Raw genomic sequence first — 144179 nt, forward strand, 5'->3', positions numbered from 1 at the left:
TCTTTGGTCTTGGCTATGGTGGACAGGTTGGAGTGTGATTGATTGAGTGTGTGAACAGGTGTCTTTTATACAGGTAACAAGTTCAAACAGGTGCAATTAATACAGGTAAAGAGTGCAGAATAAGAGGGCTTCTTAAAGAAAAATTAACAGGTCTGTGAGAGCCAGAATTCTTGCTGGTTGGTCGGTGTTCAAATACTTATTTGCAGCAGTAACATACAAATAAATTATTTAAAAAAATCATACATTGTGATTTCCGGATTTTTTTTTTTTTTTTTTAGATTATGTCTCTCACAGTGGAAAATTTCAGACCCCTCCATGATTTCTACAACCCCTGGCAAAAATTATGGAATCACCGGCCTCGGAGGATGTTCATTCAGTTGTTTAATTTTGTAGAAAAAAAGCAGATCACAGACATGACACAAAACTAAAGTCATTTCAAATGGCAACTTTCTGGCTTTAAGAAACACTATAAGAAATCAGGAAAAAAAAATTGTGGCAGTCAGTCACAGTTACTTTTTTAGACCAAGCAGAGGGAAAAAAAAATATGGAATCACTCAATTCTGAGGAAGAAATTATGGAATCATGAAAAACAACAGAACGCTCCAACACATCACTAGTATTTTGTTGCACCACCTCTGGCTTTTATAACAGCTTGCAGTCTCTGAGGCATGGACTTAATGAGTGACAAACAGTACTCTTCATCAATCTGGCTCCAAATTTCTCTGATTGCTGTTGCCAGATCAGCTTTGCAGGTTGGAGCCTTGTCATGGACCATTGACCCTATGTGTCTTTTTGCAAGGAATGTTTTCACAGTTTTTGCTCTATGGCAAGATGCATTATCATCTTGAAAAATGATTTCATCCCCAAACATCCTTTCAATTGATGGGATAAGAAAAGTGTCCAAAATATCATCGTGAACTTGTGCATTTATTGATGTAAAGACAGCCATCTCCCCAGTGCCTTTACCTGACATGCAGCCCCATATCATCAATGACTGTGGAAATTTACATGTTCTCTTCAGGCAGTCATCTTTATAAATCTCATTGGAACGGCACCAAACAAAAGTTCCAGCATCATCACCTTGCCCAATGCAGATTCGAGATTCATCACTGAATATGACTTTCATCCAGTCATCCACAGTCCACGATTGCTTTTCCTTAGCCCATTGTAACCTTGTTTTTTTTCTGTTTAGGTGTTAATGATGGCTTTCGTTTAGCTTTTCTATATGTAAATCCCATTTCCTTTAGGTGGTTTCTTACAGTTCGATCACAGACGTTGACTCCAGTTTCCTCCCATTCATTCCTCATTTGTTTTGTTGTGCATTTTTGATTTTTGAGACATATTGTTATGTGGGCCGCTGAAGAGGAGGTACTGCTGGCCCACCACCACCAGAGGGCGCCCTGCTTGGAGTGCGGGCTCCAAACACGAGAGGGCGCCAGACCCAGAAGAAGTGACAGCTGTCACTCATCGCACCAGCTGTCACTCATCATCATCACCATAAAGGCCGGACTGCAACTCCACCTCCTCGCCGAGAAATCGACTACCATTGAAAAGGTAATTTCTCTGCTGACAGACACTTTGTGTGTATAACCTGAACTTCTGTTGCAGCCGTTTTCCTGGAGTGTTTCCTTGTCTGAGGGATTGGCGTTTGGTGTGACAGCGACGGCTTCGCCTCACATCCCAACCCAGATAAGTGGTTAAACCAGGAGCTGTACGAGTGTGTGATTGGAGGTGGAGGTGCTCCCTCCTAACTGTGTATGGACTGTGGATTACTGAGTGTGCGGACTCACACTCATACATCTTATCTCTGCTTTCTGCCAGCAGTACCAGGGTCGACAGCCGAAGACAGAGGCCACCTGGGGACTCGGGACTTGGCGGCTCCGGTGTTCTTCAGACCGTTGGTGGTGGAAGCAGTGTGGGATGCGGCTTCTCTCTCGTCAGGGGTCTTCTATCTTCGAGCCTGCCCACACGTCACCTGGTGTTTATTGACTGTGCAAATTTCTGTTAATTTAGTTGTGTATTATCACAACATTAAATTGTTACTTTTTGGCTTACTCATTGTCCGTTCATTTGCGCCCCCTGTTGTGGGTCCGTGCTACGACACCTTCCCAACACATATTGCTTTACGTTTTCTGTCTTGACGCTTTGATGTCTTCCTTGGTCTACCAGTATGTTTGCCTTTAACAACCTTCCCATGTTGTTTGTATTTGGTCCAGAGTTTAGACACAGCTGACTGTGAACAACCAACATCTTTTGCAACATTGAGTGATGATTTACCCTCTTTTAAGAGTTTGATAATCCTCGCCTTTGTTTCAACTGACATCTCTCGTGTTGGAGCCATGATTCATGTCAGTCCACTTGGTGCAACAGCTCTCCAAGGTGTGATCACTCCTTTTTAGATGCAGACTAACGAGCAGATCTGATTTGATGCAGGTGTTAGTTTTGGGGATGAAAATTTACAGGGTGATTCCATAATTTTTTCCTCAGAATTGAGTGATTCCATATTTTTTTCCCTCTGCTTGGTCTAAAAAAGTAACCGTTACTGACTGCCACAATTTTTTTTCCTGATTTCTTATAGTGTTTCTTAAAGCCAGAAAGTTGCCATTTGAAATGACTTCAGTTTTGTGTCATGTCTGTGATCTGCTTTTTTTCTACAAAATTAAACAACTGAATGAACATCCTCTGAGGCCGGTGATTCCATAATTATTGCCAGGGGTTGTAAGTGGGATAACTTGCAAAACCGCAGGGTGTTCAAATACTTATTTTCCTCACTGTATCTATCTATCTATCTTAGATAGATAGATAGATGTATGTGTGTGTGTGTGTGTGTGTGTGTGTGTGTGTGTGGATACACTTTCCCATTTAATTGCACTTGAATTAATCAACTTTCACCATCTAACTGCTTGCCATTTATTGGCTGTAGTGATATAGAGAGTGCAATAAAAAAAAAAAACATGGTTTCAATTCAAACTGAATTCAAAGGGATTCAAAAGGTGAACAATCATATAATATTATAAGCACTATGAGCAGCACAAATTGTGCATGGTTCCTCAGAGACCTTCTACTTCAGTTAAACAGGTGCAGCAGTGCTCCAGTTTCGTGGGGTATTAATTTGAGGGCAAGTTGAGCAACAATTCTCAGTCAGTCAGTCAAATTACTTATCACATTATATGTTCAGAGACACACCTCTAGTACACAGCTGAGTATGACAAAGTATTTTCCCAAATGAAGAAACATTTCTCACCAAAACAGTATTACACAAAGCAACAGTCTGTCTCTCTGTGACTGCTTTAGCATATTAACACGTTCTCATTTAAAAGTGTGTTTTTTTGTTGTGCAACTGTCAAATATACACCAGATTGTACTGCTGTACATTTCTTTTTAAATCTCACAGTTATTTGGGAAACATGGAAGTTCTTTCATGTTAAAGATTTAAAAATCTGTAGGCACAGTCATCCTTTCATACACCAGGCTTATCAGTAATTTTGATGTAATTTGTTTTATTTGTTGTTACCTGTCTGTGCTGCGGCTGAAGCCAAATACCCGAACAAAAAAAAGACCACCAGCAGCATGGTGATCCTCTAATCTTTATATCCCGGTATGTGTATAGAGGTTGGACAGTGTTCCTTCTGATCCCTCAGAGCCTCTGTCCGACATTGGTATGAGGAAGTTGTTGGGTGTAGTGGTTTATGAACAAAAGGTGGCACAGAGGTTATTTCTGGGTGGAACAACTCAGTAACAATGGGCAACGTGAATACTACCTATTATGTTCAGTGAAATATGAGGACACAGCCCGCCTGTTAATTCTGATTCATTATCTGCGTTTTAACTGAAGCATGTCTTCACAGTTTGTTTGTTTGTTTGTTTGTTTGTTTTTTGCCTGTATTTTTGAAGCCAATAACCACTCAATCTTTGTGGTTACACCAAATTAGTGCAGCAGATAACAGAATATTTGCAGAGGAATCCTTCAAATCCAGGTACAAGCACAAAATTTTGACTGTGTATACCTTCTGGTACATATTTTAGAAAAATAACGTTAGCCATTTGAATTTTCAATAGGGGGGCCAAGTAGGAGTCAACTGAAGAACTGCATAGGGGTAAAAAAAAAAAATGTTCCAATCATACTGAAAGCTATACCACATTATGTGTCTGATCACAAAGATTCCAAAAAGGTATAGTTTGGACTTTCTGTGACTGAATGTTCTGGAGTTACAGGGTAAAAACAGCAAGCATAGTGACAAAGGTCACTTTCAGTTTGTACAGGGGTCAAAAGTTAAAGTTGCTCCAATTATGGTAAAACATGATGCAAATTATTGGTTGAGTTAGTAGGATTTTAAAAAGGAATAGTTTGCACCATGTGTCATGCTTAGTTATCATGTTACCGAGTAACGTATGTCACATGTCATAGAATCCAATGGACGTCGACATTGTTTGACCTTTACTTTGGAGACCAAACATTCAGCACAGTCAGAACCATTCCATTTGTTTATCCTATTAGTTCAACCAATAATTTGCATCACGTTTTACCAAAACTGGAGCAACTTTGACTTTTGACCCCTGTACAAACTGAAACTGACCTTTGTCACCATTCTTGCTGTTTTTAACCCCATAACTCCAGAACATTCAGTCACAGATAACCCAAACTATAGCTTTTTGGAATCTCTGTGATCAGACACATAATGTGGTATAGCTTTCAATATGATTGGAACACCTTTTTTTTTTTTTGCCGCTATGCAGTTCTTCAATTACCCCTACTTGGCCCCCTATTGAAAATTCAAACAGCTGTTATTTTTCTATAATACGTACCAAAATGTATGCTTGTAACTGCATTTGAACAATTCTTACAGTTATCTGCTGTACTAAAATGTCTTGCATTTGAGACAGCGATCTACAAGGAACATGTTTCAATTTGGAATTCACCTTGTTACACACAGTACCCAGACAGTTACACAACATTTAATGTAGGCATGGAAACTTTTAGCAAAGAAGGAATTAAACACTGATAATGCTCACAAAGTATGACAACTCTAGTAAATCCCACTGGATTCTCCCTTGTTTTCACCATTGCACATTTCTCTAAAATGCAATTCTCTGAGCACAGTCCTTTTCACAGCAGCAGGAATAAAAGTTCAGTGTAATAAAAAAAATAAAATATAATTATTTAAAATGTAAAGGATAGATCATCTATATGTTAATAGCCAAGTGGCTTCTGTGTGCGTGCGTGTGCATGGCTTTGATCACAAAGAAACTGGGGAGAACTGACATTTTCCATTTGCTATGCTTATGAAGTTTGGGTCAAGGATGTACGCTGCAAAGACAGAAAGTTGACAGGACAAATATTTTTGGAGAAATTAGGGATATTAGCTAACAACAGTGAACAATAGACATTGATAATTAAATTCTGGACTCACACGCCATTCCAGCAGGGGGCCATAAATCATCTATATATTAAAAAAGCCACGTGGTCTCTGTGTACGTACAGCAGTGTTCAGAATAATAGTAGTGCTATGTGACTAAAAATATTAATCCAGGTTTTGAGTATATTTCTTATTGTTACATGGGAAACAAGGTACCAGTAGATTCAGTAGATTCTCACAAATCCAACAAGACCAAACATTCATGATATGCACACTGTTAAGGCTATGAAATTGGGCTATTAGTTAAAAAAGTAGAAAAGGGGGTGTTCACAATAATAGTAGCATCTGCTGTTGATGCTATAAACTCAAAACTATTATGTTCAAACTGCTTTTTTAGCAATCCTGTGAATCACTAAACTAGTATTTAGTTGTATAACCACAGTTTTTCATTATTTCTTCACATCTGCGAGGCATTAATTTTGTTGGTTTGGAACTTTTGGAAGATTTTGCTCATTTACTAGTGTGCTTGGGGTCATTGTCTTGTTGAAACACCCATTTCAAGGGCATGTCCTCTTCAGCATAAGGCAACATGACCTCTTCAAGTATTCTGACATATCCAAACTGATCCATTATACCTGGTATGCGATATATAGGCCCAACACCATAGTAGGAGAAACATGCCCATATCATGATGCTTGCACCACCATGGTTCACTGTCTTCACTGTGAACTGTGGCTTGAATTCAGAGTTTGGGGGTTGTCTCACAAACTGTCTGCGGCCCTTGGACCCAAAAAGAACAATTTTACTCTCATCAGTCCACAAAATATTCCTCCATTTCTATTTAGGCCAGTTGATGTGTTCTTTGGCAAACTGTAACCTCTTCTGCACATCTTTTATTTAACAGAGGGACTTTGCGGGGGATTCTTGCAAATACAACCCCTGGCAAAAATTATGGAATCACCGGCCTCGGAGGATGTTCATTCAGTTGTTTAATTTTGTAGAAAAAAAGCAGATCACAGACATGACACAAAACTAAAGTCATTTCAAATGGCAACTTTCTGGCTTTAAGAAACACTATAAGAAATCAGGAAAAAAAATTGTGGCAGTCAGTCACAGTTACTTTTTTAGACCAAGCAGAGGGAAAAAAATATGCAATCACTCAATTCTGAGGAAGAAATTATGGAATCATGAAAAACAAAAGAACGCTCCAACACATCACTAGTATTTTGTTGCACCGCCTCTGGCTTTTATAACAGCTTACAGTCTCTGAGGAATGGACTTAATGAGTGACAAACAGTACTCTTCATCAATCTGGCTCCAACTTTCTCTGATTGCTGTTGCCAGATCAGCTTTGCAGGTTGGAGCCTTGTCATGGACCATTTTCTGTAAACTTCCACCAAAGATTTTCAGTTCAGACTATTTGCAGGCCATGACATTGACCCTATGTGTCTTTTTGCAAGGAATGTTTTCACAGTTTTTGCTCTATGGCAAGATGCATTATCATCTTGAAAAATGATTTCATCATCCCTGAACATCCTTTCAATTGATGGGATTAGAAAAGTGTCCAAAATATCAATGTAAACTTGTGCATTTATTGATGATGTAATGACAGCCATTTCCCCAGTGCCTTTACCTGACATGCAGCCCCATATCATCAATGACTGTGGAAATTTACATGTTCTCTTCAGGCAGTCATCTTTATAAATCTCATTGGAACGGTACCAAACAAAAGTTCCAGCATCATCACCTTGCCCAATGCAGATTCGAGATTCATCACTGAATATGACTTTCATGCAGTCATCCACAGTCCACAATTGCTTTTCCTTAGCACACTGTAACCTTGTTTTTTTCTGTTTAGGTGTTAATGATGGCTTTTGTTTAGCTTTTCTGTATGTAAATCCCATTTCCTTTAGGCAGTTTCTTACAGTTCGTCACAGACGTTGACTCCAGTTTCCTCCCATTCGTTCCTCATTTGTTTTGTTGTGCATTTTCGATTTTTGAGACATATTGCTTTAAGTTTTCTGTCTTGATGCTTTGATGTCTTCCTTGGTCTACCAGTATGTTTGCCTTTAACAACCGTCCCATGTTGTTTGTATTTGGTCCAGAGTTTAGACACAGCTGACTGTGAACAACCAACATCTTTTGCAGCATTGCGTGATGATTTACCCTCTTTTAAGAGTTTTATAATCCTCTCCTTTGTTTCAATTGACATCTCTCGTGTTGGAGCCATGATTCATGTCAGTCCACTTTGTGCAACAGCTCTCCAAGGTGTGATCACTCCTTTTTAGATGCAGACTAACGAGCAGATCTGATTTGATGCAGGTGTTAGTTTTGGGGTTGAAAATTTACAGGGTGATTCCATAATTTATTCCTCAGAATTGAGTGATTCCATATTTTTTTCCCTCTGCTTGGTCTAAAAAAGTAACCGTTACTGACTGCCACAATTTTTTAAATGACTTTAATTTTGTGTCATGTCTGTGATCTGCTTTTTTCCTACAAAATTAAACAACTGAATGAACATCCTCCGAGGCCGGTGATTCCATAATTATTTCCAGGGGTTGTAAATTAGCTTCACACAGGCGTCTTCTAACTGTCACAGCACTTACAGGTAACTCCAGACAGTCTTTGGTCATCCTGGAGCTGATCAATGGGTGAGCCTTTGCCATTCTGGTTATTCCTGTATCCATTTTGATGGTTATTTTCTGTTTTTGTCCACGTGTCTCTGTTTTTTTTTTTTTTGTCCATTTTAAAGCATTGGAGATCATTGTAGATGAACAGCCTATAATTCTTTGCACCTGCGTATAAGTTTTCCCCTCTCCAGTCAACTTTTTAATCAAACTACGCTGTTCTTCTGAACAATGTCTTGAACGTCCCATTTTCCTCAGGCTTTCAAAGAGAAAAGCATGTTCAACAGGTGCTGGCTTCATCCTTAAATAGGGGACACCTGATTCACACCTGTTTGTTCCACAAAACTGACAAACTCACTGACTGAATGCCACACTACTATTATTGTGAACACCCCCTTTTCTATTTTTTTTACTAATAGCCCAATTTCATAGCCTTAAGAATGTGTATATCATGAATGCTTGTTCTTGTTGGATTTGTGAGAATCTACTGAATCTACTGGTACCTTGTTTCCCATGTAACAATAAGAAATATACTCAAAACCTGGATTAATCTTTTTACTCACATAGCACTATTATTATTCTGAACACTACTGTATATGCGTGCGTGCGTGCACGTGTGTAACTTCAATCACGGACAAACTGGGGAGAGCTGACATTTGCTGTTTGGCATGCTTATGCATTTTGGGTCAACAATGAACGCGGCAAAAGTGGAACATTGATAGGACTAATATTTTTGGAGAAACTACCGATATTAGCTAACAACACCGAACGATAGGCATTGATAATTACATTCAGTACTCACACACAATTCCAGCAGGGGGCGGTAAATTGTCTATATATTAAAATCAAAGTGACATCTGTATACATGTATGCATGCGTGATTTTATTTCATAAGTTCATTGTAAGTACATAATATAATTGCAAATATGTAAAAAAAAATACATGGATGACACAAGAAAGTGAAAACACTTATTTCCATTGTGGTCCATTTAAAAATCAAATGACAAAATAGAAGTAATAATAAAATAATAACAATAGTAATAATAATAATAATAATACCGATGATAATAATAATAGTGTGTATATAATAACAAGAACTTAAACAATTTCTAAATACATTAAGACAGTAAATTAACGTTACAAAAAAGTATGTAATTAACAGGACATAAAAGGGTTGAGTTCTTCCTCTAAAAACTGTTGATCTCTAAAGTTCTAAAAACATTCTGGGCTCACACACCATTCCAACTCATTATAGAAACTTTGGATAATTTATTACTACCCTTGAAAAATGTCAGCTACCCATTTTGTAAACATTACTATCCAGAGCTCATGGATCCCCACGGGCAACACGCTAGTTAAATCTGAAGTGCAGAGTAAAAGTGCAAAGGTCCAGCTCAGGCTTTCTGCAGAACTTTCACAGCCCTGGGAAAGGAGCTGTCTTTCTGCCTCTGTCTTCATGACTCTGAGGCTGTCAGAGGTTTGGGTGTCAAAAAGACATTGTCTGGGGTATGTGCAGTCAGACCAGGGCCCGTATCCACAAAGCAGCCTAAGGCTAAAAGTAGCTCCTAGTGAAGTTATTCTAAGAAAAATCTTAGAATTCCTTGAATACTTAGACATTAATTTTTCCTCGGCAAGATGAAAGTTATTCACAAAGCATCTTAGGCCTTAAGAGACAAAATTATTAGCCCCCCTATGAAATTTAAGGTTTTCCTCAAAATTTTCCCAAGTGCTTTTTTAACAGAGCAAGAAATGTTCGATACAGCATTTCTAAATGTCCTCGTTTTATTTTGGATGCTTAGATTATTTTACTTTGCACAAAGAAACAAAATTATTGCACAAAACCCAAAAAACTAACAGGGTCAGAATTATTAGCACCCCGATGTTAATAGTCAGTTGTGTGCAGTGGTGGGCACAGTTAACCAATCAATAAGCGCTAATCCGCTATCTGAAAAGTTAACTTTTATAGCACTAAACCAATAAAGCACTAAAAAAATTTAGCGGAAGCTACAGCTAACCGCTAAATTTCAGTAATATCTCCAGTACACTCTCAGCTACTGACAAGCCGGTTTTGAGTATAAGCACCGCCAATGCTTCTGATTAGAATCAAAGACATAACAAACCCAACACAACCAATGAGTCCACGCTTCTGTCTTTGTGCACCCTGCCCACAGCTGTAAGGAAGAGTCATTTACATTCACAGCATACAGCGGTCCAGACGTGAGGCAGAAGTCCTGAAAAGGAAAGCAGGTTTGACTTATGGTTTTGATTTATAAACAAAATTAATCCAGATAGTTTAACTACATTAATGTCAACTCTGTAGCAGGTTTGACAGTCAAAGCAGGCTGGACACAAATGCAGGATGCAGGTACACAGCTCAGTTGAGTAAAAGCATTTACTGAGTTAACAGGCTGGGGTCGGTACACAGAGAGGTAGTCAAGACAGAACAACAGTATCAGAAGCATCAGGCAAAAGGCATGGTCGAGGTACACAAGCAGGTACTCAAAAACACAATGAGGCAATCAAAGCAAAGAACTGAGCTGGAAAGATGCACTAGGCACATCAATCTGGCGAGGGACAAAGGCAAACTGTGAGGCTTATAAAGCACCCAGGTGATTCTGCAAATCAAGAACAGGTGTGTGGAGAAGATTCCACAACCGGGGTGTGGCCAGACAGAGAGAGACACCCACCACCAAGAGCCAAGAGAGAGAGACAAGAAAAAGCAGGACAGAGAAAACCCAAGCAGAAAGACAGAGCAAGAAACAGACAGAACACCAAAACAACCAACAGTCCAAAAACCTGACACTCTGCCATTTGTACAAAGTGAAAATATAACACATATCTTTTCATTTTAAAATAATGCACTAATTCTGAAGTTTTGAACATTAACACATACAGATGCTAAAATACATTATGGGTAAAATGAGCCTCCGCTCATCACTGATTGGTTGATTAATTACATGTGAAAACCAACACGCACGTTACTGTAATGTGTGTGTTGGTTTTTACAAATAAATGTGTATTTGTAAAACATGTCATTTTTTTCATTTGTAAAAAAAAAGGCATTTGGAAAACTGAAATTTCTTAATGTTAAGGTGTGATTCAGCAACAACCATGTGATATAACCGGGCCATTCACACTGCCATCTAGTAGATGGGTCAAAATACATTGAACACTGCCATCTACTGAGGGAACAAACTCCTCAGGGGCATAAACAAGGACTTCAGTTTTTACCGTATTAAGTGAGAAATAATTAATAGCCATCCAGTTTTTTTTATGACATCAATAAAGTTTTGAAGAACACATACCCTAGAAACATTTTGTAGAGGAAAGGTGATGTACAGCTGTATGTCATCTGCATAACAATGATATGATATATCATTAAAGGAACTCAAAATATGTCCAAGTGGGAACAAGTACAATGCAAATAAAACAGGTCCCAGAATGGAACCTTGGGGCACACCACAGGACAGAATGGCAGAAGAGGACGTATATTTAGCTGCAGCAAATGAAAAACGTCTATTACAGAGATAGGATAAAAACCAATGTAGGGCTGACCCAGAAATGCCCACCCATGTCCTTAATCTCTCAATTAAAACAACATGATCAACGGTGTCATAAGCTGCAGACAGATCCAAAAGTATAAGTACCGAATATTTATCTGCATCTCTGCACATTAAAATATCATTTGAAACTCTAAGAAGAGCTGTTTCAGTAGAATGCAAGTGACGGAACCCAGATTGAAATTTGTCAAGAATATTGTGTTCAGCTAAAACCTCATTAAGCTGTTTGGGCACCACTTTTTCTAAAATTTTGGAGATAAAAGGCAACTTTGAAATTGGCCTACAATTCTGAGGAAGAGAAGGGTCAAGATTAGGCTTTTTTTAAAAGAGGGCGAATAACAGCCTGTTTAAAATACTGAGGAACACAGCCATAAATCAATGATCTGTTGATTATTGATAAAACACACGAGCCAGTGGTGAGAATAACCTTATTAAATAATGAAATGGGAGTGATATCCAGTGGGCAGGTGGAAGGTTTCATTCTCTCAACCAGACTAATGAGCTCTTTCATTGATATTGGTGTGAAACTGTCCAGTACCGATGCATCACAAAGTAAAAGCACAATGGTTTGTGCTATGGTTCAACAAAAAAGTCAGTTCTTATGGGGCAGGGGTGGGCAACCTGTTCCAGAAAGAGCCATGAGGGTGCAGGTTTTCTTTGCAGCCACTGACTCCACCAGGTGATTTCACTGATTAACTGATTCCATCTGCTGAAAGTGATATTAATCAGTAAAATCACCTGGTGGAGTCAGTGGCTGCAAAGAAAACCTGCACCCTCATGGCTCTTTCTGGAACAGGTTGCCCACCCCTGTTATGGGGTATAATAACACTAGGGTGTTTAGAAATTCTGTGTTGAAAATTTCATGTGCTTGGACAAAGCACTTGGGAAAATTTTGAAGATAACGTTAAATTTCATAAGGGGGTGAATAATTTTGCCATCTGTACTTGTATTACTATATCAATGAAGAAAACCAGAAATGACCACTACTGGTTTTATTTTGTGCTGCTCACAATCTAGCTGAGGCTCTGTCTGTCCTAATAAACAAAACATGATGCCAGACTACTTTCAACACACATTTGTGTGTGTGATCTTTGGTATAGTGAGATTGTCTGTTTAATGGATTACTGGTGTAGCCTAAAATATTTCTTTTTTTTTTTAGGCCATGCCACATTGAAATGACACTACAGGTGAGGGAGCACAGTGGGAGGGAAAATGTTACAAATGTGCAAACAGGCAGTCCAAAACTGATTTGTGATAAAGTATATGGTACTATGTTCTAAACCTGCCATACGGTTGTCTTTAATTATTTCATAGTGTAATTACAGAAATTGAAGTTACATTGAAATCTCTCATCTTTCTTAAGCAATGATATTTCTTATTCATAATTGTTGTATTAACAACTGTCCACCACATCAAACGTATTCCCACATCTAGAGGGACACACTAATAAGGTTCAGTAAACTTATAGTTTAAAACATTTGCGTGGCTTGTTCATATTTAAAAGGTGCAATATACAACAGCAGAGCTGCTGCTTCTCCACATCAAGAGCCAGCTGCGGCGGTTCAGGCACCTTGGTTGTCTCCCATAGAGAGGCCTTCCAGGCATGTCCAAGGCACCAGGGGACAACCAGGACAGGTTGGATGGTTTATACTTCCCAACTTACTTGGGAATGCCTTGGGATCCCCTAGGAGGAGTTAGATGACTTTGCCGAGGATAGACAAGTATGGACTGAGCTGCTTGGGTTGATGACACCGGAACCCAGATAAATGGCAGGACATTAATAGATGGATGGCTGTACAACATTCCTCCACTCCAGCACCTCGCTGTTTGTCAATATAATTGTTCTGCAGTATGTGCAGATGTATATTACCGTGCACACACCAAAAAGTGTTTTTTGGTCTGTTGTGGCTGCCCAAATTTTTTTTTGGCTAAGTCATAGTCCAAGACTCACCAGACCAGTGGTTAAAATTTCACATCAGACTAAAAAACCCCCATGCTATGAGCTGTTTGCAGGTTTCTGACTTGCTGGTATTTCTGAGGGCAGCCTCCAGACAAGCAGCGATGGAGGTAGGATGGCAAGAGCTAGGCTCAGACATCACATTGGCTCTTAGGGACAAGTGATCACACATGAAATAGTGTTGCATTCTCAAACTAGAGTGCTGTGAGAGCACAATATCCCCCGATGGCAAATACTGCTTTGGTAGTACAAGTGTTTGCAACATTTTGATAATATTTCAAGGAATTGTACTAAGCTTCCACAGATTCCTCCTAAAAAATGTGAGAGAAGTTGATTTCAGAATGCAGGTACTAACTTGTGAAACTGGTAGTGTTTAGGTTTATTAATCAAGGGCTATAACACTGCCTAAATGTGTCAAGCTTGTACAATAATATGTATATGTTGGGGACATGAACGAGCGAAGCTCTTCAGGATCTCACCATGTCATTTAGGTCCTTCAGATGTTTTTCAGTAAGCAGATGGATGGATGTTTCTTGGGAGCATGAGCATGGCTAAAACCTTTCTGGCGGAGCCTCCCAACCACCTTTTTTTTTTTTTTGCCTTTCAGCTTTGATGCTTCTTTCACCAAAACATCAAATCAAGGCTTGCATCTTGTATGTACTTCCTGGCAAATTATAGCTGAATGTTCAGGTCTTCTTTTTTAAGAAAATCCTCCTCTACACCACTTCATCAGAAAGCTGGATTTTATATTTTGAATTAATTTCTATCAAGTTGTAGACATTTGCTTTCAGTTTAAGGAAGATAACTTCAGATTTATTTATTTGTATTTGAAATGGCATAAACAAAGTAAAATGTGTGAAATACCAAGTGTTCCAATACTTTTGAGTACAGTTGAGAAACACTCAGTGGCATGTGTATTTTTAAGTGAAATACATCATCCTGGTATCACTCAGAGAGCAAAATTAAAAGGGCATTTAGCCCTTCAGACAGCAAATTTAAAAGGTTATTTAATCAACAGCTACTGCTCGTTTAAAAATCACTGGAGACACACGCACATATAAGCCAACCCGAAATAAAGGAGAAACGCCAGTTTTAACAACCTGGACCTCATTTCTAGCATAAAATACAGTTGTTTACTCACTAATAAAACTTTGGTGTCATTATTAGCCCATGGTTCAAACCACATTTCAGTTCAATCTGAGGCAAACATTTTTCTTCTTCTAAGGTGGATTAGAACTTTTTGTGGTACACAGCACCAACTACTGGACAGGAGGAACCTAGCAATCAATGACTCACAGGTTACAAAATGCAGCTCTTTTCAACCAGATGTGCAGTGCCTTGTCATGTCAATCATCAGTGTCCAATCAAATTTCAGGGGAGTCCAGTGCAACCCTGGCATCTGCTCTAGCTCCACCCAAGCCAGGAAGTGTTCAACATTTGTCAATTCCTGTTTCACTGTGGTCTCAAAATTTGGCACTTCCTATTTTAGTGTGAACTTGCCCGAGTTCCAGTGAGATTCCATGGGATCTCGTCTATCAATCCATGAAGTGTTAGACATTTCCTGTTTCACTGTGGACTCAAAATTTGGCACTTCCTCTTTGGGACTCCCTGTACCATGAGCAAGCTTTACGCCGCTTTGTTCGTATTACAATATGCATATTATCAGCCTATATCAAGGGTTTGTACAAAGCTATATGAAATTCCTACTAAAAATGACAGGAACTGATTTCAGAATGCAGACACTTAACGCTGGTAAAATGAGCCCAACCGCCAACGATATGAAAAATTGCATATTACCAACCTTTAACAAGGGTTTGTACCAAATTACATGACATCCCTACTAAAAGTGTGAGATAATTTCAGGATGCTTATACCCTTTTTGAGAGTGACGGACAGACAGACGTAAATCCCCACAACATCCCCCTTCAGGTCTTTGGCCAGTGGGGGGATAAAAATAAACAAGTATCTCCATTACAGTTTGGCAGACACAACTGCACTGGAGAAGCAGGGAGCCAAGTTGTACAGTCACAACTGAGAACAGTTCTTAAAAATAGCAAAACATCTGAACAAACTAAAATAAAAGGAAAGCCAACCAATTAAAAGCTACAGCAAAAGTATGTAAAAGTAAAAAGAATGTTTCTTCCACTTCTGCATATATCAACAGTTAGAAATTGGATGACATGAACATATTTTATAAGCATCAATAATTACAAATCTAAGACAGTTTCATACATTTACTTAAACCCCATTTTCAAAATAGAGTATTACATTATCCCAGGAGAATTACCTTAATGTTATGAAAATAAATAAGCCACAAAAACCTTAAAATGAAATGCTGTCATATTCAATATCGAGGCCTGCATCTAAGAACACTGTCCGTTAACCACTCTTTTAGCCCCTTTTCACAAATGCATATATGGAAACCATAAAGATGTAAATTTGAAATATTTATTGCATCTAACATGTATTTAGAGGATTAAGAAAAAATTACAATCAATATTTCATCCCTACTTGTCACACAAATTATGAAACCCACTCAGCAACACAAGCATTAAAATTCAATGTATAAACAATGACATCTGATAGACCCTTGGGTTTTATTCAAGTGTGTTTAGGTACCTGTGCTGGAACTGAGCCCAAACCACATATAAAAAGCTGAAGAGCAACCACATAGGCTGACATGGTGACTCCGCTCTAGTTGGCTCGAGTACACAAAAAACAAACAACCAAAGCCCAAATCTTGAGATAATCTTAAACATTTCAAATCCTGCGCTCCGATTTTCTGACAAAGACACATACAGTCTTATATATACATACTGCTGAGTAAAATATTAGTCCTGAGGGTAGACATGTTGGAAAGGTAACATCGTTCTCAGTTCAGTCTGTTCCCCCAATCTTTATTCTGCACTTCTTTTTGTTGTAGATATCTCATGTCGTTCAGCGAGAGAGGCCATTACACTGCTGTGCTTCTGGTGCCAATATGCGATCGTGCAAACTCCACAAAGTCATCAATAAGGACGGGCCAGGCTCCTGATGAACAAAGAATTCAATAACCACAATTGTAACAACATGATTGTCATTTGCTTTAGAAATTGTTTTGCACCGTAAGCCTTTATCTCAAGTAATTTACTATAAATTGTAATATTTAATAGTACTGATAGCAGGTTACATCAACAATAATAAATACAAGCCCAAATCTGCAAGAGCTGGGACAGCATAGAATATGCAAAAACACCACCCTTCCATAGTGATCGTAACATTTACTTTGAATTCTATTTCATTACAGACAGCGTGAACCCAAGATATTTCATGTTTTGTGTGGTCAACATACATCCATTCTTGCACTTCCGAAATGTTGGTAAGGGGCAGTTTAGCGCCAGTAAAAAGGCAAATAAATAAAAAGAAAAATAAATGCTGAAGGTTCTGGGTGTGGAGGGACTGTCTTAGATAAGGCATCTCTTCAACACTGCGTTGAGGTCTGGGACAGCGTCTATGGAGTGGCAAACTAGGGTGGTGCTCCCCATATTTAAGAATGGGGACCAGAGAGTATGTGCCACCTACAGGGGCATCACACTACTCAGCTTCCCCGGTAAAGTCTACTCCAGGGTACTGGAAAGTAGGATTCGGCCAATAGTCGAACCTGAGATTGAAGAGGAACACTGCAGGTTCCGTCCTGGCCATAGAACACCCGACCAGGTCTTCACTCTCACAAGGATCCTGGAGGGTGCCTGGGAGTATGCCCATCCTGTCTACATGTGATTTGTGGACTTGGAGAAGGCGTATGATCGAGTACCTCGGGAGATACTGTGGGAGTAAGGAGTGTGTGTGTGGAGGGGTCCCTTCTCAGGGCCATCCAATCTCTGCACTCACGAAGTGAGAGCTGTGTTCGGATGCTCAGCAGTAAGTCAGACTCATTTCCGGTGGGAGTTGGCCTCCGTCAGGGCTGCGCCTTGTCACCAATCCTGTTTGTGATATTCATGGACAAGATATCGAGGTGTAGTGGGGGGGAGGAGGGTTTCCAGTTTGGTGGGCTCAGGGTCTCATCACTGCTTTTTGCAGATGTGGTCATGTTAACATTGGCAGCAGCACTCACTGGGTCAGTTTGTAGCAGTGTGGAATGACTGGGATGAGTATCAACACCTCTAAATCTGAGGCCATGGTTCTCAGCAGGAAACCGATTGATTGCCTACTCTGGGTAGGGCATGAGGTCTTGCCTCAAGTGAAGGAGTTGAAGTACCCCATGGTCTTGTTCACTACCGCAGGGACAATGGAACATGAGACTGACCAAGGACTATTTCATTTGCTTTACTGTATTGTTGTGACAAAAACTGAGCCGAAAGGGGAAACTCTCAATCTCCTGGTCAGTCTTCGTTCCTACTCTCACATATTGTCATGAGGGTTGGGTCATGACTGAAAGAACGAGACTGTGGGTACCAGTGGCCGAAATAGGGTTCCTCTGGAGAGTGGCTGGTGTCTCCATTAGCAAAATGGTGTGAAGCTCAGTCATTTGGCGAGGAGCTCTGAGTAGAGCCGCTGCTCTTTTGCATTGAAGAGCAAGCTGAGGTGTTTCAGGCATCTGGTAAGGATGCCTCCTGGATGCCTCCCTAGGGAGGTGATCCAGGCACATCCAGCTGAGACCCAGAACTAGGTGGAGAGATTATATCGGCACACTGGCCTGGGAACGCCTCGGGATCCCACAGTCAGATAGCATCCATCCATCCATTTTCTTCCGCTTTATCCGGAGTCGGGTCGCGGGGGCAGCAGCTCAAGCAAAGCCGCCCAGACCTCCCGATCCGCACACACCTCCCCCAGCTCCTCCGGGGGAACCCCAAGGCGTTCCCAAGCCAGCCGAGAGATGTAGTCCCTCCAGCGTGTCCTGGGTCTTCCCCGGGGCCTCTTCCCAATGGGACGTGCCCAGAACACCTCTCCAGCGAGACATCCAGGGGGCACCCGAAAAAGATGCCCGAGCCACCTCAACTGACTCCTTTCGACATGGAGGAGCAGCGGCTTGACTCCGAGCTCCTCCCGATTGACCGAGCTCCTCACTCTAACGGAGCGCCAGGCCACCTTGCGGAGGAAACTCATCTCGGCCGCTTGTACTCGCGATCTCGTTCTTTCGGTCATGAGCCAAATCTCATGACCATAGGTGAGGATCGGAACGTAGATCGATCGGTAAATCGAGAGCTTTGCCCCCCTACTCAGCTCTCTCTTCACCACGACGGCCCGATACAGTGACTGCATCACTGCAGATGCTGCACCGATCCGTCTAGCGATCTCACGCTCCATCCGTCCCTCACTCGTGAACAAGACCCCGAGATACTTAAACTCCTCCACTTGAGGCAAGGACACTCCACCCACCTGAAGAGGGCAAAGCACCTTTTTCCAGTCGAGAACCATGGCCTCGGATTTGGAGGTACTGATTTTCATCCCGGACACTTCACACTCGGGTGCAAACCACCCCAGTGCATGCTGAAGGTCCTGATTTGACGAAGCCAACAGAAGCACATCGTCCGCAAACAGCAGAGACGAGATTCTGTGGTTCCCAAACCAGACCCCCTCTACACCCTGGCTGCGCCTAGAAATTCTGTCCATAAAAATAATGAACAGAACCGGTGACAAAGGGCAGCCCTGGCGGAGGCCATCGTGCACTGGAAACAGGTTTGACTTACTACCGGCAATGCGAACCAAGCTCCTGCTGCGGACGTACAGGGACCGTATAGCCCTTAGCAAAGGACCCTGGACCCCATACTCCCGGAGCACTCCCCACAGGGTGCCCCGAGGGACACGGTCGAACGCCTTCTCCAGATCCACAAAACACATGTGGAATGGTTGGGCGAACTCCCATGAACCCTCGAGCACCCGATGGAGCGTGTAGAGCTGGTCCAGTGTGCTGTGACCAGGACGAAAACCACACTGCTCCTCCTGAATCCGAGGTTCGACCATCGGTCGAATTCTCCTCTCCAGTACTCTGGAATAGACCTTACCGGGGAGGCTGAGGAGTGTGATCCCCCTATAGTTGGAACACACCCTCCGGTCCCCCTTCTTAAACAGAGGGACCACCACCCTGGTCTGCCAATCCAGAGGCACTGTCCCCGATCGCCACGCGATGTTGCAGAGGCGTGTCAGCCAAGACAGTCCCACAACATCCAGAGACTTAAGGTACTCAGGACGGATTTCATCCACCCCAGGAGCCTTGCCACCGAGGAGCTTTCTAACCACCTCGGTGACTTCGGCCTGGGTAATGGATGAGTCCACCTCTGAGTCCCCAGTCTCTGCTTCCTCTTCGGAAGACGTGACGATGGGATTGAGGAGATCCTTGAAGTACTCCTTCCACCGCCCGACAACATCCCCAGTTAGGGTCAACAGCTCCCCACCCACACCGTAAACAGTGCTGGTGGAGAGCTGCTTTCGCCTCCTGAGGCGTCAGACAGTTTGCCAGAATCTCTTCGAGGCCGACCGATAGTCCTCCTCCATAGCCTCCCCGAACTCCTCCCAGACCCGAGTTTTTGCCTCTGCGACCGCACGGGCTGTGGCACGCTTGACCTGCCGGTACCTGTCAGCTGCCTCTGGGGTCCCACCTACCAACAAAGATAAGTAGGACTCCTTCAGCTTGACGGCATCCCTTACTTCCGGTGTCCACCACCGGGTTCAGGGATTGCCGCCACGACAGGCACCAGAGACCTTGCGACCACAGCTACGAGCGGCCGCATCGACAATGGAGGTGGAGAACATGGTCCACTCGGATTCCATGTCTCCAACCTCCCCTGGGATCTGGGAGAAGCTCTCCCGGAGGTGGGAGTTGAAGACCTCGCTGACAGAGGGTTCCGCCAGTCGTTCCCAGCAGACCCTCACAATACATTTGGGCCTGCCAGGTCTGACCGGCTTCCTCCCCTCCCAGTGGATCCAACTCACCACCAGGTGGTGATCGGTCGACAGCTCTGCCCCTCTCTTCACTTGAGTATCCGAGACACGTGGCCGAAGGTCAGATGATACGACTACAAAGTCGATCATCGACCTCCGGCTCAGGGTGTCCTGGTGCCACGTGCACTTATTGACACCCTTGTGCTCGAACATGGTGTTCGTGATGGACAAACTGTGACTAGCACAGAAGTCCAACAACTGAACACCACTCGGGTTCAGATTGGGGAGGTCGTGCTTCCCAATCACCCTCCTCCAGGTCTCACTGTCGCCGCCCACGTGGGCGTTGAAATCCCCCAGGAGAACAATGGAGTCCCCAGTCGGAGCATGTAGTACCCCTCCCAGGGACTCCAGGAAGGTCGGGTACTCTGCACTGCTGCTCGGCCCGTAGGCCGAGACAACAGTGACAGGCCTGTCCCCGACCCGAAGGCGTAGGGACGCGACCCTCTCGTTCACCGGAGTGAACTCAAACACATGGCGACTGAGCTGGGGAGCAATAAGCAATGCGACCCCAGCTCTCCGCCGCTCCCCGTGGGCAACGCCAGAAAAATAAAGCGTCCAGCCCCTCTCCAGGAGTTGGGTACCAGAGCCCAAGCTGTGCGTGGAGGTGAACCCGACTATCTCTAGTCAGTATCTCTCAACCTCCGGCACAAGCTCAGGCTCCTTCCCCCCTAGCGAGGTGACATTCCACGTCCCAACAGCCAGTCAGATAGCAGTGAACGGTAAATGAAAGGGAAGTTTGGGGTCCCCTACTGGAGCTGCTGCCTCCGCGACCCGAACCCGGATAAGAGGTTGAAGAGGAGTGATAAGACAGTAAAATAAATAATTAATAAAATAATGTTAACAGATGATTGCAGTAATAATAATGATCATTTTGACCCTGACAATTTTTGTGACTTAATTTTGTTTCTGTGTGCACAGTAAAATAAGGCAAGCATCCAAAATAAAACTAGGAAGTTTAGAAATGCTGTGCTGAAAATTCCTTGCCGTTTAAAAAAAAAAAAAAAACAATCATGGGAAAATTTGAACACCATTTTAAATTTCATAGGTGGGGGCAAATAATTTTGCCCTCATCAGTACGGGGAGGTGTCAATTTTCGGCAACGTCAGAATCTAAATGAGCATGTACTTCATTTAAAAGACAAAAAGGTCTGGAACCAGCAGGTGTGAAGACGGAAGTAATAGCCAAGCAGAGTGTCGCAAGGCAAGAAACTGTGGGAGCCGACAGCCGAGGCTTCTAGATTCAAGTAACAATCACAAGCCAAGTGTTGCTATTCTTACACAGTTCATCAGATCGTGATGTGAAATATGAACTAAAGCTGACTGTCTGCACTTTAACACCATGTCAGTTGAATTTATCTTACCACAGCAAGAACTGATTTTATTCTCAGCAGAGTACCAACCTTCTTCATCATAATTTGACATGTCATCAGTGATCATTGTGCTGAAGTCTAACAAGAGGTTCCAAGTGTCCTTGGGAATGGATCTTTTGTGGTGTTCCTGCAAAACATGGTGCACAGCGCATGAATATAACGACTACATCTGCATGTTTGTTCTCATTTACTACAGTGCTTCCGGACAGTATTCACAGCGCTTCACTTTTTCCACATTTTATGTTACAGCCTTATTCTAAAATGGATGAAATTCATTTTTCCCCTCAAAATTCTACATACAATACCCCCCTAATGACAAGTTTTTTGTTTTAGATTTTTTGCAAATTTACACACACGGCAAAGAAATCACATGTACATAAGTATTCACAACCTTTGCCATGAAGCACAAAATTGAGCTCAAGTGCATCCTGTTTCCACTGATCATGCTCAAGATGTTTCTACAGTTTAATTGGGGTCCATCTGGGGTAAATTCAGTTGATTGGACTTGATTTGGAAAGACACACACCTGTCTATATATAAGGTCCCACAGTTGACAGTGCATGTCAGAGCACAAACCAAGCATGAAGTCAAAGGAATTGTCTGTAGACATCCACGACAGGATTGGGGGTACAGAAACATTTCTGATGCTTTGAAGGTCCCAATGACCACAGTGGCCTCCATCATCTGTAACTGGAAGAAGATTGGATCCACCAGGACTCTTCCTAGAGCTGGCCGCCCATCTAAACTGAGCAATCGGGGGAGAAGGACCTTAGTCAGGGAGGTGACCAAGAACCCGATGGTCACTGTCAGAGCACCAGCATTCGTCTGTGGAGAGAGGAGAACCTTCCAGAAGGACAACCATCTCTGCAGCAATCCACCAATCAGGCTTGTATGGTAGAGTGGCCAGACAGAAGCCACTGCTTAGTAAAAGGCACATAGCAGCTCACCTGGAGTTTTCCCAAAAGGCACCTGAAGGACTCTCAGACCATGAGAAACAAAATTCTCTGGGCTGATGAGACAAAGATTGAACTCTTTGGTGTGAATGTCAGGCGTCATGTTTGGCGTAAACCAGGCACCATCCCTACAGTGAAGCATGGTGGTGACAGCATCATACTGTAGAGATGTTTTTCATTTGCAGGTACTTGGAGACTAGTCAGGATTGAGGGAAAGATGAATGCAGTAATGTACAGAGACATCCTGGATGAAAACCTGCTCCAGAGCGCTCTTGAGCTCAGACTGGGGTGACGGTTCATCTTTCAGCAGGACAGCAACTCTAAGCACACAGTCAAGATATCAAAGGAGTGGCTTCAGGACAACTCTGTGAATGTCCTTGAGTGACCCAGCCAGAGCCCAGACCTGAATCCGATTGAACATCTCTGGAGAGATGCTGAGAGGCGCTGCAAAGAGGAATGGGCAAAACTGTCCAAAGATAGGTGGACCAAGCTTGTGGCATCATATTCAAGAAGATTTGAGGCTGTAATTGCTGCTAAATGTGCATCAACAAAGTAGTGAGCAAAGGGTGTGAATACTTATATGTACACGTGATTTCTTATTTTTAAGAACATTAAAAAAATAAAAAAAAAACTTTCATGTCATTATGGGGTGTTATAAGTAGAATTCTGAGAGGGAAAAACAAAACAATGAAATTACTCCATTTTGGGATAAGGCTATAACATAAAATGTGGAAAAAGTGAAGCACTGTGAATACTTTCCAGGTGCACTGTAAATTGCGATTGTTAACATACAATTAAAAACTTGTTCCACAGCTCCAGGAACTTGAATCTGCCAGGTAATACTAAATTCCAGTATGCAATTGCCATTTCTAAATCTGAAAGAAAAGAAAGCCCAACATTAGGTTTAAAATAAATAAATAGCAGGTGAAGAGGACAAATAAAACTTCTTACCCAAACCTTTCTGGCCAGGATTCTTTGCAAAATTGAATGTAAACTGGTAAAAATCTTTAAATCTCCCTTGGTCCTTTAATTCTTGTTCCAGTTTTGGCAGCTGAGCTTTAAGTTTCTCTATAGTGTCACATCTGGGAAACCAAAGCAGAATCATATTCTAGATTAATTGAAAAGGCAACTTTGTTTCCCTGTGTAATATCCCACAGTCATGTCTGCCACCTGCTGGATGCTTACTGAATGCTGGATTGACAATTGACTACAAGTGTTGCTGTCAGTGAGACAGGCTTAGGATTTCTATACAGAAATTTACTAAATGTAAGAAGTGTTATTTTCCAATTGGTTTACAGCAGTTATATTTGAAAACACAAATATCATCATCTCACCTCCACATAAGCCAGCAAAAAGGATTTTGTATCAATTTATCCACAGAGAGCTACAAGAGGTGTGCAATGACTTCCAAGATTTTAACATTTGAAAGCAGTGGTTGTCTGACGTTTTTAAATCAGTTCAAAGTTTCAAAAAGTTAAAAAAAGGAGGAAAAAGTAATTTGCACAAAAATGTGACATCTCAGCAAGTATTTCCTATATGAAAACTGAGATGCTGCTGGGAGGTGAGAAGACAGCAACATGGAGCTTTGTGGTTACATCAACGATGACCATACATTTAAGAACGGGCCTAACCACATTTTTGCAGTTCTAATCCAATTCCAATACACAACTGCGATGCAGATTCCGACGTAGCTGCTTTTGCTGAAATTGTTAAACCTTACAGGTCTTCTTGTGCCTTGCGATCACAGGATGAGAGCGTGCTCTGTGTTCTTAGGGTTCAGATGAAGTCAGCAGGTTTTACAGTCTTTGCCATCCGAGCTGTTGATATTAGAAAGCCCATTTCAGTTGAATCTTTTAAGGCAAATCTTAAAATGGATTCATTGTCTTCTGCTTACCATTAGTTATACATTTCATCTTTGCTTAACTATATTTGCTGTTTTTGTCTTGGACATTTAACACAAACGGTTTCTATTTTGTTTTATTATATTACACACTGCCGTGCAACAGACTGGTGTCCTGTCCAGGGTGTACCCCACCTCACACCCTAACTCCAGCAACCCAATCTTGGATAAGAGGTTGAAGGTATGTGCTGTGTGTATATACGAGTATGTAGTTAATATCATCATCACCACTGGTGTTGGGTTTAAGTTTACATCAGGAGGCTGAAATAGGCTACAAAATACTTCTTATAAGAAGAGCAAAAAAATACCGTACACACAAATTCATTGAATTTTCCACTACAGATTGTGCTTGGTCATAGAACCATCCCTGGTTCTCAAGACCAGGCACCTAAGTGACTCTGCTCTTCTTTATTAGATATATATACACTAGTAGAGTTCTACCTTATAATTGGAATGTATTATAGTAGACATACCTTACTGAATTTTCATAGAGTATGAAGAAGTAAGCGACATATTGGTAATTGCTTTATCAGGGTTTTCTGAGTCTAGCGTTTAGCCTGCAAGCCTGTGGATTAATCCACGCCCCTTTTTCTGTTATTGATTGGATTGAAACCATGTTAATGTCATATAATTTCTTCAAGAGGTGTGATGCAGCTTTCTATATTCATTATTTTAAAAAAACTGAGCTCTGTCAAGAATTAATGAGAAAACAAAGTGCTGTGTTGTCTGTAGCCCCATGTGCTCTGTCACATACAAACCATCTGAGCACGTTCACTTGCTTGTAAGTTAAACAAATAAAATCAGTCTAATTTCAGACAGTTATTTTTCTGACAGCAAACTGGTGAATAATTATGATCCACTCTGCCAATGTAGGTACACAGCACTTTACACACTTTACAGATCCCATGCACTTTGATGTGCATGTTTTCTTGTGTGTGCGCTTGCAGCAAGATGAAGTCCAACACACATCTACAAAAGCAATTAATTGAATGCTGATGTCAGGTTTCAGCTGTCTGACACCACACAACTGTAATGCGATTCAAAATAAATAAATACAGCATTTTTTTAAAATAAAACTTGTTTTGAGATTCACAGGAAATTGACCTATCATAAATGACAATGACAGTAATGATCAGCAGTCATGCAAACAGAACTGCATGAAGACGTTACATCATCTTTCTTCATCAAACAAGCATGAAATGAGCCACTAACGTATTAAATACACCAGATTTTTATCCCTTCTCCATTGGGCAGCAACAGCTTTCTACAGAGACAGCTTTCACAGTGAACGCATTTGAAAAACTGAATTCCACATACAGCACAAATGGTTTTTTTACTGCTTATCCAAAACAAAAACAAGAGAGAAAACAGAAATCAAAATTTTGCCAGTAGAACTAGTCAAATTTTTAAGGATAATTTTATCTTTCCCACCATGGCAATTGCAACACGGCGAGAGGTTGGATCTACAGTATAAGTCATCCCTCCAACATCTGCCAAGTGAATGACATCAATATCAGGCCTGCAGCCAATATGGGATGAGCTCAGGCCCATCTCTAATATCATTTTGTTTGCAAGATTTTGTATCAACAATGGGGTGATCATAATCCATGCAGTTGTTTACTCCACAATTTTAAACTCCACATAGATGTATTTCACCAGACGTTCCCTGTAGATTGCACCAAACATTGAGTGTTTTTCCAGCATTTGAAATAGTTTCTCACCCCTGCTCTGTCATGCCATTCATGAACTCCTGTTTTGAGAACTCGCACTGTGTTGCTGCCCTGAACTTCCAGGCTATAAGGAGCACACTGATACTGGCTGGATCCAGTCCGAGGTCATCACAAAACTGCTGGATGCCATCGATGCCAATCTTATCATCATGAGGATCTAGATGCAAAAATGTGAAGAGTGTTTGATTACTGATTAACAAATTAGACATATACACTTCAATTCCTTAGTACATGGGTTCTGTCAGAGCTGCTCAGCAGCCTTTTAATACAAGAATTCAGTGTACACCAGGTTGGGCAACTCACATTCCTGTGGCCGCAACTCACAGGACTTCATCATAAATGACAATGACAGTAATTTTAACTACATTTATATATTTGTTTGTTTATTCAGGACTGTCCAAATGTAAATTATAAGTGACAGGGCTCAACACTAACCTTTTAACAACTAGATCACTAACCTACACAACACTAGACCTGGCCTTGAATCAACTAGGCCAAAAATATTAATTTTACAATCATATTTTCTTAAATTAATTTGCTAAATAAGATAACGATACAATAAGCAGCCATTTCTGTGTGTGGTAATAAATAAGTTTATTTACTTGATTATTGTAGTTAACTATTGTCACTGTAACACTCCAGCGGTCACTTCCTTTTCACTTCTGGTGTTATTTTTATTTTCAGTCTTACTCTCCGTATTTGTTCCAGTGGCTTTGTTCCTGTTCCTTGTCCAACTCTCCTGCATTTAAACCTCCATTCCCTTCACTCAGTGCAAGAACATCTTGCTACTTCCTTGTGTGTTTCTAGTTGCAACCTTAGCTGTCATTGTCTTTCCTGCCACTTTTGGATCAACTGCCTAGTATGAAGATTTGTGTACTGAGCTTCTGCCTGTGTATTTGGACCGCCTCAGTGATTACTTCTTAACTGACACTGACGGTGTTTTTTTTTTTTATCTCTGCCTGTATAAAGACCAAGAAGGAAGTCTTTGATAATCACTCAAGTGTGTCATCCTCTGCTGTGGGGTCCCCAGTTGTGCTTCAATCATAAGTATTACACTTTAACTTGAATGTTTCCATTTTATACCTCTAGTGGTAAATGTACTTTTTATTCCACTACAGTTGTGCTCAAAAGTTTACATACCCTGCCAGAATTTTTGCTTTTTTTGGCCATTTTTAAGAGAATATGAATGATAACACAAACTTTTTTTCACTCATGGTTAGTGGTTGGGTGAAGCCATTTATTGTCAAACAACTGCGTTTCCTCTTTTTAAATCAAAATGACAAGAGAACTACCCAAATGAACCTGATCAAAAGTTTACATACCCCTGTTCTTAATACTGTGTATTGCTCCTTTAACACCAATGACAGCTTGGAGTCTTTTGTGGTAGTTGTGGACGAGGCTCTCTGATGGTAAAGCTCCCACTGAATATGTCTTGGACTTTATTTACATCAATTACAAAGAAATACAAACAGTATGACACTCTATGGTAAATCTGCATGGAGTAGACAGTTCTCAAAAACTGAGTGACTGTGCAATAAGTAGAAGAGTGAGAGGAAAGCCACCAAGACACCCAGACAACCCAGAAGAGGTTATAGGCGTACGTGGCTGTGATTGGAGAAATTATGCACAGTGCAAGCTTTGCATTCTGTATCACCAGTTATCCATCTTCATGATGAAGTGGTATAGAGGAGGATTTTCTTAAAAAGAAGACCTGAAAGTTTAGCTACAAATTGCCAGAAAGTACATCTGAGATGCAAGCCTGGATTTGATCTGTTCTGGTGAAAGAAAATCCTTCTCTGCTCTACTCCACTATGAAGCTAAGAGTAGTGATGCAAAATGCAAAGCTTGCACTGTGCACAATTTCTCCAATCACAGCCTCATAAGCCCATAACTTCTCCTGGGTTGTCTGGGTGTCTTTCCTCACTCTTCTTCTTGCACAGTTACTCAGTTTTTGAGAACTGTCTACTCCATACAGATTTACCATAAAGTGCTATACTGTTTGTATTTCTTTGTAATTAATGTAAATGAAGTCCGAAACATATTCAGTGGGAGCTTTACTATCAGAGAGCCTCGTCCACAACTACCACAAAAGACTCCAAGCTGTCGTTGATGTTAAAGGGGCAACACACAGTGTTAAGAACAGGGGTATGTAAACTTTGGATCAGGTTCATTTGGGTAGTTCTCTTGTCATTTTGATTTAAAAAGAGGAAACAGTTGTTTGACAATAAATGACTTCACCCAACCACTAACCATGAGTGAAAAAAAGTTTTTGTGTTATTCATATTGTCTTAAAAATGGCCAAAAAAGCAAAAATTCTGGCAGGGTATGTAAACTTTTGAGCACAACTGTACATTTATCTGGCAGACTTACTTGCTAGTTAGTTTGTAGATCAGATTAACAATACAAAAGTATAATTAGTACATAAATTATAATATTCTATCAATCAGAGCAGACACAGAGGGTATGTGTGAACACCAGGGGAGCTCAGGTCGGTACATCCAGTAAAACAATCCTATCATGAATTGAGTATTAAAAACGTGTCCTCATCTAGAAGATAATGTTGGTCTCAGATTTTACTTATAAAGTTATTTGTAGTAGTAGTAGTCCTGTATCCTAAATTAAAAAGTGGAGCCATACCTCTGTACCTACAGTAGAGCTCCTCAAGCTTCTTCTTGTTCAATGTGCCCTTTAGATTTGAAACATAGAGTTCTGGACTTTGGAAAAACCTGTCAGAGGCAACATTCAATTTCCAGTCGTTTTGTGACAGACAGGCCAATGCAGTTTTCTCATTGGATTGTGTGAATATCATGAACTGACGAATTTTTTCTCTTTGAGAAGACTTCAGCTTGTTCTGCAAAAACAAAAGCACAAAACAACTCAATTATTCCAAAATCTTGCAGCTGTGACCTGACAAGGTCTCGCCATATTTGAAATGCTTCAAAAGACATTTCTAATAACTAGCAGAAACACCCGTTAGTTAGAATGCATAATACAAAAGACTGGGGGAAAAAAATGCAGTGATCATATTTCTGTCAGACAATAAACTGTTAGAAAAAGACTTTGCTGGCCATAGGTGCTGTAATGTTTTGTAGGAAAACAATGGTTATTGCCATCATGTTTTAACGTAAAGCTCAGTTATTCTAAGACATCAGGGGCATGGGCGCTTTGACTAACAACTCACGTGTTGTCGCTACTGTCAGTCAGAGGCTACTAGCTACAGCTGCTGTGAAGGCTCCTTTTTTTAAGCATTTTATTCCAAACTTCAGCAATAATAAGGTTTTTTTTTGTGTGTTTAATTCTCTGAACAAATCATTTAAGATGTGTGCGCACCGGTATTTGTGCCCCCCTCCAGACACACACACACACACACTTTCAGCAGAGTGGGGAAAAAAAAAATACATGGACTATTTTTTTTTTTTTTTTTTTTAAATCATTACTGGCCTCACTGCTACTGTCTTCCCCTTGTATCAAAATTACACCGGGGCCCAGGCACGCTGCATGCACACACAAACAGTGACACTGGTGAAGTTTGTATCATGTTACCTACACTGATAAGCTTTTTTTTTTTTTTTTTTTTGACAACTCCACAATTCCAACCACATTTGGATGTTCAAGAGCAAATTAACTTAAAAACTACACTCCACAGCTGCACAAAGCACACTAACGTAAATGAGACAGTATGATAACTGTACAAGTACTTGCATTAAACAATATTAAAATGACAGTAGCATTTATCAAAATTATTTCTGGGACAATGTATCATCCAACAAAAGTAGTTATTGTGCCTGCAGTGTAGTCTCGCAGTCTGAGAGAACAATTTGTGTAATCCATCTGGGCTCACCCAGTAATACATTAATGGCATGGTGACTTGATTTTCAGAGGCTGTCTGCAGCAGCTCTTGTAAATCACAATCACTGAAGGAAAAGTTGAGTAACCAGTTAACACCCATACATATCCTCATTCTACTAAACAATACAAGCATTTTAAGCTGTATACAGTGGTGGGCTTTATTGTGACACTGGAAAACACTTCTTATCACTGTCTGGGACATCATGGCAACCAAGCTGCCCTATTGAGGTTTCAAATCCCACAAAATCTTGCAAAATTTCATAGAGTTTGCCGCTCTGCGAGATGCCAGTAACACTGAGAAATGCATTGAGACGGTCTGTTAACAATGCAATTTACCCGCTGCACACGGACAACAGCATTAACACCGTAAACTCTTTGTATACTGTGCCTAAAACTCTCATGAATATATTATTTCAATTTATTAATTTATATAGTGCCAACTCACGACAAAGTCGCCCCAAGGTGCTTCACACAATACACAACACAAATTAATCTAAAATTAAAAGCAAGAAAAGCACAATAAAAAGATAAAACGCAGTAGAATAAAAGGAAATTACAAAGCAAGCACAAACATTAAATTAATAAGACAGAACATTTCAAATCAAACCTGAAAAATCTGATTTCATACATGCTCATCAGCTAATTCAAAATTTTCTAAACAGTCTGTAATTCTCTCATTGCGCTTTACCAGTTAATTCTATCTTAAGTTCCCTCGTGGACTTTCACAAGCCTCCATGATCAATCACATGCACCTCAGGTTGTTCCTCCTCTGCTTCACTTTCCTCACTTGTGGATGACAATGCTGCGGGCAATCAGCTCTTTCATGATCTCGTTGTTGCCACCATAGATGGGCATATTATTTGCTTTTAGACGTTGTTATTGTATTTGTTTTGTGCAAACATGCGAGAAACTCAGGTTGTTTCTCTGTTATTTTCAATGTGAGTTGCCATGAGCCAGGATCACTTCCTGTTCATGTCATCCTGGGGAAAAAGAAGTTTGCTCTTTAACGTCCTGCTTATTGTCCTAGACAACACTGTTTGTTATGCGCACACACACACACACACACACACGTATGTGTGTGTGTGTGCGTGCGTGTGTGAAAAGCATTAAAAAAAATTACATTTTGGTAGTATAATGTTCATTTGCAATTGTTGTCATGTGGTTTCTCCATGGTGTTTAGACTGCAGCGACTCTGGTGTGCGAGGGATTATGGGATATCTCAATAAGGTGAATTTAGGGTTGGGGCTAAGGTTAGTATTCGTGTTGTAGTGGTGAATTAAACGTGAGATTGGATAGTTCAGGTAACAGTAGCCACTGTACTTATATTAAGAGCTATGTCAACAGAAAAGGCCCATATAATATTCTGTAATAGATGAAGAAATATACATTTTAGCCAAAATATTGAAAAACATGTCAGTCAACAAATGGATCACTCTAAACCTCAAATTTAAAATCATAAGGCAATAAACTAACAGTAAATCAAATGCATTTTATACACAAACAAAAAAAACAAATAGTGTCAAAACACTACAAAATATCAGTCATTATGTATATTTTTTAACTAGCACTGTACTTGCAATACAAACGCTGGCCATTTATGACGACGATGAACCTGCATTTTAGCATTAAATCGGGGTAATTTCACTGATTTATTCAATTCAAACTTAGCAAGTTTAGCTAACTGAGCGAGCTTGACCCCTTAGCTAGTTAGCTAACGCTGTCGCCACACTCGTTTTAAAATTACAAATACGATAAGTGGGTATTTGCACCACTTCGCCCCTGTATTGCATTTATCTATAAATATCTGACAACTATTAAATTTCCTCACCATGTTTGTCCTACTCTGCTCGTTCTGCTCCCATCCAGCAGGATGCCGTGTGTCAAGTTTTTAATGAATCACGAAAATATATATCCGATCAACAACTACCTTCAAAACAAAAGTATGAAATAAACTCATGTATGCCCTATATAAAAATATTAAATAATCAGAATTTATAATCATTTATTATCGTCTTTAAATAACATGCTAAAACTATAAAGAAATGTTTCTGGTTTACATAATTTTTTTTATTATTCGAACATGCTTTTATTTTAAAACATTCAATCGGAATTCCCTCTCCACAACAGGAAAAGGAAGTCGTTGTGTTCTTCGGTTGTCAGGCGTCGATCGAGATCACTGATAGATGTTTGGAAGAGCCGTGAAAAGATTTCAGACCAAATGGAAATCCTACCGACACAGATTTGTGCCATGGGTTGTCCTGAATATCTCTAAAAACGAGAAAACTCTCCGACACGTGACAGAGAGCTCCCAGGACAAGCTGGTCCCGGATGAGGAGGTGTCTCGGAGCCTGGTGCGGCTCTTCTCGGCCCTGCTGGGGATTGACCGAACTGCAGTCCGAGCTGATCCAGGTGGAGGTGACCCGATGCTGGAACAGGCTCTAGGCTTCTCTATAGACCGGAGGCCCAGCACTTTGCCCTTTGCAGGGACTGGAGTGTTTGTGTCCAGTGGGGCAGTACCCAAAGGAGCTACCGTGGCCATGTATCCCGGCACGGTCTACCAGCCCTATGAACCCATTCTGCTCCAGTCCATCAGAAATCCTTTTGTCTTCAGGTGCATTGATGGGGTCCTGATTGATGGGAATGACAAGGGAATCTCCAAAATGGTGTACAGGTCGTGCAGTGGCAGGGACCGAGTCGGTCCTTTCATGATGAGTGACACCAGCTGGCTGACGAGCACTCCAAAAAATCCACTAGCTGTGGGTCAGTACATCAACAACTGCTCCGATGAATGGCCTGCGAACGTCTGCTATCAGGAGTATGACCTGCCGGATGAGTTTCCCATCGAGTTCCGCCAGTATGTCCCCAACATCAACTACAGCCAGGACACACGCAGACCTTTACGCTGCGTCGTACTTGTGTCTCTCCGAGATATTACAGCAGGGGAGGAACTGTTCTCCAACTACTACACCATTGTGCATTAAAGGGGTTGTATTATACATGTCATCTGCAAGATGAAATTTTCTATTGTGAACATTGACATACCTTGGTAATACTTGGCATGATGTTCACAGAGATTATAATGTTGTGTACATGCTGTGCCATGATGAGGAGAGATTTTTTATTTATTGTTTTTGTAAGCACAAATGTTGTGCTAAACTTACACTATGATTGTTTTTGCACTCTTCACATGGTACAAGTCCGAGATGTCAAGTGCTCCAGCTTCCTTCCAGGTCATGTGAATTGGTGACTGAATTGGTCAGTTGTGAGTAAGAGTGTGCCAGTGTCGCCAACCGAACGTCCCCACCTAAAAATCGGTCTGCCCTGCCTTCACTGCGCGTGCATCATTAGCTGCGGTTCACAGATTATCACCTTGTTTCTGCTTCATACTGTACTCCAGTCATCATCTGTCTGATATCTGAAGCTTTTGTACAACAATCATTTCCGCATAAATTCAGCATTATTTGATCGTGAAAGACAGATGAAGCGATCAGAGCGCCATGGCTACATGAGCTTCTAACTGATGCGTTCACGGTCATTTCAAAGCATCATCAAGTTTCGTCTCGTTTGTGCTTAAAACTGACTTTATAATGATTTAAGAGGTTTTACTTTGTCATCTGATGGTTAATAATCCCATGAATCCATTTGTTTGCTTTGGGTGAAGAGACTGTCTCAGACGAGCTGCTGTGGTCCCAAATGACACATGCACAGTGAAGACAGGCGGACCAATTTTTAGGGGGGGACCATTCGGTCTGTGAGTGGCCCAGTGATACACTAGCTGACTGTTCAAGGTGTACCCTGCTGGGTTAGGCTCCAGACACCCCACCCCCCATGACCCTTAGCTGGAATAAGCAGATTCAGAAAATTAATGAATTTCTATATGAATAAGTGGACTGCATTTATATGGCACTTCTCCATCTGAATTAGAAGCTCACAGCACTTTTTACCTTGATGCCTTGAGGTTCCAGATGGGCTCTGTGGGTTTTCAGGTATGGACCTTATTGATGTAGGTCACAAAGCTCAAAACGAGTTGTTTCAGGGCTAAATTTTTTGCTTTTTGCTTATAGCAGAGAAGTTTCTGCATTTACACACAGAATGGTTGCACTTTGAGGGTGTGTAACATGAACTGTGAAGATCAAAACGTGATCCAATAATATTTGACAAATCATTTGACTGTGACTGCCAAAGGAAGCTCATGTTGAAGATAATCTCTAACTGCACTGGATTTAAAGCCTAAAACTTTATTATATGTCTTGATGATTTAATAAATTTTTATGTTTAAAAAAGGCTCCTGTATCTGCAGCTAATAATTAGGTCAGTCATCAATCTCAATCTTTTTTTTTATTTTAAAATTGTAGACATTAGTAGAAACTTATATCTTGCTCAAGCCAAAAGTGATGTTTTTAAATTTTTGTCTTACTTGCTGAAATCCATGGATATCAAACATGATAATCAAAGGAAACACAAAACAGAGAAAAGCACCAAATGTTTTACATTGTCTTAGCTGAAAATAGAACAATATGCAAAACAGAATTTATAGAACATTTTCACAAACAAAGCACTTTACAGTGATGCCTTACATACATACCAATGTCAGAGTGCTTAACTGGGGATTAAAGACCTTGGCCAAGATGCCATTAGTGATTTTCTACCCTGACAAGGATTTAAACCAAGGATCTTCTTGCTACAAGTCCAAAACTTAAACCACTTGACCATCACCTCCTCACATAAGGGAAACTATAACTAAGAAAAATGTGTAAACCATAATTTGACCTGTACTCAAATAATTCCCCAGTAATTACCGACTTCCTGGTGCACATTGTCAATTTTTTTAGTTTTAAATAAAATACTGTGATATATTATTGCATCATTTAATACATCCACTGTTTTAATATTTTAATAAAATGGTAAAACATATTTCAGTGTCAGGATAGTAAAGAAAATCTGCAGGATTTTGCCTGTTTGTGGATCATTCAAATCAATCGTGTTGCTGAAACGCCAGTTGTGCACTTTTTTCTTATTTGGGTAGTGTAATATTCTATTACAGCCTATAGTTTTTTTTTTGGTATTTTGCGCGGTATTCTAATCTCTACAATTAGGTGGCAGCAACGAGTCACAATCATTGAGTTGCCAAGTATGTTGCACAATAGCCACCATTACTTACCAAGAAGGAAGCTTTGTAGTTGGTTAGATTTATATACAAGAAGTGCATAGTGAGTTTCATAACGTTTGCCGAATAGCAATTTATTTTGTTGTTGTTTCTACAGTTATTATTGAAAGCAGCAGCAAAAAAAAAAAAAAAAAAATCTAAATTTTTTACATATACTGTGGCGTTTCCATATAAGTTCTGGCAACAGAGAAAGAAGGCGTGTCCTACGTCGTGACGTAGTGTTTAGTGTTGTCGCGGGGTATTCGTCGCTCTCTCCGAAGCTTGAAAATGATTAAAACAGACAAGTTTTTCCACCGAAAAACGTCCCGAGGTTCGAACATTCGTGTGTTCCGAGTGGTCCGTGAACATTATGTGAGAGAGCGGGTTCCGTGCTTCAGCTCACTGTGCCAGGCGGGCTGTGAGAACGGTACATACACACACAGAAGCTAATACAAGGCTAACACAAGGCTAACATCCTCAACTCAGTACCCCCTAGTTTATAATGAGGTTTTAACATTTTCAAGGTTCAACTTTTTGTAATTGTCATAAATAAAATCACTTTTCCCAGCACGAAAAGTAAATAAGAACAGTATCAAGAATAACTCCATATGCGCTGTGAGTTATATTGCACATTAATAAATATGTAATTAAAAGAGGTCTTTCCCCTGTGTGTCTCTAATGACTTCCCATCCAGAGGGCAAGGTGCTGAGCGGAGACGTGACCCATTACGTGGTGCCTGATGTCGGGGTGGTGATGGACTACCTGGAGATCCTGGAGTTCAGAGAGCTGCAGGGCATCGTGTTCACTCAGACCGCCTGTCAGGCTGTGCAGCACAGCAAAGGTCACAGGTATCAGGTCATTCAGCTTCACACTTGGTTGTGAAAGATCTCACATCCAGTCACATTTCACTAGTTACGATTACAATTGTTTTTCTGCCATCTTAAGGGTCCATATCAGGTCACAGTATTACCAGAACATCGGTATAAGATGTCCAGTGTGTGTGTACCAGTAGGGGTGGAAAAATTTGATTCTTAAATGTATCACGATGTGGAATTTGGATTATTCTGAATCAATTCACGAATGTAAAAAAAAAAATCAATTTTAAAAATGTTGATTGCAGGGGTGTGTAGGTATGCGGGTACTGACCACCATTAACAAGCACTTTCCACATCCCTTATGTAATCCTGTATTTCTGCTTTTACGCATGTGCCAGAACAGAACTCCCCACTTAAAATCCTCTGACAGATATATCTGAAAGTTGTAAAACTGGTGTCCTTAACTGATATCAAGGCTCTATAGGTTAACACTAGGGTGGGACATTACAAAGAGCCATGATTTGATTTGGTTTCCGGGACAGACACTTCAGTTTTATTGAATGAATAGCAACATTGCATAATTGAACATGCAACAAATGGCAGTTAAATTATTCGTGCTGCTTACTAGTGCTTGGGACAAGTCCTCTGCCAGTTCTGCCTTTGACTTCTCATACAGCTGAGGAACAACCTTTGTTGAAAAATACTTTAAGCTTAGAATCTGAAATAGACTAGATAGCTTCCAAAATTTGACAGATTCTCAATTTAACTTGATCACTGACCATTTATATTCATGGTCTTATCTGTTTGTCATTTTAAAATGTTCGATTTTTAAATTATTTGAGAAAGATTTATTGATTCAAGGATGTTTATCAGATTATGAAATTAATTTATTTTGCAAGAATCTTCAAATTTCACCTCTTCCTCATTTATTTATCTTTATTATTATTATCAGTATTATTACCTTATATTTGGGTTCGACGACATGCAACAGGTGAACAAATCCTGGTTTTTCACCAATGGAATATGGTCACATATCAGCAGCAATTAGAATCCCAACATGTTTTGTGATACATTTTGCCCGCAGGGGCAAGTCAGGTAATGGCTTCGTGCCTCACAGCAGGAAGGTTGTGGGATTGCTTCCCACCCTTTATTGTGTGGAGTTTGCATGTTCTCCCCGTGTCTGTGGGTTTCCTCCGGGCACTCCAGTTTCCTCCCACAGTCAAAAGCATTCTTATTTAGGATCTGCTTCTTTCTCTGCCCCTGACCAAGGCAGTGCCTCTACATCTGAAGTTGGCCCCTGGGCAGTGGACTTTGGCTGCCCTTTGCTCCTAGTGGTTGGATTGTGTCTAACTGTAACTAGGATAGGTTAAATGCAGAGGAAAAATTTAATTGTATATATGTACAATGACAATAAAGATAAAGGCTATATTAAATATTATTAAATTAATGTGTTTTTTGTATGTGTTTTGGTTTGTTTTATAAGAAAAGCACAAATTTCCTTGAAAAACAACCAGTCTTGCTCTGTGTATCTCTGACCCTGTCAGATCTGTGAAGGTAAGCAGAGTGGATTGTGGTTAGTTCTTGGATGCGAGACTTCTTTGAAAGACCAAGGGCTTTGTTTGTTTCTCCAGGTAACACTGGAGGGACATCTGGCATAAAACTTGTGCCAAATCCAAATGTGGATCTGCTGTGGTGACCTTGAACACATGGCAGCAGCCAAAAGACAAGCACAGACATGTTTCCATTAAGCGTATTTTCAAATTTTACAGTTTTGCATTTCCATTACCTAGCATAGACAACACAAGCCCAATCATATCTGAAAGTGAGCGTGTCAGCCTCCCATTGTTGTTCAGGATTTTTTTTTCTTCTATATCATTATAAATATCAAAAAAATCCTTGAAATATGGTGATACAATTTTGAAGCTATCTTGCCCACCCTGAATGGTAATAGTTCAAAGTGGAGTCAGTCACATGTATGAGCACACCATTACACAGACGGTGGAAGCAGAAAGACGGGGTGCAACAGGCAACGGAAAGTATTAGAAGTAAATTCAATATGGATGTGATTCACTGCACATCCTTTGCTTTGAAAAGTACAGAGTGGCCACACACGCACACTCATCTTCAACCACTTATCCAAGATCAGGTCCTGGGGGCTGCAGCCTGTCCCAGCAGTCATAGGGTGTGAGGCGGGGTACACCCTGGACAGGATGCTGGTCTGTCACAGGGCCACATATAGACAGACAGACACATTCAAAACCTGCATGCACACCAACGGACAATTTCAAGTTTCCAATGCACCTAACCTGCGTGTCTTTGGATGTGGAAGGAAGCTGGAGCACCCAGAGAGAACTGGAGTTGGGATAACTAATGAAAATTATTAGCTGACTAGTCGTGTACCATTAGTTGTTGACTAGTTGGCGACTAAATTTGACTTTGAATGAATTAAGCCGATTTTGAATCGTCATGGTGAAACGCAAATGTGACATTTATTTTAACAAATATAAGCACAAAATCACAAATACAAACAAACAGTATGAGTATGACGACAATACCTGCATTCAATTACTACGCATAGACTAGCTGTTTGAGCTGACTAATTCACCTGTCAGGGTTCACACACTTTCTTCACTGAGTGAAGGGAGCAGTGGCAGCTCCAGCAAGTCTGTTCTTTTAAGGGTTGAATGAACTTAATAAATGGCTTTTGACTAATAAAAAATAGTAGACTAGTTGGATATTAGCTAGTCATGGGTGACTATTACGACGAGTCGCCCCATGGCCTTTTCACTGTGAGGCAACTGTGCTAACCGCTAAGCCACTGTGCTGCCGGTAGTCACACAGAGGCAAAAAAAAAAAAAAATAACCCTGAATTATAATCCAATCGAATCATGAGGTGCCTAGAGATTCCCACCCCATATACTGGTATTCCCATTCCCATGTGTTCGATATAGCCAAACGTGATTTTAAAGTGGCAATTTGTCTAAAACTAAGAAAAAATGCATACTTTCCTCCTTTTCTGGTGACCACAATTTCACATGTACCAGGTGATTTTCTGCGCTGCTATCCATTTTTTTTTTCCTTAGTAAATGTAAAACATCTGTTTTGTATGTTCCTGCAGCAGGCGGTAAAAATGTAAAATATTTCCCTTTTAGCGACAAGTGCCATCACATGCTGTGATATATACACTGAGGAAAATAAGTATTTGAACACCCCGTGATTTTGCAAGTTCTCCCATTTAGAAATTATCGAGGGGTCTGAAATTTTCATCTTAGGTGCATGTCCACTGTGAGAGACATAATCTAAAAAAAAAAAAAAATCTGGAAATCACAATGTATGATTTTTTTTAATAATTTATTTGCATGTTACTGCTGCAAATAAGTATTTCAACACCTGCCATTCAGCAGAAATTCTGTTAGTCCGCCTCTAAAAAGTCCACCTCCACTCTGCTTATTATTCCAAATTAGAAGCACCTATTTGAGGTCATTAGCTGCATAAAGACACCTGTCCAGCCCACACAATCAGTAAGACTCCAACTACTAACATGGCTAAGACCAAAGAGCTGTCCAAAGACACCAGAGACAAAATTGTAGACCTCCACAAGGCTGGAAAGGGCTACAGGTCAATTACCAAGCAGCTGTTGGACTGGGGCTCCATGCAAGATCCTACCTCGTGGCGTATCAATGATCCTAAGAAAGGTGAGGAATCAGCCCAGAACTGCACGGGAAGATCTGGTCAATGACCTGAAGAGCGCTGGAACCACTGTTTCTAGGTTACTGTGGGTAATACACTAAGACATCATGGGTTAAAATCATGCATGGCACTGAAGGTTCCCCTGCTTAAATCAGCACACGTCCAGGCCCGTCAGGTTTGCCCATGACCATTTGGATGATCCAGAGGAGTCATGGGAGAAAGTTATGTGGTCAGATGAGACCAAAATAGAACTTTTTGGTATTAATTCCACTCCCCGTGTTTGGAGGAAGAAGAAAGCTGAGTACCATCCCAAAAACACAGTCCCTACTGTGAAGCATGGGGGAGGAAGCATCACTTTGGGGGTGTTTTTCTGCACATGGGACAGGACGACTGCACTGTATTAAGGAGAGAATGACCGCGGCCATGTATTGCGAGATTTTGGGGAGCAGCCTCCTTCCCTCAGAGCATTGAAGATGGGTCGTGGATGGGTCTTCCAACATGACAATGACCTGAAGCACACAGCCAGGATAACCAAGGAATGGCTCCGTATGAAGCATATCAAGGTTCTGGGGTGGCCTAGCCAGTCTCCAGACCTAAACCCAATAGAAGATCTTTAGAAGGAGCTCAAACTCCATGTTCCTCAGTGACAGCCCAGTAACCTGGCTGATCTAGAGAAGATCTGTATGGAGGAATGGGCCAAAATCCCTGCTGCAGTGTGTGCAAACCTGGTGAAAAACTACAGGAAACGTTTGACCTCTGTAATTGCAAACAAAGGCTGCTGTACCAAATATTAACATTGATTTTCACAGTTGTTCAGATACTTATTTGCAGCAGTAACATACAAATAAATTATTTAAAAAAAAAAATCATACATTCTGATTTCCGGATTTTTTTTTTTATTTTTTTTTTTAGATTATGTCTCACAGTGGACATGCACCTAAGATGAAAATTTCAGACCCCTCCATGATTTCTAAGTGGGAGAACTTGCAAAATCGCAGGGTGTTCAAATACTTATTTTCCTCACTGTATCAAGTATCAAAGGTCCAACAATATGTATTTTATCTGTGAGAAATGATAGCCTTTAATCTTATGTATAGTTTCAGATGAACAGTGAAGTCATCAGTGCAGCTGCTGTGGACTTTACCACTGAGTCTGTAATGAAATGTGTCTTTGTCATGTCACCACACGTTTTATGTTCACCTTCTGTATCGGCTGATTAATGCTGTATTAAGGGTTTCTGAGCCGTGTGTTTCTGAACAGGCACTACAGCCGTCTACGGAACCTGCTGAAAGACCCTCGACACGACTCTGTCCTGTTTTCCAATGAATTTCAGCAATATTCCTACTGTCCTCGAGAGAAAGGGGAGAGCCAGGAAAAGTGGCAGAGCAGGTCCGTCCTAATAACTCAACTGAAATAGTCATAGCACAAACAGGTTTTTTACCTTTGATAAAATGTAGCTGTACTGCTGCTGGAGTATTGGGTCGGGACACATTTTTCTTACAACCACCCCAGAACAAAAGTCTGACATACTGCTGCACTGAAATGAGTTTATAACACCACATGAAGGAGGGACACAACTAACAGTTCATATGTTGACTTCAAATAAAGAATTTCACTTTTACTTCCCAAAAATGTCAAACATAGGAAAAATTCACTACGTTGGTTTATTAATGTTGAATAAACGTGTCTTGTCTTCAGGAGTGTGTACTCTGCAGCAGTTTGGTACTATAACCACCTGGCAGGTATGATGGAGGTTGTGATGATCACCCACGACCCGGATGTTGTTGCTCAGTACAGTAGCCTCACCTCTGGAGTTTATGTCATCTTTCTTGAGGTACATGTGACACCTACACATTAACACTGTCACACAGACACAATGCTTGCTGTCAGTGTGTGTGTGTGTTGGGGGGGTGATAACTACTACTTGGGAGGTGGGGGGGAGCAAATACAAACTATATTTCTTTGAAAGCTGTCTATCTCTAGAGATTATTTAAGGATGATAGCAATCAATGTCGTGTAGATTCTTGATTTTACACCCCTTTAAACAACCAAAATTAAAAATTTCTGAAAAATCTTTTTCTCACATGTAAGCACATAGTATTCTAATCATAGTAAATATCATGGTCACAACATGTGCAAGATAGCCAAAAATCAAAGTAACCAAATCCACGATTAAGAATAGATCTACTTTGAGAGATAAATCATGATGACTGAGATTTTAGAAGAAGACCACCCCTACCTGTTCTCCATGTAATGTAGAGTTGAGTCAGGAAGAGCATCCGTCATAAAACTTGTGCCAAAACAACATGTGGATCCATTTCTGATCTGTGGTGACCCCGGGTGAAAAAGGGAAACGCCAAAGGAACTTGCAGAGAAGAAGCACATTTATTGTCAATGTACATACAACAAAATGTGTCCTCTGCATTTAAACCATCCCAATTACAGTTAGACCCAATCCAGCCACTTGGAGCAGTGGGCAGCCAGAGTCCAGCACCTGGGGACGAACTCCAGTTGTAGAGACACTGCCTTGGTTAAGGGCACACAATGGAGCAGACCCAAATGTGCATGGGGTTTTATTTTCTGTGGAGGGAGGAAATCCATGCAGACACAGAAAGGAACTGGGCATGGGTGGAATCAAACCCCTACCTTCCCCGTGGGATTCCAGTTGTCATCCCCCACCCCCTGGTGTAGTTATAAGCTAGATTTAGTGGTTCTGGCACATACACTCTAGTCAGTGCCGCTATAATACTTTGTGGAACACAGCCTTATTTTAAAATTGATATTAAGCTCTAATAATTCTCTGTACATATCAGCATGATCTTACTTTTTATTGATGATGACTTATGTGATACATGTCATCGTGTGCTCTGCTTCTTAAATGTTTCTTCTCGTGTGTATTTTTGACAGGATTATTTACGTGACTTCTATGCTGAGCTTCTCGCTGCCCATGAGCTGTACAGCTCCATTTCTCAGACACTCCACGAGAAGAAGAGTGAGGGCACAGAGAGAGAGTACGGTGCTCATCTGCCAGCTGAAGTCCTGAAGACCGGAATCAAGTCCGGAAGATACGTCCAGGTAGCAAAGCTCGAAATGAATCTTATCTGCTCATACTGACTGTCGGTTTTAATTAACACAAATTAAGAGAACATTGAATTACAGAATTTGCCTGTGTATAATTTACAAATCAAACATACAGAATGCTTTAAAATAAGATCAAAGACAGTAAAATACCAGTTTAAAAGTGAAAAATAAATGATTACTTTTCTTCAATTTCCATCAAAGCGGATTGACAGCATTCTGCTCTGCGTGCACCTGATCCCATCAGATCTCAGAAGTGAAGTGGCCACATACATTCCATTCTTATTTAGTGCAATTGAAAAAAAGACGCTGCCACTCAGGAAAAAAACGCTATGTGGACATGGAACCTAAATGCAAAGAAATGACCCGTTCTAATCCAATTACATTTTTTTTTTCGCAAATCTGATTGGTTAATCATGTGAGATTTCAGACCATAAAATATTGTGTAAATGGTGGCCAAACATTAAAACCATTTCACATTTAATGGATTAGTCTCCGTGCTGCTATGCAGATGTAAATAATTGCGTTGTCACCTGAGGGCAGCAGAAACTAGTGTAGCGACGATGCTGAACTGTGTGGATTTAATGGATTTAACTGGATTGATTGATGGTTTTACCGTGGATTTAACTCAACACAGCTGACGGGATGGAGAAATCTGTGGGTCTGCTCACAGAATTTCCAGGTTGGCATGAAGAAGCTGTTGCGACGGTAAGCTTTGATCAGCCGACCACACCCTTTCACAATGATCGCCAACTGAATTATTTACAGAAAAATAAACAGCGCAAATGTTGGAATTGGATTAGAATGGGAATAACCCTGTTGTGTCTGATGATTTGTGGACATTAATGCTGGATTACGGTCACAAATAGCCATTTTACCAGCTTCACTAATGCGTCGCCGCTAAACTCAATTTGCAAACGTAAAATCCAGCATCAACGTCCGCAAATCAGACACAACAGGGTTATTCCCTAATTATACAGTTAATCACTTTCATAGTATCATGCCCATTGGGTGGCAAAGGTCTCTACTGTGTCATTGCAAGTCAAGTGTCAGTTGTTATAAGGGACAAGCTAAAAACACTCGCATTGAGCACTTCCTGAGCCTCTTGATTTGTTGCTGCTGTTTGCCATGACCCCAACCCTGGGCTACCCAACACTCGCGTGCAGTTTTGTTCTGTTTTGTTTTTTTTTTTTTATACAGTGGCTTGCAAAAGTATTCAGCCCCTTGGTATTTCACGCATTTTAATTTGTTTATGGCATTTTAAATACAAAAAGTAAATCAGGCTTCTCAGTATAAAAAAAATCTAAAATTATCTTCCTTTATCCCAAACTCAAAGCAAATCACTACAATTTGATATAAATTAATTAAAAATATAAAAGCCAAGATGATGGATTTCATACGTAATCAGCCCCTTTGGTATAATACCTGTAAATAATCAGTTTACTTGCCAGTTTTCTTCAGACAAGTCAGGGGATGGATGCATTTTATTAAAGAGAAGACCTGAAAGTTCAGCTACAATTTCCCAGAAGGTACATTTGAGATACAAGCCTAGATTTGATGTCATGGTGAAAGAAAACCCTCCTCTTTACCACTTCATCACGAAGCTGTATAACTGGTGATGCAAAACATGCACTATGCACAATTTCTCCATTCATAGCCACAGAAGCCTGTAACATCTTCTGGGTTGTCTGGGTGTCTTTCCTCACTCTTCTCCTTTTTGCACAGTCACTCAATTTTTGAGAACCGTCTATGCCACACAGATTTACCATAGAGTGCCATATTGTTTGTATTTCTTCATAACTGATATAAATACAGTCCAAGACATATTCAGTGACTTGGAAATGTTCATGTATCCATCCCCTGACTTGTCTGAAGAAAACTGGCAATTAAACTGATTATTTACAGGTATTATACCAAAGGGGCTGATTACTTATGCGACCCATCATCTTGGCTTTTATATTTTTAATTAATTTATATCTATCAGGCGTGGCACAAACTGTAGGACACAACTGCAAACTCACACGACTGATAAAGTTCAAAGGGGATTTAATTGGCTCACCAGGTAGGTAGGTAGTTAGTACGTGTGGTCCAGCAGCGTGGCAGAGGTAGCAGGCAGACAAGAAACAGAGGCGTAGTCAAAAGCAGGCACAGGTCAAAATACACAGTGTAAGGGCATTCAGAGGCAAGACAAAACTCGAGGTCAGAAACAGGCAATGTCAAAATACTGTTAAGCTGGACCAAAACAAGACGTGAGACAGAGGCTGGAAAGTGACAAAGTCAACGATCTGGCGGTGAGCTGTGAGACTTAAAATAACTGGTGGTGTAATCACTGAAACAAGATGCAGGTGTCAGAGAAAGTTCTGGAAGGGGCGTGACCGGGGAAGACAAAGATTGTGCACAGTACAAGAAAGTGAAGGCAGGAAAACACAGAGTGGAGTGATGAAAGAGACAAAGACACGTGAGCAGGTGCAAGAGTGGAAGTGGAAGAAAACACAGAGCAAAAAGAGTATAGTGACAGACAAAGGACACAAGAGCTGGTGCAGGGGCAATCAAAACAGAAACCATAGACAGAATAAAATGCAACTATAACCAGGATCAGGAAACCGAACATGAGAACTGAAAACAAAACCTGACATTAAAACATAACTGAAATCACGAATGAGATGAGCAAAAATAAACTACTGACAAACAGAGAATAAACAAACCAGATGACTACAGAATAATGCAATTAAAGAAACAAGATAACTGATAAACAGAAGGTGCAATAAATAACAAATTGAACATACAGAAAAGAAGCACTGAAAATAAATAGTAACAAAACCCTGTGACTAAAGCACAATATAATAAATGTGATAAACAGAATGAACCTAAGACTAAAGCAACTAAGGGATCTGTTGTGTGTTGGGGGGGGGTGTGGCTGGACATTTGGTGTTCTTTTCTTTTCTTTGCTCTCCAGGTGGTATGAAAACTGATTTGTCTGTGGAGAAGGTGCTGGCCAGAAGAGTCCTTCACCCTCATCAACGTTATGTGCAGCACCTGTGGATGGTGCTCACGTGCAACCTTAAAGACTTTCAGCTGAAGCAGATAATGAGATGGCGTTCTGCATTTAAGCCATGTGTGATTCAAGCAGAATTGCCGGGAACTCGACCTTGTGATGTTCGTTTGTGAGACGCTGAGGACCGCGCCTGGGTTTGACACATCATGCCTGTGAAGGAAGAAGGGTGAGGGACACATGCTGTCAGCACACATCAGAGGTGATTAATTGTTTGACTAATTGTTGATAGTAACTTGGTATTTTGTTACGCAGTATATTTGAATTGTGATGAGAATTGTGCAGCTCGCTTCTCACTGCCGTGGCGTGCGGACTGGTAATCCTCCACCTGTTGTGAGAAGCTGCTCATTTACATAAAGCTTAAATACAGACCCGAATGTGTTGCTGATAGTATGTGCCTTTTGAAGGATATTGGTTGTAGCTGCTGACTTACCTCACCTTTTCTATCCTTCGCAGAGAGTCGGTTTGTCGTGTCCACCTGGGGGGTGTTTGGCGGTAAAGTGAGTCCAGAAGCGCCGGGCTTCGATCCTTTTAGGCGCTGGAGAGCGTGCCAGCCTTCACTCCACCAGACTGACGCATCTTTTGTTCATTCACTTTGTTATGCACCAGAGGGTGGAAAAATAAATTGTTTTGTTATTGGAACCGCTTTCTGGTTATTTTAGCGCTGGGTTCCGTCAGACGCAGGTCCGCTCCTCAACCCGCGTCGACACATAACAGGATCAAGAGTGAAAACAAATAATAAACAATAAAGCAAACCTAAATACGTGGCAAGCCCATGATACATCAAAAATAAATAAAAACAAGACAAAACATAACTGAAGCATGACGATGGCAACCTGATATCATATAAATAAAACACAAGATTCAGGACATGAACCCATCATGGGCAGGAAAGTGACAATATAAAGTTGTAGTGATTTGCTTTGAGCTTGAGTCTAAGGAACATCATTTTAGAAATTTTTATATTGAGAAGCCTGATTGACTTTTTGTATTTGAAATGCCATAAACAAATTAAAATGCGTGAAATACCAAGGGGCTGAATACTTTTGCAAGCCACTGTGTGTATATACTCTGATTGACCTGACAAATACAAATATATGGCTTAATTGAGATGTTTTTGAGCCTGACCCAGAAATAGTAGGGTTTGCTTCGCCAACATTTCTCGACATTGCACCCAACGAGTCAAAACTTCACACATTCTCGAGAAATGCTGGCTTCTCAGAATGCGAAAGATGGAGAACCACACCCTACTTTTAGGGGTCAGGAAAAACTCAGCTCAACTCAAAACTTCTCAATCACCCCTTGTACCTTTCAGTTCTCTTTTTTCCCCCTTCAGTTCTCTAAAACAAACTGCATCAAAGGCTGCACTTAAATCCAGCAACAGCAGCACTGATGTGGAATTTGCATCCGTAACCAGCAACAACAGCAACATTATTTTCATGATGTGCTTTCAACTCCAACATACTGCCAAACCCAAGCGTTAACTTAATGTCCAAATATTTATGAACCTGGCTAGGGGTTTCACTGATCACAAAAACCATGGCTCTAATTGGACAGGGGATTGTTTAAGCCACAGATCGGATCATTTAGCGGAACAAAATAAAGGTGGGGGGGGAGCAAATGCTACTCATTTATTTTTAAAAGTAACTTGAGTTATGACAATATTTGACTTTTAAATCATGAAACTACAACAAATAAAAAGAGCAAAACACCTGAGTTCATAACTTCAACCTCTTTTCTGTTTATAAGTGTGGATGTCTATATTATTGATGAGAAGAGAACAATCATTTTATTTGTAATCCTTTCTGGGTAAATACATTCATCCTACCCACTGATTCTGATAAACAGACGATCAGAAACAGAAATACTGTTTTTCTAGATCTCTTGACTTTCAGCCACCTCGTCTGTGCACATGCTGTGAGTGCGATGCTCAGTTCAATGGCCTTACCACTGCACAGGGAGATATGACAGTCACTTTGGTGGGGGGGAGTCCACACAGATCACAGGTCAGCTGTGACCTGACTTGTGTGCACATGAGCAAAACACATAAACAGGCAGTGTGAGTGGAAATCACATTTTTCCTCAATGATTTTGTGCATTAAATCAGATTTTCTCTCCTGTTGAACAGGGAACTTTGAATGTCAATAAGCACCGGCCACAGCAAGAGGCTTTTGTCACCCCACGGAAGTCCTCCCCAGCAAGAACACAGGTACAAAACCATGTTTTTGGGTTTTGTTTTTTAATTTGTTTGTTTGTTTGTTTGTTTTTCCTGACCCTCACGTTGATCTCAGACACACTTCTCTTTCACTGCAAACCATACAAAATTTTCATTGGAATGACTGGATCTTGTTTTTTCAAATTTGACACTTCTCACCTGTTCTTTGAAACTGCTCCTCTTTTCTTTCTTCTCTTTCTTCCTCCTTCAACACCACTTTTCTTCATTTCTCATCTGTTGAAGATCGCAGCAATGACGTGTTGGTGTTCGGGATGAAGAATCGAAATCGTGCAGTGCACGGTGATGTGGTTGTTGTGACATTGTTGCCAAAGAGTGAATGGAGAGGGAAGGTCACGACCTTGAGTGAAGGCTCTGGAGAGGACAAGAGCGAAGAGGATGGCCAGAGTAAACCCATGCCAACAGGTAGGCCAGAGTACAGTTAGGCCCAGTTCATACAACTAGACTTATTGAAGCATGCAGCCAACAACTAAAGTGTTTTTATGATATTCTGGGTTGTGTTCTCACCTCCACCAAGAGGGATCTGATTTTGTCTCATTATGAAGGCTGAATTGAGATTCTAAAATGTTCTCATATGTTAAGTTTGTGCAACTGTTTTATCTCAAAGGTCGTGTTGTGGGGATCCTGCAGAGGAACTGGAGGGACTATGTGGTAACTTTTCCTTCCCGGGAGGAGATTCAGTGCCAAAGCAGAAATTCTCAGCGTATCCTGGCTGTGCCTTGGGACCCACGCATCCCCAAGATCCGGATCAGCACTCAGCAAGCTGATGCTCTCCAGGTTTGTTCTGTTCTGTGTTTTGCAGGTGAACTGTTTTCACACTCATTCAGAGACTGACCTCATTACTTTGAAGAAAAAGAAAAAGAAATAAATTGCCCACGTTCAGCTCCTCTTGTGTCTGATATCTATGATAAGTTCTGTGTCAGAGTTGCTGTCTTTTGTCCACTGATGTGCACACAACAATGTAAGATTTCAGCTAGCAACTCATTATTACGTCGGCCAAGGACATAATAAAATCAACAGCGTCTCTTTATTTGTCTGTCTGCCTGTTATCAGGATTACGTAAAAACTACTGCACTGATTTTGATCACATTTTCACCAGAGATAGATATTAGGCCATGGAAGAACCCATTAAATTTTGGACGTGATCCGGATCTGGATCCAGATTCTAGATCAAGTTTCACTTTATATAGACTTTGAAGGATTACTGTTAGCAGGATTACATCAAAACTACTACACAGATTTTGATGAAATTTTCAACAGATATTAGGGTGTTCAAGACTCCACTGTATTTTGGAGGGGTTCTGGGTGAAATCCGGATCCAAAATCTCTGATTGCTCTTGTTTTCATCATAAACCTTTATTTTATGTATCATCTGATAAAATTCTTCTGTGGCAAAAAGTAACGCTAAGTGATGTCATGTGAATGGTAGCACTATGGCTTGGTTAGCATTGTTACCTCACAGCAAGAAGGTCATGGGATCTCTTCCCACCTGGTCCTTTTTGTGTGGAGTTTGCACATTCTCCCCGTGTTCACATGGGTTCCCTCCGGGTGCCCCGACTTCCTCCCACTTCCAAACAGATCCATGTTAAGTGAATTGGAAACTTTAAAATCAGAGGTGTCAAGTAACGAAGTACAAATACTTCGTTACTGTACTTAAGTACACTTTTTAGGTATCTGTACTTTACTCCATTACTTATTTTTCTGCCTACTTCTGACTTCTACTTATTACATTTTCACACAAGTATCTGTACCTTCTATTCCTTACATTTTTAAAACAAACAGCCTCGTTACTCTTGGCTTCAGCGCCAGTGGCTGTGCGCTGAGGCGTCAGCGCACATCCACTGGCGCGGCTTCACCGAGGCCCGAGGTGCCAGCGCACATCCACCAGCGCGGCTCCACCTGAAGCCCGAGGAGCCAGTGCAGTTCCACCGGCGTGGCTTTACCGAGGTGCCAGCGCGGATTTATCTGACCATGGGTCCGAAGAAGGCACTGACGGCGGAGGAGGGAGACGATATCAAGAAGTCCCTGGACTTTTTGTCTGAGGAAATCTCTGTTGTTAAAATGCAGCAGAAATCCATTATGGAGCTGGTGGAAGAAGTGAAGTCTCTCCGGATCCAGAATGCCGAGAAAGACCGGCGTCTGGTGTACCTGGAGAACCGTGTTGCGGAGTTGGAACAGTACACAAGGATGAACGACGTTATTATTACAGGAATTCATATTAAACCTCGATCCTACGCACGGGCGGTGTCAGAAGACAGCGGAGGGGAGGCCAGTGAGCAGGAGGCCAGCTCAGTGGAACAAGTGGCTGACTTCCTGGTATTCAAATGGACTGTAATAACATTGAAGCGTGCCACCCCCTGCCCAGGAGAGAGGATGGAGACAAGCGAGCAGTTATAATGAGGTTTGTCAACAGAAAACATAAAATGGCATTGTTAAAACAGGGACGGAAACTCAAAGGAACAAACATATTCATCAATGAACATCTGACCAAAAGAAACGCAGACATCACCAGGAAAGCTCGTCTCTTAAAAAAGCAGGGAAAAATTCAACAGACATGGACATCCAACTGCAAAACATTCATCAAACTGAACGGAACACCAGAACAAGCGAAGGTTATGGTAATCAGGAACATCGAGGAACTGGACAAATACGACCAATAAGGTATGAGGACACAAACACATCACAACACCATGACACAGACCAGAGGAACCTATTCATCTACTACATCATCTACATCTGGAGACAAGAAGGATATAACTCACAGGATTGCTGATCACGGAAAACTAGAACTGAGAACATTTAAATACACAGACCACAATGTACTGGACTTGGAGCACGATATAGACCCGGACAATAATTTCTTCTCAAATATTAATGACAGTTGTTGCTATTATACAGATGAACAGTTTAATCAGATCATTAAAACGGATAACAAATTATCAATAATCCATTTCAACAGCAGAAGTCTGTATGCAAACTTTAACAACATTAAAGAATATTTAAGTCAATTTAAAAAAAATATTTAACATAATTGCTATATCAGAAACATGGATCAATATTGTTTTGTTTATTCTTTCTTTCTTTCGCTTAATTTTCCCCCGCTAAAACCCTAAAGAGCATATTTCTGTGAGTATTATTTACCTTTTCTATGTTAAACCGACCTGTTATGGTCTTCTGAAACAGTTGATAGATGTATTTTATAACTTAAAAACGGGAGCGACGCTAACGCGTTAGCATGTCTATGGAATTTTCAATGTTAAAAGTTAGCATGAAGCAGTTCCAGCTGTCTTCACATTCGGGTGCATTTGTTTTCAAATTGTAATATTTCTTAAATTTATTTTTGTTTATATATTAATAATCTAATGATAATTATTATATACAATTTCAGAGAAAGAGACAAAAAGAACCTGAATAGAAACACAACAGAAAATAAAATATAAAAGCAACTAACAATGAACATACATACATACATACAGAAATAAATGTTTCCTTAAGTTTAATGACAGTTTGTTTCGGTCAAACCATATTGTCAATGTGTTAATTTCTTCAGTGATTTCCTCCAGAACTTTCTGCCAAACTAGAAAACTGCTGCATCCTAGTAAGAGCAGAATACTACTGAAATGAATCTGAATAAGGAAAGTTGTTTTTTTTTTTTTTCTCACTAAATGGATGCTGCACTCACTGCAGTTTATTGTCTGGAATAGTCCCAGATTGCATTTCAGAGCTTCTAGAATTGAAACATTTTCGTGCAGGTGGTGTTGGGGAGTAATTTTGGGTTTGGGGTCTTGGGCCACATGTAGAACGAATCAGTTTTTAAATTAAGCTTTCAATTCATATAGTGGCATCTACCTTTTTTTTTTTTTTTTTTAAGGTTACTTTATACTTTATACTTTTATACTTTAAGCAGGTTTTGGAGCACATACTTTTTCACTTTTACTTGAGTAAAGAGGTCAAGTTGATACTTTTACCAGAGTGTTTTTAAACTGCAATATCTATACTTCTACTTAAGTAACAAATGTGTGTACTTTTGACACCACTGTTTAAAATTGACTGTAGGTGTGTGTGCCGTGTGAATGTCTTTGTCTGTCTATATGTGACCCTGTGACAGACTGCCATCCTGTCCAGGGTGTTTCTTGCCTCATGCCCCATGAGTGCTGGGATAGGCTCCAGCCCCTCCCCTTGTGGCCCTTGATTGGACTGAGTGGGTATACAGAGAGAGAGAGAGAGAGTACGTGACGTGAATGTGGCTGATTGATGTTCTGACCCCACCCCGTCTTCCTGTCTTCTTTACCCAGGACCACAGGGTGGTGGTGCGCATTGACTCATGGGAAAAGACATCGCTCTATCCTAACGGCCACAGGGTGCGGGTGCTGGGTCGGGTTGGTGAGCTTGAAACAGAGATCCAGACCATCCTGACTGAAAACTACATCCATGTCCTTCCTTTCTCAGAGGCACAGGTCTGTGAAGAAGCTGCTCCTTTTTGCCTTATGATCAAACTGTCCTTAACAACACCAGATTAGTTTAAAGAGCATTTGTGGACAAAATATATTCTGCATAGATGTCTTGTCACTTTCCCATGATGCACAGTTGCTGATTATTTGATATTCATACATCCATCTGCCCTTCTGCCCATCTATCCATGAGTCTTACTTAACTTCAAGAGGAGATAATTGGACTTTGTTTCTTTGTTGTTATTTTTAAATACTTCTTATTTGTCAGTTACATGTACTTACATGTACTACTTCTTCTTCTTTTGGCTGCTCCTGTTAGGGGTCGCCACCGCAAATCAGTCATTTCCATCTCACCCTGTCCTCCGTAACTTCCTCTGTCACACCAACTACCTGCATGTCCTCCCTCAGCACATCCATAAACCTCGTCTTTGACCTCCCTGTTCTCCTCCTGATTGCTCGCTCCATCTTCAGCATCCTTCTCCCTGTATACCCTGGGTCTCTCCTCTGCATCTCAATCTGGCCTCTCTGACTTTGTCTCCAAACCGTCCCACTTGAGCTGTCGCTCTGATATGTTCATTCCTAATCCTGTCTATTCTCTTTACATCCAAAGAGAATCGCAGCACCTCCAGTTCTGTCTGCTGTCTTTTTGTTTGTACTATTTGTTTCTAAGCCATACCATTTTTTTAATTCAGGTGCTAGGTCTTTTCAGGACTCTGTTAAAGATGTGATTTGCACATCGAAACGTTAGTCTTTTTCTGTCTTTAGCACCTTAATAAACTTTTCAGCGCCTACTTCTGTGTTGCACCAGCTGTTTTCCTTTCTCTAATTCACCCAGTTTGTCCTCAGCTGAGGGAGATGCCTATTAACACTCCTGAGAAGCCATGGAGAGTGGACCCGGCCCAGGTGTCAGCACGGCGGGACCTCAGGGAGAGTCACCTGGTGTTTAGCATCGACCCGAAGGACTGTGAGGACGTGGACGACACGCTGTCCGTGCGCAGCCTGGCCAATGGGAAGGTGCTAGAGCTGGGGGTTCACATTGCTGATGTCACCTACTTTGTGGCAGAGGACTCGCTCACTGACTTGGAGGCACAAACAAGGTAACGAACCAATTGGATTTGTGTGTAGATGTGTAACATTGAAATTTGAAAATCTCACAAGGTTACTGACAATCTGAAAATAGTTACTGATAAATGTTTCCAGACAAAGATGAAAAAATTAAATAAAATGGAGTGGAACCAGACAAATGTCACAGCTTTAATGTTTTTTCTTTCTTTGTACGTGGTCACAGAGCTACGACTTACTATCTGGCAGATCGCAGATATGACATGCTGCCTGCTGCGCTCAGTGCAGATCTCTGCTCTCTGCTGGGAGGAGTTGACAGGTCAGTGGACTCCATATTGTCTCTACTTAAATAAAGATTTCAGCCATATAGAGGAACTGGCCCATCTGTCTGTCTGACCATGAGTCTTGTACAACTCTCTCTAAAGTGTTTGGTGGATTTCAGTGAAACTTCACACAAAGGTGGCGCACCATATGAAGACGTACATGAAGGAAAACAATTCAACTCGATATAAATACACTTGTTACCCCTATATTTCACCAGGTGTGGTTTTACGTATATTGTGAACTACCAAATCTCGGTGAGATCGCAATGGCGGTGAAACAGCTGAGGATAGGGAAAGTTCCAGGGATGTGTGGTATTGGAGGGTACCTTCTCCATCAGGTGGAGATGCTGTTCTGCTAGCATTGCAAGCAAATTTTTTTTTTTATGTCAGTTTGGGAGGCAGGTATCATCCCTACAGATTGGAACAAAGGATTTGTCCCAGTCTGGAAAGGAAAGGATGTTTCTGTGTAGGCTCTCAGTTGTCCAGTTTGACCCCTCTCAAACCAAGAAGGGTCAGGGGTTGAGAGAGGAGTCAAGGAGGCATTCTTTGGGAAACGTTTGAAACCCAGCCTTAACCAGGGAGGGGGTCTGAGACACGCTTTATCCCCGGTTTACAATGGGGTACTCAGGTCAAAGCAGTTTCAGTCTTTTGTTCATGGTAATGAGTCATTCACGTCATCAGCAGAGTTGTCAAGGGAGCCATCAGGAGAGGGACAGCTGCACTGTCATTAGGAGGGTGCTAACTAGAGCACAATAGGTGCTAATTAGAGCTATTGTTTAGTCACTAGCCTATAGCAGTCTGCCTCTCGGTAGGAGGGGTCTGGTTAGGTTTAAAACTCCAGCTTTTGTGACTTCTTGATTATTCTTCTCTGCAAGAGTCAAGACAGAAGTCAGACCACCAGAGCAAGAATTTTAGCTGAGGAAGCTTCTGCGATTTGAAGCGAAACGCCCTCGCGTCAAGCAACCCAGTCCAGTCGAAGATTCAAGCTTCTCTACTAAGGAAAGGATGATTGAATGGGTTGGAACAACTATAGGGATACCACACTGGTCTCTGTTCCAGGGAGGGTGTTTCCAAAGATTATTCTTGACAGAATTCAGTCACTGCTACTTGCTGCTCAGTGACCAGAACAGTCTATTTTCACATCCAGGAAGTCAACTACTGACCGCATTCTAGCTCTGCGAGTCCTCATGGAATGCAAGCGGGAATATCAGCAGTGCTTCTTTGATTTTTGCAAAGCATTTTATTCAGTTGATAGGACTGCTAACTGGGACATCCTGAGAATTTGTATGATCTCCAAGAAGCTACTGGACATCATAGACAGATACACAGATACTGTGAGTACTGTGTGGAGTGGAGGCAGAGACTCAGTTTTTCACAGTGAAAGTTTGCATTTTTAGGGGTGTGTTCTGACTCCTACATTGTTCAATGCCTACATGGACTGGATGTTGGGTAGGGTTGTGGAAAACAGTGACGTGGGTGGTTTTGTTGTGGAGGAAAGGTTTACTGACCTGTACTTTGCAGATGATGTTATGATCTTTGTGGAATCAATGGATACTGTGATTGCAGCGCTCGAAAAGCTGAGTGATGAATCTGAGTGTCTGGGTTTGAAGTTGTCCTGGATCAAGACTCAAGCCCCCCCCATCACACATAGCAAGAATGTGCCGGAACCAGGCCGAAACAGCAAGAATGGCCAAAATGGGATGCACTATGCAGGGAAAGAGGCATGGTCAGCCATGTCAGACCGCGTCCACACCTGCACGATGGCATCCAAAGCGTATGTGGAAAACAGTTAGATGACACAGACTGCTGTCAGACGGCCATAAAAGGCGCTGAAGACTGCACGATGTCCAAATGTCTGGATGGCAAACACAGGACCAGAGTGGAAGGCAGTGCTGTGTTCCTCCCTTTGCACAGTCCCTGTCGGTACTGGACACCAGCGTACAACCAACGTAAGGACTGGACTCACGCCATATGTGTCAAAGCTGCGTCTGACACATGGTGTGACTGCTTGGCCCACTGCCAGCAAACCTTCAGCAAAGGTGTCCAGTGGCATGCTGCTGTTATGAGCTCACACACGCACACAGCTGAATGATCATTCAGCTGTGTGCATGAGTGCGGGTTGCACGTACGTGCAAGTGTGGGGCGCATGTGCCACTGAACACCTTTGCTGAAAGTTTGCAGGTTTCACACCATGCATCAGACGCAGTCTTCCCAGTGAACTTTAATTTCATTTTTCTTTTTTGCTAACTTCAGGAGCACAACGCAACTCTATTCATTGTGATGTCGGTTGGATTATCACATGGGATTTTAATAAATTTTTGCTGTGGTTATTTGCAGCACAAAGCAGCCTGGTGAGAGGCTGTTCACTACTGGCTGTGGTTTGGATCCTGTGTGCTCTGCGCTGTCCTGGTTCCGTGCTGGAGTTTCATGTTTAATAATCTTGTCATGGCGTGGGATACAGTTCCACGTCACACCTCCTACAGAGTTTAGATGGTGATCAAGTAATAATATGTATATTACAGCAGTGAGATCCATTCAGCTCCGTGTCTGACGTGTGCTATGACGCATTACTGCGCTTGAGACCACGGAGAGGCGCAGTGGCACACAGTGCTTTCAGTTTGATTGCGTACTGTTCACACCCACTGTATACGATGAATATGTGTCACGCACATGTTATTACATATCAACATTTCCTTTGTCCCCCCTGGCCAGGGTCCAGTGGAGGTGGACATCCGTGGCACACGATGGCGGCAGGCTTTGCTGTGACCGATCGATCGCAGAGCTCAATCAACCGCGATCAGATCGTTTCAGATGTTGTTTTGATGCCGTCAGAATATGTAGACTGCGATCAGATGGTGCAAAAACTGCACATAGACTTCAGATGTGCGTCGCATCTTGATGGCGCCAAGAGTGTTTTGAACATGTGCAATACACTCAGGACAGCCGAGCGAATGGGCTTCAGACCGCACCTCAATATTTCCAGATTGTGGCCGGATGTGTCATTGTGATGCAGTTTGGCCTCAACATCAGAAGTGTATTTGTATGTGGTGAAAGTGTTGAACTTGTAGAGGTATTCATTTATCTCGGCCTTTGAGACTGAGAGGTGCCTCAGAAGAGCTTATAAGCACCTTGACACTTACACAAATTTGATCCCTGCACTGCTGCACAATTTATTGTGCCAATGTGTCATAGTTTTTGGCAGATTGAACTTTTGGGTGTCAAAAAAAAAATCAGGGTGTCCAAAATCAGGCCCGAAGCGTTTCCTTTTGCTATGGTAGTTTGTTGACGGTCCCTGAGCTCTGGTCTCACCGATGGCTGCATGTCAAGATCACGTCAAGCATTTGGAGCCATACAGTTTGTCCCACAACAACAAACAGATATTATTATTATTTCCTTTACATGAGGGGCAGTAACTTCAGTTTGCGAATCGGCAAAGTGGGTCCAGCCCACAGCTGAGAACCGTCACGTACGCTGTCCTACAAAAAGTTTATGAGGAATGAATAAAATTCCTGTGTGAAGCGGAGGACTATTCTCGTTTCTTGCCCACAACAAGAAAAGATTAGAGACTTTAATCAGCAGAAAGGTGAGTCACAATTAGGGATGGGTATTGATAAGATTTTATCGATATCAATGCTCATGCTGCTCATGCATCAGTTCTGCTTATCGATCTGATTCTTTATCGATTCCCTTATCAATACCTCATGTGAATTTTCTGTGTACTAAAAGTAGGCTTTACAGGTTTTCTATGTCAACAACATTTTATTGAGTCTTAAAGTAAATAAATATAAAATTGGTCACTGGATCCTTGATCTCTGGACATAAATAAACTCTACATGGTGGATCGTTGATCTCTGGCCTTAAATAAGATCTACATGGTGGTTCCTTGATCTCTGGATTTAAACTCTACATGGTGGATCCTTGATCTCTGGACATAAATAAGCTCTACATGGTGGATCCTTGATCTCTGGACTTAAATAAAATCTACATGGTGGATCCTTGATCTCTGGACTTAAATAAACTCTACATGGTGGGTCCTTGATCTCTGGACTTAAATAAACTCTACATGGTGGATCCTTGATCTCTGGACTTAAATAAAATCTTATCCAGAGTTCCAAATGATGGCTGGACAGCTCGCTTCCTAAATCACTACAGTGCATCACATTGTGCCCCACTGGACGCCACACTATATAAAATAATGATTTTGCAGCCAGTGACGCATTTGATCTCAAAACTTGACTGATGAAACCATTCTCTCATCGCTCCCAAAATCACAGAGAAATTATCTACAGCTACAAGTTGTCTTGTGCTCATCGTGTGGTGAACGCATTTGGAATTGTGTCTCAAGGGTAGTTTTATATATATATATTATTGATGAATGAAAAAGTGTTTGTGTGGGGGAGCGATTTTAGGGTGATTCTTAGACTACGGGCACTTATTATGTCCTTTGATCATATTGTATGAAAAACAGAAAAAAGGGGAAATTTCACACTTTTATAGTTATCTTTACAATGAAAGTGTGTTAAGAAATTTGTTCTAGTAGTCTATGATGACTTTTTCACCTTTTTTCAGCATCATTATATGCAAATATTGCCGTTTTGTGCTTGTCCCACACCCAGACTTTTGATCTTCAATGATAAAAATGAATGGTAAAGAAACATTTTTTCTAATGTTTTAAAATATCTCTGAATAAAATATCAGTAAAATAATCAAAACATAATTGGGGTATTCAATGTCATACAACTGTTGTGATTTTTGGAAACAAAATGTAGTTGTCCCACACTATTGCCGTAATTTCCACAACACTGTAATGTCCCTTTAAACAGTTTGTATGAAAGATTGTTTGGGTAGTTTCTATGGAGATAAACAGTGACATCGGAGCACATGTATATAGCGCCAAATCACAACAAACAGTTGCCCCAAGGCGCTTTATATTGTAAGGCAATGGTGTGGTGGAAATTACATTTACAAGGCCAATAGTGCCCATAGTTAAAGAATCACCCTTTAATATTCTGAGGTATATTAGAGGATCTGAGGGGGTGGGTTATTTCTATTCCATATGTCACAGAGATGTTAAGCTGTGTCAGTCATAAATTCTGCTTAAATGAGGAGATTATCTGTGAAAACTTGATTTGTGGGACTTTCGAGATGGTGAATGTTTGATATCAAACATATGATAATGTAAAAGACCGAACTGACCTGGCACAATTGGGCTCTGTTAATAAGTATGTTATTGGGTCTAAGACTATTTCATTTGTAATTCTGCACATTGAACATTAAAATCAGTATGAAAAACATCATGAATCAAATGTTTTTAGACTGTTTTGAACCAGCGGGTTTTATTGAACGATTAAGCCGAACCACCGTTTTGTGCGTGAACATCTATTCAGTGACGTTATTAGGTTACTTTGGTATGAAAAGTATTTAACATGTATTTTACCTGCATGTGTTGCTAAGCAGGAGTAAACATTAATGAAGTGCTTTTATTCTTCACGTCAGAGAATAAAATCAAGTTAATCTGTATACTGTAGATGTGCTGATGCGTTGAGCCGTCCTGGTCTGGTGCTGTTGTTTAAGCCGTGCAAAAAAGTAACCAAAGGCACAAACATCCAAACCAAAGACATTGAGAGGAAAGACATTGCTCTCAAAAACACTCTTTATTTACAGATTAAGTCATAACAAAAAGGATAAAAGTGTGATTAATTGAGATTTCAATACAGAGAATGACCGGTTAATTCATTGAATGAATGAATGAATGAATGAAATTTATTTCAGCAACACAGCACATAGTCACATCGTATCAAAACAAACATTCAAGTATTTCATCACAAAATATTTACTGCCACTGGTATGTAATACATGCAAGTAACGTGTGGCAGAGTGAGGGAATTCATTTTGTCAGGTTCCTCACAGACCTCTAGTTTGATTTGATGCAACAGAACAATTTATATAAACACTTTTTATAGGCACAGTGGAATCAGTATCTCATGTATTTTCCACGGCACATCAAAACATGCTGCTCATGTTTTATTTTCCATGTGCAGGTATGCGGTGAGTGTCCTGTGGGAGCTCGATGCGTCCACTCTGGCTGTCAAGAAGGTGTGGTACGGTCGCACGCTCATCCGCTCCTCCTACCAGCTCCACTATGAGCTGGCTCAGGCCCTCCTGAATGGAGAGCAGGTTGAGGTTCCGGAGTTGGCCCAGCTCAGTCATGAGGAGAAGGATGTGAAGCTCACTCAGCTCACACAGGCTCTGCAGATGCTGACACATGTAACCAAGCACCTCCGGGCAAAGAGGGACATTGGTGGCGCTCTCGAGCTGGAAAGTGTTGAGGTCTGATCATTTCCTTGAATTTGTAGAATGTAGAGAATCATGTTTCTCTTTGCAGTGATAAAGATTTGCACTTGGTAAGTTTCTTGTCACTGGGTTACCGGCCGATAGGCCTCTAATTCTGTGTCATGGCGCAGCGTCCATTTTAGTTGTTGTCTGTTTATTGTGATATTCAAAACCTGTCTGATAACTTTTTTTCTAATTTGGCAAGGGCGTAATATGGGTCATTAACATTGTTCCTGTGTAAAAATGATATTTGTAGATTTGTTCATTTGGAAATGGCGGCCATTTTTATGCCAAAAATAGCAATTTTGAGCACTTAAAGCCAATTTCCTCAAAACTTGTGTGATAACTTTTTTCTAATTTGTCAAGGGTGTAATATGGGTTGTTGACATATTTCACATACAAAAAATATAGTCATAGATTTGTATGTTTGGAAATGGCAGCCATTTTTATGCTGAAAACAGCCAATTTGGCTATTTGGACCCAATTTTCACACAGTCCGATAACTTTTCTTTTAAGTTAACAAGTCATTGACATTGTTCACATGCAGGGGTGGTGGCCAAGTGGTTAATGCACTTGGTTTTGGTGCAGAAGGTTCCGGATTCAAATCTCACCCCTGCCACATTTCTCCATGTAATATGGAGTTGCGTCAGGAAGGGCATCCGGCGTAATACCTGTGCCAATTCAACATGCAGATCCACCTTGGATTTGCTGTAGCGACCCCGAGTGCAAAACAAGGGAGCAGCCAAAGGGACTTAATTATTGACATTGTTCACGTTCCAAAATTACTTGCGTAGATGTGTTTGTTTAGAAATGGCGGCCATTTTACCTTGGGCTTTAATTGAGCTGATAACCCACAGGGCTCTTGGCACTCTAGTTTTATTATGTCATTCATCAAATTAGAGGTTGCCAGGTGTGATTAGACTAAACTCTCACAACTTATTATTTTGAAACCATTCAAAATGAGAAAACAAACAAAAAAAACATTCATCCATAATGCTCCAGATTCCATCTAATTTCCTTTGCCTAAATTATATCCATGTCTGTTTTGAGATTTCTTACTTCAAAAGAACAAATTGGTCAAATTGTTTATGTTTTTGATCCACTGTCATTCTTTAGGTACGAGCCCAGTTGGACAAGGAGAGGAACATAACAAGCCTGATCCCCCGTCAGCCGCTGGAGGTCCATGAGACGGTGGCTGAGTGCATGATCTACGCTAACCACTGGGTGGCACGCAAGATCCAGGAGTCCTTCTCTCATCAGGCACTGCTGCGACATCACCCACCTCCAAGGCAGGAGCTCTTCAGCCAGATGGTGGACAGCGCCCAAGCTCGGGGCTTCGCCATGGATACGAGGTGACTGACAGGGTTTGAAGAGGTGCTCACTTCATGTTTTCCCAAATTTTACATAGATTCCTGCCTGTTGTACTTGACTATAACTTGTACTTTGAAGGCATACACTTTTTAAAGTTTATTCTCATCATACAGCTCCAACAAAGCTCTCGCTGATTCTCTGGACAAGGCTGTGGACCCACAAGACCCCATGGTGAATAGGTTGTTGAGGATGATGGCCACCCACGCTATGTCAGAGGCTCAATACTTCTCCACAGGATCTCATTCCCAACAACAGTACTTTCACTATGGTATACTTGACACCTCTTATTCTCAGATAATACATTGTTCAGCTTGATGTCATTTGTTTGTTTTCTCCACAGATTTTCACGCCAACAAAGGATTTTGTGCTCTGTCCACACCAAACTGGTCAAATCTGAAAACACTTGATATACTGTACTCTGTACTTTCTTTCTTGAAAAACATTAAAGTATCAAATTATTTGAGATATCGTTGCATTAACTAATATGTTATCTAAAAGTCAGATGTAAGTGGGTATACCCACATAAGACCGGCCTCTTGCATAGCAAAAGAAAACACGGCAACCTTGTCCCATGAATGCACACACCCCCCCAACACACATACACATATCAAGTCAGATATATGTGAGCATGTCTGCCTTTGACTGGCCTGTTGCTTAGCAACACTAATTTTGGCAACCAGCCCCACACATACACACTGCCCCCATACACATGCTTCCACACTTACTTCTTTCCATCCTTCCTTCCTGTCTGTACTCAAAGTCTAAATACTTAGCAAATGTTAGTTCTTATGTTAACTCAATAAAAGCATTGATCAGTCATAATCAGTATTCAATGAGAGAAAATAAAGATGGCTTCAGTGTGACTCAATTCCATCTTTGATGCTCTAGATGGCTTTAATCAAAGACATTTAAAGCACTGGTTGCGTGGCAGACATTTACTAAATGAGCATAGTGGGATCAGGAAATGTCCACATATTTGTGGACTTGTGTTTATATCAAAGCAGAGTGGTATGAGGGGGTTGCTGAGCAACTGTACTGTCAAAGGCGAAGCAATCAAAAATGTGCATGAGATCTTACTCTCCTAGTAAAAATAAATAAAAAAATAAAAAATACAGATTTTTCAGACTAAATTAAAAATTTCAGATTCTGTTGTACTGACAGTATAGTGTGTTGATGTCTGTCTTTCAGGGCTGGCTCTGGACCGCTACACACACTTCACTTCGCCCATCCGTCGCTACGCCGATATTATCGTCCACCGCCTTTTGATGGCAGCCATTGCCATGGAACAGGGGAAGGAGCCTGGTAAATCAGTTATGAGTAATAAACAACTGGAAGAAATGGCTCAGCATATCAACAAGAAGAACCGGGTCAGTGTGATGTTTTTATTCTTCAAAAATATTTTGTGATCATTGAATCATATATGTACAAATTATAAATTATTAGAAGGTTCTGCATTATTAATAATGACATAACTGGATTGTCAGCTGTGTATAGATCCACAGGACCAGAACTGGATCCAGGCAGTTTTAGCTCTATGTCTTCTAACCTGTGATCCCTGTGTGACCTTTACAGGCAGCCCAGCAAGCTCAGAAGTTATCCACAGAGTTGTTTCAGTGTCTCTTCTTCAAAGAAAAAGATCCTGAAACAGACCTGCGCTGTGTGGCCGACGGCATCATCTATGCCATCAGAGACAATGGAGTGCTGGTGTTTGTCCCACAGTAAGACTTTTTCATTTACATTTATTTATAGATCTCATGAAAAAATTGTTCATTGCTGAGTGGACAGTGGTTGATAGTATAAACTCAGCGCAGTCAAACTGGTGATGTCATCAGGTACGGTGTAAAGGGGCCAGTGTACATGAAGAGTACGCAGGGAGAGGTGGTGATCACCGGACAGGATGGCGTGTGTGAGTGGCAGCTAGGCTCCATTCAGCGACACTCAGATCACATTGTCACCACCTGTGGTGCTGGCAGCTCCACCTTCAGACTGTTTGACCACATAACTGTGAGTGTGACCGAAAGATAAAACACATGCTACATGACTGAAGTTGCTGCGTATTTTCATTAGTAGTTCATCAAATGGTGACATTTTACACTTCTGCTCTCCACAGGTTCGTATTTCTGTCCACTCGTCACATTGTCACGCCGATAGCCTGAAGCTACAGATGATCAGCAACAAGCCTCATCAAACTCCAGAGCCCCAGCAGCCCCGCCCCCAGCTGGTCCAGGAGGTGGTGCGGTGTGCCGAGGAAGCGACACAGCAGGCACGGGAGAAAGAAGCCAGTAACTCCAGACTGACAGAGGAGAGCGAGTTTTGCCAGACCAGAAGTCCCAACCTCTACACACTCCTACAGGAGATTCGGGAACTGTCTTTGATGGACCTGGAAACGCTGTGCATTGTGGGTCCTACTGGAAGAAAGGGAAAGCTATCAACTGACTCCAGGAGGACTTGCCACTTTGTCTGATATACATTTTTTTTTATTTTTTAATCTCCTTTCTCACCCTCCTGGGGAGGGTGGTATGTATTTTCCTCAAGCTTGGGTCCTCTAACAGAGTCCTGGGACCTTGAGGGTTCTGCTCAGTATCTTAGCTGTTCCTAGGACTGCACTCTTCTACACAGAGATAGATGTTGATGTTGTGCATGGAATCTGCTGGAGCCACTCTTGCAATTTGGGGCTCCTAATACTCCTATTACCACTGGGACCACTTTGGACTTTACCTTCCACATCTACTTCAGTTTGTCCTTCAGCCCTTGGTACTTCTCGACTTTCTCATGCTCCTTCATTCTGATGTTGCCATCACCTGGGATTGCCACATCGATCACACCTGCGATCTTCTTTCCCTTGTCAACCATCACTGTATTTGGTTGGTGGCCAGCAGCTGCTTGTCTGTCTGGAATTTGAAGTCCCTCAGGACCTTAGCCCTGTCGTTCTTAACCACCTTCAGCAGTATAAACCATCATATCTGCTGATTTGAGCCTTTCACAAACATATCAGTATCAACAATATTTTTGCAGGCATCACAACTTTTATTTTATATACAGTATTGGATTGGTGTCATTACATTACAGCACTGTTTACAGTGGCTGGGACCCCATCACCCCTTGGTCATATTTGCTACAAGAGACAGAGGCAAGGCAATCAGCTGCCATTCATTTTCAGTTAGAGTGGATGTTTTACAACAGCAAAAGATAAAGTGGTCACTATGCCACAAGTCCAAAATATACAAGACTTCTTATTTTATGCAAATGCTGAATGATGCACCATGACCACTGCCAATTTGAGTGAAGGCAGATTGTTGTACATTGGTTGGTTGTTAGTTATATTTATAGATGGGACATTCTGCCAGAAACGTACATGACCTGTCCTGGCTTTCTTAAGAATGTATAACATTTGCACAATCAAAAAAATAATTACACTAACTGTAGTTGGTTTCTGTAAATTGTTCTGTTAAGGAATATGTCATTCTTTAGATTCTCAGATGTTTTTCTTTATTCAAAACACTTTTGGAAATCAGCGCCTAAAGAATGGACTATCTTCAGCAAAATTTGTGTTACATCTTGAATAGTGTTATCATAAAACTGTTATTTGCAAAAAAAAAAAAAACTAAACATACTATTAATAACAAATTGAATTATCATTAACTTCAGTTGATTAAAAATAAGAATTTGTACTTAAATTCTACAAATAAATTGCATTTTGCCACTGTCCAGGGCCCATATTCACAAAGAATCTCAGGGTCCTGTCAGAGAACTCCTAACTTAGCCTAAACATTCCTAGCAAGGAATCTTAACCTAAGTGTGATCCAGGAAGTGTCTGAGAGCAACTCTGAGGTTAGGAGTGGACAGAAATTTTTGTATTTGTGAGGAGACAGGGTTAACCCCATTGCTAAGTATGACGCAGTCTTCTAAGACCTGTGATTGGTTTTCACAAAAGGGAAAGTGGAAAAAACAAAACAATACGCTCTGAATGGACAGTAAAAACAACCAATCCTAAGCTGAACTGTATTAAGGGCCCCTTCACACATAGTGCGAATTTGGTCAAATTGTACATTAAGTGTGCATGAAGCAGGAATCGTATGCAAACCATGTAATTTTGTAGCAGCTTCCAACGCCTCGTACACCTGTTGCTACAACTATTTGTGCACACCAGCAGTGGAGAGACAGAGTGTGCGCTGTGCGAGCCCATCGATCCCTGTTGCGGCAGGTGTCGGCCAAATTCCAGCTGACACAAACAAACATCTAACACCGTTCACATGGCATTTAGAAAATGTGTGGCCATTCGCACTCTTGGCACCGCAACAGACTGCAGACAATCACTGTCGTACTCGCAGTGATATTTGTCTAAGTGCCCCACGAGTGTGGTTTTGGTGTGTGCACTAAACTGACAGGAGGTGTGGCTATGACAGACGCAGCTGTGGAGATCTGTCATTCTGGACATCCCAGCAGGACAGTACTGTGTTTGGACGGACATGGACCAACAACTGACCACTGTGACGTGCTTGTGTCTGTTTGCTGTCATCAAGGGGGCATAAATAAATACATATATCATTGTGGTGATGGGCTGCAGCAAGCAAGCATGCGCGTGCACATGGGCAGGCTGCCCCCAGGTTGAAACGGACCGTCGAAGCATAACGCACAGCAGGCGATCTCACTGTCACGTCACCCACGTGAGCTCTGTTGCACATGATGCAGTGTCTTGCGGCGCGCCAGCCACAAGACACGTGTGTCGGCAGGACACGCGCGCAGGCTGGCTACAGACGTGCCAATAGATGTGGACATGAATGAGATGAGCAAACTGCTTCTCATTCATGTCATTTCATGACTGTATGTCAGTGACCATGGCGTCATCTACAGAGGAACAGATGGGTCATATTTGTATTGCGCACCTGATAATAGGGATTTAATACAATGCGATGTTTTTATATGGTGCGTCATTTTTATTTTTACTTTTTAATACGTCCACGTGTTTCCTGGTATGAGGCAGTTTTCAGCACCATTTACAGGACAGCGATGGTAGCTTACTTGGCAAAGTTTCTGACTGGCAATCAGAGCTTGTGGAAGGTGCAGGTTTGAATCCCGTGGGAGACATGTTTTTCAGCTGTGCCATGTGGTTACACATGGCACAGCTGCTGGGGAAAAGCTATTGGGTTTCCACGTGCACGGAACTGTCGCACCATGTATTTTTTTTTTTTCTTCACACCATTGTATGAATGTCATAGAATTTTCATGTCATTTACATGTTTCCCATAGCCAGGTATTGCAATGTTGTGATGACCTTCATCTCAGGCATTATTACTTTGCTATGCTGGGTGGGAAAAGTAAGGTAATTCCTGATGAGGTCAACCATAAACCTTATCTCTGCACCATCAAGCGGGTAGCGTGTTACTGAATCCCTGTCATGGTACATACGGAGAATGTATCTCCTTCCTCTCGGTCTTTCCACGTCTTGTCTGTTTAAGACACTCTTAGCCTTCTTAAAAGTCCTCCTCCCTCCTCTTAACAGTTTTTCACCTTAGGAGCTCTCTTAAGGCCTGAGATGCTTTGTGAATAACTTATGTTACCAAGGGAAAAATTCTAAGAAATGTCTTAAAGGAATTCTAAGATTTTTCTTAGAATGGCGTCACTAAGAGCTACTTTGAGCCTTGGATGCTTTGTCAATATGGGCCCTGTTCTTTTCACCATGGCCTGTCATGGGTACATGAAATATCATTAAAAAAAAGTATGTAATAGGCCTCACTGATCAAAGGTGAATTGTCTCACTGAATTTTAAGATTTTAAACTTGTTTCTGCATGTTCTTTTTTGGAAGTCAAGCTAAAGAGTCAAGTCCTGTCATATTAAACTTTCAAAGTAAAGAATGAAGTTGTTTTAAATCCAACACATGTATGAAAATATTACTGAAATTATTTTCTTGCATGTTGCAATTTTGATGTTAGCATGCTAACAGGATGAGAACCAACAGATCAAATGGCTGAACAACAGGCCCTGTCACAGGCCACTGTGACAGTAGCTGACAGCCCTGTGATAGGGTCTTGCATAGGAACGGCATTATTGACTTTTTTAAATTTAACCTTTATTTAACCAGGTCGGGACACCTGGACAATTATTAAGTTTCCAGTTAACCTAACTTTTATTGCATATAGTATGTATTTAATCCATCCATCCATTTTCTATACCTGCTTACTCCAATTAAGGGTCACGGCGGGCTGGAGTTTAACCCAGTAGTCATAGGCGTGAGATGGGGTACACCCTGGACAGGAAGCCATTCTGTCGCAGGGCCACATACAGTGTAGTACATATAAATTCAGACCTGTAATGTGATGTAGCATCTTTATGCTATTCAGTGCTGTTCTAGCTACTGATTGAATTTTCGGTGGAATAATATCATTTTCTTTATTTAATGTTTACAAAACAAAAAAGGACACAGAAGGTGACTTTCCTGCATCAGCAAACTCTATAATGTGTCAACACTGTCAGTCCTGTCACACTGGACATTATTGTTAAAAAACTAAACAAAAATAAAAACAATTTGAGAAAATATTGATTGGTTATTCTCTTTAACCATGTAGATGAAGTGGGATTATATTCACCATTATGTGTTTGAAAAAAATATTTTACAACAGAAGACTGAAATGTTACTGATATGCCTTAAGGGACTTTTAAAAAAAATCCTGTTAGATCCAACCTGTGATCACTAGGAAAATGCTGTTTGTGTCAAAGAAATTGATGAATCCCTTCAAACAAAATACAGATTGTCGATGACGGGGCCTGATGGTTTGTTTTTTGGGTGAAATCTGTGTTAAGATGCATTTTATTCAAGCATAAATACATGATGAGATGGCATGATATGTGCTTCTCATAGTGTAACATGCTCCGTATGACTCTGTTTTCAAATTCAAGTGTAAGATTTTTTTTTTCCTCGCTAGACTCCCAAGAAGTGGACAGGTATGTTTTTGGTACAATGACCCAGTTATTTCAAATAAAGTTCATGTTTAAACTGTAAAGCATCAAGCCTCAATTACATTTCTTTCTCATAAGCATTTGATAATGAAATGTTAGGAAAAATTGCCATTTTAATGTACATATATAGTATCAGTGTTATAAATGTTTTACTCCCTGATACTAGTATCAGCACCCCCCACCCCCCAAAAAAAAAATTAAATCTGTTATGTGATATTCCCCATGATCCAGTTCTGGATAAGCAATTGAAGATGAGTGAGAGAGTGAGTCACGTTATTCTACGTAATGATGGATGGCTTGCAAATTTATCCTGTGAAACAGTAATGCCTTTGATATAATAATGTAATTTTTACTTTATAATTAGTATAAAGTAGCAGAAAATTGAAATATTCAGTTTACATACCACAGATTTGCACTTTAGCACAGTACTTAAATAAATGTACTTAGTTACTCTGTACCACTGGTAACCCGATGATACCAGTTACCAGGGGTGGGATAAAGTCATTGTCAAGTCATCAATTTGCAAGTCGCATATCAAGTCTCAAGTCAGCTTGCAAACAATTGGTGGTCATTATGACTTGAGACTTGCTGTTCATGACTTGATGGTGGCTTTGTCCCGCCTCTGCTGGTTACCCTCAATTAGTGATAGTTCAGTAAATAACATTTTTAGGTTTTAAAAAATTTGTTTATTGGTGTGAGCTGGTCGACATCTGCTGGACTCTTTCTCTGTGATATGTGCTACAAACCAGACATTGTTCACAAAAATTTGTAAGAAACCTTAAAACCTTAAAAAAAAAACTTTGCACATGCCCCCTTTTAATGCATGTTTCTTATGTGCATCAGCCCTACCTAAAAAGGAAGCACACACGTAGTGTCATTAACGTCCATATTCGGTACACGCCAATGAATTTTTACAATGTATTTCCTCATTAGGTGTGGCTCTGGCTTGTATTTCCTGTTAATCAACAAGTAAGTGTCGGTGACTCAGTTGACGTAAAACTTCAGTGTGCTACAGCCTGACCTGTGATAATAAAAAAGTTATCTTTACTTTAAAAGAATCCAGAAGTCCTGTGAGCATAAAAGCTCTCTGTATGTTAGTTCACTGTCTTTCTCTTTAAGTGTCTACCAGCTGTAGTTCATGCTGTCTACTTTGCAGCATGTGGTGACATTAAAAGGCTGCCAAAAGGCTCATATTACCATACTGACTCAACACTAAAACCAGCTTGTATGTTTCCTGAGGCTGGATCGTGTGATCGTGGTGTTTCAGAGCTGACCTGCTGGAGCCAAGTGACCAGAAACAGACACATGATTCAGCTTCAGGAGCTGTGGACAAAAGAGAAACAGAGTTTCAAACACTATAATGTTTTACAGTGAAATTAGGCGTATCACATCATGTGGCAAACTTGCTCCTAGTGTTGTGTGGGCCGCCAGAAGAGGAGGTACTGCTGGCCCACCACCAGAGGGTGCCCTGCCTGAAGTGCGGGCTTCAGGCACGAGAGGGCGCTGCCGCCACGGACACAGCCGGGGGTGACAGCTGTCACTCATTATCTCTTGACAGCTGTCACCCATCTACACTACATCATCTCACTCCATAAAGACCGGACGTCATCTCCACCTCGTTGCCGAGATATCATCTACCTGTGAAGGTAATATTCTCTGCTGTATCTAAAACTGTCATAGTCTGAACTGTGGTGTGCCTTATCTGCTGGATTGGCGTTTGGTGTGAACAGCGACAGCTTCGCTTCACACCCAAACCAGATAAGTGGTGTAACAGGAGCTGCACGAGTGTGTGATTAGAGGTGGAGGTGACTTTCCACCTTCTGACTGTTTTTGTTACTGGGTGTGCACACACCCACATCTCACTGTTTGTGCTCCTCACCAGCAGTACCAGATGCGACAGTCGGGGAAGGTGATCACCTGGGAATTTGGGACTTGGCGGCTCCAGTATTCTCCGGGTTCTGTGGCGGTGGAAATCGTGTCTTCTCAGGACAGACGTCTTCTATCCTTGAGCCTGCCCACACGTCATCTTGGTGTATTGACTGCTATCAGATTCTGTGATTGTCTGTATAATCGTTGTGCACATTCACAACATTAAATTGTTACCTTTTGGCTCATCTATTTACCGTTCATTTGCGCCCCCTGTTGTGGGTCTGTGTCACCACACTTTCCCCAACAGGATATCTCGGCCAACGTCATGGATCCCGAGGGGCGTCAACCATCTGTTGGACAGCCAATGGAAGAGCAGGGTGCACAGGCGTCGGCTGGAGGCGTGATTGGTGAGTTGCAGCACATCCTCACCGCCTTTACCGCTCGGATGGACCTGATGACCGAGCAAAACATCATCCTTAATCGCAGGATGGAGGCTCTCACCGCGCAGGTGGAAGCGCGCGCTCAGGGCGCTGCTGCAGCTCCTCCTCCTGCCGACCCGGTGCCGAATACAGCCATTCCACTGGTCATTCAACGACCCCCCTCACCATCCCCTGAAGCATACATAAGCCGCCCAGAGCCGTACAGAGGTTGTGTGGAGACGTGCGCGGACTTTCTTATGCAGTGTTCGCTCGTCTTTACACAGCGTCCCGTGATGTACGCGTCTGATGCCAGCAAGGTGGCTTACGTGATTAACTTGCTTTGAGGTGAGGCACGCGCTTGGGCTACAGAGCTTTGGGAACAAAGTTCACGGCTCCTTGTCTCTTATACTGGGTTTGTGAGGGAGCTCAGAACTGTTTTTGATCACCCTAACAGAGGCGAAACCGCGTCTACCGTGCTGCTGTCAATGAGACAGGGGCGCCGGAGCACAGCCGAATATGCAGTCGACTTCCGCATCACGGCTGCGAGATCCGGCTGGAATATGACTGCGCTCCGCGCCGCCTTCATAAACGGACTGTCGTCGGTCCTGAAGGAGCACCTGGTGGCTAAGGAGGAACCGCGGGATTTGGCTGAGCTTATCGATTTGGTTATACGATTGGACAATCGGTTAGAAGAACGCCGATGGGAGCGAGGTGAAGGGCGTGGTCAGGCACAAGCCGTCCCTCTTCCTCCCGGGTCTGAAAGGGAGCAGTCTTCCCCACGCTCCACAGCCACAGCGCTCCGTGTGGCTACAGCTCCCCCTGCTGACGATGCTAGGGACACGAGCAGGGCCACATTCAGACAGAGGAGGCTGGTCTGCGGGGAGTGCTTTATCTGCGGCTCAAGTGAGCATCAGCAGAGAGACTGCCTCAAACGGTCAAAACACAAACGCCCGCCCTTAGAGACTGGGCTGAGGGGGGGTCAAAACATTCACGTGGGTCATACACATCTTTCAACACGACTCCCAGTTACAATCCTGAGCGGGGATTTAACCCTTCAAGCCCCAGCACTGGTGGACACGGGGTCAGAAGGGAATCTGCTGGATAGCAGATGGGCAAGGGAGGTAGGGCTCCCTCTGGTGGCGCTTTCTTCGCCAGTGAGGGTGCGAGCACTAGATGGCACTCTTCTCCCATTTATCACACACATGACACTACCTGTAACCCTGGTAGTGTCTGGGAATCATCGGGAGGAGATTGAGTTTTTTGTAACTCCTTCTACCTCCTGCGTGATTTTGGGCTTCCCATGGATGATTAAACACAATCCCCGGATTGATTGGCCGTCTGGGGTTGTGGCTCAGTGGAGCGAAACCTGCCACCGGAATTGTTTAGGATCCTCGCTTCCTCCCGGTGTAAATGCTAATGAGGAGGTTAAAGTCCCTCCCAATCTGACGGCGGTGCCGGTTGAGTACCACGATCTTGCTGACGTCTTCAGCAAGGATCTGGCGCTCACCCTTCCCCCGCACCATCCGTATGATTGTGCCATTGATTTGGTCCCGGGCATTGAGTTCCCGTCCAGCAGGCTGTACAATCTCTCACGTCCTGAGCACGAATCAATGGAGACCTACATCCGGGACTCATTAGCTGCCGGGTTGATCCGGAATTCCACCTCCCCGATGGGTGCAGGTTTCTTTTTTGTGGGCAAGAAAGATGGTGGACTCCGTCCATGCATTGATTACAGGGGGCTGACCGACATAACGGTTCGTAATTGATACCCTTTACCCCTGTTGGATTCAGTGTTCACGCCCCTGCATGGAGCCCAAATTTTCACCAAACTGGACCTTAGGAATGCGTACCACCTGGTTCGGATCCGGAAGGGAGACGAATGGAAGACGGCATTCAACACCCCATTAGGTCATTTTGAGTACCTGGTCATGCCGTTCGGCCTCACTAACGCCCCTGCGACGTTCCAAGCATTGGTAAACGACATCTTGCGGGACTTCCTGCACCGATTCGTCTTCGTATATCTGGATGATATACTCATCTTTTGCCCGGACCCTGAGACTCATGTCCAGCATGTACGTCAGGTCCTGCAGCGATTGTTGGAGAACCGGCTGTTTGTGAAGGGCGAGAAGTGTGAGTTTCACCGCACCTCTTTGTCCTTCCTGGGGTTCATCATCTCCTCCAACTCCGTCGCCCCTGATCCGGCCAAGGTTGCGGCGGTGAGAGATTGGCCCCAACCAACAAGCCGTAGGAAGCTGCAACAGTTCCTCGGCTTTGCAAATTTCTACAGGAGGTTCATTAAGGGCTACAGTCAGGTAGTTAGCCCCCTGACAGCCCTGACCTCTCCAAAAGTCCCCTTCACCTGGTCGGATCGGTGTGAAGCCGCGTTCAAGGAGTTGAAACGCCGGTTCTCGTCTGCACCAGTTCTGGTGCAGCCCGACCCTAGCCGCCAGTTTGTGGTTGAAGTGGACGCCTCTGAGTCAGGGATAGGAGCCGTGCTATCCCAGAGCGGAGAGACCGATAAGGTTCTTCACCCGTGTGCCTACTTTTCTCGCAGGTTGACCCCAGCTGAAAGGAACTATGACGTCGGCAATCGAGAACTCCTTGCGGTGAAAGAGGCTCTTGAGGAGTGGAGACACCTGTTGGAGGGAGTGTCTGTGCCTTTCACGGTTTTCACTGACCATCGGAACCTGGAGTATATCAGGACCGCCAAGCGGCTGAACCTCAGGCAAGCCCGCTGGTCACTGTTCTTCGGGCGTTTTGACTTCCGAATCACCTACCGCCCCGGGACCAAGAACCAGAGATCGGATGCATTGTCCCAGGTGCATGAAGACGAAGTCAAGACTGAGCTGTCGGATCCACCGGAGCCCATCATTCTGGAGTCCACTATCGCGGCCACCCTCACCTGGGACGTGGAGAAGACCGTCCGGGAGGCCCTGGCATGGAGCCCGGACCCCGGAACAGGGCCGAAGAACAGACTCTACATCCCACCAGAGGCAAGAGCTGCTGTCTTGGATTTCTGTCACGGTTCTAAGCTCTCCTGTCATCCGGGGGTGCGAAGGACCGTGGCAGTGGTCCGGCAGCGCTTCTGGTGGGCGTCCCTGGAGGCCGACGTCCGGGGATATATCCAGGCCTGCACCACCTGTGCCAGGGGCAAGGCAGACCATCAGAAGGCACAGGGACTTCTTCAGCCACTTCCTGTGCCTCATCGCCCCTGGTCCCACATCGGTCTGGATTTTGTCACGGGCCTCCCGCCATCCCAGGGCATGACGACCATCTTCACGATAGTGGACCGGTTCTCCAAGGCAGCCCACTTCGTGGCCCTCCCGAAGCTCCCCACGGCCCAGGAGACTGCAGACCTCCTGGTCCACCACGTCGTCCGTCTGCATGGGATACCTACCGACATCGTCTCTGATCGTGGTCCCCAGTTCTGCTCACACGTCTGGAGGAGCTTCTGCCGGGAACTGGGGGCCACTGTGAGCCTCTCGTCCGGGTATCACCCGCAGACCAATGGACAGGCAGAACGGGCCAATCAGGAATTGGAGCAAGCCCTGCGCTGTGTGATGTCCGCACACCTGACGGCCTGGAGTGAACATTTGGCCTGGATCGAGTATGCGCATAACAGCCAGGTGTCCTCTGCCACCGGCCTCTCCCCATTTGAGGTGTGTTTGGGGTATCAGCCCCCATTGTTTCCCGTGGTGGAGGGAGAGGTCGGTGTGCCCTCGGTCCAGTCCCACCTGCGGAAGTGCCGTCGGGTGTGGCGCTCCGCCCGTTCTGCCTTGTTGAAGGCCCAGACGAGGGCAAAGACCCATGCAGACCGCCGGTGATCCCCGGCCCCTGCTTACCAGCCCGGGCAGATGGTGTGGCTATCCACGAAGGACATCCCCTTCCCGGTGGACTCCCCGAAACTCAAGGACAGGTATATTGGGCCATACAAGATCCTCAAAATCCTCAGTCCTGCCGCAGTGAAGCCGGGAGTTGGAGGCTGGGAGGTGTTTTTCCTGTGCCGCCGCACCGCGCCGGCTGTGTCCCGACGCGCGGACCCGTCCGCACGGACCCGTCCGCACGTCTTTCATTAAAAAATCTCCTTTAACAGTGGAATATCCAGATAAAATGCTGAAACCGACTTCTTCTGAAACTTCTCTGTTCTCTCACGACGTCCTGGATCAATAGAGCCTGAATGTGGAGGTTTTCAGCTTGAAACAGGCTGACGACGGCGCCTGGGAGTGCTGCACGACGTCTCGCTCCGTGGGAAGTTCTTAAAGCGCCAGTATCACCTCAAAATCTCTCATCAGCCGTTAAAATTTTCACCAAAAACCAGCTAAATTTTTCCAACCGTGTCCACTTCGATGTGTCTCACAGGTTTAGAAAAAATTTTGATCAAACAAAGCGCCAGTCTCTCAGCAACTTCTCAGACAAAGGAATTCCGACGAGGGGCTGGACGACTCCTCCCACAAGGAGTGCTCACAGGCGAATGACGTCACCGACAGGCGTGGAAAAACTCACGCATGCGCACGAGGTTTCAAGCATGTCTGACGTAAAAACATATGAATGAAATCCATATAGTTTTTGAAAAAATAAAAAGGACCTATACTTTATTGACAGCCCTCGTAAGTAAACCCAAAGTACTCGTAAGTATGGATTGTACAGCAGTCATCACTGCAACAAATGCTTTTTCAGTGTCTTCAGTGGTCAGCTGTTTGTCCTGTTACAGCCATTGGAGCCCCAATCTCAGTGGAATTAGGAATCTGCTGTATGTTGTCATCCTCGGTGAAAAACATTACCTTTTTCTCCATGCTTTTCAACCAATCAAATGCCTCGTCTTGGAGACTCAGCTCCTGGGATGGTACATACATGGCAACTGTTTAATAATATGAATTCACTTCTTGATAACATAAAGGCATTTACTGAAATACTGGTAGTTACAGTTGTGTCCTCCCCAGTGATGCCGGTAACGCGTTACTAAGTAACGCGTTACTCTAATCTGACCACTTTTTTTAGTAACGAGTAATCTAACGTGTTAATCTTTCCAAATCAGTAATCAGATTAAAGTTACTTCTCCATGTCACTGTGCGTTACTATTATTTTCATTGTGGGTCGATAGCAGCATTAAACTTGGTCTGTGGGCAGGAGGTCGGGGTTCGACTGAACTGCCCACTTTCAGTGAGCTGTGAGCTTTTAATCCGTGGTTTTTTGCAGCTGCTCGACTCGTCGTCACCTCTTAAAGTGCGGTGATCAGCACACCTGCACTGAGCTTTACAAAGACATTTTTTATACTTTTTTTCCTCCTTTATTTAGAATTCTGAGCTGAGCCGCTCCGTATCTGGTCATTAAAAACAGCTGATCCTCTGCGACGCGTCAACAACTAACACTATTTTTCACTCAAATGCACCTAAACTCTCTTTCTGAGGACCACATGATGTGAAAACGCAATATAACTTTCTTACCTGTAAATCTGGTCATGTTTTCTGCATAAATAAATGTAATCCATTCTTTGTGCTCAAACGCCAAAGCAGGGGCGAATCCAGATGGAATGGGGGCGTGGGGCAAGGATGTGCCCCCCTCACAACACCCCTAGATTAAAGGTCCAGTTTTGAAGCCGTTTTTTACTACAACTACTAATATTGCTTAAAATAATAATAATTTCGACAAGTAAAATGTTTAGAGAGAATTTAAATGTTAGAAAAATGTTAGAATTTAATAGTTACATTTATAAAAAATGTAAAAAAGTTTTACTGTTACAGTGCTGTCAACAGTTAAATATGAGGTCAAGAAAGAGGTCTTTATTTTACTTTTTATAAAACAAGTATTTATTTTCATTGAAGTCAAGAAAGGGTGACTATAAAGTGAATTTTGGCAAAACAGGTATCATTGTCATGTTGAGGTGGCAGAGGGTTGTTGTCGGCAGCTGGGAAAAGTAACTAAAAAAGTAACTAGTAATCTAACTTAGTTACTTTTACAATTGAGTAATCAGTAAAGTAACTAAGTTACTTTTTCAAGGAGTAATCAGTAATCAGTAATTGGATTACTTTTTCAAAGTAACTGTGGCAACACTGGTCCTCCCTAAATTTTGGTTGGGAAATGCCCACATGCAAACCTATGCAAATGAAGCATATGTGGGACTAATGAGGCTGGTCAGTCGGTGAGTGAGCGAGTCCACAAAATGTTCTTAAGGATATTCTATGGTCTTTGTGGCTGATAACGCCACTGTTGCTTGTTTACTAAAGCAAAACCTAATACAACAACAACAAAAAGAAATGCTTTCATATATTTGTTCAAAACAAACAAACATATATATACATAAAGCAGAACATATATTTTTATTAAGAAACTATTTGGTATTAAGATTAAAATCAAAGACTTTTACTAACAATTTCTTCAGATTTGTAATCTATTCATTTTCGAAACCCACTTATTTATTTAATTTAATTTATTTTCATTTATATAGTGCCAAATTACAACAAAGTTGCCTCAAGGCGCTTCACACAAGTAAGGTCTAACCTTACCAACCACTAGAACAAGCACACAGGCGACAGTGGTAAGGAAAAACTCCCTCTGATGATTTGAGGAGGAAACCTCAAGCAGACCAGACTCAAAGGGGTGACCCTCTGCTTGGGCCATGCCACCGACACAATTTACAAAACAATTCACAAAACGAATATACAGGAAATGACAAGGATAGGAAGGTTACAGAAACAGACACCACACCCATCCCTGGATGGAGCCACAACTCAAACAGAGAAAAAACAGAATCAGGCATCAGAACGACAACAAGTACAGCATAATTTGTCAGCATTAAGCAAAAAGAAAAACAGAAGAAATACTAACGTGATCGCTGGCCACTAGCCCTAAGCTTCACCAAAGACCCAGACTTAAGATAAAGTTGAGGCCTCGGCACGCTTCGTTTCCTAATAAAATTAATTTAAAAAAGTAAAAAGCATAGAAACATACTATGCCAGTATGCTAGCCATACAAAAGGGAAAATAAGTGTGTCTTAACGACCTGAAAGACTACAGAATCTGACTGTTTTATTGATGCAGGGAGATCATTCCAAATAAAGGGGCATGATAAGAGAAAGCTCTGTGACCTGGAGACTTTTTATTCACCCTAGGGACACAAAGTAGTCCTGTACCCTGAGAAAGCAGGGTGCAGGACTACGTAGGGTACGTACGTAGGGTTTAATTAGGCCAGCTAAGTAGGGAGGTGCCAGTCCATGAACAATTTTTGACTTATGACAACTAAGGGTCACTGGGGAGCAGGGCTGGAACCTATCCCAGCTGTCATAGGGCAAGAGACAGGGTACACCCTGAACAGGACACCAGTCTATCACAGGGCCACACTATGGTGAATTTAAAGTCACCAATTGCTGCATGTCTTTGGAAGTGGAAGGAAGCCGGAGCACCCAGAGGGAACACACGCAGACACAGGAAAAACAAGTGGTCAAGTGTTTTTTTTTTTGGTTCCTCAGTTTACACACCATGGGCCAAGCATGTTTTTGATACCACTTAAGGGATCAGAAATTTCCCATAATTCAAATGAGCCTAGGTGTACTGCCATCCTCTTCCCAAGATGCTCCACAATTTCACAAAGCAGTTTCCCGAACAGTTTCCAAACTGTTCATACATGAGATAACATTCATCCCACCTATTTGACATTATGAACACTTTCAAGTTATCCTGACAATCATTAAAAGGCCCAAATTAACTCCAGAAAGTCCACAGCAACTGAACCTCACAAATATTAATAGCTATATGCAGTGGTGTCAAAAGTACACACATTTGTTACTTAAGTAGAAGTACAGATACTGCAGTTTAAAAACACTCTGGTAAAAGTTGAAGTATCAACTTGACCTCTTTACTCAAGTAAAAGTGAAAAAGTATGTGCTCCAAAACCTACTTAAAGTATAAAAGTATAAAGTAACCTTTAAAAAAAAAAAAAAAAAAAGGTAGATGCCACTATATGAATTGAAAGCTTAATTTAAAAACTGATTCGTTCTACATGTGGCCCAAAACCCAAAACCCAAAATTACCCCCCAACACCACCTGCACAAAAATGTTTCAATTCTAGAAGCTCTGAAATGCAATCTGGGACTATTCCAGACAATAAACTGCAGTGAGTGCAGCATCCATTTAGTGAAGGAAAAAAACAAAAAACACAACTTTCCTTATTCAAATTCATTCCAGTAGTATTCTGCTCTTACTAGGATGCAGCAGTTTTCTAGTTTGTCAGATAGTTCAGGAGAAAATCACTGAAGAAATTAACACAATGAAAATATGGTTTGACCGAAACAAACTCATTAAATAAGACAGGGATGAAGTGGAGGTGTAAGAATCACTAGGTGTTCACAGGAAACATTTATTTATGTATGTATGTATTTATTTATGTATGTTCTTTGTTAGTTGTTTTTATATTTTCTGTTGTGTTTCTATTCAGGTTCTTTTTGCCTCTTTCTCTAGAATTGTATATAATAATCATTAGATTATTAATATATAAACAAAAATAAATTTAAGAAAATTACAATTTTGAAAACAAATGCACCCGAACGTGATGAGAGCTGCAATTGCTTAATGCTAACTTTTAACATTGAAAATGCCATAGACATGCTAACGCGTTAGCGTCGCTCCCGTTTTTAAGTTATAAAATACATCCATCAACTGTTTCAGAAGACCATAACAGGTCGGTTTAACATAGAAAAGGTAAGTCATACTCACAGAAGTATGCTCTTTAGGGTTTTAGCGGGGGAAAATTAAGCGAAAGAAAGAAAGAATAAACGAAGCAATGGTCGAACCACTGCTTCAATTGGTTCACGGTTCAAAGCAAAGCCGCGCTGCAGAAAAGTTGATTACAGGCGCACATGACGTGATATATATATATATATTATATATATATATATATATATAATTATATATATATATATATATATATATATAATATATATATATTATATATAAACATTAACACTGACAGCCAAGAGTAACGAGGCTCTTGTTTTAAAAATGTAAGGAATAGAAAGTACAGATACTTGTGTGAAAATGTAATGAGTAGAAGTCAGAAGTAGGCAGAAAAATAAGTAATGGAGTAAAGTATAGATACCTAAAAGGTGTACTTAAGTACAGTAACGAAGTATTTGTACTTCGTTACTTGACACCTCTGGCTATATGAGCCTTCCAAAGAACTGATCACTAGAAAAGACTCCAGTGCGCCTCTGGGCACCCAAACACTCTCGGGATCCTAGTTGTCCTTGAGATCTGGATGTTCGATTCACACCAAGAGCCTTGGTAACATTTAACACATCTCATCAGCATGCCATCTCCTTTATTTTCTTGTGGTTTTACAATGCTGACAAGGCAAATGTTCAGACTTCACCTGCCAAATGAAGCAAGCCACATGTGCAGAACTGTGATGTGAATCACTAACATTCAGACGTCATCATTTTTGAGCAATATGTTATACTCAAACGCCTGACGGATTTATCTCTTTTTTTTAAATCCCAGTTATAGCAGCCGTTTATTTTTACATTGTTGCCTTTTTATAGTTTTTTTTTAATAAATCAAACGTTGTGAAATACACGTTAGGTCTGCATCATAACCATTTCAACGTGGTCGCCAATTAATTTTGACCCAGCAGAGACACTGTAGTAGCTTATCCACTCAACATTGCTGCAATATCCTTCCGCTGAGAAATATAGACTTCACCATTTTTCAAATTTGTAAGGGGATTTTAAATACACCCATTCGTGAAATGGGTGATAAATAACACATAGTAGCTTTCGTAGGTTTAGGTGCGACACTAACGCCGTATCTGTAGTGGAATTGACCATAAAGTTGGTTGGTGAAAATAGTCCGGCCACATAAAGGCAGTTGGCGTCGCCATCAGCGATCTTTCCACTCGCATGCTGAAGTTGGGAGCGGATCATGTCTAGCGATTCTGCTGATTACAACAGGTATAATCTTATTTCTTGTCACATTGATCAGCAGTAATCAGTATTTGTGGATGTAATATCTTATTTTAGGCGTGTGATTTTTTTTATATAGTGTTTTTTGTTGCTATGAACCAGGTCCCAGCAATGCTAGCGTTATTAGCCGTTTGGCTAACCCGCATTTAGGAACCACAGTCACACTAATCTTAGATTGGTCTTTATTTTTTTGGGCTGTGTTTCTAAAATAAACCGTCATTGGTCAAGTTGGACTCTAAAATTAGGTCTTGGTTGTCGGGCAGCCGCACAGGCCTCGCTGTCCGACATGTTGGCTAGCACGAGAAGCGGCACTCCATGTTGACGTGTGCTGGTCGTGTAGACACTTTATCTCGTCTGACCCCAACGAAAGGCTGTGCTCATTGTCGTAAAACCTTTCAGGCTCATAAATTTTCTGAGTAGCAGATAAACTTAATCACGGAATCGTACACGTGAGCTCGGCAAAGGCACAGGCCTGTAATATGATCCTCAGGGCGTAACCCATTCCTCTCTAGTGCGTCTGACGTAGATGTTACGTCAGTTAACACAAATATGGCTGCAGTCCCCCGTTAAAATGCCTGTGCCTCGAAAGTGCTGCTGAGTGTTATTCTCACATAAAGAGAACGCCCACTTATTAGCTGTCACTGTCTCATATTTTCACAGATTAATTTACTGTGATCACAAACGCAATTTCTGGATTCTGAAAAGTTAACATGTATTATTCGTCAACAGCTCAAGAGATAGAGACCATGGGGGGCCAGAGGGAATGGAACCTGATGGTGTCATCGAGGTAAGCCCACCTTTTCTCTTGTGCCATGTTGTGTGGCACAGTGAACAGTTCATAGGGTATATGGATGCAAAATAGACCTGGCATTGTACAGTAACATAATCAATCAATTTTTTTTTTTATATAGCGCCAAATCACAACAAACAGTTGCCCCAAGGCGCTTTATATTGTAAGGCAAGGCCATACAATAATTATGTAAAACCCCAACGGTCAAAACGACCTCCTGTGAGCAAGCACTTGGCTACAGTGGGAAGGAAAAACTCCCTTTTAACAGGAAGAAACCTCCAGCAGAACCAGGCTCAGGGAGGTGCAGTCTTCTGCTGGGACTGGTTGGGGCTGAGGGAGAGAACCAGGAAATAGACATGCTGTGGAGGGGAGCAGAGATCGATCACTGATTAAATGCAGAGTGGTGCATACAGAGCAAAAAGAGAAAGAAACAGTGCATCATGGGAACCCCCCAGCAGTCTACGTCTATAGCAGCATAACTAAGGGATGGTTCAGGGTCACCTGATCCAGCCCTAACTATAAGCTTTAGCAAAAAGGAAAGTTTTAAGCCTAATCTTAAAAGTAGAGGGTGTCTGTCTCCCTGATCTGAATTGGGAGCTGATTCCACAGGAGAGGAGCCTGAAAGCTGAAGGCTCTGCCTCCCATTCTACTCTTACAAACCTTAGGAACTACAAGTAAGCCTGCAGTCTGAGAGCGAAGCGCTCTATTGGGGTGATATGGTACTACGAGGTCCCTAAGATAAGATGGGACCTGATTATTCAAAACCTTATAAGTAAGAAGAAGAATTTTAAATTCTATTCTAGAATTAACAGGAAGCCAATGAAGAGAGGCCAATATGGGTGAGATATGCTCTCTCCTTCTAGTCCCCGTTAGTACTTTAGCTGCAGCATTTTGAATTAACTGAAGGCTTTTTAGGGAACTTTTAGGACAACCTGATAATAATGAATTACAATAGTCCAGCCTAGAGGAAATAAATGCATGAATTAGTTTTTCAGCATCACTCTGAGACAAGACCTTTCTAATTTTAGAGATATTGCGCAAATGCAAAAAAGCAGTCCTACATATTTGTTTAATATGCGCTTTAAATGACATATCCTGATCAAAAATGACTCCAAGATTTCTCACAGTATTACTAGAGGTCAGAGTAATGCCATCCAGAGTAAGGATCTGGTTAGACACCATGTTTCTAAGATTTGTGGGGCCAAGTACAATAACTTCAGTTTTATCTGAGTTTAAAAGCAGGAAATTAGAGGTCATCCATGTCTTTATGTCTGTAAGACAATCCTGCAGTTTAGCTAATTGGTGTGTGTCCTCTGGCTTCATGGATAGATAAAGCTGGGTATCATCTGCGTAACAATGAAAATTTAAGCAATACCGTCTAATACTGCCTAAGGGATGCATGTATACAGTGAATAAAATTGGTCCTAGCACAGAACCTTGTGGAACTCCATAATTAACTTTAGTCTGTGAAGAAGATTCCCCATTTACATGAACAAATTGTAATCTAGTAGACAAATATGATTCAAACCACCGCAGTGCCTTTAATACCTATGGCATGTTCTAATCTCTGTAATAAAATTTTATGGTCAACAGTATCAAAAGCAGCACTGAGTTCTAACAGAACAAGCACAGAGATGAGTCCACTGTCCGAGGCCATAAGAATATCATTTGTAACCTTCACTAATGCTGTTTCTGTACTATGATGAATTCTAAAACCTGACTGAAACTCTTCAAATAGACCATTCCTCTGCAGATGATCAGTTAGCTGTTTTACAACTACCCTTTCAAGAATTTTTGAGAGAAAAGGAAGGTTGGAGATTGGCCTATAATTAGCTAAGATAGCTGGGTCAAGTGATGGCTTTTTAAGTAATGGTTTAATTACTGCCACCTTAAAAGCCTGTGGTACATAGCCAACTAACAAAGATAGATTGATCATACTTAAGATCGAAGCATTAAATAATGGAAGGGCTTCCTTGAGCAGCCTGGTAGGAATGGGGTCTAATAAACAGGTTGATGGTTTGGATGAAGTAACTAATGAAAATAACTCCGACAGAACAATCGGAGAGAAAGAGTCTAACCAAATTCCGGCATCACTGAAAGCAGCCAAAGATAATGATACGTCTTTGGGATGGTTATGAGTAATTTATTCTCTAATAGTTAAAATTTTGTTAGCAAAGAAAGTCATGAAGTCATTACTAGTTAAAGTTAATGGAATACTCAGCTCAATAGAGCTCTGACTCTTTGTCAGCCTGGCTACAGTGCTGAAAAGAAACCTGGGGTTGTTCTTATTTTCTTCAATTAGTGATGAGTAGAAAGATGTCCTAGCTTTACGGAGGGCTTTTTTTTATAGAGCAACAGACTCTTTTTCCAGGCTAAGTGAAGATCTTCTAAATTAGTGAGACGCCATTTCCTCTCCAACTTACGGGTTATCTGCTTTAAGCTACGAGTTTGTGAGTTATACCACGGAGTCAGGCACTTCTGATTTAAAGCTCTCTTTTTCAGAGGAGCTACAGCATCCAAAGTTGTCTTCAATGAGGATGTAAAACTATTGACGAGATACTCTGTCTCACTTACAGAGTTTAGGTAGCTACTCTGCACTGTGTTGGTATATGGCATTAGAGAACATAAAGAAGGAATCACATCCTTAAACCTAGTTACAGCGCTTTCTGAAAGACTTCTAGTGGAATGAAACTTATTCCCCACTGCTGGGTAGTCCATCAGAATAAATGTAAATGTTATTAAGAAATGATCAGACAGAAGGGAGTTTTCAGGGAATACTGTTAAGTCTTCAATTTCCATACCATAAGTCAGAACAAGATCTAAGATATGATTAAAGTGGTGGGTGGACTCATTTACATTTTGAGCAATGCCAATAGAGTCTAATAATAGATTAAATGCAGTGTTGAGGCTGTCATTCTCAGCATCTGTGTGGATGTTAAAATCGCCCACTATAATTATCTTATCTGAGCTAAGCACTAAGTCAGACAAAAGGTCTGAAAATTCACAGAGAAACTCACAGTAACGACCAGGTGGACGATAGATAATAACAAATAAAACTGGTTTTTGGGACTTCCAATTTGGATGGACAAGACTGAGTCAAGCTTTCAAATGAATTAAAGCTCTGTCTGGGTTTTTGATTAATTAATAAGCTGGAATGGAAGATTGCTGCTAATCCTCCGCCCCGGCCCGTGCTACGAGCATTCTTACAGTTAGTGTGACTCGGGGGTGTTGACTCATTTAAACTAACATATTCATCCTGCTGTAACCAGGTTTCTGTAAGGCAGAATAAATCAATATGTTGATCAATTATTATATCATTTACTAACAGGGACTTAGAAGAGAGAGACCTAATGTTTAATAGACCACATTTAACTGTTTGTCTGTGGTGCAGTTGAAGGTGCTATATTATTTTTTCTTTTTGAATTTTTATGCTTAAATAGATTTTTGCTGGTTATTGGTGGTCTGGGAGCAGACACCGTCTCTACGGGGATGGGGTAATGAGGGGATGGCAGGGGGAGAGAAGCTGCAGAGAGGTGTGTAAGACTACAACTCTGCTTCCTGGTCCCAACCCTGGATAGTCATGGTTTGGAGGATTTAAGAAAATTGGCCAGATTTCTAGAAATGAGAGCTGCTCCATCCAAAGTGGGATGGATGCCGTCTCTCCTAACAAGACCAGTTTTCCCCAGAAGCTTTGCCAATTATCTATGAAGCCCACCTCATTTTTGGACACCACTCAGACAGCCAGCAATTCAAGGAGAACATGCGGCTAAACATGTCACTCCCGGTCCGATTGGGGAGGGGCCCAGAGAAAACTACAGAGTCCGACATTGTTTTTGCAAAGTTACACACCGGTTTAATGTTAATTTTAGTGACCTCCGATTGGCGTAACCGGGTGTCATTACTGCCGACGTGAATTACAATCTTACCAAATTTACTTTTAGCCTTAGCCAGCAGTTTCAAATTTCCTTCGATGTCGCCTGCTCTGGCCCCCGGAAGACAATTGACTATGGTTGCTGGTGTCGCTAACTTCACATTTCTCAAAACAGAGTCGCCAATAACCAGAGTTTGATCCTCGGCGGGTGTGTCGTCGAGTGGGGGAAAAATGGTTAGAAATGTGAACGGGTTGGCGGTGTACACGGGGCTTCTGTTTAGAACTACGCTTCCTCCTCACAGTCACCCAGTCAGCCTGCTTTCCCGGCTGCTCGGGATCTGCCAGAGTGGAACTAACGGCGGCTAAGCTACCTTGGTCCGCACCGACTACAGGGGCCTGGCTAGCTGTAGAATTTTCCACGGTGCGGCGCCGAGTCTCCAATTTGCCCAGCCTGGCCTCCAAAGCTATGAATAAGCTACACTTTTATTACAAGTACCGTTACTGCTAAAGGAGGCCGAGGAATAACTAAACATTTCACACCTAGAGCAGAAAAGTGCGGGAGAGACAGGAGAAGCCGCCATGCTAAATCGGCTAAGAGCTAGTAGCTGCGCTAAGCTAGCGGATTCCTAAAAACACGCAAAGTGAATAATGTGTAAATAATTTAGAGGTGATTCAGCAGAAGGAGTGCTTTAGTTAAGGCACGTGGAGATTACACTGGGAAACAAATCATAATCTAGATAACTAGATCAATCTAACTGCGCAGAAGTTAGATTGATCTAGATTGATAACATAAGTAAAGTAAATGTAAATTTGCTTCTGAACAATTCTGAAACAATCAAGATGTGATTGCCACGGGATTATAAATGATGGATGGGTTGATTAATGGTCAGGGGCCATACTAAAATACGAAATGGGCCCTAAAATTACAGTACATTTGGTTCAGGGATGAGAATCACCCATCGATCGGCGGTTTCCCGACTTTTGGGGTTCATTTAGTCATCTGTCTATCATTTCAAATCTGGTGAGAAAAATATTGAGGTGTGATGTGTTTGACAGTTCTCACATTAGCCACCGGACGTCACTGTTAAGCTGTGGTCACAACCCGCCGTACGTAAATTTGGAGATCCGTGCGTCGTAAGTACTGCCTCAGTATGAATTTAGGAACACGCAGACACACTGTAGAGGTTTTAGTGCATGCAGAACTTTCGCTGCGGATTCACCAGCAGTACAGATGACGCACATTGTGAGTACTGCCTCAGTTTGGAGTCAACACAGCACATTTTCATTCAATTACTATTGAATTAACCAAATCCGTATGGAGGCAGTAGGCTACTCGCCACATACTATGGAATTAAATTGTAGGTATCAGATTTTGAAGATTTTGATACACATACGAGGTCTATTAGAAAACTATCCGACCTTATTATTTTTTCAAAAACCATATGGGTTTGAATCACATGTGATTGCGTCAGACAAGCTTGAACCCTCGTGCGCATGCGAGAGTTTTTCCATGCCTGTCAGTTGCGTCATTTGCCTGTGAGCAGGCTTTGAGTGAGGAGTGGTCCAGCCCCCTCGGCGGATTTTCATTGTCAGGAAATGGCGGAATGATTTGGGCTTTTTTTCCATCAGAATTTTTTTCAGAAACTGTTAGAGACTGGCAGGTGGAAACCATCCGAAAAATTTATCTGGCTTTCGGTGAAAATTTTACGGGCTTCACAGAGAATAAGGACAGTTACTACAGCTTTAAGGACGCTCGGCGCGCCGCGCTCTGTGCTGCCATCGAGAGCCACAAACCACCGGATCATTTCTAAACGCATGGCTCTGTGGATCCGAGACCGTCGTGTCGCGCGTCACGACCGATTTGCTGATGGAGCGAGACAAAGGAACACCTCCGTTTTGGTCTCACAGGATGGCTTTGAGATGGCGTTCAGACAGCTGTCGGTGGTTTTTCCATCGAGTGATTATCCGAGAAATTGTGGATGTGCCTGGACATGCCAGAACATGTCCCGTGAGGCTTCATCACGGCGTTGCTTTGCGCCATGCGGCACCGCCGCGACGCGCGGAATTCCTCCGTACGTCTGTCTCAATGTGCCGAAAGAGTGCTGATGTCCACGTCTTTTCACAATTCCTGTGCTAGTCAGATGACGTCCCGGATAAAACACAGCGTCCAGTTTGGAAATGAACGGCACATTCCACTGTTACAGGAGTTTTTGTCATGGAAAGAGGAGCGGAGGCTTCGCACGTCGCGGCGGCCGTGATGAAGCTTCACGGGACATGTTCTGGCATGTCCAGGCACATCCATCTCAAAGCCGTCCTGTGAGACCAAAACGGAGGTGTTCCTTTGTCTCACTCCATCAGCAAATCGATCGTGATGCGCAAAGCCTCCGCTCGGCTTTCCATGACAAAATCTCTTGTTAAAAGTGAAATCTGCCGGAAAATGGTTGATGTCCAACTCTTGTGATAACCAGAGAAAGTGCACACGACGGTCCCGGCTCCACAGAGCCATTCATTTAGAAATGATCCGGTGGTTTGTGGCTCTCGATGGCGCCGTGCCGAGCGTCCTTAAAGCTGTAGTAACAGTCCTTTTTGTCTGTGAGGTCTGTAAAATTTTCACCGAAAGCCAGATAAAATTTTCGAATTGTTTCCAGCTGCCAGTCTTTAACAATTTCTGAAAAAATTCTGATGGGTGGAAAAAAAGCCCAAATCATTCCGCCATTTCCTGACAATGAAAATCTGCCGAGGGGGTGGACCACTCCTCACTCAAAGCCTGCTCACAGGCGAATGATGCAACCGACAGGCGTGGAAAAACTCACGCATGCGCACGAGGGTTCAAGCTTGTCTGACGCAATCACATGTGATTCAAATCCATATGGTTTTTGAAAAAAATAATAAGGTCGGATACTTTTCTAATAGACCTCGTATATAAATTAAGTTGAAATTTAAAAAGCTGGTAATCTACGTACTCCCTCCCTCCTCTTGCTACTGCCTCCGTACGTTTTCACAAACATAGTGGCCATGGCATCCGCAGAAAACGTATGGCGAAAAAAAACGCACGGTGGGTTGTGACCGGTGCTTTTTTGAACAGCGTGGTGTGCATGAGGCTTGCCGGTGAAGAAGAGCTGCTATGGAAAATAGCTAAGTACCTTGTCTAACGAAACAGGCTGGGTAGTTAATGACGGGGCAGGGGTACCCTATGTGGTAAAAACTACTTTTCCTGAAAAACATTTCCTGTGGGAGAACTGCTTGTTATGGGATCCATAATGGTGCCAAGCAAAAGCAAAAGTTTGGCTGCGATGGAGGTCACTATGCTCATTGGAAACTTTAAAAGAGCAAGAACGTTTCTGTACCCTTACCCAGATTTGTGCCTCAAGACAATCCTGTCTCGTGACTTCATGCTTGGTTTGTGCTCCGACATGCACTGTCACCTGTGGGACCTTATGTAGACAGGCGTGTGCCTTTCTGAATCATGTCCAATCAACTGAATTTACCCCAAGTCAACTCCAGTTGAGCTGTAGAAACATCTTGAGAATAATCAGTGGAAATGGGATTCACATGAGCTCAATTTTGAGCTTTATGCTAAATACTGTGAATCAGGGCGGTGAAAACTCAGCAGATCCAAGAAATTCTGTGGTTTTCATCATGGGGTGGAGGGTGTTCGTGTTGTACTCCATAATTGTGATTGTCACTGAGTTTCTAAAATACCTATCGCAAAGTGTTTGTTTTTTTACACCACCATGCAGGTTTTATAAATCCGCGGACACTGATCTATATAACAGATACTAATCTGTGCCCGAGATTTGTGGAGAAAATGCCTCACTGTTGCTGTTGTCATAAAGCAGGACTGGTTTATTGCTACGGCGATGCTGTCTGCCCACTGCAAGATGCTGTTTTTTAAGCTAAACTCATCATGTGGATATCGCACACTTTTAGAGCCATTAAGTTTTTAAAAGAAGAATTTTGAGGCATGTCTGTGTCATGGAGCGACATCAGACAGAGAAAATGGCGAGACAGACTGTTTGAAAAACTTTAAGGACAAGAATCCCTGGAATTGGCACTGCCTTGAATTTAACGTTTGTCTTCGTGAACACATCCGTGAGATAAGATACAAGAAAAGCTCACTGCATCTTGTGCCATCAGGAAGCATGGTAAGAATTTTTTATTTTTTTTTTTTTGTCTCTGGAAAATAAATGTGCTGTTCAAACAGGAAGTTAATCTAGACTTTCTTTCATTGCAAAAAGACATTGGCTTTGAATGGATTCACAGGAGTTTACACAAGGATATGTGACTTTTTTTTTACTATAAGCTATGTTGTTGATATTTTACCATGATTTTCAAAATATTCTGCAAGCTTTAGCTGTGGCTTTCGAAATGCTTTGTCTTTTCGGTTTTCATGAATTTCATGTAGTTTAATTGTTCTGAGGTAATGCATAATTTGGTTTACAATTAAAAGGAAAATAATTCCAGGTCCTACTTCCATGTCATATTCTGTAATTTCAACATTATCATTGATAGTTCAAATGAAAGGTTGAATCTAGGATTATTTTAAATATGTGCTTCTTTTGAGATTTATTTATTTATTTTTCTTCCAGCAGATGCTGAAAATGTATCATTAGATACAATAATTTGGTTTCTGGGGCCCTCATGGGCCCTAGACCCTGGCTCTTGGGGGGTGGCGCCGCGCCTCCCAGACCCCCCTGCAAAATTTCCTTTGATTTCAGTTTTTATTTCACAGCCCTGCTGTGAATACTTATGTATGTGTGAGTTCTTAGTTTTTATTTTTAATAAATTAGAAAAAAAAAACAAAACATTTTTTTCATATTGTCATTATGGGGTATTGTGTATAGAATTTTGAGGGGAAAAAATTAATTTCATCCATTTTGGATTAAGGCTGTAACATCACAAAATGTGGAAAAAGTGAAGCACTGTGAATACTTTCTGGATGCACTGTAAGCATCATTCTCTACTCACACTCCTGAAATGGTTCTAGAAAAGTTAAAATTCAGTGATGTACAAAGACTTGTGTGGATTTCCTACTAAAACATGGCGTATGCTAAAACCCAGAAACTGTCACAAGCACAAAAATATCCAGATGTATCAAAGTGTGCGGACGTATGGATCCAAGCATGTTCCGTTTGTATATCCCAATCAGTGTGGAATTGAGCGCACATGCAGACATACCAAACTTCTCCCTTTCCATTCCCCTGTTTTAAATATGCAAATTAATTTAAATAGGCCATGGGAGCTGGGATTCTCCACTCCATCACATCAGTCAACATGAACCCAGGAAAGACATTATACAGAGTATGAGATGACTGGACATGAAGTGGAGACACGCAGGAAAGTTTGTTACCTGTCAAACAGAATAAGCTGAAACCGAAATTATCGGCTACTGGGAGCCTGTCTGAGTGAGAGAAAATGTTTCCACAAACAAATTCATCATGTTGGAATGGGATGTATTTGGATGACATTCAGATTATTCCATCCCATACCGGCTGGCATGGCTCAGTTCAAGGTTGATTGGCACACTCTAGGCATGTGGAGATTGATATGAATCGATATCTAGATACAAAAGTGCGTGATGCGAGTGCATCAATTCATGTGCATCGACTCAATTGACTGGTTGGATCGCTTGCTGCCTGCTTGTTCTGACTGTTAGGGACACCGGGGCGGCCGTTGTCTGCTTGAAGCAACAAAGCAGTGCTTCGACCCGCTGTTTGCTGGTTTTCAGAAGCGGCAAGTCCACGGGTGTGAGCACCAGCCAGTGCATAAACTGAAGTTGTCCATCGGGTAAAGGAAATAATAATATCCTCTGTCTTGTGGGACTAAGTGCACAGCTCCAAAGTGCCACACAGATTTCGGTCGGAATTAACTTAAGAGCAAATCTCAGTGTAAACCAAATGACACGTCTTTCCAAATGTTATAATACAATAGAACTAGAACCTACCAATACAGAGTCCCCCCCCCAAATGAGACGTCCTCTTTTTTTTTTTTTATTCATTACATCCTGATGTGCACCCAGCTGGCTGAAGAGCTCAGCTACTATGCGGTTACATTTGTGTCATTAATATCCGAAAGTAAATGGTTAATGCGCTTGGTTTCAGTGCAGAAGGTTCCGGGTTCAAATCCCACCCCTGCCACATTTCTCCATGTAATGTGGAGTTGCGTCAGGAAGGGCATCTGGCGTAAAACCTATGCCAATTCAACATGCAGATCCACCTTGGATTTGCTGTAACAACCCCAAGTGCAAACAAGGAAGCAGCCGAAGGGACTTACTAAATGCTTTTGATGAAAACTACAGATTTTGTTTTTCTATTTGTCGAGAGATCAAGGTTCCGTCATGTACATTTATTCATTTTTATTTGTCCAGAGATAAAGGATCCAGTGACCAATTTCATATTTATTTAATTTAAGACTCAATAAAATGTTGTTGACATAGAAAACCTGTAAAGCCTACTTTCAGTACACAGAAAATTCACGAGGTATTGATAAGGGAATCTATAAAGAATCAGATCGATAAGCTGAATAGATAATGGTGAATCATATCGTTGGTAGTGTGTCAAATCATTGTCAGTGAGATTCACATGCCTAGCACACTCCTGAAAAATTGGCCAGCTCGCGCTGGAATGCCCCTGTTGCCAGGGACCCCAGTATGGTCAGCAGCTGTGGGTACAGGCAACCCCTAGCTCCTCGCCATATTGCACACTCTAGGACCGGCCACAGTTCTGTGCACAACTCCAGTAACACTGGGCTTGGTAAACGAAGTCGGTTTGAGCCAATTATCATTTGCAAGTAAATCCTTACGAAGTCTTCTAACAATGCAAACGCAGCCATTGTTAATATCATGTTCTTCATCACTTTGCACATACTTTTATGTCCACCCATATAACTGCAAACGTGGGTGTGTAAATTGTTCATAAGTGTTTCTGATCTGCAGACACTCTGGCTGAGAACAGTGAATGTGATTAAAAGCACAGATAAAACCTCATCTGTCAATCAGATGGCACTTTCCACATAAATAAGTTCTCTGTTTTTCCTGCTCAGACTGTACTGGGCAGAGAGGAAAGAGAAGGGAAGTCACACCCTTTCTGGTCCCCTTTTGAAGACATATTAGACACTTTTTTGCATGTATTGTAACCAAGTCTCATGTTAGTTTGTGGTGGCATTACAAAGTACATTAATCTATGGGTTTGTGACGGGCATGAAAATGGGGTGCTTTTCGTAATGGGGACACGAAATGTGGGGTGATGGGGTGTTAGGGGAGGGTAGACACTTATGGTTAGTTAGGAGAAGGGGAGGATTATCAATAGCAAAATTAAAAATGGCTTTACAAAAATCGGGTGCTTTGGACATTAAGGTGGATGGAACACATTGACAGTGCTTCAATACAAAATACCAGTTTATAATATTGTATTGCCGGTAGGGATGCACAGATCCACTATCTGCAAATATAGTTATCTGCTGATTCTATTCCGATACCAGCTCTGTTTGCTTTTAATATTATTACCATCGTCGATTTTCTGAGGATATTTTATATTCCCAATTGTACAGCTTGTACAGTGGTGAGGAGGTGATAGAGGATGGAAGATAGAAACCTAGATTTATTTATTTTTGGTGGTTTCTTGTGGAATTTGGAAATGCACTCCTTCTCAAGTACTTGTATGCAATTTTTGGGGTGCTCCTGTGGGGGGAAAAAAAAATCAAATCTTGACTGAACAATGACAGGTCTTGAGAAAATAAAATCATAGATTTTATGGAGAAGACAGCACGCACTCTCAGAAATTAGCTCTCATCTGATTAATGGTATACATATAAATGGCAACATTGTTGGATCAGTGGCTGAAGTTTCCTGTCTTGAACACCAGATGGCGCACACACCCTGAGTACATAGACTGTTTTAAAGACAACTTGCCACAAAAACCACCTAAAAATAAATAAAAGTACTTCATTTACTCATATTTGGAGTCAGCTCTTGTAAATCTTGGCACCCTTACTCCCGGTTGTGATGAAAAGTTGGTCAGTGACAGTCAGTGCTGCTCACTTGGAGTTGGCTGCACACTGCAGGAAGAGATTTCCCGAACGGAGGCGTGTCTCATTACTCAGTAGTCTCATTGAGACACTGCGTCGTTTAGTAAACCCCCACACTCTGCAGCCAGCAAGCCGTTTCAGCAGAAACACAGATGTGGCTCCTAGATCTGAACACTCCGCAGATTGTATCGGTATCTGCTTCTGATACTGATATTGGACCGGATCGTCCCCATCCTTAATTACAGATGTGTGGTTAAGATACAGTGTAAAATATACAGTAAATTGAGTTTTTTAGTTTTTGTTTTTCTTTTTGTTTTTTCAATTTTCAACCCCAGTTCCAAAGAAGTTGGGATATTGTGTGAAATGTAAATAAAAACAGAATACAATGATTTGCCAATCCTCTTCAACCTATATTCAATTGAATACGCCACAAAGACAAGATATTTAGTGTTATTCTGATAGATGTTTTTGTGCAAATATTTGCTCATTTTGAAATGGATGCCTGCAACACATTTCAAAAAAGCTTGGACAGGGGCAACAAAAGACTGGGAAAGTTGATGAATGCTCAGAGAACACCTGTTTGGAATATTCCACAGGTGAACAGGTTAATTGGAAACAGGTGAGTGTCATGATTGGGTATAAAAAGTGCATCCCCAAAAGGCTCAGCTGTTAACAAGTAAAGATGGGGTGAGGATCACCACTTTGTGAACAGCTGTGTGTAAAAATAGTCCAACAGTTTAAGAACAATGTTTCTCAACATTCAATTGCAAAGAATTTAGGGATTCCATCATCTACAGTCCATAATATGATCAGAAGATTCAGAGAATCTGGAGAACTTTCTATACGTAAGTAGCAAGGCTGAAAACCAACATTGAATGCCCGTGACCTTTGATCCCTCAGGCGGCGCTGCGTTTAAAAACAGACATCATTGTGTAAAGGATCTTACCGCGTGAGCTCAGGAACACTTCAGAAAACCATTGTCAGTTAACACAGTTTGTCGCTACATCTACAAGTGCAAGTTAAAACTCTACCGTGCTGTGGTCTGAGTCCACATTTCAAGCTGTTTTAGGAAATCATGGACATTTTGTCCTTCAGACAAGAGGGGGGAAAAAAAAAAACATCCAGATTGTTACCAGCGCAAAGTTCAAAAGCCAGCATCTGTGATGGTATGGGGGTGTTAGTGCCCATGGCATGGGCAACTTACACATCTGTGATGGTACCATCAACGTTTTGGAGCAACACATGCTGCCATCCAAGCAACATCTTTTTCAGGGATGTCCCTGCTTATTTCAGCAAGACAATGCTAAGCCACATTCTTCATAGTAAGAGTGCAGGTACTAGACCTGCCTGCCTGCAGTTCAGACCTGTCACCTACTGAAATGTGTGGTGCATTATGAAGCGCAAAATAAGAACAGGGAGCCCGGACTGTTGAACAAATGAAGTTGTACATCAAGCAAGAATGGGAAAGAATTACACCTAAAAAAGTTCAACAGTTAGTGTCCTCAGTTCCCAAACGCTTGAGTGTTGTTAGAAGGAAAGGTGATGTAACACAGTGGTAAACATACCACTGTCCCAGCTTTTTTGAAACGTGTTGTAGGCATCCATTTCAAAATGAGCAAATATTTACACAAAACAAAGTTTGTCAGTTTGACCATTCAATATCTTGTCTTTGTGATGTATTCAATTAAATATAGGTTGAAGAGGTTTTGCAAATCATTGTATTCTGTTTTTATTTATATTTTACACAACGTCCCAACTTCATTGGAATTGGGGTTAGGGATGCGCGATATATACGATATAACTGTTTCACGGTATAAATTTGGGCAACGATAGAGATTTAGACTCCACCAACCAGTCTCAGTAATGCTTGTTGATGACGTCGTATCTTCCTCAGTGACTCTGAACAACTGGAAAAGGCTGTTGTCAGTGCTTTGTCACAGGCTGTATCTCCACCTTGGAAGATTAAAACTTCTTGTAATGCTACGTTCACACCGGGCGCGACGTGAGCAACGGCAGCGACAGGTTGCCATGTAATCCCTATGGAAGGATGCATTTTGGTGCCAAGCCGCACAGCGTGACACGATGGACGTGAATGAAGAGCTGCGAGTGAAGCGATTTTGAGCGATTGGCGCGATGTCGCGTTGCCCTCCTCTCCAAGTTGAAAAATCGGAACTTTTTTCGTCCTGTCGTGCCGCAATGACCAATCAGGGACTGAATATGTAGTGACGTGGAGATGTCTGGAGTGTGCCTGAGTTGGATGTGAACATATCCTGTCTCTGGTAGCCAGCCTGTGAGCAGGACTTATGTCCCTTTTGTCCTTTATTTCACAGTTGTAGTTTTTTTGGAGCGAGCAGCAGGGGGAGCGGAGGTTGTTGTTGTGTGGTTTTTTTTTTTTTCCCTTTCCCCTTTTACGTGCGTGCGAGCGAATCGTCTGTGAAGATTTTATTAACTACACAGATTTATAATAAAGCAAATGGTGACTGGTTTCTAAACACAGTTATGACAGTGTTTTTGGGGAAGAGCAAGGAGCAGCCCCACAGCAAGCAGCGGAGGGTTATTTTATTTATTTATTTTTTAAAATTGTTTACATGTGCACGCGTGAACGGAACAGGAGGTCCTCAAACTGGGTCCCGCAGAGGCGGAAGGACCGCTGAAGGAGGCAGCTCCTGCAGCAAATAATGATACTCCCCGAATTGGGAACGTGATGTTTGTCAGCTTTCCACAACAACTCGCTCCGTGTGATCAAGGTCCGTCATGTTAACTTGACTGGGGCGAATTTTCGCAGCGAAAGAGCGACACACCGGGTGATGGTGGCGTGTCCATCGCCACGCCCGTCGCCACGCGACTCAGTGTGAACGCGGCATAAGAGTGTAAAATGCTATGTTGTTTTAACCCTCTGGAGTCGCCTGACTGAATTCGGGCATGTAAAAGCCACATGACCAAATTAAGCAACTGTCCCATTAAGTTCACCAGCCTCAGTTTCTTTTTCAGTGCATTTTAAAAGTGCATGCCTCAAGCTTTATACGAGTTTTTAAATTATGTTAATAAGCCTACCATAATCTGAATTGATTAATAATTTCCTCTTTTGGGGGGGGGGGATTTTATGGCCATATTTGGTGCATGTATTTGCAGAAAGCTGCAGTAAACGGTCTCACCTTTCCTCATTCAACTGCACTGAGAGCTCTGTCTCGCCCACCTTCCGCTCTGTCATTAGTGGAACCCCATGACATAAACCAATCAGGATCATCAACCCACATGTGGTTCTCTCTCAGGTCTTTCTGGACAAAATGCCACCAAAAGCAGACAAAGTAACACTGCCTCCTGCTGAACAGAAGCAGGAATGGCGAAATGAATCAGGTGCTCAAAATTAATTACGTCTGTTTTTGTATGTGTTTTATTTATTTTAATCCCTTTAGCTTTGCAAAGGGACTATATAACCCATTCAGAAAACTTCCATTGTAACTTTTACACTTAAATTTATATTGTGATGTAGACTGTTACCGTGAAGGGATTCAGTTTATATCATGATATGAATTTTAAGTTGTATCACCCAGCCCTAATTGGGGTTGTATATAGTGCCAAATCACAACAAAGCTGCCTCAAGGCGCTTCACACAAGTAAGATCTACCCTTACAACCCCCAGAGCAAGCACACAGGCAACAGTGGTAAGGAAATCTCAAGCAGACCAGACTCAAAGGAGTGACCCTCCGCTTGGGTCATGTTACTGACACTGTTTACAAAACAGTTATTAGTTTTCAATGTTAAGTGGCCAAAAAGTCTGTAATCTGGGTCAGATCCTCATAAAACTCTGTCGATAAAGGATACCATCCTACATAACGCTCTCAAATATGAAAGATATTTGATCTTTTTTGACAAGGTTATGTATTTTTTTTTTTGTTTTTTTTTTTTAAACTTGTTCAGTGTTAACAGATGGGGATTTTTCCTGACTTTTTCGTTTGACCTATCACCTTGAATCAGTGCTTGCCTATCAGGCTATGAATCCTCTGGGGGGATTCATAAAGACATGCAAAAGGTTGTAGGTTACAGGCTGTTCACAAACCGAAAAACAAATGAACAGGTGTTAAAACTAAAGTTTTACTCTATGCAGACCGTTAGACACCTTACCAGTCTTTCAAAGCAGAAGTGTTGTTGCAGAAGGCCCTTACAAGATCATTTCAGTGGTGTTAGGCTTGAGTCTGTCCCTGTTCTTTCAATTGAGCCACTTTTGTGTGGATTAAAGTGACTAACTGGGACTCCTGTCTTATTGTGAGAAAGGAATGAGAACTGACCTCCGTTGCATTGCTCCAAATGCTGCGCCGCCGCTGAAGTTAGAATCCGCTCAGAATTAATAACTTCAAAGCGAATCGCTGTTTAAATCAAATGACACCTCTTTCCAAACGTTGTAATACAAATAATAAACTGCATTTGATCAAAGTGTTTTTTTTTGTTGTTGTTTCCCCCCCTCCCTCCAAAATGAGACATCCTGGCTGATGTGCAACAGCCCAAGACTGTGTGGCTGCAGACCTGCAGACTCCAGCAGCCATCTGAGTTCACCTCAGGCGTATGGCGTGACATCCATGCCATTAATGTCTGAAAAGAAATGCTTTTGACAAAAATTACAGATTTTTTTTTTCTATCTGTCTAGAGATCATATTTATTTACTTTAAGACAATAAAATGTTGTTGACATAGAAAACCTACTTTTAGTACACAGAAAATTCACAGGAGGTATCGATAAGGAATCGGATTGATAAGCGGAATCGATTATGATATCGATAACATGCAATAAGCTGCAATTTATATATGATCCGACTAGTTGACTAATCGCAAAAATAATCGTTGACTAGTCGACTATCAAAATAGTCGTTTGGGGCAGCTCTAGAAGGTGAGCCCACAGTTCCTGCCTCCTGCAGATGAGAGGCTGAGGGGGACAAAATAAGCCTCGTGAGTTGAATATTTGGCGATAAACAATCGTAAAGGGTGATATATCAAGACCAGCAAAATGATTGTATTCACCTTTTCGAAAAATAAATTGATACATTTATGGCAACAAACCTAATCATGACCAAGGATAATGATGTGAAATTCATGGTGTATTTTGGCTTTAGGTGACTTTTTTTGGCTGAGGTTTGGGTGATTTGGCCTGCCAACCTTTGGCAGTAACCTAATCTCTGGAGATGGTGTCGTGTTCTATCTGTGGTGGTGTAACCAAACTTTTGTGACATTCAGAACTCTAATGGCATGATGGAAAACTGGCACCATATTATCACTTTCGAAGAGTTTGAAATTTTTTTTTTTCTCAACCTTTTTTAGGGCAACTGGAGTGAGATTACAGACAACTTTGATGACATGTGCCTGAAGGAGACACTTCTCAGGGGAATATATGCTTATGGTTTTGAAAAACCATCTGCCATTCAGCAGAGGGCAATTATTCCTTGCATCAAAGGTAAAGAAACAAAATTTTATTCTTGAGTAGAAGTTATTATAACTGAGTGAAGTGATGTTTAACCATCTTTCGGGACTTACTGATTAATGGGGATTATTTTACTTTACTGATCACTCAGTGAATTTGAATGACTGGTAATAACTTGCAGCGTTGTCCCTAAATTTCGAGTAGCCTGCGTCTATACACGGTTGTGCAGTGCACCAACAGCACTCGATCTCTGTGCAAATCCAGTAACTCTGCCTTTCTAAAATGGGCTCCAGTTCTCCTAACACATTAGAGGTGTTGGCCGCTTTGAGTGACAGCCCATGTGTTGACACTGGTCGGTCAGAGGCTGTCTCAGGCTGCAGCTACTGTAAAAGCCCTGTATGTTTTTGTTTTTTTTGCACAATTTATTACAATTGTCTGTAATAACATGGCTCATGTGGTTAATTCTTCCAAACAGACCATCTGAGGTGTGTATGTGTGGGCCCATATTTGTGTCAAGTAAAATGAGTGTGATGTAATTTTAGATGCTAAAGGTGTTAGCATTTACGACTTTAGGTTCTTAATCCATGATACTGAGGAAATAAACGGGTCATAACTTGTAATGCCACGGTTTGGGTTTCAAATGAGTGTGATGTAATTTTAGATGCTAAAGGTGTTAGCATTTACGACTTTAGGTTCCTAATCCATGATACTGAGGAAATAAACGGGTCATAACTTGTAATGCCACGGTTTGGGTTTCATTTGTCCTACCCAGGTTATATGTGGTCTCACCCATGCTGCCCCCCCCTACCCATATACGGGTTGGTCTCTCACCTATGCTCCACCTCTTCAACCATATATGTGCTGCAGACATGCATGCAGAGGGACATACATTGGGTGCTTTTTAAATATACAGGGATGTGAGTGTTTGGAAAATCTCATAATTCTGTTGTGGCTATATATAGATATTGATTGTAAATGTCTTAGATGCCATATTTGATGTGAAGTGTCGCTTTGTCACATTTTCATCCCAAGCAACTAAGACTGAAAGATAGTGTAACTTGCAACACTGCTGGTTAGGAGCCACTGATTGTACATGCAGCAGCCAGTGAGAGATGTTGCCACAAATCTTAAATGTCCATAGCATTCTGAAAAGGAAACAACATTGCCACGTCTTGTCGAAAAATGCATGAACGTATTTGAAGGCAGCGTTTTTTTTTTTTTTTTTTGCTCTCAAATCTCAGCATACTTGGCCTTTGGTTTAACAAGCTACAGGGGCTTAGGGACAACTCTGTACCTGTATTGTCACTTAATAAATTTTGGTCAGTAAACTTTGCTTTCCATAGACCAAATTTCTGCTTGAATGCACTGTGGAATGAGAACTTATAACTGGTCTCTCTACTCATGTTTGCCTCTGTCCTTTCTGCTAGGCTATGATGTCATTGCTCAAGCTCAGTCAGGCACAGGGAAGACGGCCACATTTGCTATCTCTATCCTGCAACAGTTGGACATCGAGAAGAGGGAAACTCAGGCTCTAGTGTTGGCTCCCACCAGAGAGCTTGCTCAGCAGGTATGCGGTTCTGGGGCCAGGGTGACCTTAACTGTTGAAGTAAAAAATTAATTTGTTGGTGAAGTGATGTGTACAATCTTTCGGGTCTGACTTCAAAATCAATGGAGAGTTTTCTTAACCTGATCACCTGAGCATTTAATTGTTGATGTCTGGCAGTAATATGTGTCCTTTGTGACTGTAGCTTAATTTTGTCCTTATGTTTCCCCTCATTAGATTCAAAAGGTAATGCTGGCTCTGGGTGACTACTTGAATGCCTCCTGCTATGCTTGCATTGGAGGCACTAGTGTCCGTAATGAAATGCAGAAACTCTCATCAGATTCCCCTCACATGGTGGTAGGCACCCCTGGGCGGGTGTTTGATATGCTCAACAGGCGGTGTCTGAGTAAGTATCACAAGGACAGAATCTTCATGAATAACAATTATTTTTCTGGATGTGATTTCTCATGACCTTTATGCACAGGTTCAAAAAGTATTAAGATATTTGTCCTGGATGAAGCTGATGAGATGTTGAGTCGAGGGTTCAAAGAGCAGATTTATGAAATTTTTCAGAAGCTGAACAACAACATTCAGGTAAGTGTCTGGATCCACAATTCTGTGAAGTTAGAAATTAAATGTTACTTCCTTCTGCCTTAACAGAAGTCTGCTATAATTGCATGATCCAGATTTGTTTCATGCAATGATGCTAGCAGAGTATTGTGCAGACGTAGACCATTGTTCACTGTGCTGAAAGTGAGATTGGGTCGAACCTCTTTCTTAATGTTCTTTGGCCTCTGTCACAATGCTCAGTGCAACATCTAACACAAGTACCCTATATTTGGTTATGACGGTGGTGTTTTGGTTTCAATCTGGAAACTATTTAATGTTGAACATGTCTTTCAGGTGATTCTGCTCTCAGCCACCATGCCCTCAGATGTGTTGGAAGTAACTAAGAAGTTCATGAGGGACCCTATTCGCATCTTGGTGAAGAAAGAAGAGCTAACCCTGGAGGGTATTAAACAGTTTTACATAAACGTGGAGCGAGAGGTGAGTGTACAGATGTCTGCTCTGTGCACACGTTTCCCTTCTCTCCAAAAGCACCCTGCTGAAACTGCAGCAGCCAAGCCATGTAGGTTTGGCTCATGTGGTCGTGTAAGCATGGGTACACCAGGGAAGGAGATTAAAAACACAGAATCACAAGTGAGGCTTGGAGGGACCTCTTTCTTAATGTCCATTGTCCTTTGGCTCAAGATCCTGTGTTACATGCTGTAAAAAACAAATGACCGTGCTGGGGTCATTCCATTGGTGTTTTAGTGTATCTTGCTGTTGAATTCAATATTGCATCACAGTACCTGGGCCCTCACATAGCAATGTGCTGTATAAAACATGCATGTGCAAACCTTCATAAGAAAAATGCAGGATTTATAACTGAAAATGTACAGTAGTATTCAGAATAATAGTGCTGTGACTAAAAAGATTAATCCAGGTTGTGAGTATATTTCTTATTGTTACATGGGAAACAAGGTACCAGTAGATTCTTACAAATCCAACAAGACCAAGCATTCATGATATGCACACTCTTAAGGCTATAAAATTGGGCTATCAGTAAAAAAAAAAGAAAATAGAAATGGGGTGTTCACAATAATGGTAGCATCTGCTGTTGACGCTACGAACTCAAAACTATGTTTAAACTGCTTTTTTAGCAATCCTGTGAATCACTAAACTAGTATTTAGTTGTATAACCACAGTTTTTATGATTTCTTCACATCTGCGAGGCATTAATTTTGTTGGTTTGGAACCAAGATTTTGCTCATTTACTAGTGTGCTTGGGTTTATTGTCTTGTTGAAACACCCATTTCAAGGGCACGTCCTCTTCAGCATAAGGCAACATGACCTCTTCAAGTATTTTGACATATCCAAACTGATCCATGATACCTGGTATGCGATATATAGGTCCAACACCATAGTAGGAGAAACATGCCTATATCATGATGCTTGCACCACCATGCTTCACTGTCTTCACTGTGAACTGTGGCTTGAATTCAGAGTTTGGGGGTCGTCTCTCAAACTGTCTGCGGCCCTTGGACCCAAAAAGAACAGTTTTACACTCATCAGTCCACAAAATATTCCTCCATTTCTCTTTAGGCCAGTTGATGTGTTCTTTGGCAAATTGTAACCTCTTCTGCACAGGTCTTTTATTTAACAGAGGGACTTTGCGGGGGATTCTTGCAAATAAATTAGCTTCACACAGGCGTCTTCTGTCACAGCACTTACAGGTAACTCCAGGCTGTCTTTGATCATCCTGGAGCAGATCATTGGGTGAGCCTTTGCCATTGTGGTTATTCTTCTATCCATTTTGATGGTTTTGTTTTCTTCCAGGCGTCTTGTTTTTTTTTTTTTTTTTTGTCCATTTTAAAGCATTGGAGATCATTGTAGATGAACAGCCTATAATTTTTTCCACCTGCGTATAGGTTTTCCCCTTTCCAATCAACTTTTTAATCAAACTACACTATTCTTCTGAACAATGTCTTGAACGTCCCATTTTCCTCAGGCTTTCAAAGAGAAAAGCATGTTCAACAGGTGTTGGCTTCATCCTTAAATAGGGGACACCTGATTCACACCTGTTTGTTCCACAAAATTGACGAACTCACTGACTGAATGCCACACTACTATTATTGTGAACACCCCTTTCTACTTTTTTTTTTTTTACTAATAGCCCAATTTCATAGCCCTAAGAGTGTGCATATCATGAATGCTTGGTCTTGTTGGATTTGTGAGAATCTACTGGTACCTTGTTTCCCATGTAACAATAAGAAATATACTCAAAACCTGGATTAATCTTTATAGTCACATAGCACTACTATTATTCTGAACACTACTTTATGACTGAGGACAGTTGACTGAAATCCATCTACCAGATGGAGGAAGATCTAAAGCACTCAACCAAGTCAAGAACTGTGATAAATAAAGTCGGGGGTTAATGGTTTATTCATATATTCGGTTAATGGGCATGTATGGTACGTTTAGGGTGCTATTGTTGTCATAAATATAACTATTTAAGAAGCCTTTTTATAAGGTTCATGGTAATAGAAAAATTCTAGGCCTTTAAAGCAAAGGGTCCATTTTTTGAGGGCTAGATGAAGTTGACATATCTCAATGTGCCAATGACTGCCCAACTTTGTTTTGATTGAGGTCTGTGTGTTGCTGTTCAACTGTACTCTGCAGGGGCATCAGGCAAAATCCAATTGCTGTGAGAGGATTAGAAGAAGGCAAAGAAGAGTTGTGCTCTGTATTTCTAATGGGGTTATTGTAGGATAATGTACAAATAAGGTAAAAATTGAAACCTGTTTTATAATCTGAGAAATTGCTATTTATGTAGTATGCTCTTGGCCTTGACAGACACCCCCCCCCCACATCCTTTTTATTTATTTATTTTTTTTAAGTCAAGGCAAGCATAAAATATTAAGCATTTTGAGTCTTAATAACCAGCCCAATTGCACTTTTGTTGAAGGTCTTATGGAGATTTATGCACACATTACAAGTTTGCATCAGTCACAGCACTTTAAATGTGGGTTTTCCACAGGTAATACTGGCTGCTGTTTGTTCATACAATAGTCTTATCAAATTTGGCAAGAGCCAGGTTCCTTCCCCCTTTCTGATACTTTTCATCTTGGTGGCTTCTCTCACTTGTCTCCTTGTGTGGTCACTCAGTCTTTAATGTGGCACGTTTGTTAAACAGCGTGACTTAAAGTTTAAAGTCATATGCCGCAAGTACATCTCTACTCATTTTGGCTGCGTTGTGGGGGTGTACAGAGGCAAAAGACAAATGTCTTATGTACCTGATTAATGTTAAAAGACCAGAAAGTTCCTATTTCTCACAACAACAATATGGAGTTCATCAATTTGTGCTGCCCTCCTGAAAACCTGTCTGGCAGTAAACCTGACTGTTAAATTAGTTGCAGGCTTTCCTTTATTCGTTTAAAGTCTGTGCATTCATGTCTCAGGTTTTTCCTTCTAGGAGTGGAAGCTGGACACACTGTGTGACCTGTACGAAACTCTGACCATCACCCAGGCTGTCATCTTCCTCAACACCAGGAGAAAAGTTGACTGGCTGACTGAGAAGATGCACGCTCGAGACTTCACTGTGTCCGCTCTGGTATGTGCTGTATCATTCCAGTGACACGGTGTTTGGTTGTGTGTGGCGGCCATTGCTGCAGCCTTCCCTAACGCTTAAGTATTTTCCACCCAACAGCATGGTGATATGGACCAGAAAGAGCGTGACGTGATTATGAGGGAGTTCAGATCCGGCTCAAGTAGAGTGTTGATCACGACTGATCTCCTGGTGAGTGTGCTGAAGCTGTGTGTCTGTATATAACTGTGACACTTTAAACCCAAAAAGTTTCCATTCCTGCACCAGTCTTAAAATGACCAAGCAGCCAAAACCTTTTGGGAGATTAGGGCCCGTACTCCACAATGGGTTCCTTCATCTGTAGGAATCTATTACTTCATTCACGGGCAACAGTAACGTCTGTGCAGCTTTCTAGTTCCCTGGTATTAGGGATGGGTATCGAGAACCGGTTCTTTCAAGAATCGTTAAGAAATGATTCGATCAACCAACATCAATAGCCTTTTTGCTTAAAGATTCCCTTATCGGTCCTTCAGAGCGGCCGTTGTTTTTGAGGGTGTTTGTCAGGAAAATAATTTCTACGTTGACTACAGACCCTGTAGTGGGTCTGTAATCAACTGCTTCTGTAACGGCTCCGCTTTGAAGCTTGAACCAACGAAGCAGTGCTCCGTCCTGCAGCTTCTCAATTGGCTATGGAGTGACATTTATGCCATTAATGTCTGAAAGGAAATGCATTTGACAAAAAAACTACAGATTTTATTTCTCTGTCCAGAAATCAAGGATCCAGTGACCAATTTCATGTTTATTTACTTTAAGACTCAATGTTGGTGACATAGAAAACCTGTAAAGTCTACTTGTAGTACACAGAAAATTCACAAGAGGTATTGATAAGGAATCGGATCGATGAGCGGAATCCTTATCAATACCCATCCCTACCTGGTATTGTAACTTTTTCTTTTAAATGATAATCATTGTTTGTTTTTTTTTGTTTTGTTTTTTTCTTTTTTCAATTTATCTTTGTCTCCTGTCTAGGCTCGTGGGATTGACGTACAGCAGGTTTCTCTGGTCATTAACTATGACCTTCCTACAAACCGAGAGAACTACATTCATCGGTAGGTTGCATGACTAATTGTACCAAAATCCCCGTGTTGGTTCTGAGGTGTAACTCTTATCTCGACTGCACAGAATTGGCCGTGGTGGTCGTTTTGGCAGAAAAGGAGTTGCTATTAACTTCGTCACTGAGGAGGACAAGAGGATTCTTCGGGACATCGAGACTTTTTACAATACAACCGTGGAGGAGATGCCAATGAATGTGGCTGATCTGATTTGAGCTCAGAGGTTTATCATTTTTTACGCAGTGATAGCGACCGTTCACTTGCATTGTGCTTATCTTATTGGAGGAGGAAAACTTTTTGATGCTAAACCTTGGATCAGAATTTTGGCATGTATTAAAAGTGAGGTGACACCAATGGTGGTCCCTCTTGGACAGTTGTAGATTCTAACCTCGACAGCTGGTTGGTTGGAGCTACAGAGCCATGGGGTGTATAAACGTTAAAGTCCTTATCAGTTACGATTTCTTTCCATGTTCAGTTATGATGTGTGTGTTTGATGTTCTCTACCATTTAGTAACTTACTTGTGGACTAAAAGGTATAAGTGCTGTATAAAGTCTGCAAATTATGTTATGCTAACATATATATGTGCGATGTGGTGTGGGCCTGCTAAATATAGGCATTTATCATATACTGTAGATTTCACTTGCTTTTTGTTATATTTTGTGAATGTTAATTTAAATATACTTTTTTTTAATCCCACATGCTTTATTGGACTTCCTCACTGGTTGGCCGTATTATGCTGATGTGGTTTTATCTTTTCAGAATATATTGCTATTTCTCTAACTACATATTTCCTCCACTCCAGAATTGTCTTAAAACTTGAATAAAATTGCTGCAGTTGAAGCTTGATTTTTGTATGTTGAAATTGATACTGCTTAGTGAATCTGCAGGAACATACTTGTGTGTAATGGCCTTGAGATTTTTATTTATTTTATAGAAGCCTGTTTAAGAAAGTTTTGCTAAATGCTAGCCTATACAGTGCACCCAGAAAGTATTCAGTGCTGCTCTTTGGAACATTGTTACAGCCTTATTCCAGAATGGATGGAATTAATTTGTTCCCAAATATTCTACACATAATACACCATACTGACAGTGTGAACAGTTATTATGAGATCTTTGCAAATTTATTAAAATAACAAATAAGAAACAAGTCACATGTACATACGTATTCACAGCCTTTGCCATGAATGTTTCTGTGAAGGCTCTCGGTTGTCCAGGTGGTTTTCATAGTCGAGAAGCTTGAATCTTTGACTGGACTGGGTTGCTTGACGCAAGGACATTTGATTTCAGTAGGAGGGGTCTGGTTAGGTTTAAAACTCCAGCTTTTGTGGCTTCTGTTTGTTCTTCTCTACAATGGTCAAGACAGAAGTCAGACTACCAGAGCAAGAATGTTAGCTGAGGAAGCTTCTGTGATTTGAAGCGAAACGTCCTCGCGTCAAGCAACCCAGTCCAGTCGAAGATTCAAGCTTCTCTGCCAAGAAGCTCAAAATTGAGCTCAGGTGCATCCTGTCTCCACTGATCACCCTACAGCTTAATTGAATCCAGCTGGGGTAAAATCAGTTAATTGGAAAGGCACACACTTGTCTTGCAAACATCCCACAGTGCATAAAAATGCAGGAAGTCAAAGGAATTGTCTGTCGAATGGATTGTCTCGAGGCATAAATCTGGGGAACAGTACAGAAACGTTTCTGCTTTGAAAGTCCCAATGAGCACAGTGGCTGCCGTCATCCATAAATGGAAGTAGTTCAGGTCCACCAGGACTCTTCTTAGAGCTGGCCCGCCTGTTGGCGGAGAAGTGCCTTCAATGGTCACTGTCAGCATACCTCTGGAGAGGAGAACCTTCCAGAAGGTCAACCGTCTGCAGCAATCCACCAGTCAGGCTTGTATGGTAGAGTGGACAGATAGAAGCCAGTCCCTAGTTAAAGACACATGGCAGCGTGCCTGGAGTTTGCCAAAAGGCACTTGAAGGACTGACCATGAGAAACAAAAATCTCTGGTCTGATGAGAAAGATTGAACTCTGTGAATGCCAGGCATCATGTTTGGAGGAAACCATCCCTACAGTGAAGCATGGTGGTGACAGCAGAAAAACTAGGGATGTTTTTCAGCGGCAGGAACTGGGAGCTTTGTCAGGGATTGGGGAAAAGATGAATGCTGTAATCTAGAAACATCCTGGATGAAAACCTACGCCAGAGCGCTCTTGACCTCAGACTGGGGCGACGGTTCATCCTTCAGCAGGACAATCGTCCTAACTGCTCCAGTATGACGCTGTTTTGGCATATTTAAATATGCCTATTAACATTTGACTTTACTCAGCCAATACAAAGAAGGCAGAGGCCCCATAACATAAGATTCCCATCCCTTTCATTTGTCATTTGGCCCAACATGATTCATATACAGTAGTGTTTAGAATAGTAGTGCTATGTGACTAAAAAGATTAATCCAGGTTTTGAGTATTTCTTATTGTTACATGGGGAACAAGGTACCAGTAGATTCAGTAGAGTCACAAATCCAACAAGACCAAGCATTCATGATATGCACACTCTTAAGGCTATGAAAGTGGCCTGTTAGTAAAACAAGTAGAAAAGGGGGTGTTCACAATAACGGTAGTGTGGCATTCAGTGAGTGTCAATTTTGTGGAACAAACAGGTGTGAATCAGGTGTCCCCTATGTAAGGATGAAGTCAGCACCTGTTGAACATGCTTTTCTCTTTGAAAGCCTGAGGAAAATGGGACGTTCAAGACATTTTTCAGAACAGTGTAGTTTGATTAAAAAGTTGATTGGAGAGGGGAAAACTTGTACGCAGGTGCAAAAAATTATAGGCTGTTCATCTACAATGATCTCCAATGCTTTTTTTTTTAAAAAGTGTGGAAGAAAACGGAAAACAACCATCAAAATGGATAGAAGAATAACCAGAATGGCAAAGGCTCACCCATAGATCAGCTCCAGGATGATCAAAGACAGTCTGGAGTTACCTGCAAGTGCTGTTACAGTTAGAAGACGCCAGTGTGAAGCTAATTTATTTGCAAGAATCACCCGCAGCATCATGATATGGGCATGTTCCTCCTACTATGGTGTTGGGCCTATATATCGCATACCAGGTATCATGGATCAGTTTGGATATGTCAAAATACTTGAAGAGGTCATGTTGCCTTATGCTGAAGAGGACATGCCCTTGAAATGGGTGTTTCAACAAGACAATGACCCCAAGCACACTAGTAAACAAGCAAAATCTTGGTTCCAAACCAACAAAATTAATGCCTCGCAGATGTGAAGAAATAATGAAAAACTGGTTATACAACTAAATACTAGTTTAGTGATTCACAGGATTGCTAAAAAAGCAGTTTGAACATAATAGTTTGCGTTTGTAGCGTCAACTGCAGATGCTACTATTATTGTGAACACCCCCTTTTGTACTTTTTTATTTTAAATTTTTTTTTACTATTAGCCCAATTTCATAGCCTTCAGAGTGTGCATATCATGAATGCTTGGTCTTGTTGGATTTGTGAGAATCTACTGAATCTACTGATACCTTGTTTCCCATGTAACAATAAGAAATATACTCAAAACATGGATTAATCTTTTTAGTCACATAGCACTACTATTATTCTGAACACTACTGTATAAGAAAACTTCCCAAGATGATATATAAAGTAAGTGGATGAAAGCAAACTAAAACATGCTCATTTTATGGTGATGCAGATGAATGAAGTAAAACAATTGTGTAAGAGGAAGGAGATTTGACAAAATCAGGGTTTGCTGAAGAAAACCTGCTCCCCACCAGGTTTGGCTCACAGACTTACCATAGAAAATACTTTTAAGTTGCCCCCCTTTCTTGGGATTGTAACAAAATGTTCCACAAAACCAACTGTCTGAACCAGGCCTGTAGTCCATGAACCACAGTTTGTTTCAAATATACGTATATACTGCGATTTTGCAAGTTCTCCCACTTAGAAATCATGGAGGGGTCTGAAATTTTCATCTTAGGCGCATGTCCACTGTGAGAGACATAATCTAAAAAAAAATAAAAAATTCTGGAAATCACAATGTATGATTTTTTTTATAATTTATATGTATGTATGTATTTGAACACTTGTGAAAATCAATGTTAATATTTGGTACAGTAGCCTTTGTTTGCAATTACAGAGGTCAAACGTTTCCTGTAGTTTTTCACCAGGTTTGCACACACTGCAGCAGGGATTTTGGTCCACTCCTCCATACAGATCTTCTCCAAATCTTTCAGGTTTGGAGTTTCAGCTCCAATGCTTCTTGCGGAGCCCATCCTTAGTTGCCCTGGCTGTGTGTTTGGGGTCATTGTCATGCTGGAAGACCCAGCCATGACCCATCTTCAATGCTCTTACTGAGGGAAGGAAGTTGTTTGCCAAAATCTCACAATACATGATCCCATCCATCCTCCCTTCAATACGGTGCAGTTGTCCTGTCCCCTTTGCAGAAGAGCACCCCCAGAGTATGATGTTTCCACCCCCATGCTTCACAGTTGGGATGGTTTTCTTGGGGTTGTTCTCATCCTCTAAACATGGTAAGTGGAGTTGATTCCAAAAAGCTCTATTCTGGTCTCATCTGACCACATGACCTTCTCCCATGCCTCCTCTGGATCATCCAGATGGTCACTGGTGAACTTCAAATGGGCCTGGACATGTGCTGGCTTGAGCAGGGGGACCTTGCTGCCCTGCAGGATTTTAAACCATGACAGCATCGTGTGTTACTAATGTAATCTTTGTGACTGTGGTCCCAGGTCTCTTCAGGTCATTGACCAGGTCTTCCTGTGTAGTTTTGAGCTTTCTCAGAATCATCCTTACCCCACAAAGTGAGATCTTACATGGAATCCCAGACTGAGGGAGACTGACAGTCATCTTCCACTTTCTAATAAATAATCATAACAGTTGTCTTCTACCAAGCTGCTTGCCTGTTGTCCTGAAGTCCATCCCAGCCTTGTGCAGGTCTACAGTTTTGTCCCTGGTGTCCTTAGACAGCTCTTTGGTCTTGGCTATGGTGGACAGGTTGGAGTGTGATTGATTGTGTGAACAGGTGACTTTTATACAGGTAACAAGTTCAAACAGGTGCAATTAATACAGGAAAAGAGTGCAGAATAAGAGGGCTTCTTAAAGAAAAATTAACAGGTCTGTTCTTGGCAGAATTCTTGCTGGTTGGTAGGTGTTCAAATACTTATTTGCAGCAGTAACATATAAATAAATCATTTAAAAAAAATCATACATTGTGATTTCTGGATTTTTTTTTTTTTTTTATATTATGTCTCTCACAGTGGACATGCACCTAAGATGAAAATCTCAGACCCCTCCATGATTTCTAAGTGGGAGAACTTGCAAAATCGCAGGGTGTTCAAATACTTATTTTCCTCACTGTGTATATATATATATAAAATTATTATTATTATATATAATTATATATATAATATTATATGTAATATATTATTTATGTAATATGGTGAGCTTACCAAAGGTGTCACGCAAACGGTGTGAACTTGCACAGGGTACAGGGAGTCCCAAACAGGAAGTGCTGAATTTTGAGTCCACAGTGAAACAGGACATGTCAAATATTGAACACTTCCTGGAGCAACAGTAGAGAAGATCTGGTGGGAATTCAGTGGCAGGTTGACACTGAAACAGGAAGTGCCAAATTTTGAGCCCACAGTGAAGCAGGACATGTCAAATGTTGAACACTTACTGGAGCTACGGCAGAGGATATTAATCTGTTTGTCATTATGTTATTTTTGCACTGGTATGTTTATCCTCTATAAGGTTTTTGTGTAACTTTTTGTTTGTCTCAATTTAAAAAAAAAAAAAAAGACAAAGAGGAGATCTTGTGTGAATTCAGTGGAAATTCGACACTGAAACCAGAAATTCCAAATTTTCAGTTGACACTGAAACTGGAAATGTCAAATGTTGAGACGACATTGAAACCTGGAACGCTGAAGTGAGAGGCAGCGTTCACCTTGTCAACTCCTCAGTCAGTGACTAGAGTGCAAATTGCATGAAGGTTTTTAGTCATGCTAATGCTCCCCTGAAGCATTTACTGAAAAGAAAGTCTGAAGGACCTAAATGATATTATGAAGACTTTTCAGGCAAATAAAGAAAAATGCTTAAAGTGTCAGGGGGGTTAAGATGGCTGTAATTGGGGGAGGGGGGTTCCGGGGAGTAAAGCCACCCAGAAACTGAAGGGTTTTTATCCATGCTAATGCTCCCCATAAGCATTTACTGAAAAAAAGTCTGAAGGACCTAAATGACATGGTGAGATTCTGAAGAGCTTCACTCCTTCAAGTTCACAGCATATACATATTACGGCTTGCCTGTGGTTAATTGTATGTGCAAACCATCTAAAATGTCTGTGCTCCAGTTCTTTAGTTGAGTAAAATTTCAGCATTATTTGTTTGCATTTTAGCACTATTAGCGAGAGCTTGGTGAGGTTATCTCCATGGTTACTGAGGCCATGGAGTGGTTATTTTCATCATTTTCATTAAAGCCAGCCATTATGAAATCCTCCACCCAGTCCACAAACAATATTGGTAAAAATGTGATATTGGCCTGAAGGCCTTGTGTCCCCATCACAAAAATGTATGTGGTCCAATATATATTTGTGAGAGGACCATATTTTGATGCAGCCATTTCATAATAAGAATGTAATAAGGCATCATAATAAGAATGCATTGTAATTTATTGTATTTAATATATATTTGACTCTGTGACCTTCAAAAGTAAGTCAAGGCCATTCATCAACTAACTTGACCTCGATCTTTAAGAGATGTATCCTTGCTTCCAATTTGGTAAACCTGTGTCATTTCATTGAAAAGTTATCGGGAGTTCAGTGTTGCAGTAATTTTGGCCCTATGACTTTCAAAATTGGGTCAAGGTCAGTCATCATTGACGATGGCCAAAATCTTTAAGAGATGCATGTTTGTCACAAATTTGATCAACCTGTCTGAAGTCCTTCGAAACCTATTGAGAGTACAGTCTTAATCACACACACACACACACACACACACACACACACACACACACACACACACACACACACACACACACACACACACACACACACACACACACACAGAGGTTTTGGCTAGTTTTGGCTCTGTGACCTTCGATACATGGTCAAGGTCATTCATCATCAAACTTGACCTCAACCTTGAAGGGATGCAGATGTGGTAAACTTAATTATCTGAAATCTATGAAAGGTTATCGGGCGTTTCAGACACACGCATGGACAGCACTTCTATGTCCCTCTATTGAAGCAGTGGAGACAATAAAATATCTGTTCCGGTATCGATTTCTATTTAATCCACTAGATGGCGGATGCAGCCCCTGAGCTGTTGCCAGGCAGCTGCCATCTTGCTGCTTTAGTGTTATTACACGTCATCAGGCATTAGATTAAATAGAAACTGATGATGCGCTGACTTAAACTTGGGGTAAAGTGATGTGAAAATGCTGTTTTGTGCAGTGTTCAGGTGCAGCAACAAGCTGACAAAGGATTGTGGCGTGAGCTTTCATAAATGTGTATTATATGTAATATAAATGATGTGGGAAAATGACTAAAATATGCTGAATAAAGGTTAGAAAATTATTTTTTGTGTGTGTTGACCTGTATTCTGTAATGTAGTGACTTCAGTTTTACTGCCTGAATGCTTTGTAGTGATAAATATCTCACCCTTCTTTAAGCGATTAAATTAGAAGTCTCACTTTCATAAGTCTCAATTTATCCCTTTTTAATTCGTTCCAGGTTTCTTCTTCACATCAGGTTTTCCATCCTGAGATATTCTATTAATTTGGTGGTCACTTTAACATTGTATATTCTATTAATACAAGAATATACACAAAAGAAATTAATTTCTCTATGATATGTTCTATATTCCAGTGAAGTGTTTTCAGATTTCTTTCAACTTGGTCCAGAAATTATTGAGTAATCTTACATTACCTCTGGCTGGTGTGGCTGTTTCATTTTATTTGAAATTTTCAAACGCGGCGCTGCAGGTGGGTTAAGAGCAGTCTTTAATATTAATATCTGTAATATGATGCGAGCGTGCAAAGCTCTTACTTTCAGCCCTGATTATCCCATCTTTAACTTAACTTCATAATGAAATTAATGAAGGATTGTGTTGTGGCAGACATAATGTGTTTGACAAACTGATGGTATTATTTTCTATCTTGCTTCACAACATCTGGCCTGGGATGAATAAATTCATTCAAGTCTATTATATCAATCAATTTTTTTTTTTTTATATAGCGCCAAATCACAACAAACAGTTGCCCCAAGGCGCTTTATATTGTAAGGCAAGGCCATACAATAATTATGTAAAACCCCAACAAACGACAACAAAACGGTCAAAACGACCCCCTGTGAGCAAGCACTTGGCTACAGTGGGAAGGAAAAACTCCCTTTTAACAGGAAGAAACCTCCAGCAGAACCAGGCTCAGGGAGGGGCAGTCTTCTGCTGGGACTGGTTGGGGCTGAGGGAGAGAACCAGGAAAAAGACATGCTGTGGAGGGGAGCAGAGATCGATCACTAATGATTAAATGCAGAGTGGTGCATACAGAGCAAAAAGAGAAAGAAACAGTGCATCATGGGAACCCCCCAGCAGTCTACGTCTATAGCAGCATAACTAAGGGATGGTCCAGGGTCACCTGATCCAGCCCTAACTATAAGCTTTAGCAAAAAGGAAAGTTTTAAGCCTAATCTTAAAAGTAGAGAGGGTGTCTGTCTCCCTGATCTGAATTGGGAGCTGGTTCCACAGGAGAGGAGCCTGAAAGCTGAAGGCTCTGCCTCCCATTCTACTCTTACAAACCCTAGGAACTACAAGTAAGCCTGCAGTCTGAGAGCGAAGCGCTCTATTGGGGTGATATGGTACTACGAGGTCCCTAAGATAAGATGGGACCTGATTATTCAAAACCTTATAAGTAAGAAGAAGAATTTTAAATTCTATTCTAGAATTAACAGGAAGCCAATGAAGAGAGGCCAATATGGGTGAGATATGCTCTCTCCTTCTAGTCCCCGTCAGTACTGTAGCTGCAGCATTTTGAATTAACTGAAGGCTTTTTAGGGAACTTTTAGGACAACCTGATAATAATGAATTACAATAGTCCAGCCTAGAGGAAATAAATGCATGAATTAGTTTTTCAGCATCACTCTGAGACAAGACCTTTCTGATTTTAGAGATATTGCGTAAATGCAAAAAAGCAGTCCTACATATTTGTTTAATATGCGCTTTGAATGACATATCCTGATCAAAAATGACTCCAAGATTTCTCACAGTATTACTAGAGGTCAGGGTAATGCCATCCAGAGTAAGGATCTGGTTAGACACCATGTTTCTAAGATTTGTGGGGCCAAGTACAATAACTTCAGTTTTATCTGAATTTAAAAGCAGGAATATTATATAAATAGTCTGATCCTCTTCTGTATTTGTTTTGACAAATATTGGCTGTACAAATGTGGGACTGAGTTTCAATAAATCTAACAGCACAGTAAAAGCACAGAAAATACAGATTTATGGTGAAACTCTTGAAAACATTGATCATGCCCATTGATTTCTATGTATGTCTGGTTGTCAGACGCTAACCAAGATGACGGCGCTCTGGCAACAGCAAGTGAATGAGCGGATCGCCACGATCCTCCATCTAGTAAGCAAAGAGAAATCGATGGTTCCAGTGTTAGTCTGAGCTAATTTTGTGACGCTAAGATGGGCCTCATTCATACCACCGAGGTCACACTGGTCTTGCCATGTTTTTGCCCACTTATAGCTTGGTCAGGAGTTGTGTGGAGTCAGACACTGCCAAGATGGCGACATATGGAACCACAAAACGTGTCTAAAGGTATGCCGATCCAAACCAAATAAACACTGGATGCTAGGCACAATTAGAAAACGATCAAAATGTCTGAAGAAGGGCCGTGGGAGCAGCAACTGATACGTATATGGATCTTCAAACTAGCTCTTCAGAAACCCTGTGCTTGACATCACAAAAGGTTTGTCCAGTAAACGTGTGTACAGTCTGTAGTTACATCTGATCTAATGATCACACAACAACCCACAAAATGTATGTATAACTTGTTCCCTGCATAATATCTCCCCTTTAAACCTCTATTATGGCATCATAAAGCTACATAGATATTATGCAGATGAACAGCTTGTTGGATGGACCTCAGCAGATGTGGGTCATCTGAGGTACATCGATGTTTCTGTTTGTCCTCTGAGCACATCTTCATAAGACACTGCAGTCTGGAGCTGCACAGTCACAGTTTGTGTCTGAATTATTCTTCTTGACTGTCTGTTGCCTTGGAAACTGACCAGCTGTTTGGAGAACATCTAATCCTGGCAACATCACATCTCAGGATGAGGTGCCATAAATAACCAGAGGAAAGTTACCCTGAGCTGAGCTGAAGAGTGAGCGAACACAGCGATACGTTTGAGTTTCACTGGAAGATGGAGATTTATTGAGTTTAGAGGTGAATGTGGAAAACTGTCCTGCGTTCAAACCAGGAGACTATAAAGTGTTTGAAAAGCAACCCGTATGGACAATAATCCACTTAACACACAAAGATTAAAAAGATTAAGAATCCTTCTCTGTTCCACTCAAGGCTGTAGTCATATTTTGGGGGGACACATTCCCCCATACTGAAATATACTCAAAAGAGCTCCCCCGTATTCAAATAAGTAAATAAATAAATACAATAATGCCAGGACAGGCAAAAAGTGTCACAGTCTTACGACCCCCCCGCCCCCTAAAAAAAGGAACAACAACAAAAAAAATACAATATTATACAAATAATGAATGCTTATGAGTTCAATGGTACAACCCCTGGCAAAAATTATGGAATCACCGGCCTCGGAGGATGTTCATTCAGTTGTTTAATTTTGTAGAAAAAAAGCAGATCACAGACATGACACAAAACTAAAGTAATTTCAAATGGCAACTGTCTGGCTTTAAGAAACACTATAAGAAATCAGGAAAAAAAAAATTGTGGCAGTCAGTAACGGTTACTTTTTTAGACCAAGCAGAGGGAAAAAAATATGGAATCACTCAATTCTGAGGAAAAATTATGGAATCACCCTGTAAATTTTCATCCCCAAAACTAACACCTGCATCAAATCAGATCTGCTCGTTAGTCTGCATCTAAAAAGGAGTGATCACACCTTGGAGAGCTGTTGCACCAAGTGGACTGACATGAATCATGGCTCCAACACGAGAGATGTCAATTGAAACAAAGGAGAGGATTATCAAACTCTTAAAAGAGGGTAAATCATCACGCAATGTTGCAAAAGATGTTGGTTGTTCAGTCAGCTGTGTCTAAACTCTGGACCAAATACAAACAACATGGGAAGGTTGTTAAAGGCAAACATACTGGTAGACCAAGGAAGACATCAAAGCGTCAAGACAGAAAACTTAAAGCAATGTGTCTCAAAAATCAAAAATGTCACACAAAACAAATGAGGAACGAATGGGAGGAAACTGGAGTCAACGTCTGTGATCGAATTGTAAGAAACTGCCTAAAGGAAATGGGATTTACATACAGAAAAGCTAAACGAAAGCCATCATTAACACCTAAACAGAAAAAAAAAGGTTACAGTGGGCTAAGGAAAAGCAATCGTGGACTGTGGATGACTGGATGAAAGTCATATTCAGTGATGAATCTCGAATCTGCATTGGGCAAGGTGATGATGCTGGAACTTTTGTTTGGTGCCGTTCCAATGAGATTTATAAAGATGACTGCCCGAAGAGAACATGTAAATTTCCACAGTCATTGATGATATGGGGCTGCATGTCAGGTAAAGACACTGGGGAGATGGCTGTCATTACATCATCAATAAATGCACAAGTTTACGTTGATATTTTGGACACTTTTCTTATCCCCTCAATTGAAAGGATGTTTGGGGATGATGAAATCATTTTTCAAGATGATAATGCATCTTGCCATAGAGCAAAAACTGTGAAAACATTCCTTGCAAAAAGACACATAGGGTCAATGTCATGGCCTGCAAATAGTCCGGATCTTAATCCAATTGAAAATCTTTGGTGGAAGTTGAAGAAAATGGTCCATGACAAGACTCCAACCTGCAAAGCTGATCTGGCAACATCAATCAGAGAACGTTGGAGCCAGATTGATGAAGAGTACTGTTTGTCACTCATTAAGTCCATGCCTCAGAGACTGCAAGCTGTTATAAAAGCCAGAGGTGGTGCAACAAAATACTAGTGATGTGTTGGAGCGTTCTTTTGTTTTTCATGATTCCATAATTTTTTCCTCAGAATTGAGTGATTCCATATTTTTTTCCCTCTGCTTGGTCTAAAAAAGTAACCGTTACTGACTGCCACAATTATTTTTCCTGATTTCTTATAGTGTTTCTTAAAGCCAGAAAGTTGCCATTTGAAATGACTTTAGTTTTGTGTCATGTCTGTGATCTGCTTTTTTTCTACAAAATTAAACAACTGAATGAACATCCTCCGAGGCCGGTGATTCCATAATTTTTGCCAGGGGTTGTAGAAATATTTCATGAGGTGAAAGCTGGAACATTGCTTTCACCTCATGAAATATTCGTACCATTGATTGAAAGAATGAAAAAAAAACCATTCATTATTTGTTTTATATTACAGCTAAAATAGATCCTTGTCATTTGATATTTTATTAATTTATAAAAACAGAAAAGGAACTTACATTTTGATGTTCGACTGGTGCTTAACTATATATATATATATATATATATATATATATATATATATATATATATATATATACACACACACACAGTGAGGAAAATAAGTATTTGAACACCCTGCGATTTTGCAAGTTCGCCCACTTAGAAATCATGGAGGGGTCTGAAATTTTCATCTTAGGTGTATGTCAGAGAGAATACTGAGAGACCTTATGTTCAAAACTGATTTATGGCCCTGTCAGCCAATCAGAATCGACTACGTCACTAAGCCCCGCCCCTAATCCCGCCCCTTATGACATCACAGCCAATCACAATCGAATACGTCACTATGCCCGCCCTTAAGCCCCGCCCCTAACCCCTCCCCTAGTCCCGCCTCCAAGCCCCGCCCCTGGCTCCTCCCCTAGTCCCGCCACTGGCCCCTCCCCTAGCCCCGCCCCAAGCCCCTCCCCTACCTCCCCTAGCCCCACCCCAAGCTCCTCCCCTAACCCCGCCTCAAGCGCCGCCTCCAAGCCCTACCTCTCCTCCCACCCGGGTCTAATATTTTAATGTCATTTTATTTCATGAATTAAAGAACGATTAAAAAATACCTAGATCTTTTTAATGTATTAAAGAATTAACTAATTCTGAAATAATTAAACATAAATCAGTGTCTAATATTTAATACCCCTTTAATATTTTTAATTCTTAAATTAAAGCGCGTCCTTTTATGGTTTTTAATGCCTCAATTAAAGAAGGAATAAAAATACCGTATCTTATGCATAATTATGGGAGGTTTTCTTCAATGTAGTGATTAAACATGAATATTTTAATACGCCTTTAATATTTTTTAATTCTTAAATTAATGCGTCTCCTTTTCTGTTTTTTAATTCTTAAATTAAAGAAGGGTTAAAAATAACCATCTCTCGGCTGTAACGGCTGTAAGTCTTTGCAGCAAGACGGTCAAATACCCACACATAGAGCTCCTCACGGAAACATGACCCCACGGCTGTAATACCTGTTGCAGACGCTAACTGTGTGTTTCGGAGGTGTGTGTGTGTGTGTGTGTGTGCGTGTGTTTCGGAGGTGTGTGTGTGTTTCGGAGGTGTGCGTGTGTTTCGGAGGTGTGTGTGTTTCGGAGGCGTGTGTGTGTGTGTGTGTGTGTGACCTGCGCAGCGGGGGTGTCACGCCGGATGGTCTTTTATAACATATAACATGTTTCGGTGAAGACGCCGATCTCGACCTGGAGGGGATGGTAGCCGTCTATAACCAAGACGACTGAAGAAAAAACCTGCATTTTTTTTTTTTTAATATCATTATATTGTTTACAGTCATGGGTAATTGTGTGATGAGTCTCTTTCAAAGTCTGCGGGAAGTTTATATTATACGTGGACTCTCGTATAAGCTGGAGCGGGCAGTCATTCGCAGGCTGGAGATCCCAGACGCCCCGCCTTCATGCGTTATGGAGAGGGTCTTCGACGTTATCAGACGTCGCCTCGGGCCCGGAGTCTGGTCAGATCATATCTACAACGCGGCTCTCCATTCATCTGAAAAATCTCTGTACAACGTATTACTGGAAATCTCTGTTTTGACCACCGATGATTTTACACGGTGTAATCCGCTGCACCTGCTTACATTATACACTCTGTTTGTGGATGTGATGGCGTGCCGGGTGAAACAGCTGGAACTGCCCAGAGGGGAGATTGTTCCTACACTTTTACAGCTGAATACTGAAATAAACCGTAAATGCGGGGGAGATGTATTACTGAGAGTTTTCCAGTTTTGTACGTGAACGTATACTTTTCCTTCATGTATGTTGTGTTTAATAAACATGAACGTATACTTTTTTCCTCCACGTATGTTGTGTTTAATAAACATGAACAATTGTTTTTTTTTTTATCTGTGTGTGACTTTAATGAATGTAATAAAGCATACATTCTAAAACTCAGACAGTCAGTGTTCTTTCCAATAATATTGCTGAAAAAAAAGGGTGAAATGTTTTCAAATCAAATTTATATAGCACCAAACCACAACAAAACAGTTGCCCCAAGGCGCTTCATGTTGCAAGACAGAGTCATACAAACGAGGTTTTGGTGGAAAAAAGGTTCTCGTATGAATTTATGCGGGGTTTTAACACGTTCTTATTAAAAGGTCGAGGCTGATCTGTGAGCGCTCTCCGCGTACTGAATCAGAGTTCAATTTAACGTTTCCAAGAGCACCTATTTAAAACAAAAGACTAATATTTATGTTCGCTAAAACATATAAAAATGAAAAAGGACTATACGGTTCATCATTCTGAAGAGATCCGCCTTAAAAGATGGGTGATGAGGGTTTAATGAGGGATATGTATTATAGTCCGGTAAATCCGGGGAGTTTTGGAGGACCGGAGCGTTTACGCAGGGCTCTGCGCGATCAACACAGATCTAAAATTCGTATGAAGCATATCAGAGATTTCCTGTCGGGGGAAGATGCATACACATTACACAAACCTGCCAGGATGCATTTTCCAAGAAATAGAGTATTTGTCACAAAACCGCTTAACCAATTTCAGGCGGATTTATGCGACATGCAGGGGTTATCAGATTTTAACGACGGGTACAAGTACCTGCTGACCGTTATCGATATCTTCTCAAAAAAAGCATATGCCAGAGCCCTGAAGTCAAAGCAAGGGCGCGAAGTCTCACAGGCCTTTGCCTCGCTCTTAAAGCACAGCGGGGTGCCTCTGAAGCTGCAGACTGATGCTGGGAAAGAGTTTTTTAACAAACCGTTCAAGGATTCAATGAAAAAACACCGGATTCTACATTTTGCCACGGCCGGTGATCTGAAAGCCTCAGTTGTCGAGAGGTTTAATCGCGCGCTAAAGACGAGAATGTGGAGATATTTTACTGCTAAAAACACACGAAGATACATCGACGTCCTGCCGTCTTTACTCACGGGTTCTAACGAGAGTTATCATAAAAGCATTAAGATGAGACCGAATGAGGTTAATGCTCAAAAGGTGGATCAAGTGTTTCAAAATTTGTATGGGGCATCCACCCTACGCAGGAGGCCTGCGAAGTTTAAATATAAGGTCGGAGATATAGTCAGGGTCTCCAAGCTCAGGGGAGTTTTTGATAAAAAATATGAACAAAGTTTTACGGATGAAATGTTCACGGTGTCAGAATGTATACAACGTGCGCCGCCCGTTTAGAAATTGAAAGATTATGACGGCGAGATGATTGAAGGTTCATTCTATGAACCAGAATTGCAGAAGGTTAAAATAGCAAAAGACAGACCGTATCAGGTTCAAGAAATTATTCGTGAACGTTTTACCAAGGGGAAGAAATTTGTATTTGTCAGATGGAAAAATTGGCCCGAGAAATTTAACTCCTGGGTTCCCGCGGACCAGCTGATGGCCGTATAAATATGACAACATCTATCTTCAACCGACATATGAGAAATGGATCGGGATCTGAAACACGGATTTTATATGACTCTGCCTTCAAACGCCAACCTAAAAGTATTCCCGGACAACACAATTTCATGCTACCAGGTGGACTTGGCTCGACACCTGGATCTAGAGGGTGACTGGGATGTGGCGCTGACGGAAATTTCTTATCCGCACACCTGGTTAAATATCCCGGAAAAGCCTTGCTGTACGTTTCAGGTGAAGAAAATTACGGGCTTACCGCCCAAGAACAAACTCGCCGTTCACTCGCAATTTTTTGACACGGGATATTACGATAACTTTGAGGTTATTGCAGCGCGGATAAACCCTCGTTTGAAGACTATAGATCCGAAGCTGACTTTAAAATATGACGATATCCAGAAAAAGTTTCTGTGGGAAGGAGACGGTACCTGCCAGGTATATTTTGAAGCCCCGACGGCGTACATGCTGGGGATACAGCCTAATCAATGGCTGAGATGCGGACCCGGGGTCACGAGCTCTCCCCGTTACCCCGATATAAAAGCGGGCATGTATCACCTGTTCTGTTATACAGACGTTGTACAGCCTCAGGCGGTGGGCGACGCTTTTGCTCCTCTCCTCCGAGCGTTCGAAATTGGAGGTCGTTTCGGGGAAATAATTACAAAGAAATTCAACCCCGCTTATTACATCCTGGTCTCCAAAAGACATATTGAGACGATACGCATCGAAATCAAAAGCGATCAAGATCGACCGGTGAATTTCAGATACGGTAAAGTGGTTGTGACATTACATTTTAAACCGGCGGGATAAAAAAAAAAATGGCCGGGGCAGCGCACAAAGCCGACATTTATAGATTTGTGCCTTACTATGAAAATCAAGTCGGGAACGGCCTTCACGGCTTCCACAGTGCTCCTGTTATGTACGGGCGCGGGCTCGGGAACATATTTTCGAAACTGTTCAAATTTGTGTCGCCGCTGATTAAACAAGGATACACGATCGCCAAACCTCACCTGAAAAACGCCGCTCGAAGCATCGCTTCCGACGTAGTGAGCCGCCTTGTTGAGAGGGCCGGACGGAGTCAGGAACCCGAGCAGCAGCGGGGGTCCGGGATCATGGAGCTCTCAAGAAGGCCCCGGAAACGCCCCCCGGGGAAACGGGTCAAAACGGTTAAAAAGCGAAAGACCCCCGGAAAAAGCAGAACAGTTTGAAGGAAGCATAAGAAGAGGAGGTTGTCCGGGGATATTTTCTCTTAAACAATGTCTCTTTTGCGAAATAATTCCCCTGAATGCACCATGAGCGAATTGGATTTATTCGCCGTCCCCGGGACCCAGCTGTCCATCGAGCAAAGCCAATACGTTGAGGTCAGCCCGTTATCAGCCCTGACGGACATGGGCCCTATCGAGTTTTTTATCCCTGGAGACGGTGAGAGGTATTTAGACCTCAATAATACGCTGCTTTATCTGCGATTGAAAATTACAAACGCCGACGGGGCTGACCTGGCTAATGACGCCCGCGTGGGCGTAATAAATTACCCTCTCAATACAATTTTCTCACAAGTCGACGTGACTCTGGGTGACTGGCTGATTTCCCAGTCCAGCGCGACGCACCCGTACAGGGCGATGATTGAGACGCTGCTGAACTTTTCGCCTGCTTCATTGAAATCGCAGTTCACGGGCGGTTTGTTTTACAAGGACACCCCGGGTCAGCACAATTCGACCGCTGTGGATGACGCAGGCCCGAATAAAGGCCTCGTGAGCAGAGCGCGCTTTAGCGCCGAATCGCGTGAATTTCAAGTTCAGGGCCCGCTGCACGCGGACATATTTTTCTGCGAGAGGCTTCTTCTGAATAATGTTGATCTGAGAGTTAAATTAATTCGAGCCAGCGATACTTTCTGCCTGATGGGGCTGGCGGCCTCCACTTTCAAGCTGAAAATTCTGGGCGCGTCCCTATTCGTTAAGAAAGTCACCGTATCCCCTGCAGTGAGATTGGGTCACTCCGCAGCTCTCATGAAAGGGAACGCCGTGTACCCGTTATCACGAATCAACGTTAAGACTTACGTGATCCCCAGCCATTCCAGGATATGCAACCAGGAGAACCTGTTTTTAGGAACCATGCCCAAATATGTGGTTCTGGGTATGGTGAATCACAACGCATTCAGCGGGAGAAGCGATCTGTCTCCGTTTGAATTTGCATACTATGACCTGGAGTACCTCGCACTCAGCCAAATTGGGAGACAGCTGCCGGCTAAAGCATTCCAGCCTGAATTTAACAACGGACTCTCTGTAAGGGAGTTTTACAATCTCTACACGGCAACCGGGCGACACCTCAAGGACCTGCCTCTCTGTATAGACCGGGAGGATTTTGCACACGGCTATGCGCTGTACGTCTTCAATTTAAACCCGGAGGAGGACAGCGGCGCTCTGAGCCCCGTCTCCACAGGGACCCTGCGACTTGAGATGAGAGTCAGAGTCGCGACTCCGCATACCACCACGCTGATAGTGTACGCGTGTTACGATTCTCTCCTGGAGATTAATTCCAAGCGATAGGTCCTTGTGGATTTTTATTGATGAACACCCTGGAATTGGACGCTGTTATGAGGGGCTTAATAGGAGACCTGTTCGCCGGTGTTTTCGCGTCTGACGAGTTATTCCGGATCAAGCCGGACCCTCCCGTATATTTCATTGTAAACACCCACCCTAGACATTTACCGGGGGAACACTGGTTAGCGCTCACCGTTGAAAAAAATGGTCGAGCCACATTTTTTGACTCGTTCGGCCTCAGCCCGGACTTTGAATACTACCCTAAAAGCATCCTGCGATATCTGGAGAATCTCCCAGATGTTAAAAACATTCTGTATCACAACAAACAGCTTCAGCACGAGTTATCGGACGTATGTGGACAACACTGCGTGTATTATCTGTATAACAGAGCCACTGGGAAGTCGTACCAGGACATGGTGTCTTTATACACCGAAAATACTATCGCGAACGATGATTTGGTTTCTGATTTTGTGAAAAGATATCGTTATTGCCTTAAGAAAAGCTGCAATACCTCCTGTAACCAGCTAGCAGGGCCTTTGCATGAGTTTAAATATTGTCACGGGTTGTGTTAACCGGCGTTCCTATTATTTTATGTTTTTCCATGTGAAAATGTAACCCCCGTCTTAGAACGCTCTCCCGATCATACCTTTAAAGTTTTATCGCGTTTGCAGCCTTTAAACCCCCGTTATTAAGCGTAGAAAGAAATGTTGACCTTTGACCTCTGATTTTTTTATGTGTGTTTTTTCGCCTGAAAACGGGATGGATATGTAAGAGCGGCCTCCCAATCATACCTTTAAAGTTTTATCGCGTTTGCAGCCTTTAAACCCCCGTTATTAAGCGTAGAAAGAAATGTTGACCTTTGACCTCTGATTTTTTATGTGTGTTTTTTCGCCTGAAAACGGGATGGATATGTAAGAGCGGCCTCCCGATCATACCTTTAAAGTTTTATCGCGTTTGCAGCCTGTAAACCCCCGTTATTAAGCGTAGAAAGAAATGTTGACCTTTGACCTTTGATTTTTTTATGTGTCTTTTTTCACCTGAAAACGGGATGGATATGTAAGAGCGGCCTCCCGATCATACCTTTAAAGTTTTATCGCGTTTGCATAATTTAATACCCCGTTATTAAGCGTAGAAAGAAGCGTTGACCTTTGATTTTTTTATGCGTGTTTTTTCGCCTGAAAACGGGATGGATGTGTGAGAGCGGTCTCCCGATCATACCTTTAAAGTTTTATCGCGTTTGCACCCTTTAAACCCCCGTTATTAAGCGTAGAAAGAAGCTTTGACCTTTGATTTTTTTATGTGTTTTTTGTGAAAAATGTTCCGGATGTGTAGAAAACGCACCCCTGATCATACCTTTAATGTTGTTTGTTTTTTGCATCGTTATTAAGTAGAGAAGTGTTGAAAGTTGTTTTTTAAACCATATGCCGAATAAAAGTGATGAAGACCGGAGATGAGTTTCAGTCGGTGTTTTATTAGTAACAATATACAAAAACGTGTCTGATTGCGATGTATTTTAAAAAATCTTGATCATAATATCCAGTCAGTTTTTAATTCGACACCCTCCTTTTATGGTGAGAAACCTTCCCAGCGTTGGAAGTCTTTTTTTTTCTTAAGTTTCTTCCTGGTTGGCGAATCGGTTAAAAGAAGGGTTTCATCCGGCGAGCTGCTCCGTCCTTTTTTAAGCTTCTGAAACTGCTCGCGGGCTTGCGGGTTTGATACGCACGCCACTGGAATATTCCGCTCCTGTAAAATATTGAGGAACTTCACCCAGCCTGTAGGGGGGCTCGATTTCTTGAACGAGGATCCAAGATGTTTCATAAGATCTATGGCGTGAGACCCCCTCACGACTTTCCCCTTGTAAATAAATTCCCCCGACGGACTCCAGCGCGTATCACCCACCGACAATTTCCTCATAATATATTCAGCGTTTCTACGCTCTCTGGAGGGGATATTCTTCAGGTCCTCTGTCACAGTCTCATCCAGCTCCTCCTCCTCCTCCTGCACCCCTTCCTCCTCAGGTTGCTTAGCGACGCGAGTCTCTTGCGGGGGTGAAACGCGTGATTCGAGTTCTCCCTGTTTGATCAGGATTAAATAGCGCTGCAGCAGAGCCTCATACTTTTTAATTTTTTCATAAGGGGAGTGAGTACGTTCCTCCAGCATGGCCCGCATTCGCGAGTCTAAATCATCGTTTGTCTGATGGTATTTCCGCTCGGCGGAACGGTATGTCCGAGTTGAAGCATCTGTTGAGGAGTCAGTAAAAACATCTTTTGCGCCGCTTTTGAACGCCATTATCCTCTGGGTACTATTAGACTCGTTATAACGGGCAGGGCCGCGGCGAGCAGAGGCAGGAGAAAGCCGCCCGTCTGAAAGAGCGGGGACGTTCCTTTTTAGAAGAGAGCTCATGTCCGTTTATCTTTCTGTAAATAAACCGCGGGCCACTCGTGCGGGAGTAATCCCGATCTCAGTCTGAACTGATCTGGACACTCCTGCGTGCAATCCAGTAATAAATACCCGTAAGGTACGCTAGTAGCATCATCAAGAACCTCCAAAAAAATTGTTTTCTGCCGGGAAACATTTGCTGAGCCAGAATGTTCATCTGTAACTTGTCTCTGGGGTTTTTAAACAGCACCATATAATTACAATTCAAGCTGATGGTTCGACTGTATTTCCCTTTATGAAACACGTTCTGTGTGATCATGATGACGCTCATATTCCGGTGATGTCTGTACTGGGTGAAAATTCTTACAACTTCAGGATAATCCGTTGCTTGAAAGATGAGATCGTCCAAAATAACCAGATGGCTCTGACCTTCAGGGGAAAGGCTGTCGTCCAGAAATGAGTCAGGGAGTCCTCTTACAAATTTAATATTTTTATTCTTCAGTTCAGAATACAGAGGTTGTTCAGACGTATACAGCCATACAATGTTCTCAGGCACATATCTCATAGCATGGCTACAATTTTCCAGCAATGTTTTCACAAACACAGTCTTTCCCGAACCACTCGGTCCAACGATGAGACAGGAGAATGGGGGCTGAAGTCTGGGGTCAATCTCCACCGTATTTCCCGAGTGAAACATGTTTCAAAATCCGAACGGCTCGGTTTCCCCGTCCTTTAAAAGACGCCGCTTGTCATACACCACCCTGAAGGATTTTTGAAATGACACGTTTGTCAAACTGAAACTGCTTTTATGACGTTTAATTCCCTGCTGCGGCGTTTTGATAGATGCAGCGAGGGCGGGATCTTTTATATAACCCTCGACCAGATCTTTGACGCTGTCAAAGTTTATTTTCTGACAGCTCTCCTGGGTTTGAGTGTTCCCATTCACACGAATGACCGTTTTACCTCGTACGGTTTTATATGCGTAACTTTTAGGCCCCGCTGCTGCAAACTCTGTGATGACGTCACCGTTCAACTCGTCGGTGAGCTGCCCCAGATAATTACTGGTAGGCAGCGGGGTTTCACCTCGCCTACAAACGTAAATCAGGCTATCGGTATCATAATACAGAATCCTGTCAGGATTTGCCACAGCCTCCATAAAACCGTACAAGGTCAAATGCGCGTACGCCATTGTAAACGCTGCAATGAAAATATTGATGGCTTTACCCGGTCGGCTGACGTACCGCGGGCCGTACCTCCATTGAACCATAGCCACCTGACTGCTGAGGAATGTTAGATATGTGACCTCGTACTCTTCAGAAAACAGATACCTGAACAGATCGTCAGCGTTTTTAACGAGCGCGGTCTGCGTTAGATTTGACCTCTGGGTGACTTTCCCCCAGAAGGAGTTGAGGCAGATCTTAGCCATCTGTCGTTTTGCCGGATTGTGACTGATTTTTTTCTGGGTCTAAACGAATCTTCTGATTCAGCCAGTAGTCCATGATATATTTTTCTCTGCTCTCGGGGTCTTTATCAAATTCGGGAGGGAAACCGGAGGCTTCCTGCTTGTGTTTTAAGAAGGTGTTTATGTACCCCTCAAAGATTTTATCACTTTTTTCCTCAAAATGCCAGACTTCAAAAATCTTAGCTACAACGTAGCCTGTATCCAGAGCTTTGTGGAATTCCGGGGTGGTCCAAGTCCCAGACAGAGCTCTCTGCTGCTGGCTGTGTGTGCACGCTCCAGCTTGATTATTTTCATCAGCGCAGGTGCGACACAGAGTAAACACCAGTTTACCGTGAGGAGTTCTGTGTGGGAGGACGGAGAATTTTAGCCCCCGGGGCGGATACATGACGGCTTTGATGAGCCCGAAATAAGTCCTGGGGTCTCGGACATTTCTCTCGATAATTTCCGGATGCCCCGTGGGATATGTGAAATTTACGTTAACGTAAGGATACAGAGAGGTCACGTCGACGTAATAGACCCTCTCATCTTGCTTAGCCGTGTACCTCAGACGGGACGCGCAAGTCCAACCGCCGTATAAAGCGTCGCGAGGTTCGAGGGGCGGCGGTAACCCCCTGCGGGCGAGGAAACGCCGAACGCTCTCATCCCTCAGCCTCATTTCAAGCCAATGATGTTCCCGAATTACGCTGAGGGTGACGCCCGGCATAGCCCGCAGAAAGGCTATTTTTTTCTGACACGCTGCGTGGAGCTCTCCAAATGAGGTGTTTGTGAGAGGGTTTATTTCGTGCTGTGTAAAACACGTTGCACACCCGTGGTAAAAACACCCGAGAAACTCCCACACTTTTATCCCCCCGTCAATCTGAGCATACCCATCAACATAATAACCTCCTATTTTTTTCTCGCCCCTGTTTAGAGCGTGATCGATGGTAATGTTTTGCGTCTCAGCAACCCATTCTAACCACTGCACAGCCACGTCCGAATATTTTTTATGCTTCGTTCTATAATTGTCGGCGGAGGGGATCGCCAGCGTTTTTGGAGCGAGAAAGTTAGTTTGGAAGACTTTCATACACGCTGAGGCGATTGTAACACAGGTAAAAGGATCCACGCGTGTTTCAGCGATGAATTCAGCCATAAATTTGGAGCAGGCTGCAGCCAGGATATTTGTATCGTTATCACAATACATAACGGCCTCGGCTTTAAAATCGAAAATTGCGGGTTTTTTTGCGCAGGTACCACGCGTTAAATTCCTCTCTTTCTCCCTCTGACATATTTGCGACCCCGTAAGCTGCAGAGTCAGGGTACGGCCCAACATAGTTCAGATTTTTTTCTGAACTGAACAGGTGCGGAAAGTAACCTTTGCAGACGATTTCGTCTTTCAGCCGGATTCCCAGGGCTTTAGGCATCTGAGATAAGCGCATTGTAAGGAAAGATAACGAATCTATATATTTCTGTTTAAAGGCGGCGTCTGTCATGAGTAATAGTTTACTCCCGGTCATAATCACAGCGGGGGTTACACCCTGCTGGACTAAATACTTTAGAAGCAGATAGCCGTCAAAACCTTTTGAGTTGTGAGCGATGAACACGTATTCTTTGAATTTTCTCGTTCTAAAATGTTTAAAGAAGCGGGCTACGCAGTCTGTCCCCCATGTGCTCCAAAAATCACCCGTCTTTGTTACAGCACTGACGTAAAACGGCACGTGTTCCCCGTTATTATCGACATACGTTTCAAAGTCATAAAAAAACGTATTTCCCTGAATGCGTCTCTTCAGCTTTGACCGGCGTCATATAGCAGAGGTGACCCTCGCCCGGCTCCTGGAGAGCCTCGCCGCATATATGACACCTGTTCTGCTTACACACGTGCGGAGCGCTGTTTTTAGAAAATGCTATGTAATACTCGCGTTTACATCGAGGGCATTTTTTTCTGTTATCACACACATTAACGAACTTACCGGCGGAAGGATGATACTTTGGTTGTTTATGCAGGCTGTAACAGGCGGGCGAGCGACACTTCTTGTTACATTCGCTGCAGAATACCGGGTTATTTTTCTCGTAACACTGCATGGATTCACAAATTTTACAATATGACGGACAATTATGGGAGGCGGGGTTATTGTACCCCTCAAAGCAAAACTCACATACATATTTCACTCCCAAAAATCTCTTTAAATCGGTGATTCCGTAAAAATGATTATTAAACAGAAAAACGAAAAGAGTTTTCTGCAGCGCCGGTATTCCTGTCTGAAATTTTGTCAGCTTTCTCTCCCCTTCAGCTCTGAAAAACACCACAATTTTACAACCCAGAACGTTTTCAAATTTTCCCACCTGCTCTAAAGATACCGGCGTAGCAGCCGTTAATCCGACGCTAATTTGTAAGGCCAGCCCGCGCTGCTCCGCCTCATGCGTAGTCAGATGAGGATTCAATAATTGAACGAGGTTTATCGCGAAACATAAACTGTTGTCAGGATTATACATGATATTAAGGCATTTGGATTTTTTCCTCAGAACCTCGTGATGGAGGAGGTCATCTATTCTGCGTTTCCCCGCGCCATTCTGGTTGCGGATGACTTGGACCACTAATTCCAGAGACTCGTCGGATAAAACGTTGGAATTCGATTGTATCAATCGTTCTAGCAGATTTTGGAAGCCCGTCACATCGCCTGCGTCGTTATATGAGCTGATCAAAGCGGCCTCGTTGTAGACTGCCCCACGAATCTCCATTTGGATAAAGTCCCCGGCCCTGGTGTGTGTTAAAGCCTTTTCGACCGAGTTCTGAAGAGTCCCTAGGACGTTACGATAAATTCCGCGTAGTCGGGAATTTCGTCGACGCGGTGGAAATTTAGAGGCTGCCTGATTTCGATATTGTTAAAAGCCGGTCGTGCATCATCCCCGCCTTTCATCAAAACAGAGATTACCGTGTTTATCGGGGTTAAACGAGCTCCGTTTAAAATATCTTCTCTGTGCGCATCGCGCGGGGAGGGACTTCTTAAAGGTGAAAAAACGCGCGCGTCGTTAGGCATTTGATTTAATTCATCCACCGCGGATTGGACGTGAGGATTAACTTCACAAGCGAGGAGGTTTACGGCGTTATTTAGAGGAGTCAGACGTACCTGGTTCAACGCCGCGGGACCGGACTCGTCTGGAGGCGGGGTGTGCAGGGGGTCAGGGGGCTCTTCAGTATCAGACTGGACCGTTGAATTTATCGCATTAATCGCAGAAATTATGTAGGGGTTAATTTCTTCCAATTCTCGTTCAGCCACCAAATTGTTAAGAGTATCATTTATCGGTGTTAAACGAACACGGCTTAAAAGTCTCTCTCCGGACTCGATGTTATTTCGAGGCGGCGAATTTAACGTCTCGGGTAATGGGCCATCTGTTCCAGGAGCGCTCCCCGCTGAGTCGATTATTGAAGCGTTTAAATCCAATACACGTCCGAAGTTATTTTCCCGACCTGAATTCTCTCCTTCCATCTTTTAAAATCTGTACCAGGATGAATCTACCTCAAGAAAATCAATTAATATACCTCTTCAAAATGAATTAATATACCTCTTCAAAATGAATTCTCCCGTTCCATCGGAATAAGAAAAAAAAAAAACAGAATACACATTTTCAAAAAAGTTGCGAGATGAGATTAATCCAGCTCAGAATATCTTCGAGCCTTGCGTCTCGGTGGAAAATAGACGGTCTCCCTCCACCGCGTGCTGAAAAAAAGAGAAAAACGTTAGTTATTAAATATTTAAAATAAATAAATACATAAACTCCGACTCCTTACCATGTAAATCCGTGGATCGTTTTACGGTTCTCTGCCGCTGACCCGCTTCTCCACGGGCTGTAACAGAAAAAAATCGGGTTATTCCAGAGTTTTAAACGTGATTTAATTTCGGTCGGTGTACTTACATCTGCGTGGTGAAGTCGGGGCTGCAGCCTTCCAACTTCTTCAGGGGGCTCTGACTTGATTTCTAGAATTAAAATAAATAAATAAATAAATAAAAAAGCAGCACCCTCGCAAGCAGCTATTCTGTAATATTTCAAATATATTACCGAGGCCGGGTTCGAACACACTCTGGAGCGTCTGCGTGGTTTTGTCTAAAAAAAGACACAGTTTCAGACCGCGTGCATCATTTAAAAACACTAATTTCTATCAAAAAAGATTACTTAAATCACTTACCCTGAAAGCTGATGCGGTTTTCGCATCTGCTCGAAGACGAGAAAACTTAATTAAACAACATGGTTTTTCAGGATTTTTGTTTTTTCTACCGCAAATTAATTCTATTTTATACCCATCGCGGGGTCCAGATGCCTTCACTCTTCACCGGTCGTAGTGGAAATGAGCGGTGACTCCTTCCCACAGGGGGACGTGACTGAGAAGAAACTTTGTTTTTTTCCGGCTTCATCACCTCGGGCGGCATCTCCGATCAGCGGGTGTCCCGCAGCCCCTGATCGACCGGGTAATATCTTAAAAGAAACTGCATCTACCGTGAATAAGAATAAGCTTTGTTTTTCCGTCTTCAAACAAGCCAAGCGAACGACCCCGTCATCAGGAAATCGGATGTAATAAAACATTCAAGCTTCAACCAAAGATTCAAGCTTCTCTACTATGTTATAAAAGACCATCCGGCGTGACACCCCCACTGCGCAGGTCACACACACACACACACACACACACACACACACACACACACACACACACACACACACACACACACACACACACACACACACACACACACACACCTCCGAAACACACGCACACCTCCGAAACACACACACACCTCCGAAACACGCACACACACACACACACACACACACACACACACACACACACACACACACACACACACACACACACACACACACACACACACACACACACACACACGCACACACCTCCGAAACACACACACACCTCCGAAACACACAGTTAGCGTCTGCAACAGGTATTACCGCTGTGGGGTCATGTTTCCGTGAGGAGCTCTATGCGTGGGTATTTGACCGTCTTGCTGCAAAGACTTACAGCCGTTACAGCCGAGAGACGGTTATTTTTAACCCTTCTTTAATTTAAGAATTAAAAAACAGAAAAGGAGACGCATTAATTTAAGAATTAAAAAATATTAAAGGCGTATTAAAATATTCGTGTTTAATCACTAAATTGAAGAAAACCTCCCATAATTATGCATAAGATACAGTATTTTTTATTCCTTCTTTAATTGAGGCATTAATATTAATATATTAGACCCGGGTGGGAGGGAGGTAGGGCTTGGAGGCAGCGCTTGGGGCGGGGTTAGGAGAGGAGCTTGGGGTGGGGCTAGGGGAGGAGCTTTGGGGCGGGGCTATGGGAGGAGCCAGGGCGGGACTAGGGAAGGAGCCAGGGGCAGGGCTTGGAGGCGGGATTAGGGGAGGGGTTAGGGGCGGGGCTTAAGGGCGGGACATAGTGATGTAATCGATTCTGATTGGCTGTGACATCATAATGGGGTGGGATTAGGGGCGGGGCTTAGTGACGTAGTCGATTCTGATTGGCTGACAGGGCCATAAATCAGTTTTGAACATAAGGTCTCTCAGTATTCTCTCTTATGTCCACTGTGAGAGACATAATCTAAAAAAAGAATCTGGAAATCACAATGTATGATTTTTTAATAATTTATTTGCAAATAAGTATTTGAACACCTTTGAAAATCAATGTTAATATTTGGTACAGTAGCCTTTGTTTCCTGTAGTTTTTCACCAGGTTTACACACACTGCAGCAGGGATTTTGGTCCACTCCTCCATACAGATCTTCTCTAGATCTTTCAGGTTTGGAGTTTCAGCTCCCTCCAAAGATTTTGTAATGAGTTCAGGTCTGGAGACTGGCCAGGCCACTCCAGGACCTTGAAATGCTTCTTACGGAGCCCCTCCTTAGTTGCCCTGGCTGTGTGTTTGGGGTCATTGTCATGCTGGAAGACCCAGCCATGACCCATCTTCAATGCTCTTACTGAGGGAAGGAGGTTGTTTGCCAAAATCTTGCAATACATGACCCCATCCATCCTCCCTTCAATACGGTGCAGTGACCTGTCTCCTTAACACCCCCATAACAGTTGTTGTCTTCTACCAAGCTGCTTGCCTGTTGTCCTGTAGTCCATCCCAGCCTTGTGCAGGTCTACAGTTTTGTCCCTGGTGTCCTTAGACAGCTCTTTGGTCTTGGCTATGGTGGACAGGTTGTCTTTTTTTTTCATTTGCCTTGAATTTCCTTCTACAAGAGTGAAGTGGGCCCCAGACCCGGGGTCTAAAGCTGCACCGTTAACATTACTGGCTTTGTATCCGAGGGCTCTCTTCAAGATGGTGACCTTTCCTCTCCTCAAATACTGCCTTTGATCTCCTCTCCCACTTCTCAAGTTTGAGTAGGAGAAGCAGTGAGAGATCTTTTTCTTCTCCCCCATGGACCAATTTACAATGATGCAGTTTCACTGGATTCTTTTAGCCCATTGATGGTGTTGTTGCTGGGGTCCAGGATCAGAACTATCTGGTGGATGACACCGCTGATCTGGTGGATGACCCAGCTGAGTGCTGCTACAGAGGAGATGTCTCCCCACAGCACTGGGAGAAGCTGCACCATTTTCTTCATACGTCCTGGTGCCTAGGCGCTTTGTGGAGGTTTTAGCTGGGGTTTGTTTCTTTTGAAACATCCTCATACCAAGATCTCTCCTGGCAAACCCCTTCACAGTGGGACCGAGGACACTCGAGGCTTGTGTCCAGTAGGAACTCCAACCCACCAGGAGTGTGATTGATTGAGTGTGTGAACAGGTGTCTTTTATACAGGTAACAAGTTCAAACAGGTGCAATTAATACAGGTAAAGAGTGCAGAATAAGAGGGCTTCTTAAAGAAAAATTAACAGGTCTGTGTGAGCCAGAATTCTTGCTGGTTGGTAGGTGTTGAAATACTTATTTGCAGCAGTAACATACTAATAAATGATTAAAAATCATACATTGTGATTTCCAGATTTTTTTTTTTTTTAGATTATGTCTCTCACAGTGGATATGCACCTAAGATGAAAATTTCAGACCCCTCCATGATGTCTAAGTGGGAATACTTGCAAAACCACAGGGTGTTGAAATACTTATTTTCCTCACTGTATACACGAGGTCTGTTAGAAAAGTATCCGACCTTATTATTTTTTTAAAAAACCATATGGATTTGAATCACATGTGATTGCGTCAGACAAGCTTGAAGCCTCGTGCGCATGCGTGAGTTTTTTCATGCCTGTCGGTTGCGTCATTCGCCTGTGAGCAGGCTTGGAGTGAGGTGTGGTCCACCCCTCTCGTCTATTTTTTATTGCGAATAAATGTCTGAACGATTTGGATCTTTGCTGCATCAATTTTCTTCCAGAAACTGTAAGAGACCTCCAGGTGGACACCATTCGAAAAATTAATATGGCTTTTAGGAACGATTTTATGGGGATTAAACAGATTACGGGGTGTTACTGCCCCTTTAAGGACGGCCCACAACTGCTAAGAGCGCGGCTCGCTCCCAGCCCCCATCGACAGGCTGACACCCCGCTGGAACAACCAGATCATTTCCAACGTGAAAGCTTTGTTGATCCGGGACCTAGCCTGACTTTCACAAAAAGGCAGAAGATGTGGACATCAGCACTTTATCGGCACATTCCACTGGTACAGGAGTTTTTTTCATGGAAAAAGAAGCGGAGGGACGCGCCACCGTGCCGCTCATGGCGCGGCACAAAACCACCTCGGTGTTGGTCTCACAGGATGGCTTAAAGGTGGATTTCAGATGGCTGTCGGTTGCTTTTCAGTCGTGTGATTATCCGATTGTGATTCTGCATGAGCTGGACCTGCCCCAACATGTCCTGGAAGGCTTCATCACGCCGTTGCTTTGTGCCGAGCGGCTGCACCGCGACGCGCAGTGGAGCAGCTTCTCTTTCTATGACAAAAACTCCTGTAACAGTGAAATGTGCTGTTCATTTTTAAACTGGACGCTGTCTTGATCCGGAATGTCATCTGACTAGCACAGGAATTGTGAAAAGACATGGACATCAGCACTTTTCCGGCACATTCCACCGTTATAGGAGTTTTTTTCATGTAAAGAAAAGCGGAGGGACGCGCCACGGAGCCGTTCATTACGCGGGACAAAACCACCTCGGTGTTGGTCTCTCAGGACAGCTTTCAGGTGGATTTCAGACGGATTCCGGTTGCTTTCCAGTCATGTGATTATCCGATTGTGATTGTGCGTGAGCTGGACATGCCAGAACATGTCCCGTGAGGCTTCATCACGGCGTTGCTTTGCGCCGAGTGGCTGCACCGCGACACGCGGAACTCCTCCGCACGTCTGTCTTAATCTGCCGGAAAAGTGCTGATGTCCACGTCTTTTCACAATTCCTTTTTTTTTACGAGGGTTCAAGCTTGTCTGACGCAATCACACGTGATTCAAATCCATATGGTTTTTGAAAAAAATAATAAGGTTGGATACTTTTCTAACAGACCTCGTATATATATATATATATATATATATATATATATATATATATATATATATATATATATATATATATATATATATATATATATATATATATGTGACGTTTTGAGGACTCTGAGGAAGATGGAAGGAGGAAGACTCTCACATCAAAACGTTAGTCCCGCTGTATATTTTTGTTTTCAGCACCTTAAACTCTCCGGCACTTATTTCTGTGTTGCACCAGTTATTTTTCTCTTTTACAAATTAGTCCTATCTGATTGCACCAGATTTGTTTGTGCTATACAGAAGCGCGGTGAACTCTTCTCTTTTTTGTTCTACAAGATATTTAATGTTCAAACTGATAAACATGATTGTTTTTGTGCAAATATTTTTGAAATGGATGCCTGTAACACATTTCAAAAAAGTTGGGATGGGGCAACAAAAGACTGGGAAAGTTGATGAATGCTCAAAGAACACCTAATTGGAAACAGGTGAGTGTCATGATTGGGTATAAAAGGAGCATCCCCAAACGTCTCAGCCATTCACAAGCAAAGATGGGGCAAGGATCACCACTTTGTGAACAACTGCATTAAAAAATAGTCCAACAGTTTAAGGACAATGTTTCTCAACGTTCAATTGCAAGTAATTTAGGGATTCCATCATCTACAGTCCATAATATAATCAGAAGATTCAGAGAATCTGGATAACTTTTTACACATAAGCAGCAAGGCCAAAACCCAACATTGAATGTCCATGACCTTCGTTCCCTCAGGTGGCACTGCATTAAAAACTGACATCATTGTGTAAAGTATCTTACCGCGTGGGCTCAGGAACACTTCAGAAAATCATTGTCAGTTAACACAGTTCGTCGCTACATCTACAAGTGCAAGTTAAAACTCAACCATGCAAAGCTAAAGCCATACATCAACAACATCCAGAAATGCAGCTGCCTTCTCTGGGCCCGAGCTCATTTGAAATGGACAGACACAAAGTGGAAAAGTGTGCTGTGGTCTGATGAGTCCACATTTCAAATTGTTTTTGGAAATCATGGACGTTGTATCCTCCGGACAAAAGAGGAAAAAGACCATCCAGATTGTTACCAGTGCAAAGTTCAAAAGCCAGCATCTGTGATGGTATGGGGGTGTGTTAGTGCCCACAGCATGGGCAACTTACACATCTGTGATGGCACCATCAATGCTGAAAGGTACACCCAGGTTTTGGAGGAACACATGCTGCCATCCAAGCAACATCTTTTCAGGGACATCCCTGCTTATTTCAGCAAGACAATGCCAAGCCACATTCTGCACATGTTACAACAGCGTGGCTTCATAGTAAAAGAGTGCAGGTACTAGACTGGTCTGCCTGCAGCCTGCAGTTAGTGAAGTCTTCTCCATACAGTAGTGTTCAGAATAATAGTAGTGCTATGTGACTAAAAAGATTAATCCAGGTTTTGAGTATATTTCTTATTGTTACATGGGAAACAAGGTACCAGTAGATTCAGTAGATTCTCACAAATCCAACAAGACCAAGCATTCATGATATGCACACTCTTAAAGCTATGAAATTGGGCTATTAGTAAAAAAATGTAGAAAAGGGGGTGTTCACAATAATAGTAGTGTGGCATTCAGTCAGTGAGTTCATCAGTTTTGTGGAACAAACAGGTGTGAATCAGGTGTCCCCTATTTAAGGATGAAGCCAGCACCTGTTGAACATGCTTTTCTCTTTGAAATCCTGAGGAAAATGGGACGTTCAAGACATTGTTCAGAAGAACAGCGTAGTTTGATTAAAAAGTTGATTGGAGAGGGGAAAACTTATACGCAGGTGCAAAAAATTATAGGCTGTTCATCTACAATGATCTCCAATGCTTTAAAATAGACAAAAAAAAAAAGAACACATCAACTGGCCTAAAGAGAAATGGAGGAATATTTTGTGGACTGATGAGAGTAAAATTGTTCTTTTTGGGTCCAAGGGCCGCAGACAGTTTGTGAGACGACCCCCAAACTCTGAATTCAAGCCACAGTTCACAGTGAAGACAGTGAAGCATGGTGGTGCAAGCATCATGATATGGGCATGTTTCTCCTACTATGGTGTTGGGCCTATATATCGCATACCAGGTATCATGGATCAGTTTGGATATGTCAAAATACTTGAAGAGGTCATGTTGCCTTATGCTGAAGAGGACATGCCCTTAAAATGGGTATTTCAACAAGACAATGACCCCAAGCACACTAGCAAACGAGCAAAATCTTGGTTCCAAACCAACAAAATTAATGCCTCGCATATGTGAAGAAATCATGAAAAACTGTGGTTATACAACTAAATACTACAACCCCCTGGAATCACCGGCCTCGGAGGATGTTCATTCAGTTGTTTAATTTTGTAGAAAAAAAGCAGATCACAGACATGACACAAAACTAAAGTCATTTCAAATGGCAACTTTCTGGCTTTAAGAAACACTATAAGAAATCAAGAAAAAAAGATTGTGGCAGTCAGTAATGGTTACTTTTTTAGACCAAGCAGAGGAAAAAAATATGGAATCACTTAATTCTGAGGAAAAAATTATGGAATCACCCTGTAAATTTTCATCCCCCAAATTAACACCTGCATCAAATCAGATCTCCTCATTGACATTGACCCTATGCCATGACATTGACCCTATGTGTCTTTTTGCAAGGAATTTTTTTTCAGTTTTTGCTCTATGGCAAGATGCATTATCATCTTGAAAAATGATTTCATCATCCCCAAACATCCTTTCAATTGTCCAAAATGTCAACATAAACTTGTGCATTTATTGATGATGTAATGACAGCCATCTCCCCAGTGCCTTTACCTGACATGCAGCCCCATATCATCAATGACTGTGGAAATTTACATGTTCTCTTCAGGCAGTCATCTTTATAAATCTCATTGGAAAGGCACCAAACAAAAGTTCCAGCATCATCACCTTGCCCAATGCAGATTCAAGATTCATCACTGAATATGACTTTCATCCAGTCATCCACAGTCCACAATTGCTTTTCCTTAGCTCATTGTAACCTTGTTTTTTCTGTTTAGGTGTTAATGATGCCTTTCGTTTAGCTTTTCTGTATGTAAATCCCATTTCCTTTAGGCTGTTTCTTACAGTTCGGTCACAGACGTTGACTCCAGTTTCCTCCCATTCGTTCCTCATTTGTTTTGTTGTACATTTTTCGATTTTTGAGACATATTGCTTTAAGTTTTCTGTCTTGACGCTTTGATGTCTTCCTTGGTCTACCAGTATGTTTGCCTTTAACAACCTTCCCATGTTGTTTGTATTTGGTCCAGAGTTTAGACACAGCTGACTGTGAACAACCAACATCTTTTGCAACATTGCGTGATGATTTACTCTCTTTTAAGAGTTTGATAATCCTCTCCTTTGTTTCAATTGACATCTCTCGTGTTGGAGCCATGATTCATGTCAGTCCACTTGGTGCAACAGCTCTCCAAGGTGTGTTCACTCCTTTTTAGATGCAGACTAACAAGCAGATCTGATATGATGCAGGTGTTAGTTTTGGGGATGAAAATTTACCGGGTGATTCCATAATTTTTTCCTCAGAATTGAGTGATTCCATATTTTTTTTCTCTGCTTGGTCTAAAAAAGTAACCGTTACTGACTGCCACAATCTTTTTTTCTTGATTTCTTATAGTGTTTCTTAAAGCCAGAAAGTTGCCATTTGAAATGACTTTAGTTTTGTGTCATGTCTGTGATCTGCTTTTTTTCTACAAAATTAATCAGCTGAATGAACATCCTCCGAGGCCGGTGATTCCATCATTTTTGCCAGGGGTTGTAGTTTAGTGGTTCACAGGATTGCTAAAAAAGCAGTTTGAACATAATAGTTTTGAGTTTGTAGCATCAACAGCAGATGCTATTATTGTGAACACCCCCTTTTCTACTTTTTTTTTTTACTAATAGCCCAATTTCATAGCCTTAAGAGTGTGTGTATCATGAATGCTTGGTCTTGTTGGATTTGTGAGAATCTACTGAACTCTTATTTCCCATGTAACAATAAGAAATATATTCAAAACCTGGATTAATCTTTTTAGTCACATAGTACTACTATTATTCTGAACACTACTGTACCTGTCACGGTGAAGGTCATCTTCTCCATCAAAAATATTTCTTTCACTATGTTTGCCCATTGTTTAAGGCTTGGAGAGTCCTGTTTGTACCAGTTCTTGGTAATCACCTTTTTACAAGCAACAAGTACTATTTTACACAGTATTTTACCAGTCTTCTGGAATAAGATTCACCAAGATACAGGATTTTTACATCTTTAAGAATTGGATATCCTAAAATCTTTTGAATCACTGAACAAATTTTGTCTCAATAGTTGGATTTTTGTACAAGTCCAAAATATGTGGGAGTGATTGGCATCCCTGTGTCCGCACAATCTCCAGCACAGCTATGGTAACTGAACCTGTTTACTTTTGATGAGTGATGAAATAAAGAAACAAACTGAGTTGTTCCAGCCAAATTCTCTCCACTTTGAGCTAGTCGTTGTATGCTCAGTGCTCCACAATGAACGCCAATCATCTTGTGACATATATAATTTTCTTTTTGGGTTTTGTATATGCTTCAGTTAGAATAGCTATTACTTAATTACCCTCTGAAGATATATATCTTTTTACCTTTTTTTTCTGAAGAAATCTCTGATTTGTAGATATTTGAAAAATTCACAGTTTCCAATTTCATATTCTCTCTGGAGCTCCCCAAAACTCTTGAATTTTCCCCCTTGGAGTAGCACACTAACTGCAGTGATACCCTTATCAATCCACTGTCTGAAGGTGAGGTCAGCTCTTCCAGGTTTAAAATCAGAGGCAAAAGCAGGCCAAACAAGTATTTTGCTCTCACCTTCCATATTGTATTCCTTTACAATTTTGTCGCAGATATTCATCATTTGACGTATAATTTCATTATCATTTTCTTGATATAAGATGTTACGGATTTTTTATTTATGTTTTTTCTTAGAAGCAGGTACATACATTTCAAATCTGAAAAATGACACAAGGGACTGAAAATATCAGCTATTTTTAAAATCAATATTGTGTCCTTGAATACAGTTAGTGTACTGTGCCTTAGTAGCATGATAAACATGCTATTATTAAATATTAAAACCATTCACACAAAGAGTAAAGGATATAGTCTTATTTGTCTGTTTCTGTGAAATCATCTTCAGTCTGATGAAAACATCTGAAAATAATTTAATTCATTGTCCTGGCTGAAGAAAAGTCCATGATGGTTCGAGTCCCTGCTGTTAATGAGCCGCTTTGTGCCACAAGTTGAAAGGTTCCCAGCACCTCATCCGCTCATGACTCAGTCTGCACACAACGGAATTATCCCATGATCCACAAAACAATAAAATAAAATAAAATAATGTGAAAATACTCACTTTTGCCTCCATGTCAAGTGGACAAGCCACAGACACCGTGCGTGCGCGTTCGTCAATATAAGTGTTCCACCTGCCCATCAAAAGGATTCTGACGGTGAGAACGAACTGTTCTGACACAGAAAACACTGTGCAGCACCGATTCGAACCACTTGGTGGAAACAGAGCTGTCAGTAGCCTGTAAAAATCCATCAATTAATCAATAAATTAATGAGGCTTTTAAAATAACGGGTCTTGTGTTGACGTCACTTCCTCTTTCTTCTCCAATGTCGGGACTTGTCCGGAGGTTCTTGGTTTTTAGTGGCACGCAGTTAAAAATCCGAATATTTCAAACTGTTGTTTAATTTTAGTCTTAAAGGCTCAAAAACAAACAAAAAAAAGTTACATACGAGGTCTATTAGAAAAGTATCCGACCTTATTATTTTTTTCAAAAACCATATGGATTTGAATCACGTGTGATTACATCAGACATGCTTGAACCCTCGTGGGCATGCGAGAGTTTTTTCACGCCTGTCGGTTACGTCATTCGCCTGTGGGCAGTCTTTGAGTGAGGAGTCGTCCACCCGCTCGTCGATTTTTTTCATTGTTTAGGAATGGCTCAGAGACTGTTGCTTTGTTTGATAAAAATTTTTTCAAAACTGTAAGGCACAACTGAGTGGACACCATTCAATAAATTCAGCTGGTTTTCGGTAAAAATTTTAACGGCTGATGAGAGATTTTGGTCTGGTAGTGTCGCTTTAAGGACGGTCCACGGCGCCTGACGGCGATCTGCGCTTCGAGGCGGCAGCGTCTCGCCGTTTCAAGTTGAAAACTTCCACATTTCAGGCTCTGTTGACGCAGTAAGTTGTCAGAGAACAGAGAACTTTCAGAAGAAGTCGGCATGAGGAGTTTATTCGGACATTCCATTGTTAACGGTCATTTTGTAATGAAAGAACGTGCGGGCAGAGTCGCATGTCGGGCTGGACCCGACCGCGGGGGGTCGTGGCAGGAAAAACACCTCCGTTGGAAATCTTAACGGGCAAGTTGGAACATGCCCAAGCTGTTAAACAATTTCTCAGTTACTCACTTGTTGAAAGCCATTAAAAGCCGCCTGAATTCTACAAATGGTTTTCAACACGGAGGTGTTTTTCCTGTCGCGGCGCACACAGATTTGCCGAGTCGTCACGGAAACGACTCGGCGAATTTGCGCGTACGTCTTTCATTAAAAAAATGTCCTTAAACAGTGGAATGTCCGCATAAATTCCTCATGCTGGCCTCTTCTGAATCTTCTCTGTTCTCTCACGATGTCCTGGGTGAATTAAGCCTTAAATTAGGATGTTTTCAGCTCGAAACAGGCCGACGACAGCGCCTGTAAACGCTGCAGGACGTCCCGCTCCGTGGGAAGTCCTTACACCGACAGAAACACCCCATAATCTCTCATCAGCCGTTAAACTTTCACAGAAAACCAGCTTAATTTCTCAAATAGTGTCCACTCGGATATTCCTCACAGGTCCAGAAAAAATTTTGATAAAGCAACGCGCGCCGTCTCGAGCAGCGTGTGAAACAAAGGAATTCAGCCGAGAGGGCGGGACCACATCTCACTCAAGGCCTGCCCACAGGGAAATGACGTCACCGACACACGTGAAAAAACTCACGCATGCGCACGAGGGTTCAAGCATGATTGGTGTAATCGCATGTCATTCAAATCCATATAGTTAAAAAAAAAAATAAAAGGGTCGGTTTATTATCTAAGAGACCTCGTATAGTGTCACCTGCACTTTAAATTAAGAAGTTAGAAAATATTCACCCCCCTATAGTTGTCATGGAGGCAGAAACCATCTATCAAGACTAAAACAGTTTTTTTTTAACCAGGATGTAAACACATTTTAACATGGATCCTTTGCTTTTGGTGCTAGCCTCAAGTGGCCAGACAAATAAGTACAACATTTTCTTCTTCAAGGTGGGCTTCATCCGAGACCATCTAAGCCTACCACTTGGTCTACACTGTCGGTTTTTCAGATTCTCGCATGGTGCCGACTACGTGTCGCACGCGTCAAGG

General features: G+C 41.9%; 4 protein-coding genes and 4 non-coding genes across 9 annotated transcripts; 7 read left to right on the plus strand and 1 right to left on the minus strand.

Annotated features, from left to right (window-relative positions):
• Nucleotides 1-15929: 15929 nt before the first annotated feature.
• dcun1d1 (DCN1, defective in cullin neddylation 1, domain containing 1 (S. cerevisiae)) lies at nt 15930-45148 on the minus strand. 2 transcript variants are annotated; one of them, XM_034182878.1, is made up of 7 exons: nt 45012-45148; nt 29012-29225; nt 26366-26531; nt 23696-23826; nt 23537-23619; nt 21822-21918; nt 15930-16531 (listed from the first exon to the last, which is right to left on the minus strand). In XM_034182878.1, exons 2-7 carry the CDS (start codon nt 29181-29183, stop codon nt 16455-16457), a joined length of 726 nt encoding a protein of 241 aa, XP_034038769.1. In that variant the 5' UTR covers nt 29184-29225; nt 45012-45148; the 3' UTR covers nt 15930-16454. The 2 variants fall into 2 exon arrangements, with proteins under 2 accessions (XP_034038769.1, XP_034038768.1); XM_034182877.1 differs by lacking the exon at nt 45012-45148 and adding an exon at nt 32052-32121.
• Nucleotides 32352-34561, plus strand: setd9 (SET domain containing 9). Its single transcript, XM_034182876.1, has one exon. It carries the CDS (start codon nt 32407-32409, stop codon nt 33202-33204), a length of 798 nt encoding a protein of 265 aa, XP_034038767.1. The 5' UTR covers nt 32352-32406; the 3' UTR covers nt 33205-34561.
• dis3l (DIS3 like exosome 3'-5' exoribonuclease) lies at nt 35658-65485 on the plus strand. Its single transcript, XM_034182875.1, is given in 19 exon segments — nt 35658-35796; nt 36064-36217; nt 41135-41263; nt 41573-41708; nt 42782-42949; nt 48133-48183; nt 48186-48213; nt 48463-48642; nt 48845-49014; nt 52533-52694; nt 53535-53785; nt 53977-54069; nt 60115-60403; nt 61523-61758; nt 61891-62045; nt 62966-63144; nt 63350-63495; nt 63610-63781; nt 63888-65485. Coding segments are annotated over 19 exon segments (3192 nt in total). The 3' UTR covers nt 64242-65485.
• Nucleotides 65486-80817: 15332 nt separating this feature from the next.
• eif4a2 (eukaryotic translation initiation factor 4A) lies at nt 80818-106715 on the plus strand. Its single transcript, XM_034183054.1, has 11 exons — nt 80818-80963; nt 81705-81762; nt 98974-99106; nt 100501-100640; nt 100854-101022; nt 101101-101210; nt 101520-101663; nt 104635-104772; nt 104869-104958; nt 105775-105854; nt 105928-106715. The coding sequence occupies exons 1-11, from the start codon at nt 80935-80937 to the stop codon at nt 106070-106072; spliced, it is 1236 nt and encodes a 411-aa protein (XP_034038945.1). The 5' UTR covers nt 80818-80934; the 3' UTR covers nt 106073-106715.
• Nucleotides 99151-99222, plus strand: LOC117522742. The gene has a single exon (XR_004564322.1). It is a non-coding gene; the product is annotated as a small nucleolar RNA SNORD2 (small nucleolar RNA).
• LOC117522743 lies at nt 100697-100769 on the plus strand. The gene has a single exon (XR_004564323.1). It is a non-coding gene; the product is annotated as a small nucleolar RNA SNORD2 (small nucleolar RNA).
• LOC117522741 lies at nt 101260-101436 on the plus strand. The gene has a single exon (XR_004564321.1). It is a non-coding gene; the product is annotated as a small nucleolar RNA SNORA81 (small nucleolar RNA).
• Nucleotides 101699-101883, plus strand: LOC117522740. Its single transcript, XR_004564320.1, has one exon. It is a non-coding gene; the product is annotated as a small nucleolar RNA SNORA81 (small nucleolar RNA).
• Nucleotides 106716-144179: the final 37464 nt, after the last annotated feature.

Source organism: Thalassophryne amazonica, chromosome 12, assembly GCF_902500255.1.
Source record: "Thalassophryne amazonica chromosome 12, fThaAma1.1, whole genome shotgun sequence".
Taxonomy (NCBI): Eukaryota; Metazoa; Chordata; class Actinopteri; order Batrachoidiformes; family Batrachoididae; genus Thalassophryne; species Thalassophryne amazonica.

Coding starts and splice junctions, on each gene's coding strand:
- dcun1d1 (XM_034182877.1), bottom strand. Junction 26,532..29,011: donor GCTCTACTGTAGGTACAGAG/GTATGGCTCCAC, acceptor TTTTGCATCTAG/ATCCTCATGATGATAAGATT. Junction 23,620..23,695: donor TCCTGGCCAGAAAGGTTTGG/GTAAGAAGTTTT, acceptor CTTTTCTTTCAG/ATTTAGAAATGGCAATTGCA.
- setd9 (XM_034182876.1), top strand. CDS start 32,407: ATGTTTGGAAGAGCCGTGAAAAGATTTCAGACCAAATGGAAATCCTAC.
- eif4a2 (XM_034183054.1), top strand. CDS start 80,935: ATGTCTAGCGATTCTGCTGATTACAACAG. Junction 101,023..101,100: donor GCTCAACAGGCGGTGTCTGA/GTAAGTATCACA, acceptor CTTTATGCACAG/GTTCAAAAAGTATTAAGATA. Junction 104,773..104,868: donor ACTTCACTGTGTCCGCTCTG/GTATGTGCTGTA, acceptor TCCACCCAACAG/CATGGTGATATGGACCAGAA.